Source organism: Strix uralensis, chromosome 5 (genome assembly GCF_047716275.1).
Source record: "Strix uralensis isolate ZFMK-TIS-50842 chromosome 5, bStrUra1, whole genome shotgun sequence".
In the NCBI taxonomy this organism is placed as follows: Eukaryota; Metazoa; Chordata; class Aves; order Strigiformes; family Strigidae; genus Strix; species Strix uralensis.
The window spans coordinates 80,431,922-80,576,100 of record NC_133976.1 but is presented as its reverse complement, the minus strand read 5'-3'; the positions used below and the strand labels follow the sequence as shown (position 1 = coordinate 80,576,100).

At 40.6% G+C, this 144,179-nt stretch overlaps 2 protein-coding genes across 8 annotated transcripts; both read right to left on the bottom strand.

Annotated features, from left to right (window-relative positions):
* Positions 1-3,256: 3,256 nt before the first annotated feature.
* RIC8B (RIC8 guanine nucleotide exchange factor B) lies at positions 3,257-40,494 on the bottom strand. Of its 3 annotated transcripts, XM_074871924.1 has the most exons (11): positions 40,339-40,424; positions 36,887-36,934; positions 33,972-34,028; positions 25,395-26,003; positions 22,259-22,353; positions 17,490-17,643; positions 17,066-17,161; positions 14,392-14,536; positions 14,096-14,240; positions 12,213-12,332; positions 3,257-4,360 (listed from the first exon to the last, which is right to left on the bottom strand). In XM_074871924.1, the coding sequence occupies exons 3-11, from the start codon at positions 33,972-33,974 to the stop codon at positions 4,249-4,251; spliced, it is 1,479 nt and encodes a 492-aa protein (XP_074728025.1). In that variant the 5' UTR covers positions 33,975-34,028; positions 36,887-36,934; positions 40,339-40,424; the 3' UTR covers positions 3,257-4,248. The 3 variants fall into 3 exon arrangements, with proteins under 3 accessions (XP_074728025.1, XP_074728023.1, XP_074728024.1); XM_074871922.1 differs by lacking the exon at positions 33,972-34,028 and having other exon boundaries at positions 40,339-40,494; XM_074871923.1 differs by lacking the exons at positions 3,257-4,360; positions 33,972-34,028 and adding an exon at positions 11,744-12,113 and having other exon boundaries at positions 40,339-40,494.
* Positions 40,495-45,113: 4,619 nt separating this feature from the next.
* Positions 45,114-143,418, bottom strand: RFX4 (regulatory factor X4). Of its 5 annotated transcripts, XM_074869486.1 has the most exons (19): positions 143,311-143,332; positions 132,879-132,972; positions 123,718-123,804; positions 115,441-115,501; positions 109,437-109,560; positions 97,322-97,383; positions 92,127-92,340; positions 91,213-91,290; positions 89,241-89,404; positions 86,751-86,851; positions 84,895-84,953; positions 83,152-83,296; positions 79,726-79,820; positions 78,153-78,270; positions 71,233-71,352; positions 69,780-69,941; positions 62,909-63,071; positions 58,294-58,432; positions 45,114-46,680 (listed from the first exon to the last, which is right to left on the bottom strand). In XM_074869486.1, the coding sequence occupies exons 2-19, from the start codon at positions 132,886-132,888 to the stop codon at positions 46,408-46,410; spliced, it is 2,175 nt and encodes a 724-aa protein (XP_074725587.1). In that variant the 5' UTR covers positions 132,889-132,972; positions 143,311-143,332; the 3' UTR covers positions 45,114-46,407. The 5 variants fall into 5 exon arrangements, with proteins under 5 accessions (XP_074725587.1, XP_074725585.1, XP_074725586.1 ...); XM_074869484.1 differs by lacking the exon at positions 132,879-132,972 and having other exon boundaries at positions 143,311-143,418; XM_074869485.1 differs by lacking the exon at positions 132,879-132,972 and having other exon boundaries at positions 69,780-69,938; positions 143,311-143,418.
* Positions 143,419-144,179: the final 761 nt, after the last annotated feature.

Here is a 144,179-nt window from a genome sequence, read left to right as displayed (position 1 = left end):
TCCCTATCACTTTTCCTAAGAGCCAGAGCCATCCAAGTAACTAAGATGTTAATGCAACAAAGATTTTCATTTGCAGGATTAAATTGTGCTCTCTTTTTTTCTTTTTGTCTGAAAGTGAGCTGCATCTTTGTACTACCACTAAATCATCATTTTTCCATGCTTGACCAGAAAAGAATCTGACCTGGGCAGCTGTTTAACTTGCTGCTCATCAAAGACCAGCAAAGTCTGGCTCTCAACTGTTTGAACAGTGGAACAGTCTTTTTACAGCCAGCCTTATTAAAGCACAGGATTTTATTAGCTGTTTTGTGGTAATAAGGTGAAGGACAATGCTGTGGAATGCTCCTTCAGGAGATTTGGGAACTTGTATACTTTGGGGTTTACTTTCCTCTTTTGGACTAGGATGCCTAGCAACCAACTAATACGACAGCTTCATTGTAATATTCTCTTCTTAAACCACTGATAACCAATTTTTCACCCAGGTAGAGGAAAATTATTGCTTGAAGAACTATAAGAGAAATAAACTATTGCCCAGTTGTTTTCCCTCTTTTTTTTTTCTTTAAGTCATTGCAGATTTTCAGGTACTTGGAAAAACTCCAGATATAAGGTGAAACAAATCTACTTTGGCCACACACATATACAGCAATGTTGTATATTCAAAACATTGAAGCTAATGTGGTTTTTCTCTTTTTCAAATTTCTTTAAAGTTCTGGTAATTTTCTCACAACAACATTTTTAACAGATTGTAAATGTCCCTTTTTCCTGAAAACCACTTTTGGGCACATAAAGTTTCAATTAGCATTTGAGAATACCTGCCAAGAAGTTTTCATGAACATTTAAACAAATACGTCTGCATTATTTTGCAAAAGAACAAAGTATTCTGACAAATTTCAGCAATTTCCCATCATCTTTTGTTTCATAACTCTAATGGGAAACAAAGAACAGCAAAGCTTCCAAATCATTGACGAGCTTTAACGAGAACTGTGTTACTTCGGACTATTGATGCCAAAATAAAGATTGAAACACAGGGGTTTGTATCTGGGACGGACTGTGAAAGGCTTTTGGGGAATGAAAGGTACACGTCTCTGAAACCCGCTGGCTAACACCTTTACAGTCACCACCAGAAAAATCTATTGATGTTTTACTCAGAAGAGTTCCTTCTGATTACAGTGTTTTCTTAGTCAACTATACTCACGTGTTTTGGAGGAAAAATGAAGGCATGTATTTATATAATCAAATGTTGTTATTTCATATAATACAGAACAGCTCACACCATGTGGAATGAAATGCATTAGTCAAGTATGTCTACGATGACTGTCAGAACTACTGCTAGCAGAGGCAGCAAACCTTTCATCACTCCCCAAGCTCGAGACTACCAGGTATTAAAACGTTGCAGGTTGCAGCAGAACCGCATGGTCACATCAGACAGGAACTTCAGACACTTGTTCAAATGCAGAAGTGGCCCCTCTAGGCAGGCTCTGTTGGGGAGGGAAGAGATAGCATTCCCCAAACTGGTCAGGCTCACTGCACAGTTTGTCAATTTAGATAAAGTTCAGTTGCCCAAGCCTCTGATTTTGGAGGTACAGTTTTGAAAATAAACTCAGGAGCAAATCCTAATTTCACAGTAAACAAAGAATTCCAGGGAGCTTTTTTTTTTTTTTTTTTAAAAAAAAACCCCAAACCATTAAATACTCACTTTACTTTTCTCCAGACTCCCATCCAAGAGAAATCTTAACACGTGCACGGTTACTTTGAAAACATCATACAGCACACAAGGAAGCAGATGCACTGTGTTGGAGGAACATTGTCCCAAGATTTTCCCAGATCTCCAGCTGGCGCAGTTAAGGATGGACCTATGTTACATTTCAAAGATAAGCCAAAAATCTTGCAGCACCCCTTCCACAAACTATCATCTTAGAACAAGAGATGCTTCGGGATAGTGGACTAGTGGAAGTTATTAATTTAATTAGATCAACCTGAACTCCTACTACAGGCAGCCCAATTAGGAAAATCACTCTTGAGCTAGAAGATTCAGGCAGAACCTTCTATGCTTGGTCTTCATTTTTTTCTTTTTAATTGAAGCAGCATCTCATGTCTGTAAAACCTACTAGGAGCATGTATTTTCCAAGATAAACTAAACAGAAGAACTGTTTATTGTGGCTATTGTTGCCCTGTCATAATTGGCAGGAGCCAGACCACAAAAGCCTCATGGTATACCATTTGTAATGAGGTCCCTGGAGCCATTATTGTTTTATTAATCTCTTTAGCCAGCTAATTGTAGGAGCATATTCTGCAACTTGTAAAGCAACAAACTGAGATTTTGCTCTTTTTCATGCTCTGTACTCACCCTTCTATAGCAACACAGTTACTGAAATAACTGCTTCTCCAGCTCCAAGAAACAGTCTCAGCTGATACCAAGACAGGACTCAGTTCCTCATTAACAGAGCTAGTGAAGTTTTGCTCCTCAGGGAGGGTTCATAAATTCTTTGCACCTGCAATGCATTTAATACTTGCCTGTGCTGGGCTCGGAGTAGTCAGTGGATGATGCTAAACCCAGAGTTACATTTTTGAGATGCAGCTTAGCATATTTCTTGCTCGTGGACAACTCCTCCCTCCCCCTTTTGTGTTCATACATAATAAGTATGATTACAGCATCATCAATACATTGATGGGTTTTGCTTTAGCTATTGCTGTGTGAGAGTAGCTTTTCCCCCTATACAAATTGTGATGCTCCATGTAGATGCAGCAGACAATGTAGCCTAAGTCAAGTCATAACCCAAAACATTGATGATTTTAACATTCAGGAAGGTCCTATCATACAGCAATGTATACAATTAATGTCTCTAAGTTCCCCTGTTGGTTTGGTTTGTTTTTTTTTTTTTAAAAAAAAGCCTTGCTATGATGGCTGGGCAGTGTCCAGTATTTCTTTTTAGTCCTTTCAGAAGACTAAGGGAATCTGTGGAAGCCCCTCACATGGGAAACCACAGCATGACTTCACACCAAGTTCTCCCTTTACAAGGTCTTTGAACACCAACTTCCTTAGTTCAGGGAACAAGTGTCAAGTCATAAGAAGAAAAAGACAAACTGGAGAACCTTCACCAACTGCTGAAAGGTTCACAAGAACAGCATGTGTACGCTTCTGAGGAAAAAAAAAAAAAAAGGAGTTACAAACTAGGACATGAATTATTCTTCATGTAATTCATGCTGGGAGAAACACACAGAAAAAGAAACCAAGCAGGCAAAGAGGCAACAGCAGCAGTGCAGCACGCCTAAAACTTTAATCTTTTTTTTTAAAGAGTACAGAGTTGAAAGTGACACTTTCTTCTCCTTCCCACCTTCCCATTCTCTATCCCATTGCTTTCTAAATTCTCCCCAAAAGGAAACAGTTCTTTGTTAGTTTGACTTCCCTTCAAGTGAGGCACACCCATTAATCTCCAAATGTAGGCCCCAATTCAGTAAAACACTTGCATATGCACTTCACTTTAGTCCACTCCCATTCACAGCAACATTTAAGTGTATATACTTGAATGCTGTTTTGAATAGGGATGTTTTTACTTAACCAAAGATTGAGGTGGGGAATATTTCTGTGGTCTTAACAGGGGAGGGAGGGAGGACATACAACATACATCATTTTGTTCCCAATTTAGAGGTAATTTTAGCAGCAGTCAGCGACTGACACATTGGTAAAATCTTAAGCAGCAGCTTAACCACAGAAGCGTGTAGCAGTAAGAAATCCAATGACATTTTAAAAAAGGGTACCCCTGAAATCACTGCTGAATGCCAGTTAAAGCAGCTTCACAAGGTCAGTCAGATTTCTAAGCTTAAACACCCTCTGCTCCTAATGCCATTAAGCAAACGTGCTTATTTAATTACAATTATATAAAGGGAGAGACTGGTAAGACAATACAAAAAAATTATCAAGAATGGGAAAACCTACAGAGTTCAGAAAACAGGATTCTGGAAAACTAAAATGTTTGTATTTTATTTTACATTGTAGGCTTTCACTTTTTATCCCTTTGAAATACATTTAGTTTTAAATTAATAAAGATCATAAGCTAATAAATTGGTATGTTCTTTAGACAGACATAATAAAAATTCAGACATTACACCACAGGACCTATCATTTAAATATCCCAATAACAGTTAAAGTGATGCTGGTTAATGGGAGGATAAAATGCCTAGATAAAAGATGTCGTTGCTCTAAGGAAAAGTGTGGATTAGAGGAGAATTGAGAGTGAAGCAGGTGATGCTTTAGTCTGAATCTGAACTGTCTTGCTTGTTGGTATGGTACTGGCTGACTGCCTCTTCCAAAGGAGCCATTGTACCATCCGGCCGCAGTCCCATTGGTTTTATAAGCTCATCTCTGTAAGAGATTTAAAAAAAGAATATATATTAGCATATGCACACATATCAATTCACATGTGTATAATACAGTCACATACAGTATATGCTTTAGTACATAATGAGCCTTTAAAAGGAAGTTATTTCTGCTAAAGCTCTCCGTTTTGAAGAAAGAGGAACAAAAAACCTTCCAAAATAGGTGGGAGGGGAAGAGCAGGACAGATAAAGACTTCATTCATGTAGGCCAAACCTACTTAGCCAATTAAAGACACCATGAAAAGTCAGTGCCTAATAGGCTCAAGACAAGGAGCAGGTTCACTGTTTTAGATACACAAACTAGCTTTTCTTCTAAGAGTTCTCTGACAGCCATTTCTTCCTAAAATTTCACCTGCCATTCTGGCCAATATATGCCCAGGCAATTAAAACAATGATTTGATACATATTCATCTTGCTGAAGTAAATAACTCAGTTACAAGAACAGACTCTGCCTACACCACTACTGGGGGTGTGTAAGTACTTGTTGATTCATTTAAAAAAAGCTGACTGATTGTAATACTATTGCTTTTGTTTGTGGCAGTTTAATTACAGGATTGACAGCCATTTTAATCTCTTCAAAGCTCCAAAGGCCTCTCAGCAGCTAATCCAATTATATCTACTCCACAAGCTACAGCCTCATCTAAGAGATGATTAATTATTGATTAAGCCAATCAAAAAGTATTAGCAAAGATTTATTTAATCCTTACTTTTTATCACCTCATTTATATGTGGATTATGGCAAAAGCTGTAAGGGCAAAGATAACATTTTGATCTTCTGCTGAAAAAAAATAACGGAGAATAACTCCAAATATTCAGGAGTCACCTTAAATAAAGGAGTGGAGGCTTGATGTCTGACAATTTACCCCTTGCTTGAAAGGCAGCCCGGTAAAACTGTCAATTTAACACACATATACCACCCTTCTGAGCCACAGACAATAAAACTCCATCACTCAATGGGGAAGAAAAGGCATTTCACCAGCTCTCAGCCTGGCCTGCACTACTACCTTGGCAGAAAAAAGGGACAGAAATTGCTTGTACACAGCTGGGGACCTAACCTTAACACAACCATAGCAACAGAAGAAAGGCAACACCTGAATTACACAGCATTTGTACGCTAGATATTGTACAGTCAAGCAGCAGTTAAATTAAGTCTCCAAGTGTATTTTTTGCTCAGGAAGAGCAGAAACCAGCAAGAGACACTCAGCTATTTGTGCAGATGTGGCAATCAAGGTAATACGGTGATAAGCTCACAAATCCCACCGCCTGCGGCATTTCAAAACATGAGAAACTGGACCTGTGGTTTGGCTAAGCAGGTCTGGGTGGGAAGCTGAGGGCCAGGAAAGGAAGTTTGCAATGACCATACTCAAAGAGCACAAGCGAGACTCTGCCTGCGTGCGTGTGTAACGGTGGGATCTATCTTTAAATAGACTGGAGATAGCTTGCCATACTTGAGGACTGACAGCAAGTCCTCTTCCTTCAGGCAATGGGATCTGTAGTGTGCAGATTCTGCCCAAATAAAAGCACTCTGAAGTTTTCAAGTATCTGCTGGAGATGTGTGCAAGAAAAGATCAAGAAAAATACTTGAAATCAGATTCAAAAGCGCTCAAAAAATTAAGACTGCCGATCTAGCGTCCAAACAGACCAGAACCCTGCCTGCCTGCTGTAGGGGTCTCCCAAAGGGAAAGCCAGAGTGCTCTGGAGCTGTGTCTAATAGGAAAGACTTTTTTCACAGGAAAAAACCCTATACATCTAAGGCCTTTTTGGCTTTTAAACTTTCAACACCATAATGCAAAACAAGTGTCCTTTGAAATCTGTAATCAATCTTGCAACAATTCTTCAGTGCCACTTACTCAAGTTCAAGCCTCAGCAGTGATCTATTACACTTATTTTTGGAGAACAATAACCTGAAGAGGAAGCCCTTGCTCATATTTTTTGAGTCCGAAGAGTAATAACATAGCCACAAAGAACAAAATCACCTTTGCTTGCCTTCTAAGCTGAGAGGATCCTTGATTTTTGTTTTAAAAACCACAACACATAAATGTTGCAACATTTAACACTGCAGCCAGAAGTCATAGAATCACATCATTTACTAGTCATTTACAATTTATTATTGGTAATAAATTATAATGGCTAGTAAAGGATAAAGAAACAGTTCAAGAGAAAGGAAAGAGAAACACAGGCAAACAAGGTCCTAAGGTCCCCTTATGTGGGGACCTCCCTCTCCTCACATAAGGATGCTTATAAGATATCTGTAAATATCGTTAAGAAGTCCTATATCATCATTTGTCAATTATAAAGACAGCTCTTTCTCTGAAACTTCCCTTTCGTGCTTCACTTTTACATCCAGCTACACACACTCCAGAACCTGACACAAACTTTTTCTCACCCAGTGAGTCTGAACACCAGATGCAATACACAAGACACATCCATATGCACAAGTCCTGGTCTGTGGTTTTTGTGGGGGTCTTTTGGGGATAAATGCACCAAGTTTTGCATGACAATGTAACGCAGAAGTCTGAGTCACTGATGTGCATTTGTACCTTCTTTCGTGATGCTCCAAACCCGTTTCTCAGCTCACTGTACTCATTTCAAAGTGCACTGTTAGGAAGTGTGCTGTACTGCATGTGAGGTTTGTTCCCAATGCATTTCCCTCCTCTCCAGGCTTTAACCACGAGCTAGGCTGATCTCACATTTCATAGAATAACAAGGATGTTTATCAATCCCCTTTCTGTTCGGGCATGAGCTTCCTGCTTTGCAAGTCCTTGAACAGGATGAATGACGGTTGTTACAAGTTTGCTGTTCTTTCTCTGTGTTAGGAGGCTGAACTCCATACATCCTTCCTGAGACAAATGTTACCGAGTAAAACTGAAATGTATGAAGACAGAAATACTCTAGGCCACCAAGAGGTAGGAGGAGAAGCAGGGATCAGCTTATTTTTTTCCTTATTATAATCTAGTCCTAAAATGGTGTTAAAACACGGCATCCTTTCACCAGTGAAGACCCAACTGCAAGCTCTGAACACCACACAAGCTTACTCCTGATTTTCAAACAGGAAAAATACAGAAGACAGATGAAAATATCTGGGCTGCCTAGCTTCAGAAGTTTGGAACAACTATCTGCTAAGTAACGGCGTTTTGGGTAGGGTTGCAAGAGACATCACTGAGCTAACTTCAGCACCACACACGAGCCCACGGAGCTGATCCTCACCTGGTATGAACAGTCTCAGCTCTGCCAGCCTCAGTGATTTGCCCATTTAGCACTGGCTGCCTGGAGACCTCAACTGAGCTTTGACAGCCTGGGCTAGCTGCAGATGTGCTTACTGTTTAAAGTGAGATACGAGGTGGCAAGGGAAGCACCAGAAACTGGTATATAGCCTCAGAAGAGAGGTCACTATGCAGAATCTAGATGTTTATGGTACATTTATAGGGCAGAAGAGAGATTGCTTCATCCCAGTAGGTGGCAGCAGGAATGCTTCTGTATCCATGAGGGTATATACATGTACACAATGTGGGTATTTATACATATTTGAACATCCTTATGTGACCTCCCATATACTCAAATACACCTTCTTGCCACATTCATTTTTCGAATGCAAACAAAGCATTCTATTCAAGTGTACTTAGAAACACACCATAATTAAACAGTTGGTAAAATGCATTCTCTTCTTCCACTTTCAGATCTCCCAAGAGTCCCTTCAAATGTATCTATACAAGTTCTAGCTTCCTGCTTGCCATTTAGCTTGATAACGACTCAAAAATCATTCCCTTGTTTTGAAGGGTAACTCTTTCTTGGCTGCTCTATGTGCTATAGGGCAGTATTGACACATGGAATTAATGACGGTGTCTGTAATGAAACAGCCATCATGTAAACACCAGTCTGCTCCTTTGATAAAATGGCATGTTAGGGACCTATTCACCTCCTTATAATTGAGTACTACATAATAGTTCCGATCCTTTCATGTAACATTATTTTGTTCTATGATTAGAAAGGGGAGGAAAAAAAAAATCTATGTAACATTGCCTTCTTCATTCATCCTATGATTAATTTTGTGTTTTTAATGAGTATGGTTGCTTATTTAGACAGGTTCTCTTACATACTTGTTTTGTTGACTTCTGTTCAATGTACAACAAAACCCAAGCTGTGATAATTGGAGACCATTTCATCAGCAAAAGGATTCTTGCTATTAATACAAGGTTGGCTTGGAAAAAGCATCCTGACATTTTAAATTAGTCAATTAATATACAATTCTACCTACCATTTATAATAGAAAAAATGTTAGCATTTTTTCCAGTCATTTTAATTAACTCGGAATATATCCAATAATCTAGGATATAAACAGACAGAATATGACAACACTGATTTAAAGTGGCTAACTTGGTATTTTGCAAAAATGAAAGGTTGAGTTAAATCTTTTTGCAGATCTGCGAAGTTTTTCAAAGCTCAAAGATGTGCAACACATACAGAGGGCACCGATTTACAGTCACCAAACAATTCTCAATGAATCAACAAGATAGTATTGACCCTTACTGCAGACAAAGCCCATAAAGTTACTTCAGGGCCAAGTTCAGGCATCCAGCAAACTACCTAAGTAACATCTGTATCTCCCAAGAGCTGCAGTAATCAAGATTTTTCATCACTTATAATTCATATATATTTAATAATGAGCCTTTAAAGGCTCATCATTTATAATTCATATATATTTAATAATTTTTAAAAGTAATCTCATCCAGACAAATTTGAGCAAAATATTAATTTCTATAGGAGGTTCTGTAGAACCCAAGTCTATGTTAAAATATTGGGGCAAGGGAAATGGGTTCACAAACAATATTCAGCTTTCCTCCATACATTTTGATAAAACAAAACTGGGTGATTAATTTTAATTTAGCCTTGTTGATGGTCAATTACCCCATGAACAGGCCTAAACACCAAGAACCTAACAGAATAGAAAAACTTTGAAAGTAAGACCTGAAATGACTAAAAACATGCATCAGTTTTACATCACCTCAAAGCAGTTACAATTCTTCAGTGCCAATGCTGACAATAAAGAGAAACCTGGAGACCAAAAATCCACTGGCGTCTTATGGAATAAGGGAGAAAATGCCACTTTACTGCTTATAGTTTCAATAAACCTGTACAAAGGGTACAGTATAAACAGCAGCCATTAATGAAGCCTGTAACTTTTCAATGAAATAATACTGTTCTGCAAATTTGTTTTCTGAGTTCAATCCGTCACCAGGTAACTTTTCAAAATCGATAGAGAGCCAGTCAAAGCCAAATCCAGAACATGCCAGTGACAGACTGATCTGATTATCCTCAGTCAGGAAGGAAAGCAAGTTTGTCAGTCGTTCAACTCTTCTTTTTTTTTTTTTCATACCTTTCTCCAGTGAAAACATGCTAGCTCTTTAAAGCTTAGCTTCCATTACTGGGACAATACAAGTGTACTAAGCAAAGCAGTTTTGCTGTACATCACACAAATTCACTCTAAGCTCTTGTTCCAGTTACACAGATAAAGTTACATAAACTCGTTAAAGATTAGAAGGAGCAGTTGGTTCCCTGTCCAACTTCCTCCTCTCTTATAAGCAAAGCCCTGCACCAAACTGAAACTGCTCAGTTCATGGTATATGTCCCCTCCTACCGTGACAACAACAAAGGCCAGCAGAAGGAGGAAACCTGCCACCAGCAGTCTGACTCAAAGCAAGATTCAAAACCCAGAATCAACTGAAGACTCCTATCAAAGCAACTCCATTTTAAATTTGTAGGTTGCAAACCAAGGGAAAAAAGTGCATTCCACTGGTAGCTTTAAGCCTCTGAAAACTCCCAGCACTGAAAGGGCTCAAGCTGGAGGCAGAAATGTTCAATTCCAAAAACATGGAGCGAGTCCCACTACTATCAGCATGTTACTGACTCTTTCTTGTATACAAGACTGGCAGCTTCCCATTTTATTTAACATCTGCAAAACCCTCAATTGCACTCAATTACGTTCATTAAAAACATCCCACAGCCTCCCAAAACCACGTCTTACTTTCTTTTTCCTTCCTGCCAGCATTTCGCCTCCCCCCTGCCCCCCGCAATTTTCAGTAAAACAAAAAGGGTGGGAAGAACAGTCAAGTGATTTTATTCATGTTATCACAGCACCTAAAAGGGTCACATCGACAACACTGTCCCACAGCAATCACTATACTAAAAACCAACCAAACAAAAACCTCACAAGAAAGAGTCCCAGCCCTGAAGAGCTTGCAGTCTAAGTACTATAGAAGAAACTGCAGGTGGATGTAACTGACACAAAAAGCCCAAGGTGAACGTAATGCTCCTGGCCAAGAGGATAAGTAGGGACACAGGGCACCAGCTGCTTAGTTATTGTCAGTCTGTAGCAGCAACACAGCAGGTGTCTCCAATCCTCCAAACTGAAAAGGCTCTTATGTTACAGTAACGCCATTTGGACTTTTTGTCTAACTGCTATAGTGATAGCAACTGACTTGTCTTCAGTCTTAGTTTATCTCCGGTCTCAGTCTTCCTTTCTTAAAAGTTTTAGACCATTTAATCATTTTATTGCGGTACCCCTAACACTCAGCATCTTAATTCTCTAGTTTACATAGCAATCATTCCATTTTACATTGTAGTTCAATTAAGATTATATGTCCATTGCATTTTCTTCTCTTTATTAGAAAGACTGTAACATACTACACTTGTCTTCCATGCAAATAACATGAAAAAGTATCCAATTACTTCACTGACAGTCTCAGATCGGTTGTTCCGAGATCCTTCCCTGTTTTTGCTCCTGCTTATAATTCAGTCTTTGTCAGCTGATATAAAATCCAGATTCCCCCATATCTTTTGCTGTATTCCTAATCTTTAATAGAGATGTAAAAATACTTGGTTTGCTGAATTTCTCTCAATAGCTCTTGTTATTTGAATATCTACAGACTCACAAAACACAAACACATTTATAGCTGCTGAGTTTTCCCATGTTTGAAAAATGATACACTTACATATTTACCTAAATTCCTACAGCTCAGTTCAATGGTCAATTAGTATTACAGTAAGTGTTCCATCAAGAATGTAAAACTTTGCTTATGCAGAAAACAAACTACAAGCAGTCACTCCAATATGGCTACAAGTATGGGAGAAGAAAAAACAGCAAATTCTAGTCATATTGAGTCAAAGACAAAAAAAAAGCTACACTAAGTGCACAGGTCTGTTCCCTTTTTGTATGTAGAAAGATATAAAATAAAAATCAACTTTCTGTATCAATAATGTACACCTTTATGTCACATTAAGTATCATTTTATGGCATTATCTCAGCCATTTGAAACAAATTATAAAGGCTCATTTGTAATCCAGTCCACACATACTAAGAAATCCACAATAATTCTCAATTGTAAATTCCATTTTAATTGCTCCATTATATAATGTGTTGTTTCTGGTGACAACTATTTTCATACTGTATTTGTTCTTCCATATAAGCAGCAGACATAAGTAGTTACCACGAGATGCTGCTCATTCACTTGGTGAAAATGAGTACACTTGCCTTGGGCTTGGATTGTGTCCCATACTTGAAAAGGAGAAATTCTTTTCATTATTATCAGCCTATCCATTTAGGAGGCAGGTCCCCTCACCACCAGATCTTCCTGATTCTGTCCAATCCTCTCCAAAAGAGGTTTCCTCTGAAGTCCTGTTACATATAACTCTTTTCTTTGAAGTGCTAAACATTTTTCTCTGCATTTATAATGGTCCTAATCCTGCAAAGAAGTTGATTATAGCACTATTTTGAAGCACTAGACCTTAGGAGAGAGTCAGGATATGAGCTGCCTCCCTCAAAAGCAGCTATAATACAATACCTGGAAAGTTTATCAAACATGTTGACAAGCTTCATAGCTTCATATTCTTTTTGTTCTTCTGTCATTTCATCCATTGGATTGGGCATTGGTTCTTCTAAGTGACCAGTGATAAGGTTAATGCTGGAGGTGGAAAAACAATACAGTTTACACTTCTATAGAAATATGTAAATTTTCTGTCTTCTTGATAGGAGGAAAGAGGAGTATACTAACAGAAACCACCAAGACTAAAACTGTCTGACTTGCACATAGAAGTTTTTCCTACAAATAGCCAACCTTCATATTTATACCTTTTTTGTAGCCTTTTCTCGTGAATTGTGATATTATCTTCTTGTTGATTCACTTGTTAGCTACTCAGAAATACACAGCCCACTAGCACTTGTTATAATCCATACACAAGCAGTTTGAAAGCAGGGGAGTAAAGATGCTAATAATGACAATCTCATTAGTAATAATGACATAGATGAGGAACCGAATGACAGATACATGTTTGAGACTAATTCTTTACAGGATTAATTTTAAAAATATAGACAGGTTCCAGTTACATTTTCTTATTCATGAAGAACCATTAAATTAGTTTACTATTCCCCTCCCATGATAATTTTTGCTCAAATCAAAATAAGGTTACGTTACTTTGAGAATTTACAGTGTCAGTTTTATTTTCACTGTTAAAACAAGTGAACGGAGATACAGAAATGCTAACAAAAGCAGAGAAGTAGTTTTAAAGAACACTGTCAGGGCAAATTATCTTTTCAAGAAGTTTAATCACAAACATTTAACAGCAATACAGAAAATTAGATACATAAAATCAACTGACAGTTGTCTTGAATATTTCATTTAAGTGTCAGTTTTTAACTAAATAGGTGTTATAGTTTTACTTGTATGCATATAACTGAATGTTAGGCTTTTGAAAGAAGAGCAGAGACAAAAGAGCAAGAAAAAAAAATCCTGAAGTGCAGAAATAAAAAGAAAACTCCCGTTTCAGAGTTCAATCCTTAGCACAGAAGCAATATAATTCCTGTAACTTCTCATACATTTAATCCTGTCCTTCATTTGTGTTCCTTAATAAGAATTTTTCAGTAAGTCACAACTCCCCCGTCATATACTTACTCATGTCTGTGTAATTCAAGGAAAATGCAGTAAAGTTGAAAAATAACACGCTTCAGATGCCCACTATCAACAATTTCAGAACCTACTTAAAATGGCATCAATTCATAGATGTAACATGACAAACTGAAACCTCTTAATACCAAATCAATTACAATTAATAAAAAAAAAAAAAATCAACAGACAGAGCTTCTATATGATCATTGAATCCTTCAAAGAAATATACTGGATTCTGATGCATGACTTCTACAACAGTTATTTTGCTCCTTCCGTATTTACCTATGTGACCTACTCAATTCTTTAGGAAAATTTTAGTACTGACTGAAACTAGACCTACTGGTTGGTTCCTTTTTTATAAAGTCCTGCTTAAAACCTTAAACCACATTTGACACCTTTATTTTCTCTGTTACAGAGATATACCCCACAAACAATAGTTAGTAGTTTGGCAACTTCATGTGAGTTCCTCAAAAATCTGGGGCAAAAGCCATCCTTGCTAAGTTTCTTACTATAATTTTTTTGTAAAATTTGCTCAAAAAATCTCTTTTCACACTCGAATTTAAATATTCAGACTCAAGTTAAACAATTCTCATAGTGATTTTTTTTTTTTTCATCCTGGAGCCTTTTGACTATATGATGGTCACTATTACAAGTCCACAGCAGACAGTAGCTAATGCACATGTAATTCCAAAAGAGGCCTCTCTGGAAAAGGTGAAACAAAAAAATTATGTCAAAACATCTAAATTGCAACAGGATATACAGAATTGAAAACAATACTATACTTAGGCTTTGCAGATTTGTATTCTTCTGTATCTGTATCTTCATCATCCGAGTACCAATGATCTCCTCTTCCTCCTGCTAACAGGCCCCTTGCTGCCAGCAATCCTGCTGCATTGCCATAGCCTGTATATTTTAACAAGCTGTCAACTGCAAAGAGTGATACAGAAAATTATTCAGCTATAATCAATTACAAAACAAAAACCAGCATAGTGTTACAAGAATCGAGTTACAGCAAGAGGCAAATACGCTAATTACTGCTAGACCTTATATAAAAGGGAGAAGAAAAAGTAATTTTTACCTCTCTCTTTACAAAGAACAAAAAGAAATTCTGCTGCAATTTGCTTTACTCCAAGGTCAACATGTGTCATAAGACGCACAAGCTTGTTTCTCACTGTTGTGCCAACTTCTGGACGGTTCGATACATCTCTTAATGGAGGCAATACCTGGCAGCACAAAAAGAGGAAAACCAGCATAGAATGAATGCATGGCAATACCTATCCAATCCTTGCAGAAACACGGTCAACAGAACAAGAAAATACTGTAAGCTCTGCTCCTTCAAAAAAAAAAGCTAAAATCAAGACAACTATGTTGGCATGCACTAGTAATGACTCTTGATTCTTAATAAATTCAGGCCTTCTGGTCTGCCATCCTGGACAAAAGAGTACTCAGTACCAAACGTAGATTAAAAAAAAAAGACAACTATTAGCATTTTAAGAGCACAAATGAGTGTCCCAAAATAGTTGGCCAACAGGCAGCAGTAACCTCATGTTCTTTGTTTCTTGTGTTTTGCTCAGATATGTGGTAAAAGCATTAAAAATACCAGCTTAAGGAAAATTATGGTATTAATATAATGTGTGATTTATACAAAACAATGAATATACTTATCATGAAAAAGCAGGAAAATAAGTCACACTGCAAATTCTACTACCATAAATTTCAAAAATTGCCTCTGCATGTATATAGGAAACGTTTACTTCTCCCAGAAAACACTCTTTTAAAAGCTCAAGCTAAATTTCTAAAAGATTTTGGAGAAAACACTATTTAACATTTCCTCAAACACAGTATTTTCTCATTAAATGTCATTAATATTAACTTCAACCCTCAAGAAAGGCGGGAGGTGTCAGAAATATGGCTGGTTTTGCAACCTAACTTCCACCTCCTTGCACATCTGCCTTCAGACTCAAAACCTACATTACTTTTTTCACATTCACAGGATATGATATGATACGATCTGCAAACAAATCTGGGCCATAATATGAAATAATTAATGATCTGAAGACTCCTATAAAAATTATAGATCTTCAATGTTTTACTAGGGAATGAAACCAAAGATGTCACTAATTGTCATAAGAAATTGCAGGTCCTTTGTCTTCTAGGTGTCTAATGTAAAATGTCATGTTCTGTGCAAAATTACTGCACAATTACTACTGAAATCGGACTCACTAGGAACTGATACTTAAACAAATGAATGCTACAGTATTGACTACTTTGAACAGACCCAGTCTTTTTCAAACTAAGTATTCAAACAGTTAGCAAAAGCATTTTACTTTGTCCCTGCTTACTTTCCCCAATGGGGATAGTACCATGACTGCCATTTCACAAAGTGTTGTAAGAATGAATTAATGTTTTTAGAGTACTCTAATACTAATACAGTGATGAGTGCCACAGGACAGTCCATGAGGAAATTAATCATTCTGTCTTCAGATCAGAATTTGAATAGTGCACAATAAATAAAGCCTAAGGCCAACACTTAACAATGAGGGTAATTCAAAATATCAAACATCCGGTCATGCAGTTAGCAGTATCCATCCATTCTGTGCACTAAATGAGGCAGTAGCCCTGTGGCAGGAGACAGCATGCAGTTAGATCCTGACATCTAGATGCCGAGATGTCATAAAAACATGCAGACAACTTCATTTTCTAACTTCTGAACATTCTGCTCTGCAATTTATTTATTTTTTTTTTTTACTTAACAGATCATGAGTATCCTAGGAAAGAAATGCTGCAAACAAAAACAATGAGCACCAAGAATGAGTTTCTTAAATTCTTCAAAACCACTTTTCTGGTATAGATGAAAGAGGCAAAAAAATATACGCTCTTTTCCATTATAAACTCCATTCATAAATCAGGCACAATTTTCATCTGGGAGTGGTATCTACAATGCAACCCAAAAATCACTGCATCTTAGGAAAAATAACATTTCTCAGCTGGTTTCAGCTGTCTTTCCCTTGCTCATCTTTTAAGTTGTCTCCACTCAACTTCAGGAAAAGCAGCAAAACAGAAAACACCACACCCAATCACTGAACCGCAGAGATTCTTTAGATCTTTAACCATGGCATGGAAATCTTTTTTCCTGTAAAAAGCCTACCCACAGTCTGTACGGTATTAAACAGCTCTTCTAAGAGACCAAGTGATGAAGTGTGCCTCTGTCCAGGGACAGAGTTTTACTCTAACAGAACAGCTGACACACACTGGTACACAAGTTTCAATTCCAATCAATCCTGCCTGCTGAGGTCAGGTCAAACTGAAGTTCAAGCAGAACCCATCAAAGCACCTGTAGCCTCCGTGGCTACCACAAAGCTTTGCAAAGTTTTATTAACTGCACTGAAATTTTTTTGATATGCTGGATATAAGGTGACAGGCCTCACTGAGTTCTTTGCCTGTGTGTCACATAATCCATGGTGACCCACATTAATAGAGCTTTACAATATCCCTAATGCTATTATTTAACAGCTCTACAAAATGTATCGTGGAATTTAGGCCATAATATCTATTGATTTACATGACCGAAAAATTATTTCTATAGCTAACAGTTGTCAGAGACCTAACAGAAAAGAATACTGCAGAGAATTTTGTGGGTAATTTAATATGCAACCATACATACTTTTAAAGTATCAGTGTCTCGCACTGAGGTACAAACCTCAAAAAGTATATTAGCTTCATAGCCAAATTTTGATGAATATTTTACTTACCTGAGCTTTGATAAACTTCCTGATATTCCTATGAGTTCGGCAGCATTCAGTTAACAAACTGAGAACTGGAGTCAGACTTTCTCTATAGCTACTTCCCTAAAATAAAACCAAATACAAATAAAACATTTTAAAGAGCAAATTTTCCTTTTCAAATCCTATGAACCCTTCAATGCAGTCCTATGTGACAGCCAAAACATGAACTTTACATAGATATAAACAAAGAGCCAAATGTTCCTCCTCAAAAACACACATAAGCCAGTACGCTTCAGATATCCACAGGAATTTGTTCTCAATTTTGAGGTGTTTCAAGGACACCCATATTTGCGCTAAACACTGTCTGAAAGGTTTCTAAGAAGCTTTACATATGTGCAATTTTGTTTTAATGAAAGAGGCCCTTTCTGTGAAGAATCTTTGCAGCCCATACCTTGTCTATTCTCTTCTCCATGAAATCCAGTAAAATCTGAATTGCTCCCATATTCATACCATTGTATTTTATATCTGTTTCCTCTTGGGATGATGGACTAATAAGAACATCCAAGCAAGAAACGGGAACATTGCTTAAGAGGTTGATTGCATTGCTGAAACAGATTTTAGAAATTCGTTATTCATTTGGAAGAAAGAATTAAAAACAGAGTACAACTCACCATAAACTGTTTGTACAACTGCAACCAAAAAGAGGCCTTGCAACTCAAACAATGCTTTATTTTCTGCTCTCTGGATTTTAAAGAAGGTGGCATGCATTATCGCCTGAGTGCTGGCTCTTGGAACAAACAAGAAAAAAGAAAGACAAAAGCTCCAAAAGCTACGCTGCAGCACTGCACTATTACTTCCAGCCCCCACAGTATCCTTTCCCATAGATAAGGCACAGCTTCCAGCAGTATGTTACAGCAGCAGATCTTGCAGGACAGCAGGGGGAACTCTCACATTGATTTGCAGCCGTCAGAATTTCTTCCACCTTGAAACTTGTAACATTTTACAGTGCACCCATATTACCATCATTAATGTGACAAACTACACCATTTCCTCCTCCTATAACAGTGGGGCGTGGTGGCAAGTTCTCAGGTACCCTGTAATATTTTCACCTTTACTTAACTTGTAGTGCACAGGAAATACAGAAGGCTTTTAACACATTAGAAAAAAAGATTCAGGTTTATTTACCAAGGCCCACCTTTCAGTAACTGGCAGTCTTTGCATTCTACAAAGCACAGAGAGGAGCACTTCCCAAATATCCATTAAGTGATTTAAATTAGACCACAGGGTCCCTCCCTCCTCTTTGATGGAGTAAGATGGAACTTTGCAAGGGTCCCTTGCATGGTACACATCCCTTGAGTTTGCTATCTATCCTGTTCTCGTTACACAGACTTGCATTCGTACTCTTCCTGAATATGGGGCTAAATTACACAGATACTGCAAAAATCAGAATTCTGTCATTATTTACCAGCTGATGCTCAACTAAACTTATAAATAGATATATTCAGGAATACTACAGAGCTATTTAGACTTACATATGCAGACCTCAAAGCTATCAACGAAACTATAAGCACCGATGTTTCAAGGATTGACAAAGTGTTCCAAGAATAGAGAAGGCTTTTCAAACAACTTAATTTAACACTTTTAATAATATCTACGTAGAAGTTGCCCTCAGTTTTTATGTTGTTAATGCAATTTTAACAAAGAATTAGTAGAAGAGAAAGCAAATCATGGCAATCAAACATAACAGGATTTCTAACAAATCTGCTGGTTTTGGTCTGATCGGACTGGGTGGCTGTTCCACACTGTGCCATCTCCCTTCTGCTCTTTTAGCAACTGAAATTCAGACAACTTCTACTTTTTGGAAAGCTTGTTCTCTTTGTTTTGTTTCTAATTCCTGTTTAAGATACATCTTTTATATCATGGAAGTTATTCCCCTCCAATAATTCAGGAATAGTCAGAAACAAAACAGACTGAAATTCAACAAATATTTGGTGGCTTCAGGGCTTTCATCAAAAGTTCTCTTTTTACCAGTTTCTTATTAAACAACCAAGTTCCCAAACACCTACAAAATTAATTTTCTGGATCACTGTGTCTGAGCTATTCTTTTCAATAAATGAAGCCCGGCTTTCTGATCTTTGTCACTCCACTGACAGTTTTATTTGTGGTAGAGGAGTGTATGAAATTCTCCAGCTACCAGGAAGTCAGTGACTATGCACAGATCTGCACAATAGTGTTTGCATTCCTACTCCAGGGGGTAGAAATACTGCGTATATTACTCTCCCCTTTTCGGCTTCCTAGAGATCATTAATCACTGGGACATGACATCCACCCACTCATGCTCCCAGCCCCCTCCTGATATGCAAATTCAGAAGCAAAGGCCTATTTAGAGCTGCTGAATGCCTTGATTAAAACCTTGTTAGTGGGCAAAAATGGCACTCACTCTAATATGTGGTGCTTTAAACTGTTCATATTCAAACGTTAAGTAATGACATGACAGAACCACAATAATGACAACAATACCAGGTACTAAATTAGTTAAGATATTTTTATAGGTAACTTCTGCTTATTTATTAGAAATAGAGTCACACTGACAATCAGTACATCACAGCTCAGGGCATGTATCCAACACCTGATGCTCACATAAAATAAATCCTCAGCTTACACATTCAGAGCACAAGTATTCATACGACGTGCTCTAACTGGCTGCCTGAACCCTTCATTTAAGCATCTTACATTCTGCAGATTAACAAACTTAGAGAAGTGCAAGTGATCACCAATTCTAAGAAATATACCTCCCTGATGCTTCATAAAGTTTATTCTGCATTCAACACTGCTTACATTTTATTCAATTTTTAACATTATTTTTGCAGTTGCCTTACTGATAGGCTCCAGGTGGAAAGCAGAGGGAGAAGTTGCACTCTGCTCTCTGACTCACACCTCATCTCTAGCAATAACGACTGCACGGTCAGAGTCCAGCATACAGAACAGCCCCAACGACGACACAGCCTCATTTTTTCAGCTATGCTGTGTTAGCTGTAGACTGCTAACACAAGTATACTCATTCATTATTGAAGCTCCTATCAGGAATGAAAGTTTTGCTTGACCAAATACATCCGGGGACTGAAGTGGGGCCCTCTGATCCAGGCCCCTGATCCCTCTGAGGATTTGCAGGGGTATTACTTCTGAGTATACCTTTTCTATTCCAGAGCTGCCTTATGAATAGTCTTAGTGGAAAAGCGTATTAAATTATTCCGCTCTTATTGCACCCTGTAGCATTCAAAGACAAAACTCAGGTTCTGCAAATGGACTGAAATATTTGAATCACAGAAGTCAAAACCTGTGCAGTGCTCTTCTAGCACGGTAAAAAACCCCACGTGTGACATACATCAATGTCAAATACTACATGCAGCAACACTATCCTTGCATTCTTTCTTGTATCAACTTGAGCTAAACAAACTGGCTACTGTTAGCTAACATAGGGAGAAAGTTGTTTTCCCAGCATAACAGAAAGACTGATGCAGTGCTATACTGTCTGATGGAGAAGGGGAAACAACTGAAGTGACACAAGGCAGTGATAACCACTCTCATTTCTTCTCTGCTTCCCCCTCTCAGAACTATGGAGAAACCTCGCCTTGACTTGGTGTCTCTGTAAGGTCCATGTGGGCAGCATCTCTACACAAAATATCCCTTCTGACTGAAAAAAGCAAGGACAGAAATCACACCAATACTACATATTCTTCAGAGCTGCCTACTTCTATATGTAAAGTCCTTTCTGGATCTCATCTGCAAAAGCTAAAACCAAAAGGACCTGCATAACATGCATCCTTTTGCAATAGCACAAGATAATTAAATTTTACAGGGTGATTAGACTAGTCAGATTCCTGGAGAAGCACATACCACGTGTTTTCATGGGAAAAGTATCAGCTGTATAATAATTCAGCAGAATATCAGGCAGTCTTGCTGACTATGTACAAGCTTAAATGCTAAAGGTCTATCTCTGTCTTCTTGTGGTTGAATTTATCCAAACCTGTTCAATTTTCCCAGCAGTGGTGAATTCATTCCCACCAGTCCCTCCCTTTAAAGGAGGATGAGAGTGCAAAACAACCACTATAAGCAGCAGCAAAGAGAAAACACTGAGTGCCTTTTAGGACACACTCAGCACTAACTTTAGTCATGGCAACTACTGCAGTGGTATCCTAAATTATTCCAAACTAGTCTGCACCAACTGAGAAGGGCTCTGATGTAGGATTTTAGTGTTCACCTACTAAGACTGTTGATCTCTAAGAGCTTTCCAAGATTTTAATCAAGTTCATTTAACACTTTCAAGATTGCTGGGTGTGAAAAGCTATATCCTTCTTCCTGGAGCCTGCTGGTTCAGAAGATGATCTTCAAAAGATCCTACAGTTAGATATAAGGACATCGCTGAAGAAGAAAACAGCAACACTAACTTTGATTGCTGAGAGATAACATGGGATAGTGTTTGAAGCTACCGTACTGTCAGGCCCTGAGAAGAGCTGACCTACTTGGATAAAAATAAGGGTGTCACAGAAAAAAACAGTAACACTGAACAGAGAACTACCACCTTGCTAAAAATACTCTAAATTTGGATTGAATTGTTGGCTTCAAATACATAAACAGTTGGGTGCAGGACTGAGGAAAAAAAACCAATGCACCTAAAGCTGCAAGATGATTCACTCATCTTTGGAAAAAAAAAAAAATATTACCAGGGAACTGATATTTGTGCTTTTAATAAAGCAGTCTAGAGCTACTGGAGATAAAATATCAACTTGTTACTTCCATCCCAATCCATCAGAATTGCAAAAGTTACATACAAAAATCTCAAACGCATTTTTTCCATCAGCTTCTGTGCAAAACAACAGAAGTTGCATTTCATTTCAATTTGCACTACCCACAAAACTTCCATATGTATTTTCATCCTCAGTTATACACACACACAAAAGATTTCAAAAAGGTCAGCTTCATTATTATTCATCAAAAATAACATTATTGCCAGCCACTTTCTCTCTGGAATGGTAGACATGCTTAAAAAATATTTCAGGCAAACAGTTTTCATCAAAAGGATTAATAATATTTTACTCAAAATTACTAGTTTCCATTGTTTCTCAGATTTCCAGTTTAGATTTCAGGTATTTTTTTTTCCTATTTTTAAAAAAAAATAAATAACCTTTTAAAATAGATTGGTCCTGCAATTCTACCAACCTGTGCAACTCTTCAGTTTTGTCTTCAGTAGGGCCCGTGGTTAATAAGCAGTGTCGAAGGATGGCAGCCATGTAACGAAATTGATGAGATTCATTCTATATAAATATAAATTATGAAGACATTTTTTCATTTTGAAGATTGCAAGTGGGGTTTCAGGTCACTAGAATAATAAAAATTAAAGATGGAAAATACCTATTAGATCATAACATCCATCCCTATCAATAAAAGGACTGTACCTTAGAGTTCACTGAATGCTTAATGCAATGTAACTGTCATATGCTGGCCTTTTAACTAGGCCTTGTAAAAGTCGCTGGGGACTTTTTTCCAGTTAAATGAACCTTCACTACCAAAAAATCCCATTACAAGCATTTCCTCAATTCCATACCACTACTCCTAATACACCACTACTATCTTCCTTCCTGTATTTACACCCGGCCGCCTCTTCATCCATTTAGATTACATATGTTCTTCATTTAATTTGCCTCCTGCTCATTTAGACCTTTTGCTGCCAACAGTTTCATTCCCCCACCCAGTCTGTTTCTTTTCCTAATTCACTTGCTTCTATTCCCTTGATACCTTTTCTCCATTTCGTTAATAACTTCTCTACTCTCAGCAACCTTATTTGCCCTACTTTTGCTCTCTCCAAGCAATTCCCCCTTCCAGTCTCCCACCAGACAGCTGCCACACAAAAGTACACCAGTATCTGCAATCATTTAACTGTGTGTATCATTGTCCTCGTCCTTTTTCATTAGCTCTTCTTGGCATCCATCATATGTTCTGGTGTGTTTGACCTAGCACAAAGCCCCCCAATGCATCTTTTGTAACATCAGCATCCAAATCTGCCAACTGTACCACCTGCGGCTCTTGTCTGGCTTTGCTACTTTGAAACCATCTTGTCATTAAATACGGGTGTTTCGAATGGTTCTCTCCCCCTTAGGATGGATCTCATTTAGTTTTCTACCCACATGCCTAACCTCTCTGCTCTCCTTTTATTTTCCATCCCATCTACTGTTTGTAATCTCTTCAAATTCTGCATCTTCAGCCCACTTAATTAACATAGTGTTTACTCTTCCTACAGATCATTAATATTTCCACAGGGATACTTGCTAAGCAGAATGTCACCTAACATATCTGGCTGTTTACAACTACTAAAGAGCTCTTTAAAGTTTCCTTGCTTTTAGGAAATTTTTGTGGAGAGTTATTACAAAAACTTTATCTCAAAACACAAAATAAGATTCTCCCACCCCAGAATGTCTTAACCTCTCATCCAAATTTAAAAAAGAAAAGAAGTTACTAACACCAGAATTTCCTACAATTTGAAGGAAATTTTCTTGACAGCTGCATGCTTGGACTCTTTTGGGAGGAAAAGTTTTGTGGGACAAAACCTCCCTCATTCCACAGAGAGCGGCCATAGGAAACTTCATCAGGTAACACCACGACTGTGTGCCACCTCCTGCCCGCCCTTCTGCACTAAACCAGGCTTTTCATCTCACAAGATTCCCAGTATTTTGCAAGAGTACTCCAACTTCAAGATCCAGATTTCAAGAGCTTACTTTCTCAAGAGGTGAACATGTAATACAGCTTCATTTTCCAACTTAACACCTGACGTATCCTCCACACAGAAGAACTTAATCACAGAGATGATACTTCTCAAACTCTGAACTAGCAAATATTCATATAGCCTTGTTACATGATTGACTTTGGGTAATTTTTTTCCTCTCAAGCTTGTATCTCCAAAACAATCCCTTGCCTATACAAAGAACTTTCTCTGACAAAGTTATTTTCAATAAAGGTCTGAGTCAGGAATGTAAACAAGAGAAAAGTCCCTCACTTTCTTTACATTCCCTTGAAATTTGAAGTATTAGCCTCCCTGATTTTCCCTCCTGTCTTAAATTTCAGGATTTCTTATTCAGCGTATTCTTGAGACAGCAAAGAATAAGCTTCAGACTTTTCTCAAGTTTTACAATCCTTAATGTTACTGTTAAAGTCTTATTTGATGTTTAGTCCAATGCACTAAAGGGAACAATTATTTGTCAATTTTAATTACTGTAAACTTTTGCTTAGCTTTATAATATGCTGCGTATTTACAATGCCCAGCGAAAAGTTAACACCACTGGTTTAGAGACAATATGATGTGGACTAAGAAGAAATTATATAGTAAGAAGAAACTATATAATTCTATTACTGTAGCACAGACTTGGGTTATTCAACAAAAAAGTTATTCTTATCATTTCTGTTTATAAATTTAGGGATGCACACATAGGAAGCATATTTGTCCAAGAAAAAAAAAATCTGATGTCATAATGAAAAAAAAAGATAAATCTTATTCATAAGATGTAACAATGTAAATGCATTTGGTTCTCATACTTGACCTCATCTTAAAAGATCACGTTTAAGTCCAAACCTGGTGTTGGAGGGATGGGAGATAAAGATATTAAAAACAGTACCACTCTTTCTTCAGAGTTATTTGTTAAAAATTAAAGAGTTGATGTGGTTATCATCATGCCGAGGAAAACAGAAGACAATCAGGGAGACTTCTCAGCTCTAATTATTACCCTGTTGCTATAGTCCACAATCTCCAGAGATGTAGCCATCTGACAGATTTACATTTAAAAATTTTTCCTAGCCAGCTAATTATTAATGAACAGCATTTATTTTCTTTTGGAATTCTAAGACTCTTATGAAGTAGTCGTCTTTGCATTTTTTATTTGAAAACATACACTTGTAACTTGCATTATATAACCCAAGCTATTCTCCCACTACACAGAAAATGTATGGATTAGATTTTTTGCCTAAGTAGTAACAAGAACAAAGAAGTTATTTTGTTATTCAAAGCAATGAGCATTAAAGACTCAACACCTTTTGAAAGCCCAAGATCATCAATACATGACAATCGGAACTCAGACAAATTTTCTCAGATTGATTTTGCATATAGAGAAATTATGATGTAAAATTTCAAGACTACCTGAGATGCTATTTTGAAAAATGCAATCATATTCCATCAAAATTACAGTATCAAACGTTAAGTATTCTTGCTCTGGGGCTCGGACAACTGCCTCTTGTGTATCTACCTGCTGGTTCTGGCTCTTGCAGGCTAAACAAAACCAATTTAAAAAACACTTCAGCTAAGCCTTACCTCGCTGTGGACATTCCAACTGTCAAGTGTTACATTAAAAAGAGCCTTTAGGGCCTCAATGGCACAATCTGTCTCTTGCAAAGACAGAGGAGGCCTGTCACGATCTTCCGCTGTTTTATATTCTTCCACCCATCTTACACTCAGGGAACTTTCCAAAGCCTGAGTCAAAACTTGCACCCCTTGTAGTTCCTGGCGTAACTGCGATCTAATATCTGTGTGTAGAAGTGACAAGAGGAAGAGCAGCCGCAAATCAAAGCATTTAATGTCATCAACAAACTGTTGGTCCTTGCATTTTTCGAGGAGATTGCAGAGCATAGCTGCAAGATTCAGTTCCAGACTGAGCTTCTGTGCAACAGCACTATTAAAAATTATGTTACAGAGGCATTTTAAAGCTTCTACTATAACGGGAAATTCAGACATTCTCTCCAAAGGATCTTCCACAGTGTCCAGCTTTGCTAGCCTCATAAGTATCTGCATGTTCCTCTTTGTGGTTACAGGCACTAAAACCTTCTTGTCCCTGGAGAGAATACGGAGGGCCTCCAGACAGGCAACTTGACATGAAGTTTTTGTGTCTTTCTCGAGGATGTTTAGAATTCCCTCACACAGTTTCTGTGCAAACACAAACAAAAAAAAAAGGAACAGTTTTAGCATCAAAATATTGGTGGCAATAGGAAACTTTTGCTAAGCTTCCCTACAACTTTTGAGTTTTCAGCTGACTTGAAAAAACTAGGTATTCTGCTTTAGCTCTTCAAAATATAAACTATTACAAAAGACTTTTCCACAGATCATCAAAAGCAGTTTTCCTCATGGATACAATCGAAATACATCAACATTGGCAAAAGCATTAAGCCAACATGGCAGATGCTATCCATCACTGCCAGTTACTAAGTTTTCATAGTATCAGGACTAAAAACTTGAGTAGCCAGAGTAACAAAGCTAGAGAGAAGTGAAAGGTTTTAAAAATACATCAAAGTAGAACAGTCATATCTACAGTGCCTGCAAAATTATAAATTGAGGTTGTTTCAGTCAGAAGGCTGGGAGAACAAAAACCAAACCAAAATAACTGCTGCTGAACATACAGGTATTAGTACTCCATGTTTGGTAACAGCTATAATTTGTGTTGTCATTTCAACCTAATCTACAGACTTCTCCCATCTTAAGTAAGATTCTTAGAAATGTTAGCTCTGACATAGAAACATAACGCAGTTTTATTGGAAGACTTGGGCTGTAGCAGTTTTACCAAACCAGCAAAACTGCTGCTTTGTCACACAGATTCTTCTTGAAGTCAAAATATTTCACTGATACTTTATACCAACATGACTGCAGGGGTAAACATTAATCTTATAAATGCAGCACAAGAAAATACAACATTCCAAGAATCTGCAGGTCAGAACAGTAACATGTGAATTACAGAAGAATTACCTTTTAGAAGATAGAAACAGACAATCAGATGATCAATCAAAAGAGAGAAAAGACAGGACAAGAGGTTACTTGATGGCAGATGACTCTTTAGGTTTTTATACCTTAAACTCAGGACAGCACTACTACTCATGAGTACCAGAGCCAGAAGTATAGTTCCCAGATAAGTGGCAATACAAACTGTGTTGTACCTCACAGGACACAGTTCCTCCCTCCTTCTCACCGCCCAAGCTTTGTGTCTTGACCATTGATACGAATAAATTACCAAAGAAGCCAGAGTCGCAACTGAGTTGAATAGCCCTAGTGCAGAAGTCTGCTTAGGACCTGAAATTTGTATCACGGTTTCAGACATTATATGTCAGTAAGTGATAAAAAATAGCACATAGGAATACTAGTAAAGTAAAAAGTAGTTCTTGGGGAACGGTCTCGGGAATTGCACTTTTCACCACCACCACAACAAAAAAAGCAGGAAGCACAGCAGCGCATCACCCTGACTCAAAGTTCAAAACAAAAGTTCCACTTGGGACATCCAAGCAAGTTTTGTTCACTTACAATTAAAGAAAAAAAAAAGGTTAAATCTAAAACAAATCTAGAACAGACACTCCAGAAGAATAAGGGAGAAAACAACGCAAGTATTCAACAATGTTAAAAGACAATCTGTAAACAAAATCAGACAGTAGGAACTCACAATACGATTTCTAGTATGTTTGTCCTGGGGTGAAGCCCACCCAAAAGCACCACCCAGACAATCAAGATCTTGACTACATCTCCACAGCTCTGACTAGATTAATCTAGTAAAAGTTTGAAAACAAAGAGTGAGCTCCACCTCTTACTATCACACAGGCAACATGAGAAATCTTCACTGGAATATTACTGACACTGTAACAGTATAAAACTCACATCTGACCACCTGTACAGGCATACAGGTACTTACTGTGGGAATTTCATAGACAGGTACCTGGAAATAGATACCCAAGTACAGAGTTTTCAGAGTTCTTCAACATTAACCTAACACTGCTCCCACAGACCTGTACAAGCCCCTGACTTGAGCATACTATGCTAGACCTGCACTAAAGGTTTCTGAAGGTGGCACCTTTGAAGAATTTTTTAAAAAATGCCCAGGAAACAAAAAATGACTAGTCTAGATCCACAGTCAAATTTACCTGGTCACAGCTCAACTTCTTACAAGAATTTTGTTTCTGTTGTTAAGAGTTTTCCATACAATTAACTTTGCTTTGCAAGCTGAAGCAACAGTTGTGAAGCCTGTTTGGTTTTGAGGAGTAACACAGAACTGAATGAACAGTTCAGAGAATTCCAGGAAAAGGCCATTTTACTCTCTTCCATTTAAGTACATTTCTATTAGACTTAGCAGTTACAGTCTTCCTTGTTGACACCAGCTGTTATGAGGTGGTCTGTAATAATTTACCCAAATTCAACAGCTGGTTCACCAGCTGGACTCTCCCTCTCTTCAGGAATTGTGTAGCAGTACCACATTAACCACACAAGAAGCCAAGTTACCAGCCTTTCCCAAACCAAGATGCTGAATGAACACTTCAAAGACATACTGGGCCAGACAGACTGCCTTATCAGTAAATAAATACAGCACAAAAATATATCTGATATTTCATTAATGGTGCTGAAGGTTACTTCTAGGACTTTAAATACCAAGGATCACTTCATAAAGTATCTGATCCAATCAATATCCACTGAAATTAAGGGGAGTTTCCACTCATTTTTGTTAGCAGCAGAGCCTATACACATCTTGCATCTGGCGCTCTGGTCTTTAATCTCAGTCCAACAAAACCTGAACACTCATTTGACTACAAAGAGACCAATCCTTCCAAATTCAGACAGATTTTTTTTTTTTTCCCCATAAGTTGCACCCACCTGGCTGCTATGGAAGTGTCACTGCAAAATGTCAAAAGCACTGCAGGGGAGATCCCAAAGGGCACCACTGACTTGCCATGGGAGGTGGAAGCCTAACCCTCACTCCATACATTTGAAGACTATCCTTGCAATTTAATTAAAGATTATAAAAACCATCATCTCATAGCTTCAAGTCTTAGTGAGATGCAGCAACAGAAGATTCTTAACTCTGAACAGCTGTACTAAAGACAGATACTAAATAGAACACACATTTTTTGAGATTTAGCAACCTACTTACAACAAAAAAACGACGGGTGTGCTTGTAAGGTGCTTCATTTCCTATATGCTCCTGAGGCCTGGGCTGTATAAAAATTTCACAATATAAGCAAGGCCAGAGTTTATGTTTAAAAGCATTAATTATACAGTCTTATGCATACCATATTAACAACTAAGCCATCACAGACTTAAGAACAGGTTACTAAGCTTCGTAGCCATTGCAGCAAAATACAAATTTTTTAAGATGCAAGACTCACATAAGTGAAAAACACATAGAAACTGCTGACAAAATTCCCTGGAGTTAGACCCTGGTGAGCCATCAAGAGTGATTTTAAAGGAACCAGCATTGTTACAATACTGCCACTTGCAATACTGCCAAAATCTGAACCACTGCTGGCTGATCTCGAGTGCCAACAGGAGCTTAGGAGAAACCAGAGCATCTGACTATAGTTGAGGAGTTATCCATGGAAAGTTTTGAAGCAAGGAAACAAAACTCATCCTGTTCGGAAATTGCCTTGGAGACAACTAAAACCAAATGCCATACAGCACATTTTCTGCTTTCTCCTTGACGGTGTGAGAGGAGTGATGCACAGGGAGAAGAGAAACAGGGAAGGATGTGACCACATAAAGCATTATTACCCTTTTCATTTTCTTTAGGTGGTGCTTTTTCTACTGCCCTGTAGGCCATTAGCATGGCATAAACTAATGGGCACAGATGTTATTTATTTGGTTGGAAATGAAAGCAAGTGAAAGAATTCAGACAGCAAGGTACCCCCCTCCCCTTTCACAAAATATATGATGATTGTCCTAGTTTCATGGATTTATTGCTATCCCCTAAATTACTGTACAAATTTAATCGTTTTTTGAGTCCTATCCTTTCAACATGCAGAAGGGGGTTTGACTTTCATCAGGCATGCTACAGCAAAAAGCATTTTTCATGTAGTTTTCCACAGAATCAAGGCTGTTTCTAGTCTTTTTAAACTTTTTCTTAATTGTAAAATACATTCACATCTCCAAAATTCAAGAATTCTCTGCTTTCATGCTAATAGTGAGGTAAGGACAGAGCAACACACACCATTGCTTTTGTTCACTCTGCAGTGTGAGTAATAGTAAAATATTTTAAAATTTTATTGCATGTTAAAACAGGAAGCCCAGAAACACTGACTTGTCATCTTGTCTTGACGAGTAAAATATGAATCCAGTTTGGTCCTTTATCCTAATAGCATAAACGCTTGATGCTAAGAAGCAACACAGTCCTATGGAAAAAGCAATATCCTGAGATACAAGAGACCTGCATTTTCTTCTCTGCTCAGCCACAGACCTATTGTATGGCTCTGGCAAAAGGGCATCACCTCTTAACTTCCATTTTCTTTTGTCATCTTTTTTTACAGTCTGATTAGATTGGGGGGGGGGGGGGGGGAGGGCAGGACAGCACTCTAAGTGCTTATTAGCAGATGCTTATATTTTCAGGACTCAACCTCAGCTGGGGAAACTAGGTGCTTGTGAAAAACAGGGTACTTCATTGAGCTTGCTCTTTGGTCCTGGGGCACCTGCATGTGAGGTCCTTTTCCATCTCCTGCCTTTGTGCTTGAAGATTGTTAGAAAGCACACCTGACCTAGAGTCACTTTTTTCAATTCACAGACCACTAAACTTTAGCTACATTATGTCAGCTGAATTTACTATATTTACTATTTTACTATTTACTATATTTACTATTTACTAAATTTACTATTACCAGATTAATAAATGTCTTGGTGAGAAAAGGAGACAATTCCCCTTTATTTGCTTCTTCCTCTTTGGCAAATCATTCTCTTTACTTATACAGGCCTTCAGACTAGAGCAGGAACAAGAGAATATAGTCCCCATTCTGCAAGTATTCTAATCCAAGCAAACACCACTGCTTTACTGAATATAGCATTTAATTTAGACATATATTCTTCAGTGCTTGAAAGTTATAATTCAAAGGTAAACAACAAGAGTCCTGCTAAACACTACAGAAATAGAGTGCATACTTTTATTTATTTTCTGCGCCTTTATTTTTGAATTATGCCATAGATGCTGTAAGTACCAGGAGAGGTATGCTTCTTAGCAATCAACTTTACATTAAAACAAGGGGAAAAAACCCAACTTCTTGTCAGGAAATACATGCTGCTCCCATTTTCCACCTTCCTCAGTGACGGAGCACGTTAGTAACAAAATTGCCAGGAAAGTCCATCAAGAGCAGAAATTCTAGAACAGCAGAACATAGGAGGTGTGCTTGGTTTTGTAGCACCTTCACTTATTTCTCATGATCAATGTTCATAAGACTTCTTTGTATATTTCAAGGCATAAATACATCTTGATGGAACAGCAAGTGATAGTAGCACATGGGGAGCAATATGAGTATGTCAGACTTACGGAATTCTTACTACACTTCTTAGGCTTAAAAAAAAATCAAGCTTTTTAAAGAACTGTCCACAAAAATCAAATGAGTCCTCCTCATTCTTCTTTAATAGCTGGGAAGAAAAGTCACAGAGCTAACAGTGAGTGATTGCTCGCTCTTTTAGCACGGGTGAACCAGAAGCCCCTGTGTCTTTGGCCTATCAAGTATTATGTGCCAGAACACATCATCTAGTTGGGAGAATGGGAACATCGCAAGTGGTACCAGGTCATACTTTCCTTCTCCTGCACTGGCTTAAGTCCCTCTAGTTCACTTTGTCTTCTGACCCATGTTTTTCATAATTTTCAAATTTCAATTTTAATTAAATTGTCTCTAGGGGTTCAAGAGAAGTACATTCTTAATTTAATTCAACCTAGTTCTGCAGCTGTTCAGTGGTGAGAATGGTTAAAGCAACCGTAGTGCCAAACACAAAGCTCACAAGGAACTGTATTTACCCAAAAGGTCATATAGGTCTACTGTTGCTTACTCCATCCGTACTGCTACCTATTCCTCAAACTTACCTTCTACTTCACTACAAACTTTAAGATTCATAGCAGACTCTATCCCATTTTCAGGTAGATGAAAGGAACGTTAGTAGTAACCACAGTAAACTGCACATGAAGTTTTACAACTACAACAACTCTTAAGTTTCTGTGGCTCTCAAAGTTATTCAGAAGCTTTTCTTAAAACACAAGTCTCTCTCCATCTCATAAGGCAAAAATCAAGCATTTTGTATGTTTCTTATATTTTCAGTAGACTGTGCAAATCAGCGTTTCAGAAAACAAAAGAGAAACTATGTTTCTGGCAAGTTAGAGATAAGATTCTATGAGCAAAGAGGCATAACTTGGAATTGCTGAATAAGAACACTGGCTGATCATTTCTGCTACAGGAATGGCATTAGAAGAATAGAATAATTGTTTTGTTCTGCTATTAGGTTTCAAAGTTAAGCATCCAAGGCAGTAAGAAAGTAAGCCCAACATTAATATTTTCTCTGGAAGTCAAGACAACATTTATAATCAACTGTGCTGAATAATGGGACAATTAGACAACCTCCACTGAAAAGGCCATGCTCAGTTTTTGCCTAGTCTTTGTTGTCAGATGTGGGAGGGGAGGGAAAGTGTACACTTTTATTCTTTGAGGATTCAGTCCGCTTCACTTCAAAACTTCATTGTTCAGCCTTATCAACAGCAGGAGGTTGGCCTGTTTGGCAGGAGCCTGCCAGCGCTGACACGGCTGAGGTCCAAGTCACAGGTTTGAACATGTGACAGCTTAGGTTAGATAGCACTCCGCGGGTAAGGTGAGGAGCACCCACAATAATCCGTGTTGTCACAACTGGTGGAAGAAACACCTGGTTCAGAGTCACAGGTGAAATGTGAAAGGTGAAATTCTGCAGAGCTGCACTCTCCTTGCCCTCCCCACTGAACAGGGAGAGGGGGGGGAACCCTTTATAACCTCTGTAACCCAGTGGTGAAAGAAGGGTTTCAAAAGGAGAGATGGGTTTCACTGGCTTGACATAAACCTTAAGAAATGTAAAAACTGAAAAAAACTGGATGGGAGTGGCCAGGACCAGAGGGAATTAGAACAAATGCTTAGTACTAATGAAGGATACTTAGTAACTTCTCTTACAGACTGGTACTCCCTTAAGGGGTTTCAGTAAAGTCAGAACAATAACAACAACAATTATACTAAGATACCACACAGTGTGCCCACAGGAGCACTTAAGCTTAATATTTTTATAGGACACTCACTAACAGTCTTTAAAAGCTTGCAATGAAGTTACTGGGAGAAAATTTCTGTGCCTTTGTGGCTGCAGGAACCTTCAGACCTCCCAGAAGTGTCACAGTGTCAACAGCACTATCTAATAACGAGGTTCTCCTGAGATTTAGAGCGTGACAGCATCTTGTTCCATCAACATACCTTACTCCTTCCATCCTTCCAAAGTTCAAATATGGTACAGGCCACAGCCTTAAGGAATCTCTCCACATCATTAATTTAATTAGGAGATAAAGTCCCACAATACATTTGATACGATTTACCATCATCTATTTCAACACCTTTAAAACATTCAGCAATGCAGAGGAAAAGACTGGTTTGGAGATTTTCTTCCCACTAAAGGAGGCCTTGAATTTTAGATTCATTATGTTCAAATTGAACCTGAACAATAAATTAAGAAAACTAATCTCAGACTTTAAAGACTTATATTACAGGGCTGATGCAACACAGTAAGCCAGAGACAGTAGAGTAGAAACCAGATGTTATAAGTACTACAAGAGGTGAAGCAGACAAAACAAGGAGTTGAAGAGGAAATACGTCAATCATGAAGACATTATTTCAGGTAAGAATATGGCTTATGAGTAATATTCTTACATTTGGCTGCTGCTTACTTTTTTTCCTCCCCTTCCTCCCCCAAACTCAGCATCTTCCTCCAACTTTAGCAGTCAGTCTTGCTTGCTATCTTGGACAGATTTACTTTTTCTGTTATATCATCTAAGCAAATGGTGCTGTAGCTCCTTCCAGCTGTGGAATGGCACAGCTAACTCGGGAATCAGTACTGACAGACATTTCCAGGACACAAACAGTGCTGTGATTTTCTTACCATTTTAAGACTGTAAACAGCACAAATGTGTTGCTACTTCAGAAGCAGGATTTGGACCTGTCAAGGTATAAATAATGGAGAACAAAGCTATTAAATGATGAGAAAGTGGTTGTAAAAAAAAACCTTTCCTTTTTGTATTAGGGCATGTGAAGCTTAAGCTGAAGTGCCTACTATACCACATTGAGAGGGATTCACTACGCCCGCCGACGCTACTCTCCAAGGTGACTGACCAGTCAAGTTGCCAGATATTCATTTTCTGGAGTTCATTCCAGCACAGACCTAAAGAACCAACTGTTTGTGTCAACCATGCCATGCTGCTATGAAGTGCTGCAGTTCTGAAGACTCAACCTTTTCCAGCAAAACACTGTCAAGAACTTCTTGGCTAGTTGAAACAAATAAATATTTTAGATTTCTAAGAGCTGGTTAAGCTCCTCTGAAGCAACCACACTGCCTTGATTTCAGTTGCTATTCCAGAACACATTTACCTCTGGTTGGCAACTTCTATACTGTTTACACAAACCAAAACCAGGCTTTCAGAAGTTCCTATTTTTTATTATTATATGACATGTTAAGAAGGAATGGCACCAACCTGATCCACCTGGTATCTGAGTAGATCTTAGAGTATAACACAGGTTGCCAACTGATTTATATCCAGAGCACCCATCGTATAGGCCAATGCAGACACATATATCATTAAGCAAAACAACCAGGACAAGTAACATCTCACATTACAGTCTTGTGGTTTTTATCATCCTGTGGCTATGTCCAGATAGACAAGCTTGATAGCATTACCTCTCTTCCTGCCTTCTAGAGGACACAACCTACCCTCCTCCTGGCATTCAGTATTACAAACTCACTGCTGATTTAGTTAGTTTACAGCCTAAAGCATGATGATTTGAGTGTGGTGAGGCAGAGAAAAAAGTTTCATTGCTATTGTTGATCTTGCACTCTTGCATAGGCATGAATGACTTACTGGAGTAAGTAACTGAAAGCAAATTTACTCCTAGGCATGAACAAACCCCATATGCAGCAAGAGACTGGTAAGAAGAATGTATTACATCCATCAGGTTGTACAGCAAGTTACCAATAGCACCAGAAACCAAACACAAAATCTTTAAGTCTCTCTGTATTTGCCCACATACCTGAACTTCAAGTGTACTACATGACTTCATTATGGACTGTGACCCTTTGTCTAAACTCTTTTGCAATGCAACCACTCTAAGCTAATAGCATTTGCAGTTCTGCTGCTACCAACTCAAGTGTATTTCGGTATTCCTAAACAAAAAATGGACCTCGTTTCTGAACTAGCATGAGGCTACATCATGCAGTCTTTGAACAACCCCCATTAATTTTGGTGACAGCTTCAGTAGTTTGCTCTTAGCAAGAACATGAACTATTTTACCCTTCAATTTAAAACATTTTTATTTTTTACCTTAACTGAAGGATGAAAGGAGCATGCTCAATGTTTTACAGATACCAAGGATATCGAACATGTGCAGCTGATCAGCTGTTAAAAAAAACTACCCAAAACCAACTATACACAGAGAAAATCCTACACTCTCCAATCCCCCCAACTCTTATTGTCTTTATTTAGCTTTTGCCAATTTGGCTTCTGATCTTTTCCTATGTTCTCTACTTAGCATTCAGTTTTCCAGACTAGACACTTTTTCTTTCTCGATGTAAAAAGAGGTGGAAGGAATGGGGAGGAAAGAGGGAAGAACACAAACACAGTAAGAAAACCAAATCAAGGTCTCATCTGAATTCTTCCATAGATCAAAAAGGACACATAGTCCATCACCACACTACTGAACATCAGCTTTGAGTAAAGCCATAGGTAAAGCCAAGGTAAGAGGTCTTCGAGTCATCTGTGTAATAAAGAATTGTAACTTAAGATTACAGTACACATAACTGATGGTTTTGTAAATGCAAAGGACAGAGACTTACCATCCCACCCATTTCTACCAGAAAAATACCTGAATTTCTACCAGAAAATACCTGAAAATATTTAGATTTTGCACAAAATCATGGAATGAATCAGTGCATGTCCAGTTTGAGACAGACTATTCCTGCAGAAACCTTGCAATTCTGATTTCAAGCTTTATTTCAGAAATGGCGGAAACATACAGCCTCATTCATTAATGAACATTTTCTGAATAAATATGCAAATCAGCTCAAAAACTAATTACAGAAAAGAAAGGAGGGGTCTTGTCATTACATATTACACCATAAAAATAACAACAGGAAAAAAAAAGAAAAAAATCATCAACGTCCAAGCCTTAAATGTGAGGCTGTGGATGGATCTCAAGGGACCTGTTAAGCCCTGACACACCTGTACAGCTCCATGCTGTGACACACAAACATTTCTCATCTCTGGAACCTGACATGCACAGTACACATTCTGCTGATTACAGCTACCTTTGGATTAACAGGCTCCTGTTGCTCTGTCTCCCTTACAGCTCCACAGCTTCATTCTGTACTTATCCCTTCATCTTAATCGCTAATATTCTTTAAGTGTCTAATATAGACAAGAAATACATCTGTGATATTCCTACCTGCTGAGAAGAGAGAAAATGGAAACGTGCATTGCAAAATTTTTCTTTCAGTAGGTAAAAAAGAGTATCTTTACTCTATTCCCCCACACCATCCCAAACCTGTACCCAACAAGATTATTTATGGGCTTTCCTGTTACTACTTTTATTCAAGATGGGCTTTGCTAGGGGAATTTGCTCTTCTCTTTCAAAAAAAAAAAGGGGAATGGGTAGTTACTATGTCTTTTGCACTGAAGAAACAAAAATTAGAACTTTATAATCACTACTTGCACCATTTCACAATGGCAGCTAAGTTAAGAGACTGCTTTTACTTTTTTATACTTCTAACCAGAGCAGGTACGGAGCTCGATAGCCCATTTTACGTACCTTTCTTTTGTCTTCATCTGCTGGATCAAATATGAAAATAGTCCGATTCTGTAAAAAAGAGAAGAGTTTGCATTTGTTACATGAACATCAGCTGCTAAGTAATACCTGCAAAACTATTATACTTTAGAAGTCTGGTTAAAACCAGCCTCAGATAATGAGGCCATAACCATGTCAACTCATGTCCTTTCCTGATCCCACCCAACACCAAGAGCTTCAGTAAGTGGCTCCAACTAACAATTTCACAATTACTACTGGTGCAGAGCAAGCCTTTATCTGTGGGCTGTGCTTCTGATGCAAGTTAACAACCTCACACATGGCACTTTACAGAGCGAAAAACATCAGCTATAGCCTTGTGTTTTACAAATACGTTATTACTCAGACTCTTCCCTGAGCAGTTCTTGTTTACAAGCTTTTGACTACACCAGAACAACCATAGGACAATCTTGCCCAGAAAACAACCAGTACAAATCGTAAGCCTCACTATAAAAACTATCAGTTTTGGTACTGTGGCAATTTCCAAAACACATTAGCAAGGTATTTGTTTGTCTGGTACAGTTAAACACAAGATAGACATGGTCTAACAATGAGTACTTATTTCCTGTTCAACATTTCAAACAGAACTAGACTCAATTACTATGTTAGTATCCTGAAGTATGTTATTACTGAAATATTACTCATATGACACAAAGTTTATTCTGTCAGTCAAGGAAAACAGCAGTAATACCAGTTATTTTAATGTCTTTTTAAAACTTCCAAGCTAAATGATCAACCACGATGAACAGCTTCTCAAAAAATTAAAATCTCAATTTCTATTATTTCTAATACACAACTTGCTACATCATGCAAGTGACCAAAAAACAAAAAAGTGATCTTCCATAGCACATTAGTGGGTCTCTTACCTTTCATGACACAAGCCCACAATTACACAGAAAGGCCCTGGACATCTACCCTACCATCAAGGGTTACCAATATCAGTCAGATCCTTGAGGATGGTAGGAAAATAATTCCTTTCCTTTCTCTTTCAGGGCTCCCAATAAAACTATTGCACCCCAGAAGTTCAGCAAAATGCCAGCCAAAACCAGGTGAATGTTAAATGATGAGCAATTAACCAAGAGAAGGCAACCTTTGCATTTGCACATGAACATTTTGGGAAATTTATAAAAGAAACGTAGTGACAGTAAGAAGTCCAAGTGCTGGAGGAACAGAGATTTGGAATAATCATTGCAACAGGAGAGCATAGAACAACAAGGACAGACCTATTAATTTCTCTCGTTACAGTTATTCTATAGCCACCTGCACCTTAGAACCACACTTAATCCATCCCTTCTCTTCAATTAACGCATATTTAATTTGTTATTTGGAAAAAACTTAAGGAAACCTAAAGCCCATTCTGGGCACAGGTAAAGGTCTGGAACCTGGAGCACTCTGCCCAGTCTTTGCTGGCCCACAGGCAGTATATCTGAGTTAGTAACACACTGCACAGAGAGATGCAAGAAACATTAAGGCAAACTTCTTAACAAGAAACACAGTAAGAGAAATGTCATATTGAGACAGTATTAAAAGACTCCCATCCCACTTCAAAAGAAGTATTTAGCTACACACCTAACTCCACGACTTCATTCAAAGACTTGAAACACTAGAATAGAAACCACACCAGCTCTCACTCTGTCCTTGAGAATTCAACTTAGGCTTAAGTAATTTATCTGGGAAAGCTGCTGAGAAGGCATAAAATCCAGTACAGCAAAATAGAGAAGTGATGTTTGTGTGCACTTCTTGACTGAACACATTTAATGAAGGGTCATTTTCAAGAGTAAAGACAGGAAATAAAAGTTTCCCTCAATCAGAATCCTTCCTCTGTACCTTAGTCGGCAGCGAGTTAAAGCAGCTAGATGTGTCTAATGAACTCCAGATCTACCAATCCTTCAGAGAAAGTGCCCTGCAGCTGCATGAATCTCTGCATTTCAATTTCATGTGCACAAAGGCAGCCTATGTCAAGACTGATGCTCAAGCTTCTGCTAGAAGCTCAAGTTGGAGTGAAGTTACTGCCATTGTTAGACTTAAAACATACTGCGTGTAAGACAGCAAACTTCAAGCCATCTCTCGGAGGCTGAAGAATAACCATATACCAGACCACATTCGTTTGGCTTTTTGTCTAACCACAGAGCTAGGAATCTTTAACTAAAAACCTGAATGTTTGTTCCTGTAACAGATTTCTACATTTCAACACAGCTGCATTTAAATTGCATCCAAAGCCAAACTCCAAGTCAGTACCAGCTTTAGAGGCTGGTGTACTAGTCACAGAAGTGTCTACACAAAGGAGAGACACCTGATGCGTTGAGATGTGATCTTTAGAGATGGACTATACTGCTCTACTAAAATCTAGGTGTCAAAATGTCCCTACCGGATGAGGGGGAGAAAAAATAATCCACCTAACATCTAGCTTCACTCCAGTTTCTACTTCCCAACATTACCACAAAAATCCCTTCACTTCTCCCTATTACACAGACAGTAGACTCAGCATACACGTATCACACTGGCAGTAATGGCAGTAGACACTAGGTAGTCTTTAATACTTATCAGCTTAACCTGTTGTAACCCTGCTTTTAGCTGCCTCCCCTCTTCCCTTTGCTTGGCCAGAAACTCAGAAAAATCAAGTGAGGATTGGCAGGCCATTTCACACACACCCCCCTCCCACTGCAGAGCTGCTCCTCTGCACGGTGACAGGGCCACTGCCGAAGCAGTGCCAAGGCCTCTCTCCCACAGGCCAGCTAGACCAGGGGACACAAGACCGCCCACACAGGGCAGCGCCTCGGGGAGGTGAGCAGGTACACAACGTTGCTATCCACGAAACTTCTGTGTTGTTCAGTCCAGCTTCTTCCAAGAGGTACAGGCAAGTTGAGACTTCTGAGGCAAACCTGGGCTGTGGAACAGTTCTTTTTACAGCCTGATCACCAGCAACCCACTACGCTACACATCAGGCACGTAAAGTAGAGAGGCCAGACAAAAGGCGCGGGGGGCCAAGCCTGACAACGGGCTCGATCCACCCGCGATACCGCTGGCTTTGTGCTCCCGTGCAAGTCTGCTTTCCTCTAGGCACTGCCCTCGCTCGGCATGCCGATGCTGCCGCGGTGCCCTGCACAGCCCGCGGGGAAGACCAGAGCGGGACGCGCAGGGGACGCGGACAGGCCGCCCCGGGCGGGCCGCCCCGGCACCCAGCCGGCGCCGTTAGCGGGGGGCGCGGCAGCAGCAGCGGAGCCCAGCCCGGGGGGCAGCGGCAGGAGTCCCTCCAGGCCGGCCTGGGGAGCGGGGCCGGGACCGCCGCGGCCCGGTGCCGGCGGTGCTGCCGAGGGCGGGGCGGGGCGGCGACACCGCCGGGGGAGCGGGGGCGGAGGGGCCGGCTGGCGCCGCGGAGGGAGAGGGAGCACGCCCGCCCCCCCAAAACGGCCCGTTACCTCCTCGTTGTACTGCGCCAGGACCTGCTCCACCGCCTCGGCGCCACCGCGCCCCTCCACGGCCTCCAGCACCGCGCCCAGCTCCATGCCCGCCGGCCGCCGCCCGCTCTCCGCTCCGCCAGCAGCGGCCACCGCCCCGCCGCGCCCTGACCTCCTACCCCGCGCCCCACTGACGTGACGCGACGCAACACTCCCCTTGGAAACCGCCCCCGACTGGCAGGCAGCACTCGCGCGCTATTGGCTGGAGGGTCGGCCGCGTGCGCCCCCGAGCCCTTCTATTGGCTGTCCTCCCGCCCAGTCCTGCCTGCGGGAGCTAGCGGGGATACGACTACGCCTCCCGGCATGCCAAGCGCGGCCGCACCGCGGCGCGCGGCGGGGCCTGCGGGGCTGTGGTGCCGCGGGGCGCGGTGGGTGCTGTAGTCGGCGCCGGGCGGGAAGGGCGGTGGGGTGGGATGAGGGACTCGTGTTCGAGTCCCGAGCGGGCACCGCTGGCCGGGAGAGCGCCCTCGGGTTTGCTCGGTGGCACAAACCGCAGCCCGACGTGTGCCCTCCTCCTTAGGCTTGTCCGTTTGTGTGCTCTCTGCGACTTGCCATGCGCTTTTACCGTGCCCATCGCAAGGCGAATGGCCTGGCAAAATGTGGTCTGACGGCTTTTCCTCAAGTTTTTAGGCAAAATGGTCACACCGCAGCATTTTGTGGTGCCTTCACCGCACCTGCCTCCAAGCCCAGGGCAGACACACCAGCGCATGATGGCTGTGGGGCTGCCTCCCACCCCTGCCCTCACCCACCGGCCCTGCACAAAATGGCACCCGCTGGCGGCCTGAGCCCGTGGGCAGCACAGGGTGGGAGCAGGGCCCCAGCATTGTTGGGCCTCCACTGCAGGCAATATCTGTGTCCATTGCCTGAAGTGGGGCACCGCCATAACGTCTGGCAGCAAAAGAAACCCCTTTTTCTGAAGTCCAACCCACCAGAGCAGTGGTAGTACACGAAAATTCTCCATTTGGAGACAAAACCCTCTCTCTGAGGGACAGCATGGCTGCCTTCCCAAAACTGCCCACATATCCTTTTGCAGAGGGGTCAATATATGTTTTGGAGGGTGTTGATGTGGGTGTGAGCAACCAGTGAGTTGCGTAGGAGAGATGCCAGTGCCACACTGCTGCCATGCTTTGTTCGGGAGGTGGCAGGAGGGAAGGGTGGGCTGCACCAGCGGAGCCTGTGGTGGCAGGACAAAGGTGAGCTATGTCTCTAAAGTGCTTTGCAAGACCGTAGATTTAAACTACATTGAGAAGATATGTAGTATTTCCATACTCAGGGTACTCTATTAGAAAAATTCACTGTCCAGATAGCAGAAAGATATATTGAAGCTAACAAAACCCCACAATAATAAAGCTTTGGAGCAAGCTGCGGTCAGTCTCTCCTTGAAGTATTTATTCGGTCAGCAGCAATTCAGCAGGTACTCTGTGGTCATGAAGAGAAAACTTTCATTTTTCAGGTGCTAGGATGTGTCATCATATGCCTGTGTGTTTAAGATGCAGACCCAAACCAGGATCTGAATTTTCTGATTAGAGGTTTCTTGCCACAATGGGTTGAACTGAGATACAAAACCAGAACAACACTGTTGTTGGACTGCAAGGAGTAACAAAATCCAGCCTGAAGTGCGTAGCCATTTCTTCTGAGTCAGATCCATGTGTATACTAATGCAGCTTTTGAGAGAAACCGAGTAAAAATAATCCTTTGCTTGTTTGATTTACAACTCTATAATAAGGCATAAGCCTGCTTAGATTTACTTCACCGCACAGAAAACCACTCATTTTACTTGTACATAGCCAATTAAAATTTTTTTAATTAAAAAACCTAGAAAATAAAGACTAGGAAACTGTTACTGCCCTTTGAAGGCACATTGTTATTCATTATCAGTGCGTTTTAGTTTCCACTTTAGGTAGCATATGAAGGATTAGGATTTCAATGAAAGAGGGGGACAGAATAAATTGCGTCCTCTACCAAAGAACTGCCAGACCTTTTCAGATGGGTGCATACCATGAGCCCTTCCCATGTTAGTCAGCTTTATCTAAACCTTCCAAAGCAATGTCTGCCCCTGAATTTCATGGGTTTCAGGGTCAGTCACAACAGAATTGTGGGGCTGGGGAGGTCAGAGGCCATTTTTGTCAAAGGGTAGTGACCTTAGCAGCAAGAGGTAGCCTGACAAAAATAGGATTCATGCTAGTGAATGGAGTTCTCACTGCTCTTCCCCCGCTGAGTCTTTTTTCTACCTGGTAATGAAAAATCTTGAAGAATTGTAATAGATTTTTATATGCATACATACATACATGTTTGTGTGTGTGTGTGTATACATCTATTTAAAAATACTATATATGTTATGTTAGTTATGCTGTAATTATCTATTACAACATACAATAGATAATAGTGGCACATATCAGATACAATATTGTATCTATTACATCCATCTACTTTCTGTTATATGTTTTAGCCCATGAAAAAATCACACTTTTAATAAAGTGCATATTTGTTGTGAGAAGATGGACAGAAAGTGAGCAAGTAAAAAAATAAGAAAAGAAGAAAGGAGAGAATGTGAAAATCAGATTGAATATTTTGGCATGTGGTATAAAAGCTTCAGAAAGATTTGTGTAGTCACATTTTTACTTTGTATATACATAAATATGTGGCTAGGCAAGAAACAGCAGTTTCAGTTACCATGGTCAAGGGAAAGGCTTAATTAACAGGCTGCAGGCTCTGACTCAGGAGGTTTGGCAATTTGTACTAGGATGATTTAAGAGATTCCTGCCCCTAACCAGCCGTTCTACTCAGAGGTTATCATCCTCCCATGAGCTGCTGCACTTCACAGCCTGGTATATACCCCTGTGACCTGAAAGCTGTGGCGGTTTATATTAATATGGTGGGTTCTGACCTGCAGTGGTTGAGGAAGGGGCCTGCTTTCCCTTGCAGTGCTCCTGACGCAGATGGGTGACGGTGACCTCTGCGGAGCTGTGTTCAGTAATCTATACATTGCTCCCCATGAATGTCCAGTTTAAATTTCAAAGCCCTCATCAGGAAGCAGTTCAAAGGTAGTTGGAAGTGCACATTCAGACTCCTGTGGCATCAACACAAGTTTCTAAATGAAGTAAAAAAAAAAAAGAAAGACTGTGGAGGTTCTTTTACAAAAGACTTTCAAAGCCCTTTCTGGCTGATGATGTTCTGTGGCTCTTTGTTATGAGCAGCTTTGTGGTGCTGCTGTTGGTCAATATTCCCTCTCCCAGGACTTTGCACAAGGTGTTGCAGTTCACTCAGAAAGTCTGTATTATTTCTGGGGCTGACACTGTGTCCAATATCCATCCTCCTTCCTGAATAGTCTCCCTGGGCTCTTCAAGTCCAGGTAACTGAGTTGTCCGCAAACGTGTTGAAGGACATGGCATGTTTGTATACTAAAAGAGTCTCATTTTCTCCTCTCTTTCAGTCAATGAGGATTAGACTTTATTCAGTTTAACAAGTTATTGTAAAAAATGTAGGAAGTGCTTCTGGCTTCCCTTGAGTGGTGCTGGGGTTCACCTCCTTCCTGATCCTTCCAAAGACCCAGCTTTGAGTTACTGGTCAGTTCTGCCCACAAACATCTCACCAAGGCATCTGGTCCTTGGAGGGACCTTGGCAGGTCATGGTCATAAGTCCGTCAGGTGACTGGAGACTGATCAATGTTTCAGCAAGAAAGAATGAGTGAATGGGGTCACAGTGGGCTCTGGTCAGGTGCAATGCCATGCAGAGATTTGGAATTCGTTGGAGAAGAGAAAGTGGATTTTTCCATTCTAGTGACACTGCCTTTCTCATACTAATTTCTCAGAGTCTTGATGAGGCAGATATTTCTATACTTGTTAATAATTAATAGGCCAGAATCAATGCTTTGATTTAACCATCTTCAATAACAAAATGGAAAGTAGGACTTTGGTCACAAACACATCAAAACTCCAGCTGCTAAAGACTGGCCAGTAAAAAAACTTCCTTACATGATTTACTTTCTTCATGTGCAGACAATTTTGCCTGAAGATAACTTGAATAAAATAGATGAGTTAGCCTAAGCCTGATCTCCACTGTCCTTAATAAAAGTGAAGAGTAAAAGTATATTGGGTAATAACACCAGCTGAGGGGTAAAATTTCAGAAAGTCTGTGACACTAGCCCAGGAAACAAGATTTCCATCAGGTACCTAAAGGTGGAAATAGGCTCTTGATGTTTTTGTAAATCCACCAGGACCGTAGCTGAATATTTAAGAGCCTGGACACTTGCCAAACTTGTCCTGGAACATCCTTCCTCCCTCAGCCCTTGCAGATTTCCAGCACCTTCCTCTAGCTACTTTAGACCCCAAACACTCACCAGTTTACCCACTAGTTAAATATACAAGGTCTGAGAACTTTGCCACTTTATTTACTTAGCTAAGGAAAAATGACTTTTCTATTTCCAGTATTCCAGTGGCAACACGTTTGTTACCAGGTAAAGAAGATAGCAGATCTTACCTGCCGCAGTGAGTACCCTGGCTGGGGTGAGCCACAGCAGCACGGCTTCAACCAAGCAATGCCAAGTCATCTGTCCAGTCACAGCCTCGAGCAGTTTGTAGCTGCGAGCACAGGTGTAGGGCTACGCATTTGCTGTGGGTCATACGTGTTCTCAAGTCCTTCGTTGGATAAAAACATACACGGTCACATTTAGAGTTTTTTTAAGGTTTGCGGCTTGTAGATTTTTCTGTATTTTAAGTAAATTTAAATGGCATCTATTTAATTTCAAGAACTTTATTTGAGTGTGAAAATCCCTCATTTATCTTGCACAACTGTACAAATAACACTTATGTCCATTTTAGGCATAAACATGGTTATCATCACACTGGGTGCTATCAAAGATTTTATTTACAAAACAATTACTAAAATGCCTGATGTCATATTTCCATTTATTTATTTCTTACCCATAGGGTAATAGGTCCACCATAATTGCTTGGTGCATTTTATAATACAGAAGAAAAAGCTATGTTAATAAAATCTAACAAAAACTCACAAATAGCTACAAATTTGACAGAAAATGTCTAAGAAAAATTCTCCCCAAAATACAATACATTCTTCCACACATACACAGTACAGAATAAGTTCAAAGGCACAGCTTTGAATTTTGCTTTTGTAGAAGTATATAGAATTATCACCACGTGAAGGAATTGAGAGAACTGTTTCATACCTGTCTATAGGTAATTAAATGAATAATCATGTTTGCATTGTCATTTTCTTTACATAATTGCTTCATATCATCATATTTAACATATGTGGCTCTGAATCCAAAATCTTCCCAGTCCCCAAGTCCCTTCTTAACCTTGTCATTACTGACCAGAGAAGTTAGATTTTTCCAGATTGTGCAAACTTAACACAAATACATATATAATAAGAACAATAGTCAACTTAAGGCAGTGTATAATTCAATGCTACATGTCTCTTCTCTTTTGTAAAGATCAAACTTACTGGATCAACAGAAAGGTGCATCAAGATACAAAGTTAGGTGTAAACGGAAACCTACAACACCGCATGTCTTTTAAGGAGCCAGATAGAGGAATTGATATGAGTAAGTGATGCCTTGGCAGAATGGTTTTTAAGGAATGCAATAAGAGCTTAAAAGAAGAACAGATGACAGAGTTTTGCTGAGGGTGAATTTCCTGTCTTTAGCTCAAATTATAAATAGATCCTGTTCCAGTACTTTTTTTTTGTAAGACTCATTACCATTTGTCAATAAAAGAGGGGGGCAAGAATGGCTCACTCAAACTGACGTCACACAGGGTTGGCCCACATGCCAGAATTAAAAAAGGCACAGATTGGCCCAAAAAGTGGTCTAGAATAGCACAAAAATCTTTGTTGGCTACAGGAACATTCAGTCATACTCGTCTGCAATCTGCCCATATTATGAACTACGTTTATCTGCCCAGGATCTTTTCCATCCTTTTCCTCCCTTGAAGAATGTCCATGAAAGTCCCACATAACATGAAGTTTTTATAACTCTTTTAATTATATGGGCTTAGCTCATACCAGTCATTTTCATTTAGCCCAACCTGTGGTGGCTTCCCCATTGATGTAGGCAAAGCCAGGAAAGTGTTGCATGTGCTCATATTCAGAATTTCTGCGCGTAGTCAAGGGGGTGTACATATCACTAGAATTTCCATATCTTGTGGAGTGCATGGATGGGCTTGTGTAGCAGGAGTTTGCAGCCGGGACCTCTGGCCAGCGAGGAGTCACTGGTGTGGGATGCAGCCTTGGAGTACTGCTCATCAGACAGGGCTCCATTCTTGATGTTGGGCTGTTGAAAGGGTACTACAATAAAAATAAAAACAAATTAAGGAATTATCTACCACATACTTAATTTTAATATAAGGGCTGGTGGTATCACAATTCTGTGTTTACAACCCAAAATCGTATGAATTAGCAGACCTCCAACAACTAGGTAACATACTGAAGGTGGGGTATCAGATAACTAGTGCCTGCAGTCAAGCCAAAGTGTCGGGGAAAGTCTTGCAAAGCAGTCACTGCATTTAAATACCGAATTAACTTATTGAAGAGCTAGGTACTGGCTGGTATATCTGTGAGCAGAAAAATAAACCGAATTAGTCTAATCTTTTTCTCACAGCTTTTACTTGGAAACATGCTATTCAGTAAAAATCAGAGTATAAAATGTCCCAAACCCTGCTCAATCAACTGAGTTTTAAGGGAAGAGAGCAAAAGGATCTTTATTACTGGAAAGGTGCCTTCCTTTTAAATGTTCACAAGCCACCCTGCCAGTTTCTGCAGAAAAAATAGTATGGTCTGGCCTCAGAGCCAGCAGCTAATTGGAGTTAGGCAGAAGAAGAATCTCTCTATTCCCCAGCTGTTTGCAGCGACAGTTGGAAACTAGAAATCAAAGAAGTTCCAACAAATGCCTCCCACTAAGGAGAAGATGTGCTGAGGATAGCATAGGATAGGCAGGAAAACAGAGAACAGCTTTTGCCCTCTATAGCCACAGGCTTCCCAGCAACAGAAAGTAGACTGTGCTTATGAGTGCTTGCTTAACATAAATTTATCTTATTGCCCGTCTTACAGGAGCAGATCATCTGTGTGCTGTGCCTAAGAAATGGCTCTTCCTGTTTTGCCCTCCGATGATCCATCTGCATCACAGAGATGATTAGGGTCCCTGTTCCCCTTGACCAGCCATGTATTTTCAGAGCTTCTACATTTTACACCTTTATAACTTTTCTACAAGAAGTGTCATAATTTAAAATTTCATTATCTTGAGTTGTTTGACACTGTGGTATTTCCTTAACTAGAAAGCTGTCACCAAAGTAGAACTATCATCTCTTCTGATGCTTACAAACCTTGCAAGCCAAAACTTTATATGGCTGAAGACTGTAAGACCCCTTCCCCACGTCTTGGAGGGTGTAGTGGTTTGATCCTGGAGGGCAACTGAGCGCCATGCAGCCGTTCACTCACCCCTTCCCTCCCAGCACTGGGAAGGAGAAAAATGAATCAAAAGGCTCATAAATGGAGATAAGGATAGGGAGGGGGTCGCTCACCCATTATGGTCACAGGCAAAAGACAGGCTTGTTAGGGGAAGAAAAAAGGACCTCACTTTAATTCAAAACACTAATGATGACACTTAACAGACAGAATGGGACAGTGAGAAGTGTTACTGTATCTTAAAAACATCTCTCTCCACCCCTCCTTTCTTCCCGGCTCAGCTTTGTTCCCAATATTTCTACCTCCTCCCCCAGCGATGCAGGGGCAGGGCATGGGAGTGCAGTCAGTCGGATGCTTCTTCCTGCAAAGGTGGGGGAATCACTCTTCTGCATTCTTCCCCTGCTCCACGTGGAGTCCCTCTCACGGCAGACAGTCCTCCACAAACTTTCTTGCCGTGAGTCCTCCCCACAGGATGCATTCTTCTGGAGATGCTCTGGCGTGGGTCACCTCCACGTGCTGCAAGTCCTCCCAGCACCGAACTACAACAGCGGGGGCTGCTTCTTCCCACGGAGTCCTGGGGGTTCTCCACAGGCCACAGGCGAATCTCGGCTCCTCCAGTGACCTCCATGGGTGGCAGGGGGGTGGCCCTGACATCTCACCATGGGATACAGGGGGGCTCTCTGCTCCAGTACACCTCCCACCCTTCCTCCTCCTTCCTTTCACTGACCTCGGTGTTCGCAGAGGTGTCCTTCTTATAACTCATCCTCAAAGTCACCACCCCCTCTCAAGTTTCCCTTCTTAAACATGTTATTGCAGAGGAGCAGCCACCATCGCTAACTGGCTCGGCCTTGGCCAGAGGTGGGTCTGACTTGGAGCCAGGGGAGTTTTTGAGAAGCTTCTCACAGGGGTCACTGCTGTAGCCCCCTCCCCTTCTACCAAAAACCCCTCCATACACACAAACCCAGCACAGAGAGTCATGGGGAGAATAGCTGCTGTCGTTGTTCATAGGAGGGAAATGGCAGTAATTCCCAAAAGGTCTCATGACATTACTCCACTGCCGGATGGGGCTGGGGTTAATCAGTTGTGTAAGCGGGTCCCCAAGGCAATTACAGCAATGCCTCCATGAGGATTTTCTGCTGACTCCCTTCAGACTGCAGCCAGGAAAGCAGCTCTGCCTTGGCAAATGTATTCAAACAGTTCACAAGCCTCAGGCAGCTCCAAAGCCACATACTGGCCACCTCTAATTAGAGAGGAGAAAGACAAGACTATTTTTGACCATCATGCTGTAGTTAGTGATTTAGCATATTCCACCATGTCCTGGGGAGACAGGCCAGTTAGCAGATGAGAGGGAATACATCAAAGCTGTATGATGCGTTATTTAGCACACACTTCTCATTGTCACAGAGACTGGATTTACCCACGCAATCAGCTGCTGAAACAGGCTAGTGAATGGCAGCACCATACTGGACCATCAACACTTCAACTGGCACCGCTAATACATCTGTCAGAATAAGCTGTATTGGCAACACTGGCAACAAGTCTATACAAGATCATCTAAATTTCCATCTTCACCCCAGAGAAAGGCTTTTCAGTAGGAAAATTCAGCAGAGCTTAGGCACTGGCTGCAGAAAGTCTTATATTTCTTTGCAGAAGAATCAAGTTTTCAGACTTCTTGGCTTTCCAGAAGTTTCTGCTGAAGATAAGAGCTGTCAGTGCCCAGCAACAATGAAACTCAAGCTTTGAAGTTTTAAATTAGGTGATTTGAATTTAGGATCATGGTTCTCTCCTTTAACTCATTAATTAAGGACAGGGCACTGTCAAAAGACAACCAATCTGCAAGTATTCTAAGTAAACATAAGAGGTTCCAGAAAAAGTTGAACAATTTTCATATTTTTAACATTTGGAGACTAGCTGATAGATTTAGGATGCTGCTTTCCTGGTCTGCACTGGCAATACATGAACATCATTTTCATGCTACTGCCTGATGACTGCCTTCGCCTGAACATCTTCATGAACAAAGCTCTTGTCGTAATGAATACAGAGGAAACAAGTTGTCTTGTGATTCACTATAGCTTCAGAGCTGAATACATCTCACCTAACTTTAGTTATCCAAAAGTTAGGCATCTAATAAAAGTGAGTCATCTGAGCTTTCTCTACAGCCACTGGAAGAATTTATCAAACCTCAAGATAAATATTTAAGATGGAAGATGAGCAGTCCTCAGAAGATAGCTCTTTTCTTCCTCCTGCTCCATGATGTAATCCATTAGTTAGGTTGGCTCGAGTTAAATAAAAGTCCTTCTTCCATAGTTGTCAGATCCATAAGTTGTTTTTCCTGGCTGATCTCAAATGTCCCACTAATGACTGTGTAGAAGATGTTTTGAGATGGTAGGAGTCAGGACCAGCATGGGTCATTGGGAAAAAAACACATCACAGAAATAATACATTTTAAACTTTCTGTTTTCTGTATGTCACCTGTGGAGCTGCAAGATGTGGGACAAACTAGAAACATTCTTCTTTGTCTTCAGTAGTGTTTCACTTCATACCAATTATCATGGTCTTTGCCTTTATTACCCATCAATCTATACCTGAAGTCACTGTAGATTCCTGTATTAAAGAATATACTTACAACAAGATTAATCTAGACTTTTGCCCTAATACACCAGTGATTATCTCTTGTCTTCTTCCCAATGCAATAATTGATCTACTCTGTTGTTAACCATAACAGAAACCTTTGCCATCCTGACTCAGTGCAATTTTCCTTTGAGGTTGTGAAACTGGGGTTGTGACTTGTAACATGAGAATTACCTGCTTTCATATCCCTTACAAATGTCAAGAGAAAGCCATGGCTTCACCTGGGATAATTTGCTACTTGACAACTTGTAGACTGCAAAAATTTCATCTATGAGCAAGAGAAACAAAACAAACTCTGGGAGTATTCTGGCGGGTCTCCTGATTGTACATGGCGTTATGTGGGGAAGCCATGTAACATCTTTTGGGTAGTTTGGACACACAAAACCTGTGCTGTTGGGGAAATGAAACCTTGGCTCCCAGAATGACCTTCAGGATGCACTGAAAAGGAAAGATAATCCTCCTCCTATCCGCAGTCAAGAGGCCATGCTAAGGCTTACTAAGAAGGCAGGGCTAATGGCTGTGCATGAGGGGACAGGATACAGTGTGCTGCTTTTCCTTTTCATCAAGTGTACCCGATGCAGCTGTGTTTATGGATGTGTCATGAATGTAAAAAGAATAATTGCTTGAAAATAACATGGACTCTAAATATCTAGTATTTTACAATAAATTCTGTTATGACTGAATGCAAGATGGAAAGTTTTGTAATGGTAGGTCAGCTAATCGCAAATGAGTCAGTGACTTCTTTTTCCCTACAGTGAAGAGACTATTGAAAGACAATATTTTTAAAGTACTCATTGGCCCCTGCCTGACTATTAACTCACCCAATGAAGCATCTATTCAGCCTTGTTGGAGTGTCCAAAGCATAGCCATCTGGGCGGATGCCTGCCCATGCTGCCTGAATCACCTTTCACACTCTACATCCGGTTTAATGAAGAGTGCTTAAGCATGCTGAACTCAAAACACTGGGGCCTAGTGATCTTTGCCAGATATAAAAGCGACATTTGTTGGAGGGCTCTTGACAGGAAATTACCATTTTCTGGGTTAACTCACACTTGCTGCTACTGCTGCCATTAGACCTAGACAAGAAGCCCTTTAAGTCTGGGAGACTTTGAGCAGATTATTGTTAAGGGCTTGCTCAAAAATGTAAAATTAATTCAATTTCTTTTAGTATTATTTTAGAAAATACAACGTTAAATATGTCCTCCCATGAAGTGAAGACTGAGTTCCTGCAGTGTGAGGATGGAGAATAATGTCTTTATTCTTATCCTCAACTCACTGACTGATTATGCATGGAGGTGAAAGGTGTCTCTGTCCAAACAGCAAAATATTTTTCTTATGAATGTGGCTCTGACTTTACATTGCATTAGCTCACACTTTTGCAGAATGCTTCAAGTTAATGCTGTATGTTAGCCACTACTTTAGGACTTTCATACCAGAAAAACTGGCTATAATTTAACTTCATAAAAATATGCTTAAAATTTCAAAAAAATGACATAATCAAAACTATTGATTGACTGCATCTTTATAACCCTTAATTTCATCCATTTCTCCACAAATTGAAGCTCATTGAATATTAGTCTGTCAAATAGGTTGGGTGAAACTTTCAACTCATTCTAAGTGCTTTTGGTACTTTTGGGAGTGGCATTTGGAGCCTTATGAAAATGCTATTTGTAATTATTTAAAAAGAAGTTACAACATCTGTTTCCTGTTACATTCAATACATAATTACTTCAATTACGTTCTAACAATCTCAAGTCCGTTATGAAGCCATACAGTTAGGAACAATGATTCTTGTTGCATGGGTGGGATCTGGATAGCATTTTTTCTTTCTGTCATTACTAGCTGTTTGATGACAGAGTGGTTATTGGGAAGGGTATATTATTCTTACTGCGCTGATATAAGCTTATACTGTGTATGTGCTGGGGAGACAAGAACTTTTTCCCTTCTTTTTTATTGTGATGTAGGTGGGCCAGAACAGCATAAATGGACACTAAACACGAGCTTTGTCTGGAAAAGGAGTTCTTTGGCTTCCCCACTGTAACAAAACCCAGTTACTACTTTCTTCCAGTACCGCCCCTATGAAATCCTGCTGTGGAGGCATATGAAGGGAAGTGAAGATGTGGTTGGGTAGAATTGTTGCAAGCAACATTGCGCAGAGAAACTAAGTGGTGCTGCAACACATAGGGAATTTCTGGGAAGTTATGTGAGACCACTGCAGTCCTCAGAGCAGTTTAGGACAGTCAAACACTGCCTTAAAGCTCCTTTAACTGTGGCCCCAATACTGTGTTCTGAGAGGTGCAGACCCAACCTACTGCTTAAGAGCAGATTGTACTACCGCAGTGTTTTCCAGGCTGGTTTGTTCTGTCCAGACCATGGAAGTCAACTACACTCTTCATAAACCAAATTGACAACAACAAAACAGCAGCGCAAGCACTTGCTGATACAAATGTGCACCTCCCACTCCCAGAAGTTGATTAGTGCCTCTTAAGGACAGAGCACTGGTTCAGGAATAGCTGACTCTGGGTATGTTCTTGAGTGCAACAGGAGATAGCTTGAAAGCAGCAAACATTGCTTGTCTTTAAGGTGGGAACTGCATCTTGAGGAACAAAAAGGGAGACACTATCTTGCCACTTCTGTGGCGTTCTGTTAAGTACCTCCACCCGAGTTACGCCATTTGGAGGTGGTTACTCCATCTTGGAAGTGAAAAGGAAGAAAAAGTAAAATAAGGCTGTATGCAACATGGGATCTAGGAGTGCTTCCCAGATCTAAGTGGCTGATCTGGCAGCTTCTTGACTGAATTCCTCCTACCTACTCTGAGATCAGGTTTGCACAGAAAGGCTGGAGTGGAGTTGCAGCTCCAGCAAATTCCCTGTTCCTGAGGGAACAGGATGTCTGTGTGCACACCAGACTAAACCTGCCCTGCAGTGCACCTACAGTTCTTACATAATTTCTGTGTGTAGAGCATCCATCACAGGAGAAACTAAACAGACTCTTAGGTCTGGAAAAGAGATGACAGGAAGGAGGTGGGACGAATGATGCCGAGCTATGTCTCAAATGGTGAGAGCAGATAAATAGGGAATGAATATTCCCTATTCCTCATCACCCAAAAAATAGGGCACCCAATGCAATTACACAATAACAGGCTTAAAATTAACAAGAGCAAGTATGTTTCATACAACCTATCCTTAAGAAGTCTGTAGGTACAACAAAGCTCAAAGAACAAAAAAACTCAAAGACAGGGGAATGGACAGTGGTTTGCTACAAAATACAGAAGTCCAGCTGCTGCTCCCTACTCAGGATGTCCCTAGTCCTGCTCTTGCCAAACACAGCGTGGCTATGCTGGTGAAAGGACCACTCTCTACCTATGCTATTTCTAAGACTTTTCTTCCACACATTCGTTTCTGGCCATTGTTGGAGATAGGACCTGGATAAAGGGACCTGCAACATGATTCACTACAGCCATGCATTAGAGTACTTACACATATATTGTATGTTTGCTGGTTTTCGTACTGCATATACAGTGATGCACATTCATATGATGTGCATCTTTATATGTTACCAGATATATTAAAATATAAAAATATACATTAATGCAGATTTCTCTAATTACTCTTTCTACTAAAGGTGTTATCCTCGTGATTTACAAAGAAAAATTGCTGCAGCATGAATTACTTTAAGGAAGAGGTGGAATGATGTGAATGGAAATATTTATGGATAGCCTGAAAGAGGATCAAGACCTGTCCAGCTGGGCTGAAACTTGCAGCCAAAAGCTGTGATCAAAAGCCAGTCAAGCGTATATTGTGGAGGTGGATGAGGTGGTGACATTGTGAAGGGGTTACCTTTGAAGGGGGTACCTCTCTGGTAACCTTGACATAGGTTCACAGGAACGCTCAGAGGCTTTTAGACAGAGTTTTTGTCTATTTTCTACCCTGGCATCTGGTACCTAAAACTGCATAGGCAGACAACTGATGAAACATAAAGTCAGTATACATGTGTTTATGTACACACATTACACAGTCCCCTTCTGAATGATGACAGAGCAGCATCATAAGATTGTATGCACTTACACACTATGGCTTAGAGAATTAGGTGGTAACAAATCAATCTGTACATCATTTATTTTTCTTTTGTGTGCCAGGCTCCTGGCCAGTAAGCCAAGTCAAGAAATGAGCAATTGGGCCTGGAGTTACAAGGAAGCAACTGTTCTGAGAACTATTCACAGATGCTGATGAAAGAAAAAAAATAATTCGGATTAATACCAAGGTTTGAACAGACTGTGCCTGTCAGCAAAAAGACTCTTAGCCATCAGTGGGGATTACTCAGCCTACACTGCCAGAAGGAGCCAGTTTTAGGCTTATGCTAGGTTAGTAGCTGCAGATACTACTCAGCAGAACATTTACTCCCCTATAAGGTTTTTTACAAGCCATCTCCTCCATTTTTTTTTGCCTTCTTGTCCATCTGAGAGTCACTGATCTTTCTGAAACTATGAGCTACTTATCAAAATTTCTATTTAGCCCAAAGTCACAAGACACCACATTCCTCTGTGAGCCAAGGTAAGCTCCAAGACTGCCTCAGAGATGGGAGATAACAATAATCTCAGGGGCTCTCACCAGTCTGTTACAGGATGGGGTGTGAGTGAGCATGGAGCTGTGACACCGTGCTTCAGTGATATCAGCCTTAGCAACTACTGCTGTCTCATTTCCTCTAATGCTGGGGGGTTCATATTATCCAGAAGTTAACATGGACTCTCACTAACATGGACTTGCCGCTGATCAAGTGAGATAGGCTTGGCTTGAGACCCCCACCTGCATTTGTCAAGAACTGTACATAGTACAAGGTCTACAGTTGTGTTACTTCTACCCCAGCACAGCCCCACTGTAAGGATTCCAATGACGAAACCACAGCAGACATCCTAAAATTAATCAACCATCATTGTATTGTCAGGTTGGGATCAACATGGTGTTACATGTTGGCAAATACAATTTAAAGGGTCACTCATTCCCTCCCCCCTTCCCAGCTGTTCAGTTCCCCACTTCGACTAAATAGAAGTTATTTGCTCCATCTCCTTTGCTCCAATTCCACCTTTTTATTGATGGCCTGTAAATTGTATCTGTGAAATGATCCATCTTAAAGTTCTGCTAAACAAACAAACAAAAAATCAAGCACAACTCTCTCTTCTTCTTTAGGTACATTGCTCTGGGATGGAAAATAGCCTCAAAATAACAGACCTGATAAAACCTGGGGTATGTTGCTCTCTTCCACATGAAAAGGGTGGACATGGTGTTCTTTGAGACCAAAAAAGTAATTTATAGCTGCAGCCTGAAACCCACCTTTATTATATGTCTCCTGTTTTGGCTCAGACCTCTGTCTGGGGCAAGGGCTCTCTCTGATTACATGCTTGTAGAGGAGAACTTACCCCACACAGATTTTTTTCTTAGCAGTTAATCTCTAGACATGATCCTGAAGAGCATGATAGAATATTAGCTAAAGCTGAGCCAGAGTTCTATATTTGGACTGAATGTAGATTACAACAAAGAGTTCTTTTGAAGAGTTATGGTCAATGCCTCCTCTTCTTAACTGATTACCACAGCCATACACATGGCATCTCCTCTGATTTCAGTATAGTGGCAGCTGTTTATATATTCATTGTAAATTTGGCCTCCTATATTTTGATTTTACAATGTCATGAGTCCTACTGCAATTCCTTGCACCATGTTCCCCTTAGAAAGTCTGCTAGAAAAAGAGTAGTTCCCTGACATCTTATTAGGTTTTACAGGCAACAATATATTATGAACTTTTGTTGGTTAAAAGTAGCTAAGAAAGGAATTATCAGGGCAGGCATTATACAGAAGCTCATTTATACCTAAAAGGAATGTCAGCAAATTCCATATTAAAATCATTCAAGAATTTTAGATTATTTTTGAAAGTAGGGTTTCAGTTTGTAGCTCCTTTCAATACAGAATGAGCACATTGATAGGATTTTGTTAGCTGCGTCCTGCTGTGAGATTCCATCTCAGTTTACAAGCAGCATAAGAAAGAACATGCTAAATAGAGGTTGAAATCATTTTGCTCTGAAGTGCTATCATTACAGCATAGCTGTTCTTCCAGTGTGTCCAGGACAGTTCAAGGGCTAGCAAGAGAAGAAGAAATCTGACATCTGCACTTGTAGAGACAGCCTCCTACAGTATAAAAAATACTTGCATGATTTTAATGTATGTTACTATTTCCATATAACATGTTAACCAGGACATGAGCAAACTACAAATGTATTGATCTTGCTTTGTTTTATTTATTCCTTGCTTAACTTATGCTGTCTATATCAGTGTGACAAAGACAGTTGTCAGAGGGTAGAAAGAAACTCCTTGTGCAGGTGATAGCATTTCTAAACAGTAAAAGCCTAATTCTCTGTTTTACATACAGATTCATGACCGTTTCAGAACCAGCACTCATGTGGGTTTTCTGTAGTAAAGGACAAGAGAGATTAAAGAAAATTGGTGAGTCAATTTAAAGTCAGAAAGTGATGAATTCTGGAAAAAAATCTTGAGATAACAGGGTAAGGCTTGTATTGAAAAACCAATGTATACAAACCCAAGAGGACACTGTACTTAAATGTTCACTCACTGTTCCTATTGAAGCTGCAACAACCCTCAAACAAATCGTCACACCTCATGTAGTCTGTCTGATGGACCAGGTGCTACACAAATAGGTGAGAAGTTGTAGACTTTTTCTTTTCATAAGCTAGGGAGCCATTGCTGAGCTGGTCCAAAGGAGCATATTGGAGTTGTATAAGACAATCTGCCCAGTAGATTTCAAAAAACTTTAAGGAGATCAATTCCTTTATTCTTACCTTACAGCTAGGGAAAATGAGGGGTAAAAAAGAGAAATTACTACTCCAAGATCAGCTGGCAGACTGATGCCAAAGACCAGAATGAGATGAAAGTTTTGTGTGTTCTAGTCCAAAGCACTATCAAATTCACATCTTTGCATCTGGTATGAAACTGTTCTAGTGCAGTGATGGGAGTTAAGCGTGGTGGTCCCTAATATACTTGTATAAATTTCCAGTAGATAAACCGTAAGAGATGCCATGTGGGTGGACTATCCCTATGCCATCACCTCCTGCCTGTACCCACCTTTTGCAAATCTTACAGCAGAGAGCAGCTTCCTACACTGCGGAAGCACCAGTTGCATGATGTACTAAAGCCCTCCTACAGTTGTATTACTTTTGAACTGTTGCCAAATATCATCTTCCCACTTAATCTCCCTTGGTTTCTACTGGCTCACCTTTTGAACTGCAATAGTGTCCTGAAATAGTTACTGACATAATTTCTCAGCATTATAGTACGGAACTATGGCATACAGATTAAACAGAACCTCTTTGCAATGGTGTCCTGAAGCTATTCAAACTGTCTTCAGAACTCACATTTTTGGCAAATTCCTAAACGTATGTATTCTCAAAAGCAAAGGCCACAGAAGAATTCACTATGGTCTCTGCATCTTCTTACAACTATATGAAAACACTTTTATTTCTTGTTAGGAATCTCTTCCTGTTCCCAACACATAAGAAACATACAACTAATTATATTAATTTTTGTTTCAGCTACTCCTTAACACAGAAACACTTTCTATGATTCAGACTGCTAGATGTTAGAGTTTAGTACAACCTACAGCTACTTCTGATAAAAGAATATCCACCAGAATGAAAAGATATCTAGGTAATATTAGAAAAGAAAAAAATTAGGGACCATCAATGACTACACTAATGACAGCTTATTGATTCAGACAGCTAATATGCTGATAAGAAAATTACAAGCACAACTTTAGTTAAAATGTTATAGCAAGCATTGTCAAATAATAAATCCAACTTACCTGTGAAGAGCTTCTGTGGTAAGCTGAGTAGTGAAGTGGTCCAGAAATAGCAGTATCATGTGGTAAGGACGGATACTGACTCTGCATTGGATGGGGATGCTGGTTGCTATAGCTACCATAGTTGTAACTTCCTGTGTATCTATAAAATCCATTTAAAAACATTATTTAGCATGCATAATTGTTGTATTGCCACTAATAATTCTATAACTTTTGAGACATAGTTGCACTTTTTTGCATAGGAGAATGATATTTTAAATAATCTTTTTTAAAAATATATTTCCCAGCTCAGCTGGGAAGCAGATGCCACTTAGAGAAATGATGTGTTAGCACAACAAATAGAGAGACTCAGCATGTTTCTCTGACTAGTTTTAAATTGCAGACTCATCTGTGCACTTTCTAAGGAGAAAGTGTCTTTCCTTTTTATTATTATTTTATTGCCATGTTCATAATAAATTGATATGCAGGCTGAGGAAGTATGGTAAGATTTGATTTAAAGAACTACACTGTGGAGTTCAGCTATCTCCTTGCCCTGGGGTCAGATGTTCCTTTTCTGGGAGGAAGAGAGATGTATTAATTTGCATCTGAAGCACACAACATACAGCTTTAGCACAGCTGACTAAGGAATAGAGTGGGATTTGAGGCTGGAGAACATGCCTACTTTCTTCTTTCATCCCAATCCCTTGTCTAGGGACAGCCAGGAATAAAGGAGGGAGCAGTTTCCTTAGCTATAAGAAACTGCAGGGTCAGTGTTTGCTGGCCACCATTATTTGGGTCATTCACTCGCAGGAGATGCATGGACACTTTCTGCAACCTCCCCATCTTTGTGGAGCCATGTGAACATTTGGTGCTAATTCAGCACAGAAGTTTAAAGACTTTTAAAAGATATGCTATTGAAATGAAACACAAACCATGATAAATAAACAAACAGGGTAACCAATTCATTGTGAGAAAGGGAAGAGTTATTTGTACAGACTTTTTCTGGAAGGTTCAATGTCATTTTTACACTGGGTAGAGTTTAAACTTCTACTATTCTTTTGATTTTATGATGGTATTCTAGAGACACCATGTCATGTCTTACATCAGCCAAACCAGCAGCTTCAAAACGAGAGCAGAGAACCCCCTCCGAAAACATTTTCATGACATAAGGCCGTATGTCTATCTTCGTTGTTCAACACTGAGCTCTCATTCTTATATTCACTTGTGCATAGCTGTACATGAGTGGTTTCCATAATCTACCTCAGACAAGCTGGTGTTCACATGATACAATTTTGATAGTCTCTCTGTGGAGAGTAGGGGAGGGAGGAATGGCTGTGTCATAGAGCTGTTTCACACTGTGGTAGGCAGACATCTTGTGTTTTAATTCCTTCAACACAATAGACTGGTAAGCAAAATCTGCAAGATCTGCATAAGCCCGGCATTTCGCAGTGCAGCCGTCCCTGCTTGAAGAAGATGCTTGCATATCTAGTCCCTCCTGTAGTCCAGACTCACAAACAAAGCCAAGTCCTGTAAGGCAGTGTTTTCCCTTCATGCTTTCTCGAGTCACTAAGGATGCTATGTCCTAGTCTGGAAGCTATCGATCTTGTCTCCTCCATTCAAACACTCATCACTTTTGGCTTCAATTCTCTTGAGCATGGAGTTATAAAGTTTCTTATCCTAATCTCTATTGTGTACTTCTGGTCCAGGAAACTTCCTCTGTCTCTCAGGAGAGAGAGCACTGAGGACGTGAGAAGGAGATGACCATGCTCCTCAAGGCTAGTATTTTCCTGCCTATCTGAAAGTGCTTGGCTGAGGAACCCTACATCTCTCTAAGAAAATGTACCTGAAAAATCCAGTAAAAATGTTTCCTGCCAAGTACCATGTCTTACAGTGACTACTGAACCACATCTATAGTCATTGAGTAGTGAGGACAATACACAGATGGCATGTAGGGAAGTCCAGCTGGGAACTGGCAGTTACTCTGGAGTCTAGCAGCTATGATTCAGAAAGAATGGTCGGTTGATAGTACAGAGAATAATGCAAAGTCCTGCATCTGCAACATCATAACTCCTGCAGTGGTACAGGGGCCATCTGGAAAAAAAGCAGCTTTGCTGAAAACTGCCTGAAAGTTCTGGTGGACAAAAAGTTGAACATGAGTCACCAGCAGGCACTTGCAATAAAGACCACCAGCTACATACTGGGCTGTAGTAGCAGGAGTGTGGACAGCAGGCCTAAAGAACCGATTATTCTTCTCTCTTTGGCACTTGGGAGACCACATCTGGAGTACTGTGCCATGTTTTTGGCTCTCCGCTATAAAAAGGACATTGACATACTGGAGTGAGTCTAGTGGAGAGCCATTAAGACAGATAGGGGGCTGAAGCACAACTTACAGGAAGAGAACTGGGTTTGTCCAGCCTTAAAAAGAGAGACAAAGGGATGATCTACAACTATCTAACAGGACCGTATAGACCAGCTAGAGGCAAACTCTTCTGAGAAGTTGACAGTGGCAGGGTGAGAGGCAACAGACACAAGTTGGAACGAGGAAAATTCCAATTATTTATATTTTCTTCTATTAATACCACAAATTTACAGCCCTGAGACCCCACACATGTGGAGACTACCACTGTGGATTTAGAAGAAGATTTACAGGAGTGAGCTCGAGTAGATTATGGACCTTGTGCTATTCTCAAGTTTCACAAATCTACACTAGTATTGCTTGCTGTAAGACTTGTTTTAATAATGGGGAACGGATCATGTAGCCCTTTCCTCATTTCTGGTAACATGCATTTGGCCTTAATCAATTTTTATTTTACAGGGAGCAGTTTTTATCATTGAACTTACACTTTATTTTCTATAACTGGTCAGAAGCAAGTAAAGGGTATGTACAAATGAATCCAACAGTCTATATTTCACTCTATAACAGTCTATATCCAGTTCTCTCTTGGGAACTACTAGGGCTTTACATTGTTCCAAGGCTTCAGTTCTTAAATGTCTTTACATTGTGGAATATAATGGTATAGAGCACTCTGATCTTTTAGGTATTCTCTTTCTATCTCAAGACAGTTTGGAGCCTTTATATTTCACAGAGGATCATGTTTAGTGTGCAAGACTGGTAGGAACCCCAGCAGAACTACTGTTAGGAAACTTTCAGGTATGCTGGGTGGCTAAGAGTCTGTGTTTGGTGGGAAATGCAGCAGGGGAATGGCTCATGGCCTCCATACTGTTTATGCTCCCTGCTGGGCCCTCTGTATGGGAGTGAGGCGCAGTCTCAATGGCTACAGCAGCTGCTCACTCCACTTCTTGCTTCTCCAGAAACATGGAAATCTTAGTGCAGACTTTGATCTCTCTTTATTTCTTTCCAGGGCAACCATCTGTTTGAATCTTGCATACAAGATGTCTTATTTTTTCTTTTCCTCTCTGAAGATATAGTTCTTTAATGCTTTTAAACAAGCTCTGTCTTGAATCTGTGACTGTAACTTCCGTAAGAATTATATAATGACTCTTGTGCTTCAAAACATCATGGGTGAGGTCACCGGATTTCCCCACAGACATTTCTTCAGGAACATGTCTCTATAGCCTGCCACATTAGACTCAAATCATATAAAAACTGAAATACCAGTATGTTGATTTTGCTGTAGATCCAAAATAAGTACAAATTGTAATGAATCAAATAAATTTTAATAGTACTATATAGAGGGCAAATGAGATCAGGAAATCTTTGTGATAGAAGCCATGTAAATGCAGATTAACAGAGGCCCTATCCCTATGAGTTTACAAAGTCATTTTCAGACAAGAAGGCAGATGTCACTGAAATGCTTAGAAGCATCACCAAAATGTTTATATCCACGTGTCACATGTAAAATCAAATGGCAAAAGAAGTCAGATTATAGAATTCTTTGTTGCTTTTCAGAAAAATTGATTCACCTAGATTAAAGAGTTTCCTCAAATCACCACCCAGAGGCAAGAGATTCCTTTAGGAACAATGAATTCTCACATATATACACATATATATATTATATATACACTGCCTTACTGTGGCCTGTTTTAATTCTTGCATCCTGTTAGCTCCCTGCTGCCCTATTTCTGCCTCCACCAAGCAATCATACTGCTGGATAGGAGAGATGTTCCATATCTCCATATCCAGATTGTTCCAGTAAGGGCTTAGCAGTGACATTCAAACAGAAATCCAAACCTAACCACATCCAAGAGAGAAGGAGATGCAGGGTTCAAATTAATCTGCTGTTACCCTTTCAAACAGTATACAGTCTTCCACACTGGGAAAGCACTTGTGCAAGGTTAATGAGTATGCAGTGAGACTGAGGAACTTGGTAAAGTCTCTTGAACCTCTTGCATCAGGTCAGCATCTGAGTATTAACTAATCTTGCTATGTGCCTGGCCCTTCTCCATCAATTATTTTGTGATTGTTTCTTTCTAGTCATGGATTAAATGAGATTATAAAATTGAGACATAATATAATCATACAACACTAACAACAGCCAAAGAATAATGATACCAGCATCTTTGCAATACAGACTTACTACATCAAGAAACAGATTTCACTTTGTTTCAAAAAAAAACCTTAACCATAAGTTAATACTAAAATCATAAAACCCCTCCAAGACACTGAGAAGTGACTTACCCATGTTCTTCTCTGTGGGGATAAACAGGTATCCGGTGTGTGACAGATGATGATGGTACATGCGGACTTCTCATGCAGGGCAGCTGTTGGGAATTTTCAGCAGGGGACCCAGCAGCTGTTGTCACAGTGTAGGTGAGTGACCACGTGTAAGATTGCATAGCTCCTGCAGACAAACAGTATTAAAGGAATACAGCTAACATGGGCTGTCACTCATAGAGGCCTTATGCTTTGAGATGCTTACAGGAAAGCAACATAATAGACACAGATAATGGAAACAGCACCAACCAAAGTGAACAAGACTATTACGTTGCAGGCATAAATAAAAATACAAATAGATCAGCTGGAGTGTGCGAAGATCCAGAGGTAAGAGACATATCTGGAATAGCTCAGACTGTGAACTTTCAGTGTGGTATTGTAATTTGAGGCTATCATTTTTCAGAAAAACTGGGATAGGACTTAGAAATGGAGGAACACCAGTACTAATATTTCTCAGGCATGATGCACCAAACCCTGAGGTCTCCCTCACATGAAGTGGGCTGCTGGTTTGTTTAGCTCCAAAGCTGATCAGGCCTGGAGTGAAGCAGGAAGTATAATCAGAACAATGAAGGATTCGAAAAATATGGGTGTTATGCAAATACATTTCTTGAATCCTTTTGCAGTTTGTATCTGTTTCACCCAACTAGGTACCAGCCTTTGCAGGGGCAAGACAGTGGTAGATCTCCAAATTGTAACAAATTTATCGACAGAAATAGCCTAGCCATTTTATTCCTGCAAATAATGTTTCTTTCTTCTTTCGAGGTGGCAGGGACTGGACTTAATTTATTTGTTCATGTAGAACATTTGTGGGAAGAGCAAAGCTAAGAAGTGGGTTTTCCATTTTGCTTGGAAGGTGCTGAGTTTTTTAATCATCCTGATCCCTTCCAGGCAGGAACTCCAGATTCATGAGCCAGCTGCTGAGAAACCTTTGTCCTTTGCACACACCCCTTTCACTCAGGAGGCTGACAGATCCATTGTTCCAGTATAACATAGCTCTTGCTGGAGGTCATGACCATACTGGCTGAGATTACCCTGCAAATGAGGACCAGAACACTGAATTTAACCCAATGCGAACACTAGTTTGGGGGGTCTCTGGGCACTCTTGACTCTTTTTCAGTAGCTAAAAGGAATTGCAGGAGGTGACTCGTTTTTTTCAGTGTGGATTCTAGGACTTCCTGTAGTATGAAAGGGTCTAATTCAGAGGGGGAAGTGATTGTATTACCAGGTATGTGTCCACTCCATGGCTTTGGGGAATGAAAAGCCTATCTCAGATGTGCATAATTTTCTACAGGTGTGTGCGATTTTATTTGGCAAAATCAGACAAATAATTTTTTGAAATGGAAAATGCTTAATTCTGGGTGTAAACGAAGGCATTCTGAACTTCACAAGGTAAGTCCAGCTTGAAATATTCCAGCAGGGCGTGATTTGGTGCTCTTACAGTAGAGACATCTTTGGATGTGTTATGAACAAGGAAATTTGTGCTAGGCCTATTTTCACATGCCTGCATTTTCTGTCACAGACTCTTGAATTTTCAGTCTTTTATGTCCTCCCATTGAAGAGGACCACTGAGATCCCTGAGACTAAAAAGGAGGCATACACATTTGAGCTAGCACATCAGTGCTGCTGTGGCTATGAGCAGTCATGGTTCCTTGAGTTGAGGAAGAGTGTTTAAGGAAGCCTACCTTCACTAGAAAATACAGTTTCTGTGGAAGGGGCCAAAACTACTTATGCAGTCACCAAATATCTTCATCTGACAACAAGAGAAAAACTGTTTTGAAAATATCAACAACTTTTCTGAAGAATATTTTGGTGAAACTTTCCAATTTCAAAAGGTCAACATGTTTTCCTAGTGTTATTTTCCAAAAGAAAATTTGAAACTTTTTTCAAAACAGGCCTAAATTCAAAAGGCAAAAACAAAGAGAAAAGAAAGAAAAGAAGGACAACGAAGATGGTGAAAAAAGCCAAATACAAATTTTAAGGTAATATTACTGTTTTTTTTCACTTTTTAAATTCACTATAAAACAAAAGTTTTACTTTGACCTGATTTTATTTTTTCCAAGAAAAAATTTGGCCATTGAGCCAAAAATCTCATGACCTTCCTAGCTCTAACAAGAAGTGGTAATAACAGGGCCAAAAGATCCTTTGCATTTTACCAAATATGGTTAATTTGACTGGCCCCAGCCATTGTGACAGCCTCTTTTTCTTTTTTTGAATAATACTAGGGATCTTATCTCAGTCTGAGGAAAATGAGTTGGTCCAGCACAGCAAGTTGTTTCATGTGCTCCCTGTGGGAAGTCAGACTCCTTGGATGAGAGGACTTGGCCACTCCTGGCATTCAAATCTAACTGGCAGCTACCTCAGTTCAATTTTAAAATAAATGTTTAGAGTGTAACATGCTTTGTGCCTGTCCAGACAACACAGAAACAAATACAGAGAATAGGTCTTGCACTGGAAGAGCTGTGAATATCTTTGTTTAATTTTTCTAACCAAGAATTGTCCTCAGTACTACAGGATAGTACTTCACACAGCTGCTCTAGGAAATAGCCACCTTCTTCTGGAGGTTATGGTTTAGAAGTAAATGTATGTTGGGTTTTACTCTGGATTTACAGAGTGACAGAAAGCTGTTCAAATATTTTTTTCAGGATGTTCTTGGGAATCTACAGCTGCCTCACTTCTCTTTGCCTTTTTGAAAGGGATGCCATTATTTTCATCGACCTAGTCACAAAGACAGAGGAAGGATAGAAGAAGACAACAGATATATATTGGGTCAGCCAGGATACTGCCAACATGGTGGTGGGTGAAAAGAAGGAATTAGGTAAGTCTGAAAGTTTTTCATAGTTAGCTTTTAAATACCCGCCTATGTCCCAGCCCTATATGATTAATTTCCTCAGCTGGATGCAGAATTGAACTGCAGGAGTTGAAGTTTCTTTTAGATATGACTGAACCCAACTGAACTGCTTTCTGAAATAAGCAAAAACAATAGTGATTGAGCAACATTTTGCTTTGCTTTGTGTTCTGAACACGCCGGATTTGATTAAAATAGGGAAGTTCATTTATTATCACTTCTTTTTCTTTTCTCTTTTAATGAAAAAATTGATTTTAAGGATACTAACCAAGAGACCAGCTGACCTGTAGTAGAGCCAAAGATATATGGAACTGCTATCAGTCCAGCGACGGCCCTGTTGTCATTGGTGCCATCATGTACACCAGTGCAGAAAGAAATAGAAGTTGCTTCATGATGCTGCATTTTATATTTGCTTTCTGCTGGACTAAATGACCACCCAGGTACAAGCAAGACACTTACAGCCCTGTGTATTATGTCTGACAGTAAGCAGTGCAGTCAACCTCAAGCAATCAGAAATCTGGAGTCAGACCCCCATTCTGCCCCCACACAACAAAGAGATGATCTTAACTATCAGCTTTAGAAAAAATACAAACCCTTCCATCTGGAAGGGGAGAATTGCCTTTTGAAACTGGAACCTATGACTTTTACACTCTGCAGCCATGACAATTAAACTCTGCTTGTTGAACAAGAGCTAATGTTCTCATATATTCATATGAGTCCAGGAGCTGAAGCTTTAGGAAAAAAACCAGAAATTTGTTGTACTCACACATGTAAATTTGAGAGGTGGTAGCTCTGTGCAAGTATTTCCTATGCCAGATTCCCAGAACTTTAATACCTAGCCTAGACTTGGAAGAACAGTGAGCTTAAATGACCATTGCTGGCCTGAAGAATTATTTCACACATACATTTCTTGAAACTAAACAGTAAACTGCATAGATTAGTTTACTAACATATCAGGAATTACTTACAATTCAGAGTTCATTTCAGGTTGTCTAAAAACCATGGAATTGGCAAATGAGTAATCACAGCTTTAAGAGGGGCTTTAAGAGAGAATAGCATAGTCAGCCATATAGCTATCACTTTTATTACAATATTGTTGCAGTTTGAACAATCATTAATCTGGCCTTTGTGATCTAGAAAGGATGGAGACTAATTATCCTTTTAAATGTCTAGTAACTGAACAAAAAGTTTTAAATAGTTAGCTGAGCCATGCCAGATGTTCTGCCACAGAATGCTATATACAGGATTTACCTTTCTTTTGCTCAGTATCATGTAATTGCAACAGTTTAATTTGCTGGTTTTGTGCTGACCACTGACTGAAGGCAAAAAGCTTAAAACGCAAGTTTAATAGTTAACTTTTATTGCTAATGCCACAAGCAAGAAAGAGTTAATGATGCCTTAAACTGGGGACTGAGAGCTAGTAGTAACCAATGGAACTAGTTCTCAAGATTTGCAAAGCATTTGCAGAATTTTACATTGACCTCATAAAAGACACACAAGAAAATCAATAAAGTGTACTTTAAATACATCTCTCCAGAACAGAGGTTCCTGTTCTGAAATATTCTATATATTAATGCCACAAATCTGTATATGGAATAGTTTGATTATATGTAATACATCTTCAGCACTCCTATTTTAAAGTATAGCAATTTCCTATAGCTGAAACATGGTTGTTATTTTGTATTACTTTATGTGAACGAATCCTGCACTCCATGGTGTAATGGTTAGCAAACTAAAAAGGTGATCAGTTCATCTACATGATGAACATGAGAAATGGAGGTATTACTAATTGCCCAAATTAAGACTATTGACAAATTTGGCTTGTGCTAGGCAAAAATTATTTTCACACTTGCAAAAGTGGGACTGCACCAGACCATAAGAATAAAATCCAGTTCAACCAAACAAAAGTTGTTAGAACAACCTAAAAATGAAAAGCGGGAAAAAACAGAGAGCTAAAATAATCAGAAATAGCTTTCTTGCCTAAGAAGTTCTGCTATGGGAACAACTACATCAGGTTCTACTGCCTGTGCTGTGGGAGTAGGTCCTTCAATCATTGTTCCCAAATGATCCTGTTTCTGGCTTCAGATTTCAAACTAGTTGACCTTGGCCTTACCAGGACATAAAAAATTAGAGTGAGAGAATAAACCAGACTATAAGAAAATAATAAACAACATGAAATCAAAAAGGAATTGTATTTGTAATGTGAGTCCATTCCCTTGCATTACTGGTGGGATTCAGGAGAGAATATGTAAGATCCGTGCAGTTCCCAGGCCTGCCCAGATCTGCGCCTAAGTCAAGTACCTAAGACAAGTAAGCTGAAGGTGAAAGCACAGATAGCTGACAAATAAGTTACTATATAAATATGGAATAAGCTTTGGGTTAATAGTTATGATAGTCACATAGAGTTACAGTCTCTGCAGCCTGAACACAAGTCCCTCAAATCTCCATTCCTGTCAATGCCACTGGAGAGCACACAGTTCCCTACTTCTCAGTCTGTTACTTCTGGGTACAGTTCTCGTCATACGAAGTTCTGGTTATAATGACACAATGATCCCATTGGGCCACAATGTCTAAAGAGCAAGTTACCCACCAAATCAATGTTTCCAGCACTGCCTGATCCAAAGCCATGTGATCACCTGTCATGTCTATGAATCATGTGTCTCTTGTCTAACTGTTCTGGGGGTAATACCATCCTATTTCCCTCTTAAATATGGTATAGTCTCCAACAGTGAGAAAACCTTGTGTTTCAATGTAGGTACAAATGTTCTTAAATCTCTTTCCACCACAGCTAGGCACTGTGCTTCCCTGTGGAGCCTTTGAAAACATGAAAACCATTTGTCAGAAAGATTTATTAGTCCTTTAGCCACTGCCAAATTCTCCAGTGTGGTAAATCATCACTTTCTGACATTCTTTCAAGAAGGTTTTGTAACTTTTCTAGTACGTCACAAAAGTGATAGTTTCCACATTCTGATTATATACCCATTTCACTAAGCAGCAGCAAAGCTGGAATTTCACTGCCTGGAATGCCTTCTGAAAGTCATTCACATTTCTGTCTTTCTTTCCCATGAGTTAAGAAAACACTGTCTTTTGATCATAGAGACAGACTGTCCTGCCCACATACAGATAGTAATGACTGAGTTTTACATTAGGGTACAGAGGATGGTTGCCCATTATACAGAACACACAAGAAGACAGTTTTGTGCTTATTGTTTTCTGACAATCCTGCCCACAAGTTGAATACCTTTAAGCACAGATTTTTAAATCTGTGGGCCAACCAGAATACAACTACCTCATGAGTTGCCATAATAAAGTATGCAACTGAAAATAGGCTTCAGGCATGTAGTTCCTAGTCTCTAACATTGAAAGCTGGAAGTTATCAACGATGTGTAAAACATGTCCAAGAGAAACTTGTGCAGGTATTTAAACACATTTGTGTCTCAAATATGTTGAAAGATATCAAATTCCCATTTTACCGACTAGGAATTCTTGAACCACTAATGGTTAGGATTTTGAAAACCTCACTAAACCTTAAAATATCTGGCACGTTTCCTTGAAGTAGATAAAATTTTTCAGAGAGACTGACTGCCCTTAAAGTCATCAAAGATGCTCAGAAGTGCTATATTCATAAATAATTCTTTTGGGGCATTGCTAAAAATTTGAAAAATCAGACTGATTTTTGAAACCATTTAGAAATAATAAAGTGAAAGGTGTGCTCTTCTGAAGGCCTCAGCTACCGAACAGATTCTGATATGCTGAGGTCTGGGATCTCCTGTTAGGCCTTTGGACTCCAAACATCAGATCTTTTTCCTGTTAGATTACACATCATGTTTGGATACAGTGAGAAGGCATAACTGATACTTTAAACAGATTTCTGTCTGGGAAGGCTTCTCATCTCTTGAAAGCCGGCACATCTTGTTCTCAGGCTCAATTTCAGGTGACCAAGGGCAAAAGCCATTTTCAAGCAGATCCAGCTGCCATAAGCCTACCTACCTGTTGTAGCTGCTATGACACCGTACTCTGGGGACTGATTGCTGACAGGCGAGGGGGCAGAGGGCACTTCCACTGAGGTGGCAGATTTAGCTGGGGAGAACGGCACTGGGGAGGGAGTTGGAGGAGCTGGTTCACTCAGAATAATTTCTTCTCGTAGTTCTGCTGCAGGATGAGAGAAAAATCATGAAACATAGTTAAAGGTAGAGTCAAGAAACACTGAGGAACTAAAAAAATGAATGCAAGTAGTTAAGTTCTGTAGGCTGTATTTCAAGAAAAGCATATTAGGAATCACAAATCTTTGAAAGAGTACCTCTGTAATATTCAGCATTACAACCTTCAGTGTGCCTTCATAAGACCTCTTAAAGGAAAGTGCTATTCTTCCTGTTGTATAGATAGGAAACTCATTCACAGACAGCTTAAGGTTTATATTCCTGTAAAATACTATTAGATACCTAAAATTAGGAGTCCAATTTGAGTGAGGCTCTCCTATTCCTTCTAGAGATATTGGAAAGAAACAGAAATCTCCAGGGGATTCCAGTGACTTTTGGCCATGACCTTCTCTCTTCATTGACTAAAGAGGGTAACATCTGGATAGTTCTAGCTGCTAAAGCTATGTGAAAAGTACACAGGGATAAGCAACTTGTTTGTCACAAAAACAAGAGGCTATGGTAGGGCAATAAATTAAATCCAGGTCTTTCAACACATAGAAGATATTAGCCTAATTATTGAAATGTTCTTCTTCCCATAAATCTATAGGGTGACAAATTAAGCCACAGCTAAAATGAAGAGTGGAATGTTCCAAAGGTGACAGAGGGGTTTAACTTAATGGGAGATGCAATGAAGGTAGATCGCTGAGGATCCCTTATTACACGGGGCTGCCCTGAGCAGAGACACTAAAGACAATCAGTGTTCACTTCTGTTCTGGCGAGTCAGTGCAGAGTGAGCGGAGCAGGACTCGGAATCTGCCTCTGTACAGGCACTTAGAACATAAGTGCATCAGAAACAACAGCCTTGCTTTTTTGTCTTTTCTCACTTCTCCCATCTCTCCCTCTTATTTGGACTGGTAAAATCCATTCATATCAGTGAATTTATTTAGTGCTAAACCAGGGCGAGAGCGAGAATCAAGTCTGGGTTCACTGAAATATAATGGTGCCTTAGACAGACTGAGGTAAAAGGCTCAGTACAAAAATTTCTTACTGAAACACCAAGTGTGTGCTTAGGAATGGGGTTCAGACACCCACAGTCACATCATGAACCAGGCAGGCCTCTTTCAGAATGTATTAACCAGGGATGCCCCCCTCACAAATTACTTCAAATCATGATGGAACTGAAAAACACTTTGCTCCTAGATAAGCCTCACTGGGTTACGTGAGGATAAAGAAATGCTCTAACGTAGAAAATAGTGAATCCAGTGGAACAAACCAACAAAAGATCAATAAAAGAACAAACTCACCTGTGCTTCCTTCTCCTTTCATTGCCCTCATTAGCTCATTAGCTCTCTCCTGGCAATGGAGTGATTCTAGCAGGTACAATACGTAGTCATCAAACATCAAGTGAATAAGGTGAAAAGACCCTGGTAATAAAGTGAACAAACAAAAAAGCCATTGACTGTCTCAATACACTCATTAAACCAATGATTACGGTATTCAACACAAACAGTACTGAGTGAGTAGGACTGCCTCCATATACTACTGTCACTGAAGTATCTCTCTTACTCAAGGTAAGAGAGGTCAAGGTAGAACTGGGGACTAGCAAACTCTGTTCACTCCTGGATTTATACAGGCTTATACAACCATTTATTTTGGTTTAGGGTGCAAGGAGGCTGCCTAGGTGAGAGTTGGGACTTGATGGAGTTTTCTTCTCCTGTATTAGCACTGAACCATTTAGACAATTACACCACAGTGGAATTATTTCCTTTTATGTAAAGGACCAGATAAAAGTTTCTGTCAGAAATAGAATCCTGAATTGGTTGCCTTAATGACACATCCTGGTATGAATTTTCTGAACTACCTGTGACGCTGGACAAAGAAATGAGAGACTAATCAACAGGAAGGTAGAAACAATCTTCCAGATCTCCTGATGGTATATCTCCAGTGCATTGCCTGGACTGGATGAGGCACCCATTAGCTGCCAAATAGAGGCATTAGCAGCAATTATGGATGTCTTAGATGGAAAGACATGCCAAAGCTTTGCTCTGTCATACTTCTCCTCCTACATTATATTTTCCTAATTATCAGTTTGAACCATATCAGCAGCATAATATTTGGCCTGTTTCTGTGCTTACCTCGGAAGATGCCATGGGTACTATCTCTTAGCTGCCATGACAGGAATGTGACAAACTTAAGGGCTAAAGGACTGAAGAACTTAAGGGAAGAGTATGAACAAAAGAAAATGCAGGGAATGGAGTCAAAAACCACTTTGAAAATTAACAGTAAAAGGAGATTATATGGATAGCTATCTGCCACAAATCCTCAAGCAAGATTTGAGTACAGATGGAGAACCTGTTAATGTTGTTAGGAGGAAGGACTGGGTGATGCTGTGGGCTAGAGTAATGGAAATGAAATTTAATAGCACACTGTAAGAAGTTCTGCCCTTAGAGATTTATATCATCCTCTGATTTATATACTTCCCCTGTAGAAACAGAAATATTAATACTATTGCACAAGGCACTGGTGAAACCTCACTTAGAATATTGCATATAACTCTAGTCACCCACGGTCAAGAAAAATTAGTACAAGTTGAAACTGGTATGGAGGATGCGGGGAACGGATAATAGACTTTAAATGACTAAAAATGCACGGCTGGCTTCATTTTGCAGAAAGGAAGTGAGTTGCTTCCCATAATTTATAAAGGATACATGTCAGGGATGGTGAAGAAATGTTTGCCCTAGAGCACACAGAGACACAAAAATAGATGTGTAAGAAGAGACCATAGATGCATTTCAGGGGAAAAATAGAGGAGCAAAGTATCAGAGCCAAGACATTGTGTAGTGTCCTCCTGAAAGGAATAACATTCATCTGCAGGAGAAGACTGACAAGGATCAAGATAGAGTTTGGTCAGTTTATGCAATAGACTCCATGACACAGAGTACCTGTAATAGCTCCAGACAAGATTTGAGCATACAATGTTGTTTTTTTAAAAATCTCCTACGTTTATTTAAACTTGCACAGAATATTTAAAATACATTCATATAAGTCATTATATAACTCTGGCAACTGCAAATGCGGTCAGGTTAAAATAATAGCCAGTCCAGCAGCTGGCTTAAACCAGAGAAAGATCAGCAGCTGAGAGGGAAACAGAGACCAACTACTGCCAGACAAAAACAATGCCTCATCTAGATGTGTTCTTTCTGAAATTCCATTACTACATTTTGAGGAAAAACACTTCCATAGGAAAAAGAGGCAACAAATTTCAAATTCAGTCAGATTTCATAATGATTGGTTTCTTCACAGGAAAGTTAGGTTTATCTTGGAATACTAGATTTTACCACAACAAAGCACAACTACCCCTACTCTGACATCTCTACTCAAACATACTGTTGAGGGGCAGAAGAAGTGGTTTGAAAGACCCTACGTCCTCATACAATTCTAGCTGGCAATTCAGCTTTCAAAGCGACTCTGAGCACATTCTTTTTCTTTGTGACCTGGATGGTCTTTGTGTTTCATTCTCTCACTCCACGCCTGCATGGCTTCTGTCGTCACTGATACGAGCTGCGCACACACACTGGGAGGTGAACACGCGCCTTTGTGTTCTTGGGCAAGGCAGCACAGCAAGAGGACATACATGATTGCAACACCTTTGCTATGGGGAGGAGATCTTTGGCTGTTGGTGAACCTGAAGCATTCTGTTTTTCATTTGTTTCACGTATCTATGCAAATCAAAATGGTAACAAGTTTGCCCAGCCTTGCAAGGGTAAATAGTAGACATCTTCACTTAACTACTGTGGAGAATTTGGTTTTAGAAATCTTTTGGGTTCAAAGTCTTGGTAAATAAAATCCTATTCAATTTAGCAGTTCAATAAAAAGAGCAGACCTTGTTACTGATCTAGGATTTCCCCAGTAGAAATCTAGATTATCAAGAATCTCCATAAAATGCTCGCTCTTCTTCTGACTACAGTTTTTCAGTGGAAAGTTTCTATTGACTTTAGTGCATTTACTAGTAACAGGTATTTCCAAGTAAGAAAAACAGGTCTAAATGCTAGCAAACTTCATGTGATGGTATAAAGCTCAAAGTATTTAGTGTTTCCCATCAAACTCCTTGCTCAGCTTTTTAATTAAAAAAAAAAATGAAGGAAAGTTGCTTGTAGTTTCATAAAAATGTTTGGAAGTATAAACCCTAAACACTAAAATGCTAGCAAGCAAATGACAAAACCCCAAGATTTGCTATTTTTAAAAAATGTCTTTGTCTTTGGGGGGTCTAATGCTTTATTTTGAAGACTTGGGGTTGGCAATACTGAATGCAGCATTTAAAAACACTCTAGTGCTCTTGTCACTCTTTTGAATTTCTCTCTTCCTCTCCTATTATTTCTCCCACTGTGTATTTTTAAACTCTGTATAGAGTTTTTGAGCCCAGAATTTGCGTGAAAGACACTAGACAAACAAGTTGTTGGTACTGAATGAATGCAATATTTTTACATTTTTAAATGAGTCAAATGAAATGTAAGCTATAGAGTGAAACCAATATCAGGGCACACATTTCAGCTACACAGTGAATAGCTTTTCAGCACAATGTACAATAATCTATTCTGTGTTTGCAAGCTACTGTTTTTCACATGAAACTATTTGGTTCTTCCAAGTATATCTTTAAGTACTGAAACACATCCAGTTGTGGCTGGAAAACCATACGCTTCTTTAGGAAGAGGTAAGAAGTTATTCAAAAGACTGTAGTTACAATAATAAATAGCATTTGGCTCTAATTTTCAGGAGTTAACAGAAATCATGACAATTATTACCCAGTTAATGTACAGTAAGTATCAGCAGCTATTAACAGATAGAGCAATTATGTGTAAGTAGCAAAACAACAGTGAGATTTCCAGATCTGGAGAAAATCATGGAGCTTCTATTACTAATTAGTTACTTTATACACTGGATGCATTACCCAAACACTGCCACCAACTGTGCCTTTGATATGCATAGACAGGAAGGAGGGAGGGAGGGAGGCAGGCAGAGAGAAAAAGGGAGAGGGAGCAAGAAAGAGAGGAACTTTTTTCTGCCAAGGATTGTTTCAACCTGCCCGTGCTACCATGCTCAAAAGCTCTGCAGAATCAAATCTCTGTGCTAGCCAGTCCAGTGACAGGTATTCCAACTTCCTCCAATCAGATTTCTGTATCATATATTTCAAAGAAAAAAATATACCTTCTTGTATATAGTAAAGATCCCATCATTTAACACATTATTTTACTTTTAAAAAAAAATTACACTGTGACCATCTGAATCTATATATTGCTTGAAGCAGGAAAAAATAACTAAAAATCAGTCCACTGAATCAGTTTCCAATGCAGTAAAAATGCAAAACTTTTTATTTAAGTTAAGAACAAAGGTATATAGATGTAAATATTTAGAACAGTAAATTAGTCTTTGTTTCTCTCCATAGAACTCACTTAAATGCATGTATTATTCTGAAAAGCTAGAAGGAACTGTGTTAAATAAAGCACAGAAGAGTTTCTGCCATCTAGCTCTGAGCTGTTTACATTCAGGGGTTATTCTTTTGGAACTTCCTCAACTCTAATTCATGAACAATGTCTCAAATGGCCTTGCAGTGAAAGAGTAGCATCATTAATACAAATTATTATAAATTTGTGTCCATGGCTAAATAACATTTGGGACATTTTGAGGGAAACAAGATAGGGATAGCCCAGGCTTCTGCCTGATAGGATGAGGATATGGTTTCGGTGTCATTCTCCCCTTTGAAAACCTGAAGGCTCAGATCTCCTCCTGCCTCCACTGGAGTTGCACCTGAGCAGGGAAAACTCCACCATGTATAAATAAGGGTTAGAATAGGGACTGACCAACTCTTGTCACATCACCTCCCAGGAAAGAACCCACCTAACAGGCTGCACACCTCTGCAGCTCCACAAATGGTTATGTGGTTTATACAAAGTGAAATAATTTCAACATAAAAGATGAGAAAACCCTCCCACAGGACAAATCCTCTAGCCCTTTGGTTAGACGTCTTGTTCCGGCAGTGATTAACACTGCTTCAAGACTGCTGAGGCAGGCAACTGTGGTCTAAGCACCAAATGTAGCAGATGCAAAAGAATTCTCTTTGAGTTTACTTTTTTAAAATAAAGACTTCTGAATTTGATAAAAAACCCAGACTACCTCAGCTTCACACTGAGCACAATGATTTTTTTTTTTTTTTGAACTCTCGCTTTGGCTACCAAATTGAAAAGCGGTTATTGATCCAGTTCTAATTATAACACCACATACACATGAAAAACGCATCAGCTATGACAAGTACATTCTTTCCCTGACAGTAGTTACATATAAACATATCAAATTCATGTTCAGAGGTGTGTGTCCATATAAGGAGAATCATGCATTTGTACACACATTTATACTCAGTGAACTAAAAAGACAAAAAACCTCCAAAATTCTACAAACTTAGCTGAGCAGTTAAAGTTCTCAAAAATGAGAAATTCAAGAGCCAAATTTATAACAAAGACAACAGGTAAGTTATTTTGGTAGATCTGAAATCTTATATTGCAGTGGGTCCCAAACTCGAACCAATTAATAACTCTCAATCTTCTCATTTACTCGCTACATGCCAAGTTCATAAATGTTTCCATTATATATAATAACTAAGAAATCACAGCTGTACAGACCATTCAGACAACTGGTGGTCTAATAACTATTTGGGGAATCCCCATTTGATAAAGATGTTTCAGTGATTGATGCTCTGAAAGGGAGAATGCTTGATTAGGTTACAAACATATCCTGAATAGGAATAAAAATACTGGGGTAATGTGCAATTCAGTACCAATAATGTATCCTTTGGGGAAGTTTAATGTCAGCATTTCATGACTTGTAACAGTGTAACCTCAACATTGCACTAAGACAGGATGTTTTTTCATTTGTTGGGTACCCGCCTGTTTCACAGGTTGAGATTAATGTCTGCAGAGAGAAGTGCACCAACCCAAAGTGCTAGAAAACAAAATTCAGCATTTATTCAACACTCATGCAAAGGGATTTCTGAACACTGGGGGAAAGTATACTGTTAAGCAGTATCAGCTACTTTTATACCCACAACAAAAGAAAAGCTGCAGTGACTCAAAGAGAAAATGAGTCCTAGAGGAGGTGGAAAATAGATGTGACCAGGTCACTGGTGCTGAAAACACAAGTTAGCAGATGGAAATTGTGATCATCCTGGGGATGCTCTCTATCCTGATGGCTAATGGTGACTCACTAATACCTGTTTGGAAAATTCTTTACAATGGGAAACCAATGAAAGTAGTTTCAGATTAAAATATAAATACAGATCATATTGTGCTTATCTCTGATGGTATCTGAATTTATGCTATTAAATTTATGCTGTTAGATGGTTCTAATAGCATAAAGGCCATCAAAGCTCAGCTGGCAGAAAACCTTGCAGTTGTTCAATGCAGTGCCTTCATAAATTCATTCATTATTAATCTTCTACTAACATGTTCAGACAAATGTGCATTTATAAAAACCATCCTTCATGCAAAATCTGGTTCCAAGTGACTGTGAATGTTCATACTCATGACACAGCTGTCAATTTTCAATCATTCCTGCTTTTAACTGATTTTAATCCTAACTGTTTGTACCCCAGGATTCAAGACAAAGCCCCTTTTGAAACTGTGTAGAAAAGCAATATGTGTTTTCATTTAAAAAGTAAAAGTCTATTTTTCCACCCTGACTGAATTCTAAGAGAATGGAAGAGAATCTGTCCAGGGTATAGAAACACACTCATTTTGCGAAGACTAGTTTAAAATGCTATGTATTTTAAAAGCAGAACTGGTAAAGAGGTTACCTGGAGAGCTTTTCATCCACTTCAGTGCAAAGCCATCACACGTGGTCAGAGTGGTTTGGGTAACCGGGATCACTTTGCACTGAAGTGCATTAGGGAATGCTCCGGTAATCAACTCCTCCAGCTGACCTGCGACTGATAACTCCAGCTACTGGGTAACAACAAACAGAAGGAAGTAGTAATGTTTTCAGCTCCCCTGGCTAAATCTTGAAGGCAGACATCTGTCTGAGCATTATTTCCAAATGTCAGTAGCCCCAACTCTTTTGTTAGTAGAGCCCTGGAAATGTGAAAACTGGTTATGTTTTCATTTAAACTGCACATCACAAGCCAGGATACAGAATTTTTTGATTGTGGCATGCAATTATGACAACAAAATGAAAGTACCAAAGCTGGGTGCACTGTGCAAAGTCATGTCCCGAATCACTCGAGTGCCAAAACAGGACCACATCAGGAGGAACTGCTGAGCTACTTTCTTCAAAGAGCCTTGTCTCTTGGCAGCTACCTGCAAGAAGACAGATATATCTGACACGGAGAAACTTATTTCTACCACCTCATACAGCTGAATGATGCACATAACTGTCTTCATTTTTTTTGTACTGAAAAACTACTTACCTTTATCTTCACGTTAAAATACACACTAAAAATTAAAAAAACCCCAAACACCAAACCAAACAAAAACTTACAGAAAGCCACCTCCAGAACCTTCAGAAAGAGGAAATCATAGAGTATTATTCAACACCAAGATTGAATTTCCTATATAAAGGACTGTCAAAAAATTGTTCTGATCTTCATCTTAACCTAATTACTTACATGTTCATTCTTGCTTCCTAGTCAAGGAAGCAATTTATAATCCAGAATGCTTGCTCTATACTGAAAATTTATATTAATATTTCAAGTAAAGTTTACTATTGAATATAAAATTTTTTGTTCCTTCATGGTTTTATTTTTATGAATTCACATAGTCATTTTACTAGCAAAAATACTTTCCAAAAAGCACACTCTACACATTAGTTCTTAAAAAAATTATTTACTATAGCCATATGTGAGTTAAAGAATCAGGTTCATCCAATTAGCTAATAAAATTCATATTAAGTTCTTTATAAATATTAACAGTTATGGTCTGAATTTCAAATTGCATTCCACTGACTAAAGGAAAAGTTCCACAAAACTATCAAAATATTTCAAGTAATCTAGGGAAATATCTGTTGTTTTCTGTATGGATCTTTTGCAGCAGAGAGAGGCAGCATTTTTTTTCTGCTTCTTAGCTCTAACAACTGGAATGAAGAGTTGAAATTCTAATCAAAAATGCTAATACAAAGCATAGTTAGTGACAGAAGTTAAAATGATCAGTCATATAGTTTCATACTCTATGTAAAATGATGGTGATGCCTGATCACTTCTGAAAATATTTTTGAAGATTTGTTAGTAGCTTTCTGCATGCACTTAAAATAAAATACAAGTCCTTAGTATCCCAAATCAGCTCAAAAGGCAACATAAACGTGTCCTTCACTGAATGGTAATGTAGACTTTCTTCCTTACGTTTGAATGCATAGAAATGAATTAGCTAGCCTAAATATCCTTTTCATTAAAATATTAAAAGGCCAGACTAATCATGCTTTTTATTTGCACTGTGTAGTTAGGATTACTCTGAACTCATCTCTCCGTACCCCTGAAATACTGATTTGGTTGGAAACCTCAACCCTGTTCTATTCTTGAATATCATCTTTTGGGATAGAATAGGTAAGAGCAGAGAAAAGCAGAAACCTCAATGTGAGCTGTTCTCACACTGAGCATGAAAACTGACGAGATTTTGTCCACTGATGCTTTACTCCTGCTTATTACCAATGACTGACTGGGGTTTTTTTTCCCCTTTTTTCGATTTTTGCTAAAAATCTCGGACCTGAATAGAGCTTTTAATGCACATCAGTGACTCAGGTCCTTACTCCTGCTTACCAACCTTTACAACACATCTGTCCACCATGGAATCCAGCCACTCGATGTACGACTCAATGGGGGACTGCTCCTCCAGAAGGTGATCAAACTCCTGATACACTGGCAGACAGAGAAAAAATAGCCTACCTCAGTACTTGGATTCCATTTTGAACAAAAGAGAAACAAATCACAAAAAGCTGCCAATAACATCACAAGTTTGCTGCGGTTTTTATAATAGATTGCTTAGCTATAACAAATATATCTTTCTTGGTGCTGACCCAATAAGTTGGCTTGGTCTCTTATCTTGTTTCTACTGAAAGTGATGGAGTCATTGGAAGTGGTATTTTAATGTGAGCAAATCAGGACCTATTGTTTAAAAATAATCTTCTGATTTAAGCTTCAGCTGTCTGGTGTGTCCGGAAGTGAAACATTTATGGTGTTCTCTACGAAGAGTGCGAAGCTAGGCCTTGACCCTGGTGATGAAAAAAGGTCATGCATGAAATTGATTTAGAAATGCATAAAGAATCTTCTAAGCACCAAGTGGATGAGTATTGTTGATAGGGCTCTCATCTATATAATGCTTCAGTTGCAAAAACATGATTTAACTGCTGCAAATCATCTATTTGCCATGCCAGACACACACACACATACAAAGATTTTCCATCAACTTCTACTTCTTCAAAACAAATTGCTACCAATGCACAAATGCTATACTTAATTTATCGGGAAGAGTTTCAAAAAGCAACCTGTATACTCTTTAACCTCTCCCAAGTACACATATTCATATTTTAATACAGAAAGCAAAAACAATCAAGTCGTTCAACTGCAGCTCTTAAAACTGCAAGTCTCGATTTATGAGAATCAATGGCTGGAAGACAAAGAAACATGCGCTTTGACACCTTAAGAAACTATTCTTCAACTCAGCTAAAATAAAAAGCCCAGTAAGTCAGGAAGAAAGATACTTTCTACCTGCTGTGTTACAGGATGATCTCGGTGTGCCATGCATTTCCATTTATGCTTAATTATGAATAACAGAAGAAAGGAATTTCCCACCATAGGAAAGATAGGGAGGGAGGTGGCAGAGGCAAAGCTTAGAGATGATAGCTAGGGAAGTGAACCAGAGGCGCTATCCAACAATAATGCAAAGAACAAGCTCCCTGGTCTCTAAGTTGGATCAGCAAGATGAGCAGGAATGCATTTGCTTCACACCTGACTATAACTTTGTTTAACTTAGGCTTTCAAAGGCTGCATGGTGAGAAACATTAGTTGGGGAAGAAGGGAAACAATGACGTTTGGGCCCCCCTTATCTTGTTTCATTGTTCTGTTGAATGGGCAACCTCCCTTTATTCAGAACAGGATCACAGAGAAATCTAAATGTTGTCTCCTTACCTGAGTGTTTGGCTGGACAAAAACTGACTGATACAACAGATGAAGTAATTCATATGCTGTGCAAAGAGGGGAGCAAGAGTGGAAAAACAAACCAGCTGCCTGCTTTGCTGCTGGAGCAATGCAACTGTGTACAACAACCTATTTGAGAAAAGTAATGGTTTAGCCTTTAATGACTGTTAAAAATACCTCAACAGGATCTGAGAAAGAGCGAATAAAGAAGAAACCATGTCAGACAAAGATACCATAGCAGAGCAGGAAAGAGATTCTCTTATACCCACTGATATTTCTGTTTCTCTCTAAGCTTGCATATAGGCTTATAAACATATTTTTTTCCAGTTACAGTAGCTGGAAATCATACTTTCTTGATTATTAATACCAAGAATGTGAAAGTAGGCCTTTACTCTATGTCATATGAGTCATACAGAGCATGATCTTTGACAAGATCTTTGGCCAATAAAATAAACATCAAAGATAGGGTAAAAAAAATTAAGGTCTAGAATAATCTCTATACATATCTGCATATCTCAGTGGAATCCCATCTCACTGATGAACATTCACACTAGGTTACCATTTCTCAGTAATCACTTATTGGACTATATGGGCCTAAAATATGGGAAAATGTGCTCAAATCCATTAGCATTCACGAAAATTCCATTTGATTTTATTACACTTAAGTTTGTATTTAAATAGCTAGCACATACACAAAAAACTTTCCTAAACAGTAAGGATTTTCTGAATGAGAGCCAAAACTGTCGCTGCTACTAGGAATTACAACTTTGAGAACTCTCTTTTTTGGCCAGTAGGAGGATGATGGGTAGATATTGAAGACATAACAAATGACAGAAGGATGCACCCAGCTTTTGGACTCCAGTCTCACTATATGCTACCACCCCTGCTGTCATGTCAAGTTTCTATCTCCTCATAAAGGGAAGAGGGCCATGTCAGGAAATGAATCAAGGGTTAAGGAAGAGAGGAAAGAATACCAAGCGCCTCTCACTCGAAAACAGAGCTAACAGAGAGTTCAAGGCCTGTCCCTAAACTGAGGAGAAGACTTCTGGTGTTAACATGGTGGGATGAGTGCCAAAGTCAACCTTGCAGGGTCCAGTGTACATGTGAAGGTGTCACCCCTCCTCTTCCCAGCCACTCACTGAAAGAGGTACCCCACTAGCAAACCTACCCTTGCAGGGCTCCCACGAGTGGTTGCCTGGGTTGCTCCCCATTAAGGCTGGTTCTGGATAAAAGATGTCTGGTCCTCCTCAGGAGAGAGATTGCAATACAACAGGTGGGTTCACAGGGAAGTGAGGTTATGAACGATGATAAAGACAAAGCTGGTCACCTCTGGTGCCTCAGAGGGACAAACTCAGCGTGCTTAGAGTTACACCTAAGCTTACAACCACGCACACTTGCTGGACAATGCAAGTTAAATTTTATATTTGAAAAAGATCTTTGACTCTAAAACCAATTTGCCAACATCTCCAAAGTCACTTTTCAGTTCATGCCCTTACTATACTAGGCAGAATCTAAATTAGCCAACGAGCTTGCTTGATATGGGACTTCTACTTACTCATAAAAGCTCAGGGTGAAAGCTTACCTCATCAAATGATCTTGTTTGTGAAAACAGTGTAAAAATGGAGCTTTTTATAAATAAATGTTTACAAGGGACTCAAATACACAGCCACTTTAGTGTCAAAGCCATTGAAAAGACAACTCTCCTGCAGTTCTACAGCAGGAGAGATTAGACTTTATCAGAATCAATGGTTAACTCATGGATTTAGTTTGCTCAAGTTCATGGGAAAAAACCCTCCTGAATTTGGGTGCAAGTTTTGTGCCATTGGCTGTTCTGGATACTAGAAAGAAACTCGTTAATGGAAGAGTGCCCAGATCTATGCCTCAAAACATAACACCTTGACAGGGCTTTGCCTTACATTTTGATAAATGTCTCTATATTTATCTTAAGCCTCCAAGCAAACCAATGGCTGCAAAAACAGTGTTACTTTCACTGAGCTTTGTTTCTAGCAGGAAACAAAGTTCATCTAGCTTTATTTGAGGGTTCTGCTCTTACATTGTATGATGAGCTTTCTGTGTTCCTCCCGTGAGTCCTCCATAGTATAGAGGGTTTGTTTGGTAATGCTATTCAGATCCACATTCCTCCAGTCCTCCAGCATTTGAAACGTGATGTCTGCACTGTGGATCACCGTTCTTGATGCCTGTAATCAAATCCAATCTATTCATTAGTTCATGGTTTATTAGGTTAAAAAATAGGCTTTATCCCCTTTTATGCTTCCTTAGCTAGGCTCACTAAGTGGATTCTCTTCATGGACCCCCACCCACCAGCTTGATGTCTTATGGACATTACAGGCCCTCTAACCACAGAGAACTCCCAAGTCATTTTGCCTACCTCAGTCAGCTGCAAGTATTTTGATTGCATCCATCACAAACCCTGATGAGCAACCCTAATCTGGTGGTGCTGTTGCTAGACGCCTCAATCTCTAACAGCTCTGTTGGTTTTCTTGACCAGCTTTGTTACTGTAATTGTTTTGGCTTATAGCTTCAGTTCAAAACCAAATAGCAACAAGAAAAACCAAGTCAAAACCAAACAATCCCCACTCAGGTTGGCACCCTCCCCTCTCCCAAACTATGAAGACTCTCATTCTTCCCTCAGCCACATGAAAAGGTTAAAGCTCCTTTGCCTCTGCATCAGATCTGCTTATTGGCTGGTTGAGACAGGGGTCTGCTGTTGATAATGGGGACGATGGGCTGAGAGAAAAGGAAATGACATAAGGTCATGGTCATATAATGTACACCAGATCTCTGTAAATTAAGCAGAGATGATAACCCACACTAAGGTTATCGGCTTCCCCAAGGAAATGATGCATTTGAAGAGTCTTTCATGTAAGTAAATTGTTACATCCCAGGTATGATGCAGAAGGCTGTGGTCTCTGTATCTTGATTTCCTTTGAATCCCTATGGACGTCCAAAGTTCAGTGATGATCTGCTGTGTTTGCGGAAAGGTAGCACTGGTACCTCTGCCTCCACCACTAAAATAATGCAGGAAGAAATCTACAAAGAAGTCCTTGCAGGAGTGGGGTTTTTTTCCCCAGAGCTTCTTCCTGTGGGCTTCACCACTCACAGGGTTAACCTGGGGTGTGGGATGTACCTTCCAAAAGTGGAGCTTTCAGTGTGATGGGAAACACAAACTGCCTGCTCCAAAACATGGGTAAAAATCTAATTAATTCAATGCTTACTCCCCCTTTTTATACTACACAGAATTTGGCCTCATGACTTTTTGATTGGTAATTGTGATCTAAACTAACTGGTGAAAAACAAACACTTCAGAGTAGTTTTTATATTCACTTGCTATGGTTGCAAGAATATTTCTATTTAAAACCCCAGCAGTTCAACTGTTTTGTTTTTTACTAATTTGCATTTGATTTATAATTGGAATTTACTGTCAGGCACATAGAAATTTTTCTTGCCTTGCAATAGGCCTAATCCAAACTGCTCTGAAATGAATGGAATGTCTCTCATTTATTTCCTGGAAATGAACCATCTCTTCAAATCAAATAATAATTTTGTTTCATAAAAATACCCTGCTGAATTTAATGATCAGAGATTGTCAGTCTAGAAAAGCATTTTTTGCTGATTAATTTTTGATTTTGTAAAGATGGTTACAATAAATATTGGAGCCAAACTGCTAAACATGATCTCTTCCTCTTTGAGTGAAGTCTAGCCTACCAATTCATAAAATTGTTTGAAAAGTCAGTAAAAATGGCATTCAGCAAACCTGGGTAACTGAAATATTTACCTGGCAGAGATGATTTAGTGATGTCTGTCGCCGGAGTATTTGTGAGAATCTTCTGGACACTGCAGGAAAGAAGAGATACATATTTACATACTGTGCTAAATAAAGAAAATTACTTCTGAAAATACTAAATTAAAACAAGAACCAAAAAAATATATCCACTTTCCCATGTACAATTGTGGCTATATAAAGTTCATTCAAATAGCCCAGTTTTAACTTAGTTTAAAACTTGACCTAAAACCTTAAATCTGGATGCTCAATCAGTTTTACAGAGGCACATTACAAGCAATGATTTATAGATGCTGTGAATAATGAGATGACAAGAGAAATGTAGAGGACAATGGAAGAGCTTTCTTGTTGAGCATAGAAAATTTTCTCTTGGTACACAATGGAACTGAAGACCAGAAAGAACTATTTAAAAGAAAGAAAAATGTTGGTGCAAGAACAAGTGGGCATAAAATGATAGCTACATTATGTGTGGAAATTAGAAAAGGTTGATAAATCTTAATGCAAACTAGTTTTGGAGGAGTCTTTTGACTGGACTAGTAGAAGCTAAAATCTGATACAGTTTCAGGTAGAATTTGATCAAAGTTTCTGAAAGAGATTACATGATGTACTAATATACTATAGGGTAAGATGGCCCAGGAGGTACTTGCCAGGCCTCTGCTCCTATTTTAGCTCTTTCCAAGTGATATAGACCTTGTATTAAGATATTTCCTATACTTGGAAGATGAACTTTTAAAATGTTGTATTTTGCATCTGTCTGAAATCTGTGACTCGGGAATTGCAAACATGACCAAGGCTTGCAGTTATTCCTGTCAGTACCTCCACTGGCTGTGTACACTATCACAAGTTCTGATGAGGAGGAAACAATTGCAGAAGCAACAAAGGCTCATGTAAAAGGTAGGATGCTCTCAAGTTTTTCCTTATACTAAAATCACCAAAGACTTGCAGATCTATCCAAACAGGCCTTGGGCTTGGCCACACAGTAGGTTTTCCCTCTGTACCGTACACAGTGGCAGTTAAAGAGTACAGACTGAAAATTACTATAAAGTGCATTGTCCATCTCTTTCCATCCCCCTTATAAGACTGGAAGAGATCTTCCTGTAGCAGATTCTCGATATTTTTGAATTGACAAAGATGTGATAAAGCATATTCTCAGTTCTGACTCCGTGTAACTTTTAAAATAAATTAGTAAACACAAAAAAACCCCCTAAAATTAGCTGTTCCAACTTGTATCCTGAGTGTTCTCAGGAAAATATACACCTAATTTTCCATGCTGATCAAAATAGTTAATCCTCCTAAATTAGGTTTTTTTTTTTCCTTTAACTTTGTGGTGTGGAATTTAGTGCTCTTGAAAGGCAAAGAATTGAGAGCCGTGAAATAAAGCAGGCTTTATCAATAGGTGATGTGCACTGCAGGCATCTACAAAGCACGTCTCAAAAGGACTAGTGCCCTTTCCTGTGGTGACAGGGTAATTTGATCTCCTTCATTTTTAACTCTGGCACTTTTTTGAGTAAGGGCCTCAAGCTGTATTCAAATTGTGCTTGCCTAAAGGTTTGTTTAATAATTTCCTTTGCCTAATATCATCCTTAATGTTTGCTTACTATCAACAAAATTAATTTCTTATCAGAATCCACAAGAAAGGAAAAGCAATTCTTCTCATTTTGAGCAGTGCCTTGTTTCACTAAATGAAATTGGTTCTCATGAACAAGTGGAGACTGTAAGTGAATGCAAGATTTATAACGCTTACAGGTTTTAATTCCTAAAAGAACACTAGTCTCACTTCCAATTAATTTGTAATCGATAAACACTGTATGCATCCCAGCTTAATAGGAGAGAGATTGGGCAATACATACATTCAAATTTGATATTTCGTAGGTTTTCTGGTAAATCATGGAGAGCTACTTTCAGCCACTCATCCAGTTGCTTTGCAAACTTTCGGATTACCTGCGTCAAACTGAAAAGAGAAATTACTACATCAGAACATGTTTACTCTGTGCTTTATGTTACAAGATCTGTGAACACATGAAGACAATGAGTCTTCACGTTATTTACAACTCACTATTATGCAGAGTTGCTGATATATTTTGGTTTGTAGGCGTGAAGAAAAACTTCTGAAAACATTGGCGGGAAAAAGAGAACATATCACTGTGCTCAAAACCTCACAAAGAATGAAAGTCTCTGTACTACACCGCTTTGATACTTACAGTGGTTTTAGCTTGAAATAAAATCATTCCCACTCTGTACAAACATAAAAACATAAGATCACAACTGTTTAAAGAAGAAAATAGATCAAGCTTTGGATTTCAGCTCATCTGTGCCCACATTTATACAAATGTACTCAGGGATGCGCAAGTGAAGCAACAACCAACTACACTGCAGGCTGGAGCCAATGAGTGGGTGATGATGGTGGGGAGGAATTTCGAGGCCAAGCCCACACAGGTGGGGAAGTGAAGGGGAGCAGGGCCTGCCTGCTTAGCTCTGCACAGGACAGGAACTTTCCCAGAGAAGTGAGATTTCTCTCTCCTCCATTCCTACCTTTTCCTGATGGCTCCATCATTTCCTGCTAAAGTTGGTAGACAGCTCATTCTGCCCTTCTTCTTGGAATTGCTCAGTATAAAATGACAGGTTCCAGGAAAAGTTGCAGGGTGTTGTGCAAGGGACCCTAACAGTTGGTTCTGCCAGACTGAGCTGCACTGCCTGTAGCAATACTCGAGATACACAAATGAGAAAGAGAGGAAAGATGCAAGGAACTTTCCCTCTTTCAGCTTGGCAGCTTCTTCTGTTTGTACTCCTAACATGCTGCACTGAGAACAGAGCTGGTAAAATAAACATGGCCACAGGCCTGCTCTGCTCCACAAAGACACCTTAACAGGACAGGGGATGGATGACAACTGCTGCACCCACTAAAAAGTGGCTTTTCTGGACAGCCAATATTTGTTCCCAGGAAGTCCCTCAGAGGATTCTGGCTGAGTCAGCAAGATTTCCTTCAGGAGCTTCCATTGCAATGAGACCCTTCTTCACCCCCTCCAGTGCAGGCTATGGCTTAATAGCCACAATCTGGCCCTTTATATGCATTACAAAAGTCTATATTCACACTCAAGTCTCTCCTTATTTGCTATGAAAGAACTAAGCAGCTTGAGAAAAGGACTGCTGTTCTGTTTAATCCTTCCAATGAAATAGATTGGGGGGGGGGGGGGGGGGGGGGGGCTGTGAGGGACAAAGCCTGTAAAAATGTACATGTCTTATCAAGAAAAGTCCATTCTTATAACAGGTTTCTTGTGGAAAAAATACTTTGCCTGTACTTTATCAGTCATGCAGTGTGCATAGGACAGCAGAACATCTTGAAAACATTTGCCATGATTAGAGACACTTTAAAATCTTGAGGGCCAAATATATAGCACCAATAAGAAACTCATAGAGCAATATTCTTAACAAATGACTCAACCTCAGGAACACATTAGTCAAACAATACTAAAGGTGTACACATATATTTAGAAAAAGAGAATTTCCTGGAAAATCAAAGGGAGAAGCAGGTTGACTGCACTCGGTGATTACACTTTTTGCCGTGAACTGTTGATCTCTGTCCTGCTTTACCTATATAAACAAGACCTCTTGGACTCACATGAGCTCCAGGTAGGAAGAAAACTGCTGAGATCTACCACGCAGATTGGAAAAGTGAATTTACCTTTGAAACAAAAGAGGCAAATACTTCTTAATACTAATAAAGTGATCCTAACATAAACATGCATCTGTTCTTCATAGGATAGTATTTAAATTAAACCAGCTTGTCCAAGACTTCACAAGTATGATCTTCATGTTTTATACTCCTCGCAAGCAAAATAACAATTGGGTTCCAAGAGTGCATACAGACAAATGCTTAGGTTGCAGTGCCTGAATATGTATGTGAGTATTTACAAATAGAGCAAGCAGGCCAGCTCCTCTTGTCACTGTAATTCAGAATACTGTTATGTTGTTATCCCAGACTAGCAGAGAAGTGTCTGAAATTTTCAGAAGACAGTGTGGCAGTCTGCAGCCTGCAGACTTCTGACATACCCTGAAAGTTGGGACATGACTATCAGCTTGATGTTAATAAACCAAGAAGAAGGTGGTATCCTTTATCACACAAAAAATAACAAGTTTTTCACAATACAAGTCTTGTTAAAATCTGAACATTTCTTCAGGAACGTGTCAGCTCTTCAACACCTTTGAATTGACACAGTGATTTAAACTCAGGAGATGGGTGGCAGCAAGCAGCTTTCTGAGAACTGGTGCCATTCTTGAAGAAAAGACATATAACAAAGACAGCTGAGCTAGAAGTGGTCAGTGCTGCTAGCTATACTGACCTGTCAGGTAATGCTTGTAGTACCGTTGGCATCAAAACTCCAGAAATTGCTTTGTACAGAATTGAGTCACAAACTCCCACTATATTCACTACAGTTGAAGAACCCAGTACAGGCAGCATATGAGGAGGCATCCCTTGCCAAAAGTGCAGAAGAAAACTTTGAACCTGCAATCACGAGAAGAAGCAGGGATGTTCAAATTAAAATAATCAAAAGCCACAAATACCATTTTCTTTAAATGATCTGCTTATATAGCATTTGTTTCAGCCCCAGAGCTGGACTGATGGTGTACAATGCAGGCAAGGTATATTCCTTAACTAGACAGGCTTATACTGTAATGCAGCGCACAGTGGGATAATCAACCAAAGGGTGAGCAGACACTCCGAGTTGGTGACAGGGTGTCTACATGAGAGAGACCCATGGGAACCACCGGATTTTTACCTTCCATCAGTGGCTGGTGAGTGTAACTCTTTGGCTTCCACATGTCAAGCCTTTTTCTCTCTTTGCTCTCTGTCCCTGTATACAAAGGAATGCAATCTAGTGCTTGGTGTAGGGAGGGAGAGAAGGATAACACATGGCTTACAGGGGTCAATATACCACTTTCTGTCTTCATTTTGGAAGAAACACTACACTTATGGATTTCTTCTTTCCTCCACTATGAAGGAAAGAGGAGAAAGAATGTAGAAAGACAAAAAAGAAAATGGGGAGATTTCAGACATAGCAAAATATACCTCTGAAAATTTTTGTTTGCGAAATAAAGGTGTTATTCAGCAGACAATATGATCAGTTCTGCAGGGGAGAGAATATTGGTGTTCATAAGTGATAACCTTTTGCACACAATCTGTATTGAAATAAGTAACCACACCAGGTGCAGTAGACAATATTTGCCATTTATATATTGAGGCTGCTCAGCCCCCTCCCCACCACTGGTTCAGGCAGATTCCCTAACAAAATATAACACCCTGCTCTTAAGAAAGTATTTGGAGACCCATCCAGCAAAACGTCCTGAATATGTGTCACATACTTCTCTCACATGGAAACATCTAGACTGGATACAATGACTTAAAAGAGCCTCAGCTTCAAACCAGAAGAGCATGAGAATTAAACAGTGAGAGGAAGAAAAGCAGGGAATTTCTTGCCATTGTTCAGAAGGAAGAGTCAAAAGACCCATTTCCTTCGATTTTTTCCAGGACCTGGATGTCATATTTGAGTCAGGCCCTCAGCATCTCTATAGTCAGATTTGTTTTCCTGGACTAGAGGCCTTCTCCACATGTAAGATGAAACTGCTTGCATTCCAGTAATGTTTTGGTTTTCAGCTCTAACTATAGAGCTGTCTGTGCGCACTGCCAGAAAACCCTCAGATACAGTTAGATATGCAGCAGGTACAAACCCTACCCATCTCTAATGGATGGTATCAACTGCTGAGCAGTGTGTGTGTTCTTAGCTGCACTGCAGTACAACTGAGCAATTGAAGACTTCAGCTACAGCTTTCTGGGATATCTGGGAGGCTGTGGGCCCCCCACTGCCCCGCACCATTGTTAGGAGACCAGCAGAGCCTGCCATTTTGGCTGTGGCACCTGCCCTGGGTTTGTGCTGAACACTCAGAGGAATTCCTTCAAACAGAGCTCAGTTCCAACTCAAAGCTTTGAAAAGTGGTGGTGGACAGACTTCTTGAATTGTAAGAACTGGATTGTCCAACATCTTGTAAGGGGATATTGCTACCTTAATCCTGCTGGAGAACGAAGAGACAAAAACATTCCCATTGCTTTCATTCCTCTAACTCACACAGTGTTATAAGTGAGATTTAATGCTATCAGTCACATATTATATACTCAAGTATAGGTATTGTTCATCACTCATGAAAAGGATCTGCCACCACAAAACCATAAGTTTATAATATCACATTCAAAATAAGCTCTCAGATCCATCAATACCTTATGTATCATTAAACTACAACTATAGTTTCTAACCATACCTCATCAAAGTTTGCTCTTATTACAGTGTCTAGTATCCTCTGACAGTGAGTTCTATACATCATAATAAAGGTAGAAACCTGAAAAAGAATGAGGGAGACACACAAAAGATCGTTCTACTTTAAGAAATCTGCTTTTAAAGTTATCAGAATATAGAGCACAAAAAAGTTTTTTCTTATTTTACCTATGCACAATCGCAAAAATAATGAAATCAGTTAGAGTCTAGTTAGATTAGTTAGATTAGCTTTAAGATGAGTTTTCTTCTTAAAAGTAAATTCTCCCTTTGAATTCATGGATTTTTCTATGTCAATGGGGATTCTTCAAATGTAAGAGGAGCAAAAAGCCTCAGTGAGATCAAAGACGAGAATGTGGCCCTAATTAGGACATAAAGAACTATAAAACCCTATTCTTTTGTCCACTTTACATTGATACTACACATGTGAATAGCATCAGAAAACTAGCAAGCTCAGCCAAGAGCAGCCAGAGCACTTTTGTCATATGTGCAGATAGGATTCTCTTAATTTCTAGTCTAGAAGGATAAGAAATATACTAAGTTCCTCTCTGCTCAAGAAAGCATCAGAACTGTTTCTCAGTTTGCCATCAGATGTGTTCACATATTAAAGAGCTATAACATATTTAAAAACAGTTATCCTCAAACCTCACCTGCTGTATGTAATGTAACTTTAAAAAAAGTGTGCATGGGCTTTAGAAATATTATACAGCTGATAGCGTCAGCTGCTTATTTTAAGGGAAGATATTTCTTCCTATTATATGAAGTAATTAAGTCCCCCATAAATAAAGTCAAAGCATTATTAAACTTACTCTAATTTAAAGTCTTTATATTTTAGATAAAGCTTTCATCCAGAGCAGGGAAAAAAACCTAAGACAAGCCGAGAAAAGATTTCCAAAGCGTTACCTTCTCCTCTGGCAGACTGGCTGGCAGATTTAGATCTTTGACATTTGGAAACTCTGGCAGTAATGTTCCCAGTTTGGATCGTGGTGAATATGCCACTGTCTGTTTGGTTACTTCTTTTTTTCCTGTTTCGTTGACCCAGGCTGCTCCTTTTTTAGAATACATCACATCATAATACTGGGAGTTTTCTTTCACTGCAATTCCATAATAATGGTACCTGATACATAGAGATGTGTATTTTATAAAGCAGATTGTTTGAAATTTTTTTTAAAAAAAGATATGGGGGTAGGTGAAACATAATGCTAATGATTTCTACAGCAAAACAGACTGTGCAATAGTTTATGTATTATTAACAAGCATTGATTCTGTAGCAGAACACTGTGGTAATATATTTGGCTTCCAATTTTCATTCCTTCTGGTAAAAGTAGCTCTCTTCAGAGTTAATAAAGCAGACTCTGTTGCAGGGCAGGCAAATAACGGACTTCCATTTTTTTCTTATTATTGAAAAAAAAGCATCCTAAAGCCACTTGTTGGCAGAGCTCTACTGTGCAGCTGCTCCTTTAGTTTAGCGATAAGCAGAGGTACAGACCCTCTGGACTGGTCCTTTTGTTGTTATTTCAGCTCTCTGATTCTCAGACTGTCGAGGGCTGGTTTGATCCCTGAAAAGCATGAGTCTTTATTGCAAATGAGTTGATCAGAAATGCTTCAAAAATTGAAAACACTTCAATGAAAAGAGGTGGGGGGAAAGGCTTGTGCTGGAAAGCAATAAATGATAGGAAATGTACAGTTCAAAATTATTTGTTTCATGACTTAGCATCAGCACTGGGCTTAGATCAGCAAGCGATACTACACAACACTGTAACTCTGTGCAGGCCACAGTGGGAATTACACAGTGTGACCGTGCTATAAAAATGGACTGGTGGCCTTATGGCACAAGTTTGAGCTACAATTTAGCTTTATTATAGGTGTTAATGAAAGCACTGATTATCCAATCCAACTCTTGCATCAAAGTAGCAAAGGTAATCTTATTCCTTCTATAATTTGCTAACTTTTATTTCAGTTTCTCAGCTGTAGGCACCACCAAACCATCAGCTAAATTTTTAATGATTACAAAAGGCATCATAAGATTGTATTGCTCACATACTTTTGATTCACCCTACTTTCCTAGATGGAATTTTCAATGATCTTCCAGTTCTCACCTTACACCTTATCAGACCATGATGAGACACAGTCTTCTGGATCCCACTACAGTGGCAGGAGATGTTACCATCTCTGGATGCTTGTACTCCCCAGATAGTTACTGATCTCAGAGTGCTGCCAGCAAATCTGTTCACTTGAATGGACCCAAGCTTGCTTTAGGCAAAATCAGCTGGTTTTACAAAGGCCATCTTAGTGGAAGAGTAGCATTTAAGTGATGGTAGTTTAAATAAACTCAGGTGACTTTTTTCCTTTTTTCACCCATAGTCATTCACCCACAGATCAATGCATGTCATAATCTCCAGCAGAAAGTGGTGGCAAAGATCTGGAAGCTCTAATCTTGTCTACCAGCACAGATGGGCTGAGAGGAGGCCTGGGGAGTTGTACCAAACTTCTAGTACATGGCTCCCTTGACATGCCTACTGAGGACATTCCATATTGTCCACTAAAAATAAAAGCTATCTTGAACTCAGTATTGAATAACCAAGTGAGATTTACTAAAACATTACACTGATATGGTATGAATGAGATTTCCTAGCTTCAATACCTTAGAAAGACACACTATGGGCTCCAAATCTGCCCATCAGACCTTAGGCCAAAACGTGTATTCCACACCAGAAACCAGGATCCAGATTGGTCCTAACCTGTTACAGATAGCTAACAGCAAGTCTGTGCTAACACTGGGGTTATAACACCAGCTGTAGAAGTCTGGCTTTTTAGCTTGAATGGTAACAACTACAACTTGCAGTTCAAGTCCCCAGTTTGGTCTCTAGCAGCTGTCATGTCTGCACTGCATGTAAGAGCCATAAAGCTCACATACATCCTGTGCAGTATGTCTGGGGTTGGGGAAACCAAAAGGAAATGCTACAGGGAGCTAGCACCACAAATTGCTAAGGGAAGGGGGGGAAAAAAGGGGAAAGGTCACAGTAAGCAGGACTGCAAAAGTTCTAGATGGACTGAAAGGTTTGTATAATTTAAACAGGGGTCGGTCTCATGTCAAGTTTACTCTTAAATCAGTTCAAGAAAAAAATGAATGAAAGCCTGGAAAATGTAGAATTTCACTGTGCGTTATTGAATTTCTGGTATATTGCACTTGGCAGTAAACTACATAAAAGAGTTTTCCATGTAGCTTCAAAATCATATAGACAGCAACAGCCAAATTAACTTCAAAATTCTTCCAGATAGCTTCCTCCTTCAGTAATTTTACCATCCCAAATGGCAAAAACTCACTGGTGCAGTTTACAGAGATTATTTTCCAAGCACTTTTCTGTATTTCTAATCAGAAAACCCCAACTTAATTCAATAAATAGGGCTTGAAAGTTTGATCTGTAGCAGAATAACATGCAGACAACAGTAAGTTTTGTGGTAAACAGTGGAATCCTCTTTACTCTCATGGATGCAGTATCTGCAGCACTCCTTCAAAGAAAGAAGCAAAATTCCCTTCACACCATGTAGTTTCCATCGGTTTAACTAACCTCTCGTGAACATAATTGAAGAGTTTCAAACTACAGCACAGAAAGAAATTGGCTTTTATGTTTAGCTGCCTTCTCATGGCTCACCTCTGGTGGAACTGTTTTGAAGCTCAGTGCGATAGAGAACAGCTGCATGCTTACAGCAATAAACCCAGCTGCAAAAAAGAAAGCCTCACAACTGATGACCAAGAGTATAGCACTATTGTAGCTCTGAACTTTGTAATGTTACAAGGCAGCCGTGCTATAAAAAGACTGAAGGAAGAACAGTGTGAAGTCAGATAATCTTAACCACTTCTATGGCCGAATTTCCTTTGGCAGTAGCGGGGAAGTGGAATGAAAATCATACTGGCAGCAATCGGTCAGCACAGTTGGCGATAAAGGGACTGAAGTGTTAATGCCTAAAGTAATTTCTTTACATAACGCTTAACAGGAATGCAGTCAGATGTTTCTGAAAACAAAACCAGAGCTCAGTTACAGCTGTGCTGGGTGTAGCAAGGAGTGTATTTATTGTAAAGAAGTACAGTGTGCATGTAGAGAGTGTGTGTGTGTTTATACCTCTCCTCATCAATGGACCAGATGAGAACGACTCCGCTGTATGCTATAATCTTTGGGGTGTTAACCACTGACAAAGCTGTAGGCATCCTCTTTTGGAGCAGAAGAACTCAATTTCATACCTATCAAGGCTGTGACATTTGAGTGACTATGATCTCCCTCTCAGGAGCCAAGGATTTTGCAGAGCACAGACAGCATGCTTTACAGAAACCCCTTCTTTGCTAGACAGTGAGCAGATCCATGGCAAAGGTGGCCTGAGAGGAGTATATGACCTGAAAGCCCCTCTGATAGGCATGCAGGTTAGAGGGGAAATATGCAAGAAATATTAAGTTTCATTGATTTTTAGCCTCATTGAGAGTAAGCAGACATAGCTTTTGGAGATGCAAGACACCTTCAGTCAGCAGATGAAGAGCATCTTGCCCCTCTGAGAGACTCCTGGAGCTGCGTAAGGAACAGTTTAGAAACACAGCAGTGCTCATTCCTTTCATTAAACAGGAAGACAAATAACAAAGTTGTAGCCAATCTCAGAGTGATTTGATAGCTGACAGCAGGTAGCCTCATATGAATGCTTCCATAAAGCAACCTGTGCGCTTTCACTCTGTCTTTATGAACTTCCACAGAACTTATATTCGGTGCTAAATCCTGATTCTGTGAGTCTGGACTTATCCTGCTTTCCTAACATGCTGTTGGACTAGCCCAGAATTTGCTCCTGAGAGATTTCTGGTAGCTTCGTCATGCATAATGTTATGGTAGCTCTGAATTTGCATTTGGGAAGAGATTTCAAATCTTCAATTAGCTGATTAAATATGGCTGCTCTAGAAAAACAAAGCTTAGTTATAAAAATTAGGAGAATCTCAAGATGGGGGAAAGGACATTTGGTCCCATCAAAAAGATACTGCTTGGCATGGACCACTTGTTAGAAGAGAAGAGTTAATTTTAATGGCATTTCTTTTAGCATCTTAATTTCTTCTTTTGTTTAAAGAGTGGGTCATTCTAGCTTTAGTATGTAAGTTCCATTCTCATAGCATATTTATTTCTCAGCATTTAGTAATATTGTGTTTCTAGGCTTTGTTTTGAAAGAGAACCTTTATCAGCAAAATTCTGCAAATACACTGTCCCAGGTTTTCATCTTCCCTCCACAGCTTTCCACTTGCAATCTACAGAGACTACCCTTAGACTACCCTGTACAATTCTGTGAAAAGCATATATATCTCTCTATATATATAGATATTTTTTTAATAGGCTTATGTTTCCCATAAAAATATTCAAAGCTCCACTGGAAAAATTTCATGGAGTCCACAAGCAGAAAAAAGTATAAAAACATCACTGTATCCTCTTTATAAATTGGTAGAATCACATCTTGTCAACAACTGGAAAAAGTCAAATACCCCAGGAAGTGCATTCTTCTTTCTGAATCAATTTGTCATTCTGGCATTAGGATGAACTGTTTTCAGGAAGTACCATCTTTTGGGTAATGCAATGAACTACCTCGTTGATCACTTAAAGATATGCTGGATTTCATTACACAGGAAAAATGGTGGATAAATCCAGGTTTGTGGGCAATTTCAGTTTAGACCAATACCTGCCTAAATTCCAGGTAGCATTCTGCCACTTGTCCTCTAAACTGAAACATGATGTTAACCAGCTGTCATTCCCCACCCTCCAATGGTAGTTCCGTTACTCCTGGGATTGAATGTCCTTTACGTTGTGTAAAGTGAGTTGAGATGAAAAACATTACCGGAACAATATGGAAAATACTGCTGATGAAATCAGTAAAAGGCTTCCATTAGACTACCTTTGCAGGATCACCACTGAATCAATAAGACAATGTAAAGACTACACTGGAACCTCCATCAAAGTTGGGTTTTAAGTCTCCAACTGGACAAATTATTCCCTGACCTTATACTATTCTATTCAGTAAAGCCAGAGCCAGATGGGGCCCTGTGTGAGATGATAATAATACCATACACTGCTTACTTTGATTGGCCTCTGGTTCCAAGTCTTCTTGTTGTTAGCTGTGGAAACTGTTGCCTTATTATCTGCAAATAAATAGAACTGATATTAGAAAAAAATTGAAAAGCACATTTACCAATGCTTAATTTAATATAGACTGTTAAGACAGAAAAGGAGAAAACCTGTACTGTAATGTCAGCAAAACACACAGCAGGAGAAATTAGAAATAAAGCTTTTGATTTTTTCCATTACTGAAAGAGAGGAAAGAGACTTTAAAATTCACTATACTTCCATTAACTACCATTAATTTAAATAAAGTCTTTCAGACGTTACTGGAGTACATTTCCTTAAAGATCTAAGATCAGTTCTGCCTCTAAACTAAGGAGGATTGTACTTAGAATTGGCCTACTATTTATTTGTGTCAGTTTGCAGGATCAACAAAATTGGTTTTGCTACAAACAGAGGAAACTCTCCCTTTGAGAGTTTTGGAGGCCACAATTCTTTAAAGACCTTCACAATCCTGCCATTAAACACTCCTTTTTCTAAACGATGAGTCCCTGAAAAGATTTTGGTATTTGACAGGGGCACCACTTCTACCAGGGAAGAATCACTGTTGCATTTGTAAAGATAGCTCGTAATCAATTTATCCTCTGGAAAACAAGTGCATCTCAGAAACAGCAGGGTATCATCAAGAATCTGGACTCTAGCCTGTCAGCAGAGATTAAAAGAACATTGCTACTGTAAAACAAAACTTCTTTAGTGCCAGATGCATTTAAGGAAATGGATTAACGAATTTAGATTGTGCCTTCAGTAATCAGAGCCTCTGCAACCAGGCTAGTCCTGATGAAAAAGTTCTGCTCTAGTCGCTGGAAAGGCAGCGCTCAGAACCTCACAGGATTAAACCTGATTCTCAGTGTGGTCTGCAGTAGGAGGAAAATTCTTCCGGCAGAACAGTCATGCAAGAAAGACTGCAGTAAGCCTTGAAGATTCACTTGCAAAAGGAATGTCTTCCTTTTTTAATTTATAATTATTTTAATTGTGTTTTCATTATATAAATTGCTGTATGTTTTCTCTTCGGGGTGGACACTGACTGATATTAAAGGAAAACGGGCATACAAGATGGAATATAACTGCTCAACTAGAAGAACACGTCAATTAAAATTGATTAAATAATATAGATTTTTTTTTTCTCCATTAGCCATTTTGCCACCATGATAAATATTTAATCCTGATCGATGACTGAAAGCTCTGGAACACGTATTTGGATCAAAAGGTGCTATATAAATAAAGACATTACAATGTCACATATTTGACCATTTCTTCAGTAATTTTTCTTTTTTTTTTTTTAACAAATGTACAATCATCTCCCCTTTGTATCACGTAAAAATTGACCTGTGTCGGTTTCCAAGAGCTTCGCACAACGTGGCTGATGTCAAAAACGCAGCATAGACTTAGAGTCGCTAGGTTGTTCAGCTTTAATTTCTGGAGCAAAACTTCAGCAAACAGTAAAACACTTTTGTGGAGCTGTGAAAGTTCAGCCTAGCTGTTTGATAAATGAGCAGACAGGCAAGCAGCCCTTCTTTCTTTTTTTGTATGGATTCAATGAAGCCTGCCTAAAGAACACCACATGCTGTTCCAGCTACTGATCTAACATTCCGCAACATCTCAGCCTTCCAAATTCCCTTTAATTACACATTAATCCCACCCCTCTCTCTTTCATTTTCTGCAGACAGGGTTGGGGGCTCCACAAGGCTGTGGGAAAAAAGGCAGTGTTGAAGAACTACTTTCTGAGGATGGTTTTTTGGGCTAGGGGACTTTTTAAATTTTTTTTTTTTTTTTTTTGGTGGTGGCAGTTGTCATTCAGAAAATACCATAAATACCATTCCTCTCCAAAAATTGATTTTACAGCAGTAGGCTCAAAAGTAAATCTTAATATTAGAGATACCTTTACCCTATTTTCTCTTTTGGAACAACATGAACCCATATTACTTTCAAGTCTTTCTAGCAGTGATGAAGTGTTACAATGCACACTGTAAATGCTACTTTATGAACCATATGTCGTGGGAGTTCCTGGGATTTAAATAAATCAGCCAATTTCTACATACCAGGGCAGAGGTGATCAGGAAAAGAGAAGAATAACAGAGCAGTGGATCAGATGATCCCTTTTTCTTTTCTTTGTTTGCTTCTTTTTAAAATCCAGCACATTTTAAACTATGAGATACACCTTTCAGAATACAGCTGAAAAGTATGCCTCACTTAAAATATTCTTTACCAATAATTTACAAAAAAAAAGAATAATCTAGCAAACCTTTGAAAAAAGATGTCAGGACTTTTTGATCTAATGCTGCATATGTAAAATATGTATAGTATGGCATACTCGTGCTTGGATGCTTGTACACAGGAGCATGGGTATTTATGTTTGTGTTTGAAATAAAACAAGTCAAGTACTAAATGAACTAGCTGTTCATATAAATGTTTATATTCAGCTACATTTATGCAAATCCCTGTGCAATGATATTGCCAAAGGCAGTGAGATTTCCCTGAAAGGAGAGAGGAAGCTAGATCAGGCAGGACAAAGTGGAGTTCACTGTGTGCTGAAATCAATGGAAAAAGCAAAGGGTCCAAAATGTTGATTTTTGAATCATACTTTCAGCCTGAAAAGTCACCTATAAAATACATCATCATTGTGTTTCATGATTATTAACTTTTAAAGACATACAGAGAAAATGAGTTAATTTTACAGCTGGGTGGGGAGGGAAGGGATTTCCTAATTGTTGGACATGAAAATTCAGGTCCTGATCTGAAAACCAAGTTGGATAATTTTCCTTTCATTACTGCAGTGGAGTTGCGCAAGCAAACGAATCAAGACCAGACCACGCAGTTTGAGATGCTTTCTGAATGGAGCTCAGTCCCCGTTCTCACAGCAGCACTGGCTTCTCAACAGAAGCAGTGGTAAAAAGATCTCATGGGTGGTATCCAAGGGAATTTTGGAGTGAACAGGCCTTTTACCATTGCCCTTCAATGGAACTGAAACTTCACCTCATACTTCTCTAAAGTGACCACAAACCCAGCTGCCCTGTGAGATGTGCTGAGTAAAAGGGTACAGGTTTTACATTTTTCAAGTAAAATTCCATCTAAATTATGTGGCACTTTTGACTGTTAGGTATTATTTTATGCTACTTGGCTTTTTGGTTTTGAGACAGATGTAGACCAGGAGTTTCACATGCAAATAACTTCTGTCCCTACTGTATTAGCCTCAGAAACCAAAGCTCCTTCAATTTCTTTCTCAGTTAGTAAACTTTAATTGTGTTCTCCCTCTCATTCCTTTGCACCTTGCTCAAGATTTGATCTTGCCTTCTGCCTATAGAAGATCTTGTACGCCTTTCTTGATTTAAAAAAAAAAAAGATCTGGCTTATCTTTTTGCAACTCCATAGTTCTTTCGGTGATTGCCTACGGTATATGTAAGAGCCAGATAGAAGTCAACTTATATATAACATATATAAAACATACACCTTTTCAAGGGATTAGTATATCCAGGTCAGCATTTGTTTAACCCTTTTGCAGACAATCCTGATACATGGTTTTAGGAATGCCTGTGCAGGTAGAACATAAGGGGAACTTTTTCTTTCTGACAGGCAGTAACCTTTCCACTCTGAATGTATGGGACAGCCAAAGTGAGGGCAGGAAACAGAAGTGTTCCCATATCATTCTCTCACAGTGCAATTACAATGCCAATAGTACAACATGCAACATGTATTGCACAGATCTTGGAGCTAACAGGATTTTTATCCCCTTTTGGCTTTTCAAACCTAGTAGAGGTATCTGAATAAACTTTAATTAAATATCTGGTTACTTGTATTTTTGGTCATTCTTAAAATAATGCAATAAAAATTAAATAAGTTACTTGAGCATCCATGCAAAATAAAGAAAGCTTTATGAGCAACAACTAGAAAAATGCACTTCCTCTGTAAAGGTCTATATTGTCATCTGCACAACCTATTAACCTTAGACATGGCTAACTGCAGGAGCTGTTCTGTTACCCTCAAACGGCTGCAAAGGTGCATTCCTTCGTCCTGATTACTGCCAGCTGTAATTTCTGCCACTGCATCTCTTCTCACATCTCCAGCACTGTGACAGTCCAACACAAGCAGAGGCAGCCCCAGCTTTAAAATGAGCAATGTATTGTCTATTCTGCCTTCATCCCTACACTGTGACCCATCACTCCTCACTGCATTCACTATCAAACTGTGAACTTTATGTTTCCCAATCATTTCACCTAAATTCTTCTATGATATGAGATGACAAAACAAATCAGGGAAAAAAAAAAACCAAACCAAACTATCTTATAAAGCATCTTATGCATCTGTCTTCATGCGAACAAATAATGATGGAAGAAACCAGAGATGTCTGGGAACTTCTGAAGTCATTTTTTCCTCTCTCCCTGTGTCAAAATATTACATTTTGCTCTGGGGGCAATATGCAGAGGATGACTTTTAGAAGTCTTTCCCCTGGAATAATATAAATTGCCACTTTTCAAAAGGCATGTTCATTTTGTTAGGGCATCTGATCTAGAGGGATGTTATTCTTCATGACTCATGTTTCTTTCTATTTGAAATAATTCTAGCCGTGCTTCTAGAACTTCCCGGAGTAATGAAATAAAATTAAGTTGCAACCCAGTATTTTCACTCTGCCAGAATGAGAACTGGATTTCAGGCTCCAGGCTCTGTAGCTCTGGGAGGTTCTAGAAAGATTCTAAATACAGTGGAATAAATTCTCTTTCCTCTAATAAGAATTCTTCATAACAGGTTCTGGCTCTATTTATCTCAACTCAAGTTTCAAGTCCTGTATCTAGAGGGCACGCTTTTCTTTTATGAAGTCAGGTACAGAAGATCTGTGTTTATTTACCACATTCTATTGTAGTATTCAGTCTTAAACTTCTTTGCCATGGCAGCAGGAAAGAAATCAGTGGTGTCAAATATAACTCTGCTCCCACACAGCTATGGTTTCCTTATTCTCACTGCTGTGAAACACAAACAACGCTTATATCCTCAATCTTATATGATAAGTGTAGGATTTTTAGGCTCATTCATCTTTGGCCTGGATCATTCTGGGATTTCCCCATCTGCTTCAGAGCTTTTGAAAATCCTGCCCTGAGACAGTCTGTTACTCTTACCACTAGTGTTAACAGGTACCTTTTGGCTCTGAGATGGCTTGGGCCTGGCTTAACACCACATTACCTTGAGGTCAAGAAAGCCTTGCCCCAAGAAACATCCACTGATAGGAAAGAGCATAATCAGATTAGTCCATTACAAAGTATCATTCCTGTCCCCCAAATCCACCAAACTGTGCAAAGAAGAGGAGAAGAGCTGTGACTGTGTCTATACGTTCTCTACTCCTTGCTTGCTTACTTGCATCGCCCAGGAGAGAAGACTGTAGTGTATGGGTCCAGTATTCTTGACCCCAGATCTGTTGTCTACTTTGATTCAATGACCTTCCCATTTCTCTCCACTCACTTTCACCATTTTGTGGAACAGGGCATGGTCTAGCTGTAGGATAAGATCTTGTTTGTAGCACTGATACATCTCAACTGATACTGCAAAGCAAGTCAGAAAAGCCTGCTGGCACTTTCTCTAATGCCTGTGCCCAGTTCTGCCTGCTATGGAGATTAGACTCCATGAGGAACTCCAACTGAACTGGACCCTTTAGCGAAGCTTGTGAGACCTCTCCTCAAATTCATCTATGCACAACAATATCCTCCTTCAGCAGCTCCTCTGGCCAGATGGAATTCAGTCTAAGGCATGATCAAACAGATTACTGCATCCCAACAAAGCTACAGACATCGAATGCTCTGACTCAGATGCTTAGCTGAGCTGCAGCCACTTTTGGTGCTGACTTGCTGAAGCCAAGCAGATCTAAAACCCTGCACAACTCCCCCTGCTCTGTACTGGTGCCAGCACGCTTACTGCCATCACCCAGCATATCTGTGGGAAAAGGCTGAGCGCCAGGATCCGTGCACTCTGGCAGACCCTGTGCTGTAAGAACAGCCTCTGGGACATGTTGACAAGGCATGAGGTAAAGCAGCCCAGAGGCTGCTCTACTTTATGCTGAAGACCTAACTGGAAGCCAGATGCTCAAAGTGGCAAAGCCAGTAAAAATTCTTTTGCTAGAGGGCAAATCTTTGGGGAAGGAAAAGTCACTCTGAAGGAACTGAGGTGTCCTTGCTGGTTTTCTTACTCCCCAAGATCAAGGAGAAAAAGGCAATAATCAGCAACCTGCAATAATACAAGAGATCAGTGAAGCAGAGCCAAGGGGGCAAAGACCTTTCCAGCTACACTGTAGGACCCCTGTTCCCCACACCAGCATGGCCACTTGCTTCTGCAGTACGTGTGTTACTACTGGCCTCCTCAGAGGAGCCTGGCCTAGCAGATTCTGAATTGGGAAGAAAAGTCATACTCCTGTTAACAATCCTTCAGTCAGGAACCTTAGCTGTTAAAAAGGGATGAAGAAAAAGCAGGGACTGCTCAAATAGTGCCAACAGACTGATACAGACATTCAATGCAATAACAGAAATCACATCCTCAGCTTTAGCTTGATTTTTCCCCAGTTCTATTTCTCTTTTCTATATTGACTAGAAAAAAAAGTTTAAGTAAAAAAAAAATTCCATGTATAGTAATTGTTCATATTAATGTAAGAGCTGGTTTAGTCTATGGGAAGAGAGCACTTAAGAGTAAATTTGGTTTTGCTATACTAATCACTGTTGAGGCTACTTAGGAGCAAATTGAGAGTAAAGGAAAAAAAAACCCATCTTCAGGAGAAGTGTCTCCTTACGCACAGCAGGTAATTTCCAGATGTGCGCATTTCAATACAAAGACAAATCAGAATGCAATCACATTGCAATGTCATTATCAATAAGGCTACTTGTCTGTCCTTTTTAAAGATTAAAGATATATAGTGTGATAGGATGAAACTGTAAATCCTATTTATGCTAATCATGCTTGGAGGAACAGTCCTGCTGGCAAAACTTCTGGGCATAGAGACAGTGCATAGTGATAAAAGAGGACTCTGGCTGGTACAGCTTGTACCTCCCTGGAGCAAAGCAAACTATTGGGTGAAAAGCACTTTTTTGCTGGTATAACTGTCCCTCAGCCCATTTTTTGGAAATGGGGTGGAAATATTGGTCAAAAATGTAACATATCTCTTTCCTAACCAATATTACAAGTCTACTGTGGATTTTACCCTTCCTTATTTAGTGAAATAAATTTATTGGAATCTAGTTTTCACTTACAGTAAAGCCAGTCAGGGACCAACAAAAAGGCTCTAAAATTTGTATGAGCATGAATTCATGTTAAACCTCTGTATGCTGCCAGAGTGATGTAAAGGGACCTCAGCTAGGGGAGAACCACCCTACAAAGTGTCAGCATCCTTCGTTTTCCTTTTCAAATATTACTTTATTATTGCTTGTCAAAAGACCTGACAGGAAAGCACCGAAAGAAAAAAAGAAAAACAACAGAAAGTATTTAACCTCCAGGGGGCATATGGGAGTTGTGGGAAGAACACCTCATGAGGATGCAAAAGAAGTTGCACCACGAGAAACTACGTGTTCTGTATGAGAGATACAGCAGGGTCGGGGAGGTGACTTATCAACCGCACAGTAAATTTGAAGTAGTGCACTGAGGACATGGAGGATAGGGGAAACCGGTGCAGAGAAGGAAGATTACATCTTTAAGGGGCTTGATTACGAAAATAAGGTTCACACAGGTCACAAAAGAAACAAGAAGAAAAATCAGTGTTGGAAATAAAAGTGAGAGACTTGCCGGCCCCACTGAACAGCTGGATGACGTGGCACAGCTAGGAGGGAACTAAGAAGCCTTATGGCACCCACCCATACGCAGTAGTTACCGAGGGGCTTGGAAATGGTCAAAACATTCCTGCTTTTAATTTGACTCAGTGAAGGCCCCAATTCAGAATGATTTAGCTTTTGCAACTAAACCCAGTGAGAATAGAGTCAGAGCCTTCATCCACCATAATTCCTACCTCAGCGATTAATTATCACTGGCATTTTACGTTAACATGTTGCTCAGAAAAAAAACCATACACCTGCTCAGCCCTCCCTGCTGCAGGCAGCAGCAGAACTTCCAGTTGGAAACACCTTAAACTGCTCTCCAAGTCCACAGGGTCCCGGAGCAGAGCCCAAGGCATTTGCAGCACAGGGCTGAGGGGCACAAGGCTGCAGTCTTTTTTAAGTGACCCCAGCAACAGGGCTTTCACTCCTTCTGCCTGAAGACTAATTCAGAGTCTAAACATGTTCATGGTGAGAAAGCTTTTTTCATATGCAACATTTTATTTTTAATAACTCTGTGACGTACCTGCCTTTCCTCACGGTACTTCCCTGTCTTCTCACTGGTTGCATGGAACATTTTTACTTATTCTGCTTCACTTCTGGGTGAAATCATGATCCCGTTGTATATAATATGTATATAATATGCTTTGCTGCCTACTCAGAAGTTTAACACTGGAGTCTCCACTTGCTGATGCTGAGCTGTAACCAGCAAATACAGGGCCCTCCCTAGTCACTGTTTAGTTAAAGTAAATGGGTAAAAGAGTGCTTGATCCGGTCTTTTGCAGGCAAGAAAAAGTTCTGTAATGACAGTCTACGTAGCATAGCTATTAGCAGACTGGCAAATGCTAGTATAGACAAAACTACCTGTAATTTTCACATATTAATTGGGTGAGTAAAGCACTAAAATCTTGGCTAATGTATTAAAGCTACAGCTCCCTTTGTCATGTAAGAATATATCACATTAATAATCATATTAGAGTCTTCCTTATTTTATATGTTCTTTAAGTGTTTTAGGAGTATAGGTTGCTTTTCTAAAGGTGTTTATTTATACAGTAATTCTCTTCTTTCCTCTTCTTGTTACTTTTGTTGCTATTAGCCTGGTTTCATCAGGAAACAGTCTATGAGATATTACTGTCTCTCTGTTCATTTCTCCACCCCTGAGACCAATTTTTGTTTCACTAATCCAATGCCTGAGGTCCAGTCCATGTCCTAGAAGTTTATTAGAAAACACTGGCTGGATAATGGGGAGACCATACTGATGTTAATGCTGAGGACAAAGACAGGGAAGAGAGCTCAGGTTTTAGCTGAGCCATTTGGCACCACTGACGGGACAACCATGAGTACGAGGCAACCAGTCAACACTTTATTACTTTACACCAGCCACTCCATGTGCTGCTTCTTGCCCAGCTGTTGGCATGAGGGGAGAAGAGAAAAACAGACAGGCAGACAGGAAGGAATCTAAAAATAACGTAGAAAGAAGGTGCAGCAGATGTGTGACAAAACTGAAAGAAGCAAGACCTTGATGTAGTGATTGGGACCTGGAAATAATTGAACATACTGCAGGGAAAAATGGAGATATTATGTAAGATTTGGGTAAAGCTATGGATTTAGGGAACATAGGAGATGGTAGGAAACAAGATCCATTAGCTCAGCTGTTCTGTTCTCCCTGCCATGCTCTGTTGTGGATATATTTGACTTACATCAGGCTTAAGTAGTATGCATGGGCTGAAGTATTGTCTACAAAACCTTAATCTGGAGAGATCACTTTCAGGCAAATTTCATGTGTCTCCAGTGGTATCTTTAAAAGTGAAATCAACGCTGTTCTGTTAATTGAGATGTAACTGAGTATGTAACAATACACGAGGATGTTACTTATTACAGATTGCTTTAATGTGCTGAACTCTGTGTCTCTTTCTAAAAACTACCAGTCTGTTAAAGAAAAAGCCTAAATGTTTAACATTGCCCACAGAGCTAAAGTTCAAAGATGAATCATAAATTCAATGTGGTCTATTGAAAGGCGAACTGTCTACAATTTCACAGAACAACTAACTCCTTTCTCTGGAGGAGATGACAGCTGCAGGGCTCTTGAAGATTCCCAATGAGGACAAACATGTCTGGGGTCTCTATTTCAGCAGCTAAGTATGGAACCCCTCAAATAGCACCTATTTCACTGCACTGCCTCCAAGGCATTTATGCAACACACATTGCCAATATGGTATTTAAGTCACATGATAACAAGTCTGTTGGCTAAAACTTCATTAGTGTACCTGCTCCTAAGGAGAAGCTGACTGCAAACTATTGACTGAACGAAGTGGGTGTCTGCCTTGCAGATCTTCATGACTGTGCAGTACATTTTCTTTGCAATAATAGGTTGGAAAGAATCACTGGGGTCTGCTCAGTTTCTGCAGATGCAGAAGCCTGTTTCACTTCAATATTTGTGCCAGCATTGTCTGAGGTTCCTGGACATACCTGTGCAGAAGCCTCAGTTCCCACATCCAAAAGTAATGGTCACATGAAGCACTAGTTTGAGACAGTACTAGGATGATTCTGCATGGCCTCCTCTCCACAAAAAGGGAAAAAGAATTTCATGCGTCACTGCTTCAGAATTTTATTGCAACCAAGTGGGAAACATTTGGACCACAGCACATGAAAAACACATTTGAATGCCATGATTTTTGGATGGAAGACACTGTACCTGTCCTGCTAGGTCAAGGTACTCCTACCAATGAACAGCTGTGTGCATGAGGGGCACGAGAGAAGGAGGATGGAGTAATAAACAGTGTAAAAAGACTGCCACATACTGAAAATCGGTGAAGTCCCTGGTAGATTTATGTTCTGATTAAATAATGTCAGAATATTTACACCTTGCAATTTACAGAATTTTCAGCAGCGGCGAAAGTAGCATTGTGTAAATTTTACCCACGTTTCAAATGTGTTAGACTGCATGAAATCTGTTTCTTGGTCTCACTGCTCCTAAATTACATGTTGCCACTATACTTACCACTTGGTAGCAAGGTCAACAACGAACAACTTCATTCACACTTACGCAGTGTATTTAAACAGAAACCTAACACAGAATCAACTGAGCTATGCAGGTCTTTAAGACACAACAAACATTGTAATGTTAGAACATGGTACAGTCACTTGCCTTGCTAAACTGCCTACATAAAGATGCACTATAGCAAATGACACCTCATTAAATACATTCTTCTCCTTCACCTACTCTTTACACAGGCACTTACCCTAGGAACATTTTTCCTTCTTTGAATACCCAGCACTTCTATAGAACAAATGTTGCAAACACTAGAACAGAATAGCCTGCAGGACAATCAGCTTCAGATTCATGCTTGCAAGCATTTTAAAAACAGTGGCAAACTCTACACTTTGCTTTTTTCACAGCCCACAAGTTTTAAAGGTTTATGATACATTCTATAGTAAAATTTCAGTTTTGAATTAAAAAAAATTAAAAAATAAAAATATAAAAATATCACCCTATTTTTCACTGAGAGGAAAAACATCACCCGACCAGCAATTCCAAAACACAAACTTTATGTAACATCCTAGAAAGCCATTAACGTCTGCTAGTGGTGTATAGCATAACAGCTTTATTGCTCACATCTGGACAATGCACAGCTGTGTCTGTGCTCAGAGTGCATCTCCACTGTGAGTCTGGAGTTAACCGCAGTGGCTCTTACTAGAGCTGGACTGGAAAGCGGAAGCACAAGGAATCACAGTACAAAGATAACTAAGCAGCCTGTACCTGCAGTGCTGCACAAATGCGTAATAGATGCTTTGTGGACTTTCACATCCAGTGGCATTGTACTCCACTGTGTGAATTTGCCAGTGTGGGCTGATGTCACCAGTTCAGGGATCTCTGTATGATGCTTACAAGAATGGCATAGACAGGCTCCAGAATTAAATGATCGATATTTTACCCTTCTATTTTTAAAAAAATATATATTTGTTAAAGCAGTGCAGGTCACAGCGCAGATGTGTTTATACTGACTTGTATTCGACTTCCAAGTTGCCAATATTGTATGCCATGTCACTGCCAGCTAGGCTGGGGACTGAAGTCATTGATAAATTTAGTGTATTCTGGAGCTTAGTCATGATTAGAAATTATTCCAGCTGTCAAAATAGTTAAAATCTTAGTCTTTGTCCAATAACTTGAATACAGAAGATATTCCATTCATATACCTCTATCTTTAATGGTAAATGATGATTTAATTCTTTTCAATAATCCAAACTCACCTGAACCAGGTGAGAGCTCAAGGCATCATACTGCTGTTTAAACTTACCTTCCCAAAGCTGGCGGCATTAACAGGTTGCGTGTCATTTTTCTCACAGAAGTCCAAGTAATGCATGTAGAGAGCACTTCGAGGAATGCAGACACCTTCTGCAATCTCATAGTTCTCCTCCAGCCTTAAAAAGCAAATATCAAACAGAGAGAACTGCAATTATGTTGGATGTCCTCTATGGTAAACAGTCTGCAAAGCTGCATCTTCAAGGCCAAACATTCTGGCTTTTGCTTGTCTACTAAATTTTCTCTGCTTTGTTCCTAAGTGCTCTTTCCAATTCACTTCCATAACACTTGCTTCATTTGGTTCACGCTTGCTATCAAAAATATAGGCTGTGAGTTCTCAGGCAAGTAGAGATTAGCACAAAGGGATATTGGGTTTTGAACATGCTCCAAAGTTCTATTTTTAGGAAAAAATATACTAGTAATCTGTTATACCCTAAAAGCATCCTGCAGTAAACAAATATATGTACAACTACAAAACAACAAACATTCACTGAGGGGAAGCATTCTCTCATTATTTACAGACAAGTCACCTTTGGTTCATGACACGCTTTTCACTCCTGTCCAGCTGCAAAAGTCTCTACCTTGAGGAGGCAGATGTGGCTAAAGCAAGTTATTTGCAAATACTCAAGAGTGTGCACAAAATCACATCCGTAAAATATTTTCTTGCTACTGCTGATGGACAAAGTGAAAAAGAGTCCATGATCTGAATACAATGCTGAATAAAATAGTGAAATTACAGCCTCCTCTGCCTTGTAGAAATTATTATTACTCATTTACACAGGCAAACACACAACTATAAAATTTTAAATTATGCATCAAATATATGAATAGGCATATGATTCATCTTTAAAATCAGAAACTGGGCCATTATAAATCTATAGATTAGAACAAACATTCATTTGAAATAACATTTTTATGATTACTGATCCAACAAAGTTCAAGAGGTATTTACATACACACTTAACTTTAAACCATAATTAATCTTGTCATCCATGCTGTCACTCCTATGCATATAGTTACATGCACGCTTGTCTGCCTTGCTGGCTAGAAGAAGGTAGGTGCAACTTCCTCTTAAACATATTAGAAAATTAATACATTTTCTCAGAAAACTCCAGTTTTACAGTAAACAACCCCCTGTCATTTGATAGCTGTAGAACACCTTCCAAATATCTAGTTTCTCTCCTTCGTTGACTTTTTCAGGACCTACCTACCGTCTATTTCAGTTATCATGATCATTTGTGACTGCAAACTATTTTAATAAGATATCCGGCTAGATGAATGGAATCAGTTTGTATGGGCAACATCTATTCTTCCTTGGTTTCTACAGAAATATCATCATGGCATCTTTCCTCAAATTCATAGCGCTTTAACAAAACCTCCTTTCAAAACCTGGAGAGTTCGTTTGTATACTATAGCTGCTAATTGGAATGTCAGCTTCCGTGACCAAGACAGGACAGAAAGAAAAGCAGTTAATTATTTCTGTTCATATCTGATGAATTTTTCTCTTTTTCTCCTCTCTTTCACAGAGAGTCATTAGTCTGACACTGAACAATGCTCCATTATACCTGAACTTTTTTTTTAATGATCAAAAACCCATCTTGCTCCACTTCTTTTATTTTCCTGTCTTTTATTTAACAACTTTATCATATTTTGAATTCAGCTTCATTCTACAGTATTGTAGAAAGATAATGAACTCAATCTTCTACCTAACAAATCACTATCAGAAGTAATATATATATAACATTTTAAATGTCCTAATAAAGCCATGTGAAATCCAGTAGTTCACAATGAGACCTTTTGTACCACTACAGTACAGCAATAAAACCCCTAATCCTTCCACAGGAATGACAATTTTATCTGTCCCTATTACTGTTTCCCTCTTTATACACTTATATACTTCTAGATTAAATGAGATTATTCTATAGCAGAGTCAGGTCTGCAGTGTTGTTACAGACTTGTATTTAGATACGAAGGCAACAGAACAACTGCCATGTTAACTATTGCTAAACACATAAAGGATTCTAGAACAGATTCATTTTGATGCATTATAACAATTTCTGAGAAACTACTAATCTGGCATTACCTAGCAATGCTTTTTCTTCCTCTTTTTTACTTCTTTTTATGAATGTTGCAGAAAATAGATTTGTTGACTTTAGCTGCACAATACTGTTATTATTCAGAGCGCCTACACTGTAAGCCACCAAATTGCATGGAATTAGGCTGTCCATGCTTTGAATAATTCTGTGTTTGAAGAAGTAAACACACACAGCCCCCAAACTGAAGTAAAGTTTCACACTTACAATTTGGTCACCAATTAAATATTCATGAACATTTTAGAGCCAAATGTTTAGCAAACTATAGCTTTACACATCATAATGAACACTGGACCATGGGATAAGCACAGGATACTAGGTATTGGTATATTCATGCCTTAATCGTTAAATTCAAGCTCACATAGTTTCCCCAATTATGATGTATTTGGCAGTAATGCTACATTTACCAGGCCTTTCACTTCATTTTGTGTCATCAGTGAAAACAAAACAAAACTATCATTCCTGTTTCCAGGGAAAGGATATTTAGCTAGGCTGACAGTCATCCAGACAAGCTTTTTGGCATCTTCAGCTACTTCTTCCTCCTCCTCATTTGTAGTGTTCAATGTTCTTCGCCTTTGGAGAGGCATAAGCATTAAGGATAAGATCCCCATGGGACTGACGTTCATTCTTTTCAACAAGATGTCAGGCAAGAAATAACTAATAAAGGTGATGGCAATATGAACTGTGTGACAAGATTTACATATTTCCCTTAAGTCTTGCTTCACTTTCCCTACTACTTTCCTCCTCTTCTTTTTCCTTGCTACGGCTGTTTCCTCTGTTTCTGTTCTCCAACACTCCCTTGCCTTCATTAGCTGTAAAAGACAGTAGCATCTAACAGTAAAAATGTGACCAGCTTTAACCTGGCAGACACCAGATGCTGCCGACAATCATGGTGCTTCCATTTGCCAGAACAAGGCAAGTTCAGTACTTCACCTCGAAATCTGGTCAATAATTTACCCCACCACTTTCATCTCTTGCATCTGGACTAGAGATTCGTGTAAGAGGGCAGGACACATGCTTACCCAAGGCATATTCAGGTAAATTTAGTCTTTTGTCTTTCTTGTCTGTGCAAAAACTTGGTCTGAGGCCTGAGCAGGCAAAACTGTCAAACATGTAAAGCTAAACCTACAGGAAGCACTCAGTGCAGCATTTGTACAGTGCTGACCACAATAGTTTACTGACCCATGGGTTGCTAGGTGCTACCACGGTACAAATAATCTGATGTTAATGGGTCTGGTTTTCCAGAACAGTGGAAACTCGACATCTTACAAAAAGCAAGCTCACTACTTTAGCACTTTGACCACAACTTTTGAGCTTGCAATTTTATTTAGTGTCTCAAACCCAGTAGCAGAGTTTCTCCAGGAAATACCAATTCAAAGCTGCAGCACATAAGCTGAAAAGCATATGGAAACCGCCAGAAAACTGTTCTATGGTACAGCTACTAAGCTGGGAAACTTTTACCTACAAGTCTATTAATAAATGAGCCAATCATATGATTCAGTTTGACGCCAGCTAAAGAAATTAAATTTGAAAGCTTCATTGCTTTCTGTTCCCTCATGTATTTTTTGGGAGGAAAATTGAATGGAGGAAATTGAAGATGCTCCAAATGACTCAAAAGGGACAATGTCTGACCTACCTAAACATGTAAAAAAACCAACACAACAGACAGGTAGTAAGCCAGTACACTAGCAAAGCAGAAGGGAAGATGATGTAAGTAGCCTTTTTAGGATAAAAATTCTAGGATTCTATTGCAAACACTGCTGAATGAGCATTAGCGTGCACACTGCATTCCAGCAGGGCTCAATATCCCAGGAGTTTAGAGATTTACTAACCTTTATGACCGAGGAAGCCTAGAAGTATTTGGTAAAAGATTATGTACAGTATTTGCATGTCTTCTGTTGGGAACAGTATTGTTGGCATGTTCTAATTAACTCTGACTTCTTAGGTACTATGTTATTTGCTCCTGTGGAAAAGACTCTTAACCAACTCTACTGCAAAATAAACACTGTTCTGAGTTTGGGACTGCTAGGCCTTGCCTGCTATTTTATTTCAGCTAGATAGTTCTTTGGTATCCTGTTTGAACTGTGTCGAAGTTGTGCTGCTGAATAATGGAAAATAATAAAATATTATTTCTTCTTTCAATATATCTATGACATTTCACTATTATTTTAATAATTTTCTCTCTGTAGTCACTCCCTTTATTCACTTTACTTGAACTTCTTAAAAACAGTACTTTTGTGATACAAATAGGTACAAAGAAGCAATAATTCAGAACTAAATGCCTTTATTTATATTTGCACATCTCATTATTTGCACTGGAAGTGTCTGCAAGTTTCCGCAAGGCAGAACACTGAATACTTGCAGTAACCTGTTCTAAATCAAACCCACAGATCTTGGAGTTTTTAAATCTAAAATTTAACTGATCACCTTCAGAAAGCAAATACAGATGAAATAATTGAAATGTCTTTATGCATATTTCACAGAATCACAGAATTCCACAGGTAGAGAAAAAGTAAAATTCACGGAGTGAATTAATCTTTGCTGTTCAGTTAGATCTCCCGAGAGACTGACAGAAGCAGAAAAATAATTTTGCTAACATTTTGCTAAAAAAACCCACATTTTTTGCCAATAATCTTTTCACCCAGAAAATTATGAGAAGTAATTCCAGGTGAAGTAAAGGCCTTTCTTTAAATGAAACAAGCTAAGGAGTATGAGTTTTCAGATAAGCATGCTCTGAGGCTTGTCCGTAACAGAGCTCTGTTCTGCCAGATAAAAGGAACCTCCTGAAAGATGCATTATCACTTACAAGAATAAGAAAGTTAGACCAGAATTAAAAACCTAAATTAAGGGAAAAGTCAACAAAAGTCTAAGAGATAACCTATAGAAAGGGATGTCAGAAGTATAAGTAACATTACAGAACATGTAGACTGCAATACTGCTGTAAACCACGGTGAACAGCACTTGTTCATTTTTCATAGCACAGTAGATTGCTCACTACCTGCCGACCGATGCCCAGCCCATTCCCAGCTAGCGATTCCAGAGGAGGGAAAATCCTGTAACCACAATCCCAGAAGAGAGACAGACAGCTTCCCGGCCAACCTTCATCTATACACTGAGCATGATGCTATAGGATATGAAATATTCCATTGGCCCGTTTGGGTCCGTTGCTCTCACTATGCTCCCTCCCAGCTTCTTGTGCACCTGCACACGGGCAGGACGTGGGAAGTTGAAAAGTCCTTGATTTCTTAGCAACAACTAAAAAACATCAGTGTATTATCAACATTCTTCTCATACCAAATGCTATACTGAATCCAAAACACAGCACTATTCTAGCTACTAAGAAAGAAAATTAACTCTATTCCAGCCAAAACCAGGACACTAACTCACCAATTTTTCTCTCCCCATCCTCTCTTTTTCTCTTCCTAATTACACTTCCTTTTTTCCCCTCACTACATTTTCAAGGGGATTTTGACAAATTAATCAATCCTCAAGCTCCCTCTCTTCTTTTGTTGTCTTCTACATTAAATTACAGACATCTCATTTCAGTAAAACAGTCAGTAAAGGTGGGCCTCATCATACGCTGCAACAAATGTGAGTCTTGAAAAATATTCTCAGTACTAGTTTTCTTTTTGAAATAAATATAACTGATGACAAACCATAAATCACCAGCTGGCAAGGTGGCAAACAGATATGCCAAGCAGATCTTCTAAACTGTATCAAGAGGTTTCCTATGTTCAAACAAATCCCATAAGAGTAAGACATTTGTTAAGAAAAGCTGTACAGGATACTAATGAGCAGATTAAACACATAGAATAAGATGTCCAAGACCTCTATTCACTTTAGCTGGAAAAAGTATAAGAAAAAATACTAACGAGTTTTCTTGATTTTTTTAAACAGGCATCTTACCATTGCAGTGTAGCTGGAGTTGAATGTGGTTTTGATGCTCTATTATTTTCTTTTTCCTCATCTGTTAAGAAACAAAAAAATACTATGTAATTTCAGTGGGAATTGCTCAGGCATTTATGAACTGGTAACGAATTATCTCATTAAAAAATGTTTTCAAGTGCCACAGCTTTCTCAAAATATTGGGTAAATTGTGGAAAGTAAATAATGATGTTCTCTAAGCTAGCATCTGCAGATACTGCTTAAGGCAATAAACCTTGCAAACATTACTGATAGCAGGAGCAGAGTGGTGCATACGAATAATGACATTAGAAGGGACAAATTTATATTAAAAAAAAAGGAACTCTTAGACCTCTAGCAGCATGTCAGAATATAAAAACACTTTCACCTGCTTTAAGGGAACAGTTGCCTTACCCAAGTTTTATATTAGATGAGGCATTTAACCTAACAGGCTTCATCCACTGCTGTCATCCTAACATATAATATATACTAGATGTTTATAAATTTACAAAGATTAATTCTGAACAAGAAAAACTGAAATTAAAAACATTCTATAATATACTTCATTCCTCTTCAGATAATTTTTCTGATAGTACTCCTCATTAACTATTTCTGAGGTTACTCCCTGATTTGCTGACTTTCCAAAAATTTGAGTAAAAGATGAATAAAGAGAAAGATAATTAAAATAAAACTCTTAAAATACTGGATTCTTCCTAGTTCACATTAGTTCTTCTGAAACAATTTAGAAGTATGCATAGAATAATTCCTATTAAATTGTGATTTGTGAAGCATATAAAACATTCCTAGCTGAAAGCTGAAGTGAAGCACAATCAGCATCTCCAGAAGGGTATTTTTTGGGAAACACTACTGTATCAAACACAGTTTGATATTTTAACAACTCTGTCCCTGATGAAAGCATTAAGTGTAAATGGCTTTGATACCTAAACAAGTAAACCACTGTGCCTCTACACCATGCTGCAAGTTTCATTTCTTCATACAATTAACTTTTAGAAGTTATTTAAGTGAGCCTTTAGGATGCTGAATCTTAAGGGAGCCAGGCTGTCTCCTCTGAACATCAGAACCCATTGACAGGCCTTTTTTGCAGTCCCAAGAACTGATGCACACCAATAAAACCCCACTTTGGAAAATGCTGTCTTCAGCCATCACACCACAATATTTCTTCCATTACATATAGGGCAAGTTGTGTTAACTGAACATGCTTTAGCCTGCGAGGCTGGTTCCCTGAATGTCAGGAAAATCCAGATTTACAGTTACCCGCAGACACTTCAGCAGCCCCTCTTCTGCATCTGCATGACAATAGGCCTCTAATTATTGTACTGCACACTCCTTCCCTGCCTTTCAGGGGCCCGCTTTTATTCAGCGCATAGGACCAACATACACATTTCAAATCACTTTTAAATTGTGTTTTTCATTTGTTTTTCCTAAACAAATGGTCAGCATGCAACAAACCTTCAGCACGCAGGGCTTGAATGCTGAGCGGCCGTGACTGCCACAGGCTGCTAACGCTTGACAACAGCCCCCGGCCTCGCCGGCGGTGGGACGAATGCCTACTCCCTAGCAGAGCCATGCAGCACAGATTTAAAACACTGGGGTGGATAAAATAGTCGTGGCTGTCCCCTCTCAGAACACCTACCACTTTCCCCTTCTTACCCTTAACTGATCGCACAGACACCCTAAGAAGAGCTTCCCTGGCTCCAGACTTCCCTGAGGAGAGGCTTGGGGAGGATAGGGTGGCCATGTCTGTCCCCCTCTGTGGCGGGAAGAGCCTTCTGGGTTAAGGTTCATGTTTTTCCAGGCAACAGGGGACGAGTCAGCCTGGCTCAGAGGTGCAACAGCCCCTACGGGGAGGGCAAGTGAGCCCTGGCATGGAAGGCCCCATGGTTGCCATGGAGGGGCAAGAGGCAGGTGGCCTGATCAGAACCGGGTCCAGTCCTGCATCCTGATGTGTCTTCCTGGCCACTCTGGCCAGGAAAAAATTAGGCAGCAGGGCGGGGAGGGATGCACAGGAGTTATGTCAGCTTCCTGGGGCACACAGGCAGCTGCCTTCACCCACGGGCAGGCTGGCCTGGCCTGCCAAGGCCCTGCGGGTGTCCAGCAGCCGGTGGCCTCCCAACCATTCCTGAGGTAAAAGCGAAAGGGAGATAGTTATGACTGGTTCATCTCAGCAAAGTGTTGCAGGGCGTAAAGTACTGGCTGAGAGTGGGGAGGGTGGGCCTTTCCCCTGCTTTAGTAATGAAAATTATGGCTCGCAGTCATGTGGGGTGGGCAGGCCTTGCCAGCAGGGACCCAAAACACAGAGCACTGCAGTGCCTTTCTACCCACTGGAGAGATTCAGGCCTTTGCTGTTGCAGGGAGGGAGATGTCACAGTGAGGTACGACCACCAAAGCTGCTGCCTTTAGGTATCAGCAGCATGTGGGGGCCCAGTTCTGTGCCCCACGACCTTCTTGTTCAAATTAAGGTTATTGTCTCCCAGGTGGAAGTCATCCTTTTTCTTAATCAATATTTTCTAAGTCAGTGTCAAAGCCTACCATCCACTGGTTTAGGTTCAATATACAGTTGGTTTCTACCTCACTGGAAATTGTTAGGGGGATGCAGACTGGAAAGGCTGGAAGCCACTGATCTAAATAACTAAGGTACAGAAATTGTAAACCTCTGCCTGTGAAACCAAGAGTTACTACTCTCCCCCTTCCTGGAATAAAACTTTTGATTTTCTTTCTTGATTTAAGGGGGTTAGTATTCAAAGGTCTGTTCTTAGAAGGCTTTCCTGTGCTAACTAGACTTAGTTTTCCCCTGGATATGTGGCTGTCTATTAGACATCAAGCCAACATCTAAATTACACAATATTGGAGTGTCTACATCCCTTCCATCCCTCCCCCAGCTGTTTTTCATTCACATTAAGAGTGAGCACCTGTGAGCAGATGCTTTACATAACTTGCCCTCAAACACACCACAAGCCAGCCGTACTCAACTCCTCCCATGTAAGGATTTGTTTTAACAACACAAAGTAACAATAAGATCATAAACTGCAATTTAAATCTTCCTCCTCAGGAATGTCTCCTTCCTGGGGATCCTTCTTCAAGACTCTTCAGCATCATCCACTAACCATCCCTTAAACCCAAGAAGGAGAATGATGGACTTTGAACTTACTAAAAAAACTTCTTTAAACAACATTTTCCATCAAAATATTACCCATCGAACAATTTGATTTTCAACAAAACCACATTTCTCCCAGTTAGTGCTTGTGTACCCAAAATCAAGTCTCTGTACAAGAAAACAGAACATGTTTTTTTTTTTTTTCTTTGCCAATGCACCATCTGTTAGCCAAAATGTTTCTCATTTTCACAAGGTGTTGGCTAAAATATATATTTTCAGAAAACATTCACTTTTTTATTAAATAGATGGAGAGAATTGTACATGGTATAGGAATGGAGGGGACCTAGAAATAAAAACTTTCAGTATTACATATACAAGCAATTTATTCTACCTCATATAGTTTAACAATACAGTATCAGATAATTGACAAGCAGAAAATAATAAATAACTGTATTCCTTATATTTTTAGTTGGTAGCAGGGCACTTAATGGCTTTCCCATTGAGCAGGGAATGTTTTGTGTAACTCTTGACTCAGGTTGGATGCCAGATCTGTTTGTACAGCATGGAAGAGGTAAGGAATGTTTTTTCCTGTCATTTTATCAGTCCCCATCAGAACAACACTGCATATTAAAATGAACCCATACCTTTCAAGATTCAGTACTTTTAGAATCTAGTATATTTTGTAAAGAAAGGAAATAAAGACACTGAAAAGTCTTCCTTCAAGGCATGGTCATAGCTGACAATTCTTCTGTGACAAATGCAAAAGGACTTGAAGTAAAGAGGAAAAACCTTGCTTCTGATTCACAGCTGCAGGTGTTCACACCTACGGCAGCTGCACAGCACCTCAGGGAGAGCAGAACTCACTCCACTGCCAGCAGAACTACCAGTGTTCCAAGGAAAGATATCTTCAAGGTACTTGGTTAGGTGGGAAACCTGGTACTCATCCCAAGCTGAAAGCAGGGAAAAGCTTAGACAGCTGCAAGTAAAACTCTCAGCACAGAAGAGGCCTTCAAAGATATTAAAAACTGGGATCATCAGTGTACTAGAAAAATAGTATTTCTTGGCTCCCAAAGATATCAGAAAGTCTTTTTCTTCCCAAACTCTGTGGAATTTTCTTTGCCAACAGCTCTGCCTCTCTCCTTTCAAAATTCTGTTCCAAAGCCACCAGAGTAGAGTTCTGTTTGCATCTTGTGCATATGTTTGTGACTTTCCCTGAACCCCCAGTAGTATCCTCTAACTTCTGCTGTCTGATTTTAGGTACAGCTCGAGGGATTTCTTGCTTCTTGGAGCAAGACACGAAGAGAATAGGAGCTATGCTCAGCACTTCTTTAAGCACGCTGCCTTAAACACAGTAAGCGAAACGACTCAAAGGGAAGACCCTGCATTAGTACACCTTCTTCTAAAATGTTGATGTCAGTCTGTCTGTCATAACTAAAGTGGAGTTAAAGTTCTGCTTTCTACCGTGGAGATAATAAAAGAGTCCTGTACTTTCCAGTGCTGCCTGCACATGTCTCAAAACCACTAAGGAGCTAACATATTATTAGTAGCTTTATATGGATAAAATCCTTCCCTTAGTTCAGGTAGCTCCACACCTTTCAGAGGAATAGCCTCTTCCTCTGTAGCCCCTCCTGGCCAGGTTCTGACTGTTCTCAAGTGATCTGCCCTTAGCTGAAATTAAGTGATAGTAAGAAGCTACCTTGCTTCTTACATGTAGCCATAAATAAGAATCAGGCTACTCAGCATGTATTCTGTGCTTTTAAAATAGTGGGATTTTTTTAAAACCCTCTGAGAAACATGGGAGCATAGTTCTAACTGAGTAGGTATGATTGAAAATGAAAGAATTTCCCCCAAGGAAAATTTCAATGAAATCGAATAGCTCTTTTTTAAACATTTTTTTCAGTGGAAGAATAAGAGGTTTAGTTCAAACAAAAAAAGAAACTATTGGATAAATCTTCTATTTCAGACAGTTTGAACATGGATTTTGAAGTGCAAAAAGTAGTCTGAATCTCTTCTTTTATCTCACATGAACTGTCTACACATTCACATTTCTAAATATGCAAAAAAATTTGGACAAGCAACCGTTCCATTTCATGACTTAACATCATGACTCCTTCCCCAGGGACATGAAGTTGAAACTTTCATAATCCTGGAATTGTATTCTTCCAGACCTCTATTTCAGTTTGAAGAATCTGGCTCAACACAAAGTACACAGAAAACGTTGTGGGGTTCTTTTAGTTATTAGATGTAAGGTTGTACCATTCCCTTTTCCTATGGATCTTTTAAATAACATGTAGAGTGTGGTGGTGGAAGGAAAAATGTTTAAAAAAATGGAAACTGAAATAAAATTCACCTAGAATTTTTATATTGGAGTGTAAATATAAACTCTGTTTTGGGAAAGGTCATAAAAGGTTCCAAGAGGGTAAGAAGTGCACCAGAAAGCAGCAAGACCATGGGAATCCACAGCTACAACTCATTGCTTCCCTTCACAATGTGATGCAGGTTCAAGAGGCTGGGATGTGTCTGAGAACAGAAGATCGCAAAGGACCCCTATGGCCTGAAGTATGGTTCTGTAGCATACTTCAACTGTAGAAAAAGGAGACCAGTAAAACTATTACTCTTGTCCTAAAACCCTACGAAGTCTAAAAACATACAGGAAAAAAAAGTCACATGAGCAACCATGATACTGAATTAAGAACATTATCAGTTCACAGTGCAAATTCTCATAGTCTTCACTGGATGCAAGGCCAAAAAAACCCCAAAACAACACCAAAACCACATTTTCTGTGGTAGAGTCCAGCCAACAGCTACTCAATGTATTTAGAGACAAAAAAACTAGACAAGAGAAAGATGGATGATGCCTTCTTTTGGCTGCAGATGAAAATTGGAGGTCCATTGACAACAGCAATTTGACCACCGTTCTGAAGAATTCAGTGTTACATAGCTTTTCTCAAAACGTTTTGCCTCCTGCTGTTTGTAAATGTGTGACAGAGGCTGGACAAAGAGTGACACAACGGTTTGGAAATTTCTTGGTTGGTGTGTGGGCACTGTTAGAGAAATGTTAGAAAGATCTCAAGGGCTGGAAAGGAGCACAATGATTTCTAAGGTGAAACCTCTAGTTCGTTCTGGATTTCACAGATTATTGGTCTTCTTGCTGCTGGACAAGTGGCTTATTTTTCTTTCCTACTCCTTCCTTTTCACCCCCTCCCCTCCCCCTCACCCCCTAAAACAAGGATGACTTTTCAGGTGGATTAATGCTCTTATCTGCACCGCAGAAATGCTGGTATCAGTGCAAAGGAAGCATCTGGAAGAACTGGCTATTAAGAAGGAAGCTAGATGAAATCAGCGCTCACTCTCATTTGGGTTTCCATTATATATTGTGACAACATCTTCTGTGCACAAATTGTGGGATAAATTAATTTATATATTTATTTTATCAGTTCCAAATTTGCCACCTTACATTATCATCGCTTGCCCCTTAATTCCAGTAAAACAGAATGAACAACCGTCCTATCTTCCCAATGCCATTGCCTGAAATACCTCTTCTTGCTCACCCACACAGATCCACTTCTTACTATCCCTAGGTATGTGGAAGTTTTCTCATGCTCGCATTTACACTGAAAGCACATATAACAAACTACCACTAGTTTCGCTACAACTTATTTAGGGTAACAGATCTAGAACAGAACACAGATGGAGACTTATAATTATGACTTTTTTTTTTTTTTTTTAATATAGCTAGTGATGCTAAATAATTACCTTGACAATACTGTCTTGAACTGTGAGTCTAAGGAATAGTTCACTGAAGTCAATAGGGCTGAATCTTGAATTCTGACCCTATTAAGAGTCTGAAGTCACATCTCATTCATTACAGATTCTTCCCATCACTTTCTCAGTAGCATCAGAGTGAAATGAATTTCTTAAGTCTCACAGGTTCTCATAAAATGCAAATTAACAAGCAGATGTTTTTTGGATTTCAGTGCAATTCATTACAATTTTACTTTTAAAGAGAAACTAAGTTCTAATTCCTTAATTTTTAAAAACAAAAAAATCAAACCTGTCCAAGTTTTATTGTCTGTCTTTAAGGATTCTTGTCCACTGTTCTTACCTTGGTAGTCATGAATAAATACCATGTTTGTAACACCTCCTTTCTCCTTCAGAAGAGATATTGCCTCAAAAGAGATCCCTGGACAAATGAGAGTAGGGCCCCAATACAGCAAATTCTGGGATCCACTAAAACACTGTGCTGCAAGGCATGTAGTTTTACTATGACTTCAAAATAAAGTAGTTTTCTTAAAACGCAAAAAATGTAAAAGGGACATTCAGCAATTAAGAAGTTATTAAAAATAAATTTTCTAAACTTATGTGCTTGAATATTATAAAAATGTGAGTCTTTCTGAATTAAAGAATTAAGGTCTGCATTAATATCTTGTAACATGAACTAACATATGAAGTCCAGAGAGGAAAACTAATGTGGAGTATTTTGCTTCAGGCAAATTAAGTAGAATAGAAATTGCATGAACAGGGAAAATTAAATGGTAAACTAAAAATTGTCTTACAATTTTAAAAAGAAACAATTAGGTTATTTTAAGGTATTTTGGAGTCTTTTTAATTACCTGCTGTTGAAAATCAAGATCTAAAATTACTGTAACTAGAAAGATAAGAAAAAATAGCTAAAATCAGCTAGATTTATAATTTTCCTCTCTATGACTAAAAAGGAAGCAATATCATGATTGAATAGGCTATTTTTTAAATCTGATGATTGCTTAATTCTCAAAAGAAAAAATTTATCTGTATGATTTGATTGAAAAACATTGTATTGAAAAACAGCACATTTTTTCCTGTATTTCAACTGCATGGTGTTCACCAGTGAAAAGCAAAACAGATGGTTTTACTCATGAGCTAATACTATCAGCACATTTCAGAGGTCATCCAATCTTTATTCAGTGACACACAAATTCTTCTGGTTGTTTTAACTAACAGATAGTATTACTTCCTTTTAAATAATGCAAAATAGCAAATATTCCAGAGAAAAAAAAATTAATAAAACTATTGGATGTGTCAGTTGAGTTGGCTCTTCAGACTACAGAGTACTAAAAACTTATATAGCAGGAAATTAGAACTTGGACACGTTCACATTCATTTTAAATGAATGACAAGTTACTTACTTTCATCGTTAGAAACATTCCCCAGAGAGGTGTGACTGGAATAACGTTTGTTTTCACTTTCATTGAGACATCGTTCAATCCAACTCTCTGCAAAAGAACAAAGATGCTCTTTTTTTGTGTTTGTCTTTGCATAAGAAATAAACTCCCAACATATACAACTAAAAAAAAGCACTGGTTTTCAGCAGATGGTGTTCTGTAGCATTTCTGTTAAAACATGCTCAGTCTGAGGTTATTTAGCAAGAATATCCTTTCTTGCTTTCAAACTTAGCTGTTCCTTTTTAGTTTCATTTTTTGTTTGTTTTTAAACGACAGAGACTGAAACACTTCCATGTACATAACAAAGCTCCTCAGGATATTCTCTCCCCTCCCAATCACATGATACATTTAAAACAAAAAATCATCTCACATGGGCAGCTGAAACACATAAATTGCATTAATTTCTAAGTCTTAGTCTGGCAAAGACTTATGTACTCCAGTATTTCCACTGGTTTTGAAAGGACTCTTCATATGTGTAAAATCAAATCATTTATGTGATTTTTTTTCACAGCAGGGCTCAAACTGTGCTTTCTGAAGTCCAGTCCTACGACGCCATTCACCCTGGTAGAGTCCCAGGCCATACCAAGATCTTTTCCACGCTGGTACGAGTCCAATGTAGCAACTCAGCAACCACTGAGCTACTCGAACCTTTGTCACTCTGCGGCGGGTACTCAACCACTCCTGTCCCCACTTTCTATTTTTCTTGCCAGTCAGATGAGGTACAGCATTACACTGATCTGACTCTGCTGTTCCTCTTTCTGGAAGCTATAATGTACATCCCCTGATGACTTTAGAGGATGCACCAGGCTCAGCAGAGGCCTTCACTGCAAAAGTTGCACCTTCCTATATGTTTCCTTGGACAAAGTATGAAATACAAGTCCTTGAGTTTGCCTGGAGCCCCTCAATACTGCTACAATAAACTGACTTCCCTCGTAAGACTATTTTTCAAGGGCATGCACGTGGGCAGATATGAACTTACACTCACAGAGCTCTCTGGTCAGAACAGATAGGTGGGAAGGCTGCAAGGTAACCGCACAAGTTATGACATAAAAAAACCCCACTGAGCAAAGAGATGCACAAGAAATAAGGGGAAACAGGCCTTGCTGTCAGCAAACTGCCAGAGCCAGAAACACCTTCAAAGACACAGAAATGGCTGCAGATTCTTTTCCATAAGCCACCCTCCAGACACATCAGGCTACCTGCACAGTGCAGGCAGCAGCCTGCTAGCCAGAGAAAACCCATCACAGCAGCAGGCTTGAAGTGTCTTGGGAAAGCTGCCCATCTGGTTTATAGTAAGTAAAAGTTGGTGTGACTTCATTTCAGCACTAGATGCCAATAAATAAATGTATGAATAGTCATGGCCAAACACATCCTATAGAAAAAATGCCTTTTAAACCCAGGCAGTTGCACAAACTTGTGTATATTCCTCTGTACACACACTCTCCACTGCTGCACAAACAGAAGGGCAATGGCATCTGTGTACAACTTCAGAGTCTGCTGAGAGCCCTTCAGAGTTGATTTCCAGGCCCTGCCATGAGACTCCAGGTACGTTGCTTGGTGTGCTTCTGTTTTTCAGGAGGTTGTGGCAGCTCCAAACCATTCCCTTCTCTCTGCCTGTTTGCCCCCCTATGCGCAGCAGGACCACGCTATGGTGCTGCCTTCATCAGTACAAGCATGTCCCTGTGTGCGTCTTCCTCATTTGCCATCGAACTGCCCTGTGCTTAAGGAGCCTCGTGACTGCCTCCTCCCTATAGCCTGGTCTTTTGAGTTATTTCTCTGAAAATCAGCAAAAATAACTCTTGTTGTCAATAGATTTTTCAGGATATTTCTTCTCCCATCAAATTCAACACAGCCTTGTATAAAAATCAGTTTAAGTTTGCTGACAGAGCAACTTAAAACTTGCCAGTGAGGCCTGAGCTGTCTAATTGGCTCCTGCTCAGTTACTAAACCACAAGCCTGCCAGCAACTCTAACTTTGAGGCTTTCCCTTCTCATGCTGCTCAGCTGCATCGGGTGGGGGTGTATCACCTCCTCGTCTAAAGGCCAACACGATATGGCTGCTTCATGCCAGATTTCTTTTACTACCCTAAAACAGAGCGAATAGTATCTCTTCTTTCGCATTTTAGTACCATGAGCTGGGAGACAGGAGCTTGGATCCTCACAGATCACTACAAGGTGAAGAGAAACTTGCTGCCGAGGGTAACATCAGAGAGAGGTGCAAGAAGCCTTGAGAAAGATTACCCTACCTCCTCCTCCTCCTCCTTTCAGTGCACAGCCATGGCTGTATATAATTCCCTTGGCTCTGAGCCCAGCTGCAGGGAGTAAAAGCAAAGGCGGCTGCCATTAGCGCCAAGGAGAGACCGATGCCCAGCTCTGCCCTTTCTTTTCCTCCCGGCACCCAGAGCTGGGAAGCTGGGACGCATCCTCTTCCCTCGGCAGCAGGGAACTGGCAGCAGCCATCTTTACTCACGTTCCCTGCTTAAGTAGTAAGAAAAAAAAACTTTTTAGGTGTCATTTGATAACAATTTTCACCATCCTTGTTCACGTGCTGTCTCTGATAATTGCGCATATACCTCTTTCTCATTGGTAAAGCAGGCAGTTTACACTGCAAGATATAAAGTCTCTGGAGTAGGGCGCAGTTACTGTTTAATTATGTGCTGCAGCTCCTTTGGTCCTGAATCACCCTGGTTCAACTCGCTGCAGCCTGAGTCTGGCTTTGTCTTTGTGGCCTTGCATTTAAATAGCTGATAGAAATTCTTCAAGCCTGAAAAGATACATGACCTGTCTGGCAGCAAAGAATGAAGAAAACTAACTCTTTTGAGCAAAAATGTCAGGGAGTTTATGGCAAAGTTGTCAAATTATTTGGCAGGTGACAAAATGCAACAAAACTAACCAGCTATTTAAAGGCTGTATTATCTCATAAACCAAGTGATGTAAGTATAAATAAATATTCTAATAAATACCTTCATTTAATAAGTAGATATTTCTTACTGTTTGTATAAAGAAAAAAAGTTTTTACAAAGCTTTTAACTCTCAATATCAATAAGAAAGCCTTCAGGCATTAAAAGAAAATACAACCACAGTTTTGCTGAAATTTAAAATATTCCCTTCAGGATCCCACAGACTCCAGATATGATAGCATCTGCCTAAAATAAAACAAAAAAGAGAAAGAGGCGGAGCAAACAAAAAGTCAAAACTAAGTCTGACTTTTAGAAGTTCTTTCAGAGTTAATATCATTAGATCCTGCCCCAGCATAACGAACCCACTGGGCAGAGCCCTGCACACGTCGAACGCTCCTGTCCTGACGACACGCACCTGGGTGCACAACCTGGCTGCACTGGGGCCTGTCCACTGCAGAGCTGGGGGAACAGACCCGCAGCTAAACCGCTGGTGCCTCGAGGCTGAGGTCTCATCCCTTGCTTCCAAGGCTGACCCCAATCACACTACAGCGCTGTTCTAGACAAGCTGTCACTTGGTATGGAAAGTTTTATGCAATTAAAGCCTAAATTATTGCGCTTGGACCTTAAAAACTTCTCATAGACAGGATTTCACATCAGGAACAGTCACAGAATAATGGAGAGTTTAGGTGGTGATTAAGGAGAAGTGCCTATCAGACCTGAAAACAATGATGAATCATTAACACAACATGCAAAAAACAGAGATTTCTAGTGGGAAGTGATTGTGAGAGCAAAAGAAAAAACATCCTGTCTCATACAGGGTGTATTTTTACTCGCTGCATTTTCAGTGTATCAAGTCTTAAGGCATTTCCTCTGCCTGCTCTCTAGGACTCCTTCCCACTCTGAGCCCCAGCATACCGTACCCTCCGTTGTACCAGCACACTCATTTGAGCAAGGATCAGCACTAGCCAGAAAACATCTAGGCAAAATAAATAGATTAATCCATATTTAGTAGCAATATGTTGTGTAGTCACATACTTATACCTGTACTGCGACACAGTATGGAAATTATTACAATCTTACTAGCAAAGAATGCAAATAAGGTGTATTTAATGGTGTTTTGAAGATGTACCTTTAAATAGTGTATCAACTATTCAGTTTTGCAAAGATCAAATTGAATTATCATGAAGCACACAAACATGTCCCTCAGTCTTACAATTTTTGTTATATAATTTTGTATACCACTGAATACAGATACATTGTATCTTCTGCAGGATTCCAACATGAGGGAAAGGAAATGGCTATTCAAATTACAGTAATTTTTCCGGTGTCAATTTTCTGGCAGAATAACTTATGATGACACAAACAAAAAATATAAATTGTTCCCAATGAAGTGCTGAAAGATGGGTTTAAAAGAACTATGAAACTACTTCTGGCCTTCATTTTGTCCCAGCTCTTTTTGATCCTAATCTTGCTAAGACTGATACATCCACTGAACCTCAAGCATGAGAGTATTCCTCTTCCATTAAATGTACCCACCACACTTTTAACAACAGAAATTTAAACTGAGCTTGCTCTCAGAAGTTGGCAGAACAGAGGCCTGCATGGCTTTCCCTTGTGCCCACCAAGGCTCTTCACACTGACAAGCGTATTTTTATTTGTATGGTGCTTCAAACACCGAGCTGGGAAGGCAGGCCTGGGACTCCCCAAAATAGAGGCAAACACATGAGAACTGCTCAGGGGCAGGAGCTTTCATGAACTATCAGAAAAGAGAAGCATGAACTGTTTTTTAAATATATCTTTGACAAATTATTTTGACATATTATCTCCTTCAGAAGGAAGGGTTTGCTCCTGGAAGACACCTTTGAAAGTCTTCTCCCTCCAGAGCCTCAGCTGAGGTGAGAGAATACAGCAGAGGTGCCTGTGTACTGCCAGTACATTTAATTTGTGTGTGTAATAGTTATCGGCTTAGCATATTTGCAGCCCAGAAAAGAAACCATTCATTGCTCCCACATGTGCATGGCCATAGCCAGAGCAGTGTGAGAGCCACCTGGGCTTCGCTCTGCGGAGGGGAAGAGGAGGTGGGCCTGACCGCAGCCGGCAGTGCTTCTGCAGCTGCTGTCCTGCCAGGAGGGTTAAGAGCTGCTGCCGTTAGCACAACCTGTAATCACAGCCTCTTCTGGCCTTTGAGAGGCACCGTGTCCTGCTCGGCACCCAAGCAGGATGCCAAAAGCAGCTGAAGGGGCTGTGCTGTGCAGCTGGGAGGTGAGCACACCCAGAGCCTCTGGCTGCAGCCCTGTGGGCATGTGTGTGCATCCTGAAGGGAGATTAAGAGATTTTACGGGCAGAACGAAACTCTGTGGTCACCTAATCTGAGCTGCATTTTGTCTCACCTCATTACCCTACTAACTGCACTGGTTTTACCCAGTTATGCCATATCCTCTGATCTGGATGTGGTCATATCACTGGCATAACTGTGAATCACTATTTTTCACTGAAATTGTACAAGATGAGAATCCCCATGTTCTAGAAACATAGCCAGGGCTTGTGGTAATCACAGTATCAGAGCCTGCACAATCACCACACGCTTCTTTCACCACAGCCCTAGCAGTTGCACAGAAATCCCTATCCTACACCTTCAGCTCTAGATTGGCTCCCGTACTCCAAATTTTAAAACAGTTTGCCAACAAGCATGACAATTTTCCTAGTGCTCTGCACAGGGACCAGCATTTCTTCCACACAAGTTTGCTTGTCACTGAAATAGAGCTACCTCTAGAAAACGAAATAGAGATTTGCCAGGACCCAAACTACTACCCGAGCTATGTACCGACTTGGATGGTGCAGCTGTAACAGTCCAACTCCTTCCTTTTATTCACAGCTGCTCTTGCAATTTTTTCCCATTTCTCAAGGTAGATATAGGAAAAAGTAGAAAGTAACTGTGAGCAAAGGTATATAAAATGTAGATAATGCAAATATAAAGGGACCACCAAATTTTAGTGGATTTACAAGAGGACCTGTTGGAAAAATGAATACCCAAAAGTGATGACAGACTTAATTTTACAGTTCCTGTGACAGAGGAGGAACTCCTGTCATGCATATGGAGTCTTAGCACCCCTCTGAGTTATTTGTTCGTCGCTCTCAGAGGGAAGAGTTACTCATCTCCTCCTGCAGCATCTCTGCCAAGTGTCTCAGTACCAAGCTGGCCAGCAATACTGCCTAGCTGCTCATCTGATCTGTTAGGCCAAGAGAAAGTGGCTGCAAACAGCAGATTTAGCAGGCAAGAGCAGCACCTCGAAAGCTCAGGAGACCGACCAAACGTCACAAAACCTCCCTTTTCCAGTTTGCTAGCCCATGGTACTAACCAGATACCATATCTACCACAAATTTTTTCAGTGGAGTTGATAGGATGATATTCTATATTTTTTCTTTTTTAGGAAAACCATCACTGCCCTGACAGCTGCTTCTGTTGTATGTCTCAGAATAAATACCGACATCTGCATGATCCATTGAGGCTTTTCTCTGAAGACCTTATCTTTCTGAACATGTTCTGAGACATGCCACCACCCGACAAACCCTCTGTTCATGCTGTCTGTGTTGCACCATTGCTGTGGACAGAGAACTTCTAACCTCTACAGCTGTTAAATTCATAATGTCTGACTAGTTTCTGCTTTGACTATCCCTTAGTGTGCTGCAAACGTGATTTCTAACTGCCATATGAATGAAAGTAAAGCAAAAAATGAGCCAGTACATCTAATATTTTCTCTGGTGCAAGTGAAAACCACACTTTATAATACCTCAATGTCTTGGATCAATTGGTCATATCAACTTAGAAGACAAACTGATAGTTTAAAACTGTCCCTTAAAGGCAAAAGAGACTTTTGTCAGGGGAAATGATTAGGAGATAAACCTGAAGTCTGACCCTCAAACTATTAAAAGCCTGCTCTAGTACCTGCTGCACATAACATCTGCTCTGACTAGAAGCAGGATTCATGTTCTGAGTCTCACACCTTGCAGCACAGCACTCCTGGTTACAGGAACATCTGCCACCTGAGAAGCGTAACACTGCTGCAGTGCTGTGAAGGCTGGTTACAGTAGCACATTCAAAGCTTTAAAAGAACCACACTGCTTGAAAGAAAGCAAACTAAAATCACTTTATCTCCGAAATCTCAGTGTACTGTAAAACTAAGACCTGAACAAGATCTTCTAGCTTGCCCTCTGCACCATGTTATGAACAACTGTGTGCCTGTAACGCCACTGGCTCCCATGGAGGGCATTAAACTTACCAAAATCAACTAAAATCAAGCAGAACAAGCTATTAGAGACAGCTAATCACACACACGGGGATTTTCTAAGATTTAGGCTTTCATAGATGGTGTAATCTCCCTCCTCTCTATTGTCAAATGAAAGGTTTGTGAGACCACATCAGGGCCATCGTCCAACCGCTGCTCCGACTACTCCATCGCATTGACGCTCCTCCTCCACAAAACAGCTCCTCTTTGACCATCGAGGAGCCACACAGAGCCTGATTTTGCTCCTCGCTGCCTCGTTCAGTGCCATGGGCTGGCAAGGCACGTATCCCTCAGTCAGTGCATGTGAGCTGTCAGGAACATCTTCAGGCTCCACAGGAAATCATGCCAGTGTCCTCCTTGGTCCTGCATAGCCATCTTCTGTTCTTCCAAGAGACCTGCTCCTCAGGGATGACAGTGACACATGGCCTTGGTGCAGATGGTAGAGCCGCAACCCTGACAAGCTGCCAGATACCTTGGTGTTTTGTTTGCTAATCTAACTTTTTACTTCATCTCCAACAGGGGAAAATGTCGGGCACTCTTGTTGCAGTCCTTTCTTTTGTTCTCGTTCCTTGGCATACAGTTCTCTTGGAACTATTTCAGGGTTAATGGACATTGGTCCAGGGCACTTACTGGATGTTGGCAGGAATGTTTTTGTTCTTTTTCTTTGACTTGTGATTCTGATGAAGCATCGTGAGATTCACCATGATATCATAAGAATGCAAAGAATCACTCTCTTGAATCTGTAAGAGCTCTTTTGTTTTGTTTAGCCAGGTCTTTGCTCCTAGTACTGATTTTCTACTAACACATTTGATAAGGTATGTTAAAAAACACCATGCCGTGTTTAAACTGATATAACAAAAAGCACCACAGTTCATCTTTTAAGTCCTCTAGAATACTTGGGTAGGAAAACTGGAATTTATGAGATGTTACATTCTTGTTACTCTGCATACTATGCAGAAGTTCATCTAAATGTGATACTTTCATTGAAGTACTCTGTCAACAATATTCCTTGTTAAGAAGCTGCATCCCAAATGTAGATCAAGCACCCTCAGGAACCCTAGAATACAAGATTCCTCTGCATATTGATTCTGGCATTTAGGGCAGCCTCTAACCTGGAACAGACAGGCCTTCTGAAGTCCTACCCGTTCCTTTCTCTGGAATCACATACCATATTGCTACCGCATTTCCAACTCAGTGTGCATGTTAATTGGGAGTAGCCCTTTCCCTCTCCCGGTCACACACGGATGCTATCATTTTATTTTGAAAAGTAAGTTTCATCAGACCAATAAATAGCCACTTGGTTTTAATTTCATCAAGGCTATTCCTCATTTAAGAGCAAAGAGAACCTCACCTGGTCCGATTTCAGTGCAGCGACATTTCCTCACTTTCACCTAGGGTCATTTAAGCCAGTGACACCAGTATCTGACCAAATCAGCTCTCCCAGGGCGCTTAACTTACATGGCTGTGCAACATGCAACCAACCTTTTCACGAGTAAGATAATCACACACATCACGTGCTTTCCAAGCACCAACTCTGCATACAGCAAAGTCCACCCTCACGCTTCCACAACATGATGTGTTATACAGATCCTCAGTCCTTCAGGATCTGCTGCATGAACCAATGTAAATGCTGCTGTTGTCTCCCAATTTAGCTGCAATGTTTCCTTCCAAGGAAATGCAAACATGCTCCTTGATTATTGCCAGTCCTATTCTCTCCCAGAATCTCTTCAGATTCAGTCGGAGTCTCTTGATGCCCTTTTTGCCTTGTTTCATTAACTTCTTATGGTATAGAATTAACATGAGACACACAAGATTGTTCACAGGGTCTCCATTTCTGGGTACTTATCACAACATCTCTTATACTCGTACCCTACGGCAGTCTTTGCTCACTAGCTTTTGCATTAAACATTCCCAGCTGCTACCACGGTCCCTCAGCTCACCAGTGTGCATGAGAAGACATGGAGTCCTCAAATCCTTAATTCAGCTCCGCTTCACCAGTGCACGAGGCTGGAGTCACGTGGATGAACAGGAAGTCTGCCACTCAACAAGAAACAGAATTTGCATCAAGTACCCATGAAATTCTTCCCTCTGCCTCAAGAGCGGATGAATCCAGCAGACAGGTCAATTTGGCACAGAAAGGGCAGTACATCAGTGAGAAGGGCCCACAAAGATGACAAAATGAAAAGATGTGAGATATGGGTGGGAGATACACAATACACTGGTTGTGGGGCTCAGGGAGGTGAGAGAAGAGGGAGAAGGCTGGTTGTTGGAAAGGATGTGAAAAAGAAAAGGAAAAGAAACAAAAGAATGAACGACAAAGAAAAGGGCATGGTCAGAAATAAGGAACAGGAGCAAAGAAAGTAACTACAGAGAGGAGATTTTTTAAAAAATCAGGAGAAAAGAGGTCAGCTCCTGAAGGAAAGGGACTACAGCAAATATTTCTCATTAGAAACAGCATCCAGTCAGGCAGACTGAAAGTACAAGAGAAGACAGATGGAGACATATGTGCAAAAAAACCTCAGGTGTCAGGACATAATTGTAGCAGTAAGAAAGAGACAATCACGTGACTGAAGAAGAGTGTAAATCAAAGAAAAGAGAAACTACATTTACTCAAATGGTGGCCGCTTCTCCTCACTTTATGGACATCTATTCCGAATCTAGCTGTTGCTCGCTACTGTCAAAGGATGCAGCAGTACATTATTCACAACCATTTTGTGAGCAAATATGTCACTAACTAGACAGAAACAAGTAAAGAATGCCATTTCTTTCAGCTCTCAGATGCACCCAGAAAATATCTGCATACCAAAACTAGCAGAAAGGACATTAATAAATCATCATAACGTACTCCCACAAAGGTTGGTACCTGTCAGAACTAATCTGAGCATATAGAGCAAGCATTTTATGCTATTAAGTTCACAGCCGAAATGTGCTTGTCGGAAAGTCTTCACTCAGTCCCAATGTGCCTAGACTTACAGATTCATAAACCTTGTATGAATTTAGTCCCTTCCACACTGTCGCTTCCCTCCCCTTAGAAAGTACTATGAAAGTAGACCAGTGCTTTGAAACTAGGAGCCTGGCTTTTCTGAGAAGCCTCTAGTCTCCTCTGAACAATATGCAAAGCAAACTCAGGGAGGGAACATGAGAAAAAAGAGAAGTCTTCTTTCCTCCTTCTTTTTTTGCCTAAGACTCACCAAAACAAGAGTCTAGTATTGAATATTCAGCACTGAATACTAACTGCTCAATAGACGGTCTGTTTGCAGAGCTCAAAGTGGAAATGACCCAGCAAGGAGGAGAGGTGAACACGCTGCTCCATCCATGTGATTAAACTGCTCTGTAAATGCAGTCCTCCCCAGTTCTCCCCACCTCGTTACAATGGAGGCCATTTGCTGCCCCTACCACAACTCATTTAAAAAAAATGTTTGCATTAGAGGGGCCCCCGCACCAGTATTGTCCCCATGACTCTGCATTTAGGAGAGGAATGCTATCCAACATTGGGAAACCTGTGCTAGCCAGTCCACCCGACCAGCAGGATCCGTTATTGCCACGGCTTGGGAGGAAGGAAGAACAGGGCGCAGTTTACAGAGGAGCAGAGCGCCCTGCTGGGTGTCTCAGCTCTCAGCCTGCGCAAGGCACAGAGAAAATCTCACCCAGCAGCTGCCTTGCTCTGCTGTGGACCTCCAAGGTCTCTTAAGCGCTCCTCCTCTGAGTTAGTGCACTATGGCGTCACACAGTGAGCACCCAGGAGGCCCAGCTGGGCCACAGGCTGGCGTGCAAACACAACACGCCATTTAGCAAACCTGTCATTTGCACACAGCCTCTCATAAGGCCAAATTTTCCTTCATCACTAAAATATAGCTCATTCTACCCTTGACCCTGAGAGGCCCAGAAGCAGCAGCCTTTTACTGACACGAGGTGCGTGTTGCAGACCTGTCAAGCTCTGCGTGAGAATTCCTGGTCTGGCTCTCAGGTGACGTCTGTTCCCCACGGGATCTTCGTCTCACACGCAGCACCGGGCACGGCTCCTCTCCTGCTGACCCTGGGGTGCCAAACGTGTTAGCGAGGAAATCTCTGACCTGCTGCTCAGCCAGGTCCGACATCCAGAGTGCTGGAGCTGAAGGGCTGTGCTGAGGGGTGGGTGAGGCTCTGCAAAGCAGCCCGTTCCCTCCAGCCACCTCGTGAGCCCACGCACCCAGGGAACACCCACCGCAGGAGCAGACATCTCTCGTCACAGAACAGCATGCTACTGCTGTACCCTGATACATAGCACTTGTGGAGTAGGAGTCCATTTCCACATTTGCTTGCACCGTGGTTTTTCACAGTGTCTATCAGGTCACTGTCACCTTAAGGACCAGCAAGAATTTTTGTTTCCCCATGTTGTTTAAGTTTTGTAGAGGAACAGGATTTTACTTTCCTCTGAGCATCAGAAATGGCAACAGCCAAGAGCAGGGTACCCACAAGCTATGTCACAGAAGCTAACAGCATTAAATACTAATTTGCTTAATTAGGACATCCTGCCACATGTTCATGGTTAAACTGAATGTCAGATGAGGTGGGAACCACGCAAGTCAGGGTGTTGAGGATTGCTTTTTTCCTCTTTGAAGAATAGGATTGGGTCTACTTCCTTCAACCATCCATGAATTTTAATCAACAAATGGCCTGTTTCTGCAAGATCCTAGAGTATTAACAAAGCATAGAGCCTTTCCTCCTTGTCTTCTGACATACAGGAGCTTTCGGTCTTTTGCAGGAGGTTACACCTTTGTTACAGGATTCTGGAAAGTGTCATGGGTTGTAGAAACAATGTTCTGTGGGGTGTTTTGAATTAGGTAGGGACTGCTGTCACCACAGGCGACCCAGCTCTGGGTTACAGGTGGTTTCTCCAAGCATTGGATGACTGCTCATGAGATCCCACTTATGAACTGGGCTTCCCCTCCATACTGCCCTTCCTCTGCTGCAGCTGAGGTAGTTGTAGCACTTCTGAAATAGTTTAGCAATTAGTATCATTCTAGGGAATTAAAAAAAAAACAAAAAAAGAGAGTATGTTGACCCTTCTATCATTGCATTTAGTGGTACCTGTATTTACCCCTACATTTGGCTTTTTTCACTACTTTTAAATTCCCCTTGTCACCGCATTTCTGATATTTTATTGCTTTACAAGTTTAGCACAAACTAGATCTGAATTTACAGATCTATACAAGAGCAAAAAGCTCAGGCCTGTTTTGTTGGCTTAGGGGTCTCATTTGCAAGCTCAGATTTGCATGTAAGGCATTTTCCATATCATGAGTTCTACATGACTTAATGTGCCTGTAAGTCTCGCCCCAAGTAGCCAAACCAGTAAAAATGGCTTCATTGAAGAAAAAGGGATAGTCTAATAGCATTATTCTAAGGAGTCAAAGTTTAAAAAGAGAAAAAGAGAAGGTGAGAAACAACAAGTAGTTCTATTCCTAGTGATGGTATTCTTAAAAAAAAAAAAAAAAGAGGCAATAATTTCTAACACTCAAAACTTGTAGTCCTTACTTCCAGGCAAATCTCCTTTTCTCTAGATATGATCTCAGCAAGCAAATCAAAACCCCTATAGAAGAGGATTTTGTGTTTCTAAGTGTTTGAGTCTATGCCATGGGGTTCATGAGCACCCAAAGCTCCAGCAGGAAGTTTGTCAGAGCGATGACCACAGCATCAGGCTATAGCAAGCCTAGAAAATTGATTAAATCCCAGCATATGTCCCCAGCCACTGCTCTGAAATTAATGCCTCTAATTCCCAGGGCTGTAAGTTTCAGGGAATCACTCATTCAGAGAATGTTCCAGCTATCTAAAATGTCTTGTTTCCCATTACCATAATATTTGGGATCCTGTGCAAAAATGCTCAGGGTAAGCTGCTAATTAATTGCAAACCCATCATTCATAGCTGTGAATCGACTCCTTGGTTCCTGTAATAAATTCCATCTCAGAGAAATTAAGTTCACTTACCAGTAAAAGAAAACCAAGTGCTTAAGTGTAGCTGAAGCGAAGGAAATGGGACAGCACTGAGCCCCATGTTTCGGTCTTGCAACAATTTAAGCTGCAAATGAGCTTTTTCTTCCTTACTGGGGGCAGTGAGAGCCAAGGCTCTATTTAACCCTCCCCATTTTTTTCTGATTTGAAATTTATCAGTAAGGAAAGAATGGCCAAAAGTATTTAACTCAACACTTACTTATATACAGAGAATGAAACCACAGCTCTTGCAACAAGCCAGAGAGACTCTGCCACTGACTTTAAGCAACATTTCTAACACTGGCTAGTATTTTATAGCTAATAAACTGCTCTTGCTGCAAAACTCGTGGGAGAAAATAAATGTAAATGAAGACAGGCCAGGACTGCTAGTTATGCATGTAAAATAGCTGCAATTAAGTTATGACACATTCCCAACCGTTGGGAGGGATCGTTATGAGCTAACCCTGGGCACCTGCCCTCTCCCAGGCACACACATGGATTTCAACAGGTGTCTCCCTTGTGGAGCCATCGCAGAATCAGGACCCATCTCTAACAGCAAATTGTATTACAGTTTTAAACACAGAAACGCTGCGCCACATATATACAATTCTACAGGACCTAGAAGATGTGTGTAAACATGGTTTTTGTACAGAAATATTAAAAAAGCCTACACGGGCCTCCACTGGCTTAATAATCACCACGTAGTCTTCCTTCCTACGCTTGTTATGTATAGGATCGCTCAGCCATCAAATATCCTTTATGCTATCCATCTTCCTAACTAGAATGTTAGCAATCAAATCCCCTCGGCCGCCGGGGCGCTGGGCTCCAGCAGGGTCGGATCGTACGGGGTATTCATTTTCAGACACAATGAAACAAATAGAAAATCCAGCACAGATGCAGGGAAACAGACAAGCGAGTGAACTCAGAAAATTCACAAACCTCAGTGCTCACGGAATTGTGAGCTAATTATTTGGACTCGAATGTCACATCAAGTATCCCCAAAGGACTGACCTTATATTTGTATTAGTTACATGACAGCCCACTGCTGCTCTAAAGGCATTGTCATGAACCATCAAGCCCTGGCTGTATTTAAGGCCACCTCTTCAAAAGTCTTCATCTGAAGAGGCACTAACGTTTCATCACCGTGCGGATTTCAGTGATCGCACAATTTCATCTTTATTTTGCTATGGTGAAATCCTACGTATAGAAATAGTATCCCAACGGAGGCTCCTCCTTATGGCTGTCCTATCTTGCAAACTACTTGCAAATTAAGCTAGAAAAATGAAGAGGTGTTTACACGGGGAGATGCTGCAGATTTACAGCTACGCTAACCTTCTTCTTTGCCTGCACGCTCACTGCTTCAGTGGCTGAAAACCAGACTTATTTTCTAAAAGCAAACAAGGCAGCGACACTGATGGAAGCTGGGTACGGTGCTGATGACTTTCTGTGGGACAGCTCTAACAGCATCACAAGTATCTTAGCACAAAATGGTCTCTTCTAATTTCGAGAAGATCTTTCGCTCGATAGGGGTTTACTACAGTAAAGGTACAGCTGCGATAGACCAGCTGAGGTTACAGGTTTCTTTATAACCTCATAAACAAAAGTTTTACCTCTCTGAATCCAGAGTCTCTTCTTTAATGAGGGTTTTACCCAAATAAAATCTTGAGGACTGTAAACCCTAAACTGTAACTTAAATACATGAAATAGTTTCCTACAGTAGTCTGGCTATTCTTATGCAAAAGCTTGTTTTCATTCTTTTTTCCCTTCATCCTTTTAAAGACCTTTTCTCTACTGCAGGTAAATAACAGATCGCGGAGCAGTGAAAAGTATCACAATTCCCTCTCCCTAAGTATTTCAGAATTAATTCATTAACAGACAAATAAATCACAAAATCATTCTTTTCTCTGAGTCAGACTTAAAAGACGAACTTCAAGGAAATTTTGACCAATTTACAAACCTTTAAAAAATCCCTATGGATTTTACAAAGTTATTAAAACTCCCTCAGGAATGATGACCTGATCCAGTGCTGGGACTTGTGCGTAGATCCCAGTTCTGCTGCTGCTGAAGGCAGAGGGAGCTGCCAAGGATCAGGCCCTACTGCGCAAACATTGTCCGCAGAAACTCTGCAGCCAGCAGGAAAGAAAACATTTTTGCTGGGTTTTTTTTTGTTTGTTCCATTTCTTTCATGTGTCTTATAAGATACGAAATGACGTAAGACAAATAGTCAGGTTCAATTTTATAAAGGACCAGTGGTGTTTCTTTTGCATGTCCATATTATATCAAATTTAGGATTCAAAAGAATCATTGAGTCATCTGAACTGCTAAGCAGGTAAGAGCCTTTATAAACACAAATCCTGGAACAGTAAAGAACTTCTTTTATTTACTAGAACAAAAATAAACCACATTTTTGCTTGAGTATGAAAAGTACTCCAGGAAAGTAAGGAAAAAAGCCAATAGCAAGCTCCTCTTTATCTATTAGTAAACTGTGTTGCAATAAGCAAAGCAAACAGTTTTCAGCAGCAAAATCAACCACTCATTTGGATCAAAAAAAAAATCGAGACCTAGGACCTGACGCTTCAGCGTTATAGTTCTGTTCTGAAATGTCACAACTGCTTTCTCAACTAGCACTCAAGTATTTATTATCAATACTGACAATTTCATTAATTGAACCGGGACATGAAAGCCATTAATTCCCTTCAATCAGTGCTTATATGCCAGATCCTTTCTAAATGCCAGCTCATAGAAAAGGTCACCCACCACTGCTGCAACGCCCGTATATTTGCAAGAATATGGACCGACATCTGGCCACCACCACAACGTGTTCGGCTCAGGAGCTGAAACCCGCTTTTCGTGGTTCACACGAACTGCTTTAAGGGCCTAATCCCAACGTCCTTGACAGCATTGAAAGGCTTTCTGCTGATTTTAATGGGGTTTGGATCAGCTCCTAAGTCTCAGCTTCACGTCCCAAGGATCTCATCCATCTAGCGCTTGGAAACCAGCGGAGTTTTTGCCTGGCTCCAACACTGAAATAACGAGGGATATTTATTGAGTCATGCAGAAAAGTTGCACTCCAAGAAAGCGCCTCCGCTCCCTTCGGCTCCTGCTCCCTGAGGCGGTGCGGCGCGGCGCTTTCCCAGGGGGGACGGGGAGGGTGGCAGCCCCCCGAGAAACCCACGCCGCCCCGCGTCCCCTCCACGCAGCTCCCTGACCGGGCGGCACCCCGAAAACCCCCGGGGAGGGGGTTTCCTGCGTTGGGACAGCTCCGTCGGGGCGGCGGGGGCGGGCACCGGGGGTCCCCGGGCGCTCCCCCTGCGCCGGGTGCCAACCCGCGGTGCCGCCGCGGCCGCGGGACCCCCCATCCCGCCCCCGGCCGTGCACCCCCGCCGGCAGCGCCTCGCCCTCACCGTGCCGGTGTCACTAGGGGGGGCTGCGGCTGTGAAAACCTGTGATTAATACTCGGCATCTCCCGCAAAATCTGCCTCCCCCCGCCCCAGCCGCCCTCCGGGGCTCCCCGGGCACTGGCCCCGAGCACCCACACCGCCGCCGCCCTCCCTCAGGCCCCGGTGGGCTCTGTCGGGGGCGAAGATGGGGGTCCCGGTGCCCCGGCAGGCTGCGGGCACGGAGGCGTCGGGAGGCTCTGCCGGGGGTGGGGGGCGAGAGCCGGGCCGAGCGCAGGGTAGGCGGCGGCGAGCGCGCCCCGGCAAGCCCCAAAAGCCGGACACGGCCCCCCCCCGGGAGGACCCCTTTGTGCCCCACAGCGAAGGGGCGGGCGGGCGAGTCCCGGGGGGGGGGGCTGCAAACTTCCCCCGGCCCGGCTCGGGGGAGTCACGGGCTTCAGAAACTACGCCCGGGGGCGGGCGGGCGTCTGACGGAGTTAACGGCGGCGGCAAAGCGAGGCGAGGAAAGACGCCACAAACCGCCCGAGAAGGACGTGTACCTCCCCCCCCGCCACCACCCCGGGGGGTGCCCCGCTCCCGGGCAGCAGGAGACCCCCGAGGACAGCTCCCCGCCAGCGCCGTCGGGGCCGCCCGGCCGCCAGCCCGCCCCCCCGGCGCCCTGCCTTGGGAGGGGAGCGGCTGGGGTGGGGGGTTCCCGGGGCTCCCCGACGGCCAGAAATAGGTTTAGGCTTGGTGACAGCCCCCGTGGGTCACTGCCCGGTTAGGGGGACATGAGCTAAACTCGATGGAAGCACACGGCGCTGCTGGGGGAAGGGGAAGGAACCCCACCGGTCCCTTGCCTTAAAATTAGAGCCGCGGGTGATTTTTTTTTTTTTTTTTTTTTTTTAATCCCGCTGCTTTAGGGAAAAACTGTTAAGGAGAAATTAAAACATGACTGATTTTTTTCAATGAAGCCATATTTCTCCACAATGCAAAAGGATCTTTACATAACAACTGAAACTCAGGAGAAAAGCTAATTGGATTAAGTCCTCTGAAAGGGAGGTTAAGGTGTCTGAATGAGACAACTGCAAAGCTCCACTTTTCTTGCCATCTGTTTAGCAAGACTAAAGTGTTTTCTGATTAATATTATCTTAATCAATCATGCTGCCATTTATTATAACCATTCTGAATTTAAGGAACGAATGCTACGGAGGCTCCGCCCGAGGATGGACGGTTTTGAATGCAGGGCTAGAAAACGCGGGGCTTGTTCGCTTTGGTTTGATTTTTCTTCTTTCCCTCAAGCCCCGTTACTCTCGACAACGAGAAGTTGCCAGCAGTGCCCCTCGCTCCGTCCCGGCGCTGCCGCCGGACACAAGTGCAACTTTCTTTTAAACCCTGCACACGCCCTGACCTGAACACAACGATTCCTGCCCCGCCGAGCACTTGCTCGCCGGAACAGCCCCCCCCCGGGTTTTGTCCCGGGGCCCCGGCAGTAAAAGTGGCCCAAACCCGGCCGGTGTCGCCGGCGGCCGGCGAGGGGCCGAGCCCCCGCCCCGGGACCGCGGCAGGCGCAGCCTTCTTTGCCCTTCTGTTTTTGGTTTGGTGTTTTTGTTTTTTTAAAATAAATATTTAAATTTTACAAAATGCTCTTCTGGCCGCGTTGGGGGCGAGGGGTGAGAAAACCCTTGGCGGGTTCGGGGCGGCGGGGAGCCGGCGGGCTGCCCCGCCGCCCCTTTTGCCCCGTCCCCACCCGCACCAGCTACACCGGGCCGGCGCCGGGAGAGCCCGGAGGAGCTGGGACGGAGCCGCGGGGCTCCCGCCGGAGCAGCCGGGACGCGGCCCGCCGCGGCCGTCGGGGAGGCGCGACGGCGCGGGGGCGGGATGACGACGACGACGACCCGATCCCGCTGCGGGGTCCGGCGGGGCTGGGGCAGCCCGGCTCTCCGCTCGCCGGCCACCTCGCCGCCGGGCACGGCGGCTGCGGGAGGGGACGGGGCAGGTCAGGAGCGGGAGAGCCGTGCCCGGGCTGTGCCGTAACCTGCGAGCTGTCCGCCTGGGCAGGCGGGGAGGGCGGGCAGCAGGGGCTGTTTTCCGGCGCTAATACAATAAATGAAAAGCGCGGAGGTTCTCTGTGGCGGCGGGCGCTGCGCGCAGGAGGGAGCGCAGCCGTTACGGCCGGTGGCTACCGGGCTCCGCAGCACCGGGGGAGCACGGGCTGGGCCGGCGGGAGGCAGCGAGGGAGAAGGTGCCGTGGTTTCGGGAGGCTGCCGGCTGACAGCCGCCGTGGGAAGAGCTAGAGCTAGGCCTGGGCCCTGCCCCCGGGGAGAGCCGCCGCCCTCGGGCCGGGCCGCGGCGGCCGTCGGGTGTCCGGCCATGGCCCTCGGGGCGAGCGGCCCCTCCGCTGCGCCCGTGCCCCCTCGCCTCCCGCCGGGGCTGCTCCCCGGTGTGGCACTGCAGCAGCCCTCCTCCCGTCCGGCCGAGCTATCGTTTTGGGGGTGCGGGGGGAAAGAGACCCACGCTGCCCTTCCCCAAACTCCCTCCCCTCTAAAGCAGCCCAGCCCTGGCTGTGCCTGCGGGACAGGGCGACCTCGGCGCTGGGCTCGCCCTAATCCACCAACCATCTTCCCTAATAAAACTCGTTTTCTCGCCCCTCTGAAAGGCTCCACTCAAACCTAAGCGAGCATCTAAAACTAGAAGCGGAGAGGAAATTAAGTTTACCGGCCGGCAGCCTATGGAGGAGAAAAGAAAAAAAAAAAAAGAGAAAAAAGAAAGGAAACCACCCTCCGCTCCATCGTATCTGCAAGTGCGACTGGAGGTCCCCAGCCCAGGAGCGAGGGCTCCCCCTCGGCGGCCCCCGCACCCCGCTCCCCGCACACGCCCGGGCTCCCCCGCCTGCGAGGCCGGTGAGGCGGGCGGCCCCCCCCCCGCCGCCGCCCGCGCTGCCCCCGCCGCCACGGTCAAGTTGAAAAGTCCCCGCTGGTGGGCGAGAGGAGCCCGCTGCCTGCGAGGGGGGCACACACGCACTTACCTGTGGAGTCCATATCGGGTTCCTCCAGCAACCCGCAATGCATGCTCTTCCCATGGACGGGACGGGAGCCCCAAGGTCCCGGGGTGTGGAGAGAGAGCCCCTATCTCAGAGATGCGCGGGGGAGAGGGAGCAGGGTGGCGGCGAGAGGGTGGGGGGGAGGGCAGAGGCAGATAGTTGGGGGGGGTGGGGGGGGAGTTAGCGCGGGAGAGAGGGACACTCCGTAATCCAGCAGGGGAAAGCCAGACCCGTCAAAATGTTTGCGGATGTTTCATGGGAAAAAGCATCATTTTATAGAAGCCCTGATGGGAGAAATGTCATTGATAGGCCAGCCAGCCTGATGAATGGCTGCTACTCAGATGGGGATGTGGCAAGGCTCAATGTGAAGCCCATTGTGATGCTGTTTTGAATAAGAAAAGCTTTCCTCCAAAAAGGGGGGCCTTAGATCTACGCAATCCCAACACTTCGACTTCCCTCTTCTATTAGAGCATTAGAAACGTTTTTCTTATTTAAAGTTCCAGCGGCCTTTCCACTCCTCCCTTCCCTCCCCCAGCCCCCACCCAAGGTCCTTGGCTCATTACAGCCCGAGATCAAAATTGGCTTAGATCTTCAAACGGGCACTAGGTTTGGGGTTGTGCTCTTTGGGGCTGCCGGGTGTGCGTGCAGCGCCGCCGAGCTCCCCTCCTCCTCCTCCTCCTCCTCCTCCTCCTCCCGGTGGGCTCTGGGTTGGGATCCTTCGCGGGCACATGGCGTTGGAAGCTGCACAGCTTCCCAAATATCTTGTAAGCTTAGTTTATTGGGGGAAAAAAAAAGGGCGATGTGTGTGGGTAGGGAAGGGGGGGGGTGTGGGGTGTGAGGGGAGAGAGAAGTTG

Bases quoted from the DNA above. Each gene is read 5' to 3' on its own strand.
- RFX4 (XM_074869484.1), bottom strand. From the start codon at position 143,353: ATGCATTGCGGGTTGCTGGAGGAACCCGATATGGACTCCACAG. The intron at 69,942-71,232 runs GTGAGTTTGTTC...CTCATCCTGCAG, and splicing joins GAAAGGAGAAGGAAGCACAG to CAGAACTACGAGAAGAAATT. The intron at 46,681-58,293 runs GTAAGTTGGATT...TTTTTATTGTAG, and splicing joins ACCACAGAAGCTCTTCACAG to TACCCTTTCAACAGCCCAAC.
- RIC8B (XM_074871922.1), bottom strand. From the start codon at position 40,425: ATGGAGCTGGGCGCGGTGCTGGAGGCCGTGGAGGGGCGCGGTGGCGCC. The intron at 17,644-22,258 runs GTTGGTAGAATT...AATCTGTTTCAG, and splicing joins AAAACTGAAGAGTTGCACAG to CAATGCAATCAACCTCTTAA. The intron at 4,361-12,212 runs GTATTGTATTAT...AATCTCTTACAG, and splicing joins ATGTTTGATAAACTTTCCAG to AGATGAGCTTATAAAACCAA.